Genomic DNA, 113900 nt, shown 5'->3' with positions numbered 1-113900 from the left:
AGTCACAGAGTGATGAAACAAAAGATAAAACACCTATGCAGAAATCCCAATACTCTTTACTGTCTCATTCTTGCCTTTTTTTGGCTAACCTAACAAAAGGGAAATCACAATAATTCAAGCGTCTTTCAGCCAATTCTTTCTCCTAAGGCTCAGATTTGTTATAAAACCAGCCAAAAGGAGACAAAGCAACCACCATGGCTGCAGACCTCGGTAGCAAAACAGAGATGCCTTACTGGATTGCCTCGCAAAGATAAGGGTAGCTCCAATTCCTGACCCAACTCTATACAACTTCTTTTGTCATCATCACAGCTTAAGGGCTGTTGGTTTGATTTAAAAAATAGGGAATCACAGGGAAAGCATAAGGCAACTAAGTAGTAACTAGGAATGCGGCTAGCTCAGCTAATATACTTACTTGCTCTTCATAAGGGGGGAGGCTAAAACAAGGTAGCGAGAGAGAAGGGCAACCACCCTTGATAGAAATCCCATACTCTCTGCTGCCTCATTCTTGCCTTTGTTAGGTTAACCTAACAAAAGGGAATTCACAATACTTCAAGCGTCTTTCGGCGAAGTCTTTCTCCTGAGGCTCAGACTTGGTCTTGTCATAAAACCAGGCAAAGGAGAGATAAAGCAACCGCCATGGCTGCAGACCCCAGTTGCAAAACAGAGATGCCTTACCGGGTTGCCTCGCCAAGATAAGGGTAGCTGGTAGCTCCAATTCCTGACCCAACTCTATACAACTTCATTTGTCATCATCACAGCCTTAAGGGCTGTTGGTTTGTTTTAAAAAATGGAGAATCACCGGGAAAGCATAAAGGCCACTGAGTAGTAACTAGGAATGTGGCTAGCTCAGCTAGTATACTTACTTGCTCGTTATAACGGGGGAGGCTAAAGCAGGGTAGCGAGAGAGAAGGGCAACCACCCTTGATAGAAATCCCATACTCTCCGCTGCCCAACTCTTTCTCCTGAGGCTTAGATCTGTCACAAAACCAGGCAAAAGGAGACAAAGCAACCAATATGGCTGCAGAACTCGGTTGCAAAACAGAGGTGCCTTACCGGGTTGCCTCGCCAAGATAAGGGTAGCTTCAATTCCTGACCCAACTCTTTACAACTTCATTTGTCATCATCACAGGCTTGAGGGCTGTTGGGTTTTTTTTTTAAAAGAATAGAGAATCACAGGGAAAGCATAAAGGCTACTTAGTGTAACTAGGAAGGTGGCAAGCTCAGGTAGTATACTTACTTGCTCGTTAAAGGGGGGAAGCTAAAGAAGGGTAGCTAGAGAGAAGGGCAACCACCCTTGAATAAAAATCCCATTATTCTATCTGCTGCCTCATTCTGAGCTAAACTAACAAAAAAGATCAGGGCTTACAGAGAAGGAGATAACCACCCATAAAAAAATTCAATAGTTAATACAAGATAATTACAAATTGAACATCTTAACACAAGCACCAAGAATAATAACATAATTTTCTTAAAAAAGATTTCTTGCATTTCCTTAATATGTACATGCCAATATATTCTTGAAAACTTCTTTAGAAAGCCAACAAGTTAAGAGCAGCAATTCCCAAAACTAGGCAAAAGGAGACAAAGCGTCTTTCAGCCAATTCTCTTCTCCTGAGGCTCAGATCTGTCATAAAACCAGGCAAAAGGAAACAAAGCAACGCCATGGCTGCAGACCTCGGTTGCAAAACAAAGATGCCTTACCAAGTTGCCTTGCCAAGATAAGTGTTGCTCCATCCATTTCCTGACCCAACTCTATACAACTTCACTTATCATCATTACAGCCTTATCCTATCATTAAAAGCTACCATTGGTAGATAGACCTTCCCCGATCCTTTGTGGGTTACTAGAGAAGTCGTTTCTAATAGGCCTCAACTCAAGAAAATCACAGTCTACAACCAGTACTGGGAAAAAAACTGTAGTGTACTAAATCTATGATTTTGAAAAAAAAAACAGAATCATAGGCAAAGCATGGCAACCACCCTTGAATAGAAATCCTGTTATTCTCTCGCTGACTCATTCTGAGCTCATAAAATCCAATAGTTCATACAATATAGTTACAAATTGAACATCTTAACACAGGCGGTAAGAATAACAAAATAATTCTTTAAGAAAAGATTTCTTGAATTTCCTTATACGTACAATGCCAATATATTCTTAAAAACTTCTTTAGAAAGCCAACAAGTTTCAATGCATGCAAGAATTCCAACATAATTTGACAAGAACTTGATAAAGAAAACAGGTTCTTGATTTTTTCTTAGGGTTTTGATCGGAAATCATCAATTGGATAAAGACAACAGGTTCTTGATGTTTAGTTCCGTGAATTACAAACCTTTTTATTAGGATAGAAGAAATCCGGTGGAGTAACTCTAAATCCAATGTTGATTTAGGGTTTGATCGAAAATCGTTAAGAGCAGCAATCCGGCAAAAGGAAATTCACAAGACTTCAAGTGTCTTTAGGCCAAGTCTTTCTCCTAAGGCTATGATTTGTCATAAAACCAGGCAAAAGGAGAGACAAAGCAACCGCCATGGCTGCAGACCCTGGTTACAAAACAGAGATGCCTTACCGGGTTGCCTCACCAAGATAAGGGAAGCTCCAATTCCTGGCACAACTCTATACAACTTCATTAGTCATCATCACAGCCTTTAGGGTTGTTGATTTGATTTAAAAATTTAGAATCACAAAGAAAGCATAAAGGCTATCAATTAGTAACTAGGAATGTGGCTAGCTCAGCTAGCTAGCTGGCTAGCTCAGCTAGCTAGCTGGCTAGCTCAGCTAGCTAGCTGGCTAGCTAGTATACTTACTTGTTCATTATAAGGGGAGGCTAAAGCAGGGTAGCAAGAGAGAATGGCAACCACCCTTGATAGAAATCCCATACTCTCCGCTGCCTCATTCTATCCTTTGTTAGGCTAATCTAACAAAAGGGAATTCACAAGACTTCATGCGTCTTTCGGCCAATTCTTTCTCCGGAGGCTCAGATTCTTTTAAAAACAAGGCAAAAGGAGACAAAGAAACTGCCATGGCCGCAGACCTCGGATGCAAAACAAAGATGCCTTACCGGGTCGCCTCACAAAGATAAGGTTAGCTCCAATTCCTGACCCAACTCTACACAACTTCATTTGTCATCATCACAGCTAAAGGGCTGTTGGTTTGTTTGAAAAATAGGGAATCACAGGGAAAGCATAAGGCTACTAAGTAATAACTAGGAAAGTGGCTAGATCAGCTAGTATACTTGCTCGTTATAAGGGGGAGAGTAAAGCAGGGTAAACCACCCTTGATAGAAATCCCATAATCTCTGCTGCCTCATTCTTGCCTTTGTTAGGCTTAACATAACAAAAGGGAATTCACAAGACTTCAAGCGTCTTTCGGCCAAGTCTTTCTCCTGAGGCTCAGATTTTAAAAAAAAAAAAACAAGGCAAAAGTAGACAAGGCAACCGCCATGGATGCAGACCCTGGTTTCAAAACAGAGATGCCTTACCGGGTTGCCTAGCCAAGATAAGGGTAGCTTCAGTTCCTGACCCAACTCTATACACCTTCATTTGTCACCATCACACAGCCTAAACGGCTATTGGTTTGCTTTGAAAAATGTAAAATCACAGGGAAAGCATAAAGGGTACTGAGTAGTAACTAGGAATGAGGCTAGCTCAGCTAATATACTTACTTGCTCGTTATAAGGGGGGAGGCTAAAGCAGGGTAGTGTGAGAGAAGTGCAACCACCCTTGATAGAAATCCCATACTCTCAGCTGCCTAATTCTTTCCCCTGAGGCTCAGATTTGTCACAAAACCAGGCAAAAGGAGACAAAGCAACCACCATGGCTGCAGACCTCGGTTGCAAAAAGAGATGCCTTACCGGGTTGCGTCGCCAAGATAAGGGTAGAGCTCCAATTCCTGACCCAACTCTTTACAACTCATTTGTCATCATCACAGCCTTGATGACTGTTGGTTTTTTTTTAAAAGAATAGAGAATCACAGGGAAAACATAAAGGCTACTAAGTAGTAACTAGGAAGGTGGCAAGCCCAGGTAGATACTTACTTGTTCGTTATAAGGGGGGAGGCTAAAGCAGGGTAGCGAGAAAGAAGGGCAACCAACCTTGGATAAATCCCATTATTCTATCTGCTGCCTCATTCTGAGCTAATCTAACAAAAAAGATCAGGGCTTACAGAGAAGAGGGATAACCACCCCTAGAAAAATCCAATAGTTAATACAAGATGATTACAAATTGAACATCTTTACACAGGCGCCAAGAATAACAACATAATTTTTTAAAAAAAGATTTCTTGTATTTCCTTAATATGTACATGCCTATATATTCTTGAAAACTTCTTTAGAAAGCCAACAAGTTAAGAGCAGCAATCCTCAAAACTAGGCAAAAGGAGACAAAGCGTCTTTCGGCCAATTCTTTTCTCCTGAGGCTCAGATTTGTCATAAAACCAGGCAAAAGGAGACAAAGCAACACCATGGCTGCAGACCTCGGTTGCAAAACAAAGATGCCATATCGAGTTGCCTCGCCAAGATAAGCGTTGCTCCATCTCCTGACCGAACTTATATACAACTTCATTTATCATCATCACAGCCGTATCCTATAATTAAAAGCTAGCATTGGGACATAACCTTACCCCGATCCTTTGTGGGTGACTAGAGAAGTTGTTACCAATAGGCCACAACTCAAGAAAATCACATTCCACAACCAGTACTGGAAAAAAAAAACTGAACTGCAGTGTACTATATCTATGATTCTGGAAAAAAAAACAGAATCATAGGCAAAGCATAGAGAAGGGCAACCCCCTTGAATAGAAATCCCGTTATTCTCTGTGCTGACTCATTCTGAGCTAGTAAAAAAGATCAAGGTTTACAGAGAAGGGAGATAACCACCCCTAAAAAAATCCAATAGTTCATACAAGATAATTTTTTAACCCAGGCGGCAAGAATAACAACATGATTTTTTAAGAAAAGATTTCTTGAAATTCCTTAATACGTACAATGCCAACATATTCTTGAAAACTTCTTTAGAAAGCCAACAAGTTTCAATGCACGCAAGAATTCCAACATAATTTGACAAGAACTTGATAAAGTAAACAGGTTCTTGATGTATAGTTCCAGGAATTACAAACCTTTCGATAATGAATTGAAGAAATCCGGTGGAGTAACCATAAATGCAATGATGAATTAGGGTTTTGATCGGAAATCCGACGGCGTAACGCCGGTAGCGTATGAAGTTAGCAGGCTTCTGTAATAGGCGGTGGGACTTTTTATAGTTTTGGAATTAGTTAAACACGCGGCAAAACAAATACGTTAATGTAAAATATATTAAATTAATATTTATTTTATAAATATTTTTTTAAAAATTAAATATAAAATTTAACTTAAAAGATAATTTTGACACTATAAAATAATATCTTGTTGTTTTTTAATATATTTACCTATCTTAGCTAGCGTCTGGCCATATATTTCCAAACATTCTTAGCAAATATTATTTGAGTGAAATTTTACCATTTGTTTGGTCATAGTATTACTAAAATATATATTTTATTTTTTAGAAAAATATGATTTATACTCATAAGTTTTAAAAAATATCAAAATTAACCATAAGTTTGTATTACAAGTCAATTGGATCTTTGTTAGAACAATAACAAATAGTGTCCATGACAATGGAGCAATATGGTAATTTTGAGTAAGTGCAACAAGCAACATTTTATACATTGTGAAGTAGATAAAATACATGACTTTGTTATCTTGAGCCGATCATTCATCATTTTCATCAGTAATTATATTATCATTTCACATTTACCGAATATTCCATCACTACTTTAGAATTAATGTAAAAAATTATGTAATACAAGTAATCAACAACTATAGGGGGTGTTTTTGTAAAAGATAAAAGTTTAGGATAAACTTTCAATTTCTAAAAGATCTCAAATAATGATATTTGGCCCAACTACTAGTTTTTTCTAGTATTTGGAAATTTGAGATATTTGTCAAATAATGACAAAGTGTATGGACAAATACTATTTGCCAAGGCTTTTTCTAAATATTATTTGAAAAATCTATGTCCAAACGAGCCCTTAATATACACAGTGAACTACTTTGACTTTACTTGGAATTTGTATTATCCGGAATTTGTATTATCCGTTCTCTTTTCCTATTTTATTATAGTAGCATCTTTATTTTAAGATTTCGATTTCAATTTGTATGTCTCATTTTAAGAGTTTAAATTAGAGTCACTGATATAGGTTAGGTCAGTTGAGCCAGTCTGGCCTAATTCGAAATTTAATAGCCTGACCTGAATAAACATGCTGATTTGTGGGACTTAATATCGGTAGGCCGGCTCGTGGACCAATAAAAATTAATCAACAAATATATTATAATATTAAATTTTAAAATTAAAGAGAATCAAAACTCAAAATAATTAGGTTAATATTTATATTTATATTTTCTACCTTTACTTGAGAAAAACTTAATAAATATTATAAAGATAATTTTAGAGATAAAATTTCAAAAACACACCTAAAGTATATCATCCTTTTGAGTTTCATACCTAAACTATTGAGAGTGTGAGTTTCATACCTAAATCATCGTTTTTTAGTTTGAGAAACACATATCTCTCAATAGTTTAAGTATATGAAACTTGAAAAAAAAAAGATAGTTTAGGTGTTTTTGACACTTATCTCATAATTTTATTTGTGGATTGATTAATAAGTAGTAAGATTAACATTATGTAATATTATTTTGTCGATATTTGTGATAATATTTTTTAAATTATACTACCTCCGTTTAAAAAAGAATGTCATATTTTAATTTTCAGCCTGTTTAAAGAGAATGACTTTTTTCTTTTTTTGGTAACCACTTTCTACGTGACATGTTTAATACCACAAGATTAAAGAGCAGTTTAGTATATTTGACATAACTTTAATTTAGGACCACATGATCAAAAGTCTTTTTTATTTTCTTAAACTCCGTGGCAAGTCAAACTAGACCATTCTTTGTGAAACAGAGGGAGTAATTTATAATTTAATTTAATAATTATAAAAAATATAATTTTTAAGAAAGTGGGCTGGCCCCGTAAGCATGTAGCCCATATACTTGTGGGTTAGGCCGACCATTTTCTAACCACAAAAAAATAGGTTAGCCTGACTTGACCCGTAAAATGTCAAAAACCTGTATGAATTAGCCCGGACGAAAAAGCTAGCCAATATTGACAACTTTAGTTAAAATAGAATAGTTCTGAGTACTTCGTTCGGAATTGTTTGTCTGTTGCGCTTTTCAAAAGTCAATTTGTCTAACTTTCAAAGTTAAATTAGATTGCATTAATTCGATATTTTAAACAAAAAATTAAATATTCTAAAACTACATGAAAAGTACTTTAAATTGGAATTTTTTTGCATATTAATATGATGAAATATTACTTCTTAAAATATTAATCAAAATTTTTATAGTTTGACTCTAAAAATAAAATGACAAAAAATCCGGACGGGAGGAGTATCTTTTTTTATTCTTGATAATATAGGTCATATATATTAAACAATGTATAAATTTAAGGAATCCCATAGTGTAATACAATAATTACATTCTGTTCCGACAAATTTAGTATTTACTAATAATCCATTAAAATTGTTGTGGCATGATACATTAGTATGTTGTGATACATGGTAAATGATACACAGTAACTTAAAACTATTAAGATTAAAAGGGAGAAAAAATGGAACATTTAAATTTGTTATCTAAATCAGCTTAAATTACGGTAATAGTTCATTAATAAGCATTAATTCAGCACGTAATTGGATAACAATTTCAAATTTTGAAAATCCAAGATTATATCATCTAGTTTGAAGACATTTTTATGAACATCCAGTTATTAAACTTATTGACTGATACATGATAACAATTGTCAAAAACTCGTGATACATAGAAAATCATATGATACACATCAAATTCATGTATCAATGCATTGTCTAAACACTATAACACACTGAGTCGATATGTATCAGCAAGCACACTTGATGGCACAGTTATTAAACTTATTGATTGATACATGATAACAATTTTCAAAAACTCTTGATACATAGGAAATCATATGATACACATCTAATTCATGTACCAATGCATCGACTAACACACTATAACACACTGAGTACTTGTGTATTAAACTTATTGTCTGATACATGATAACAATTTTCAAAAATTCATGATACATATGAGATTCCTTTACTAAAATTTTTACTAATTTCAACAACAATGGTTGTTGCTTCTTTTCTCTTTTTTTGGTGTATTTTGTCAACCTTTGATTTAGATGATTCGCCAAAATCTTTGTTTGAATCCTTCCGAACATTCATAGGATCATGCAAAGACTTTTTTATATTTTCTTTCCAATTTTCATCGTCCGAATCATAAAGTCTTCTATTAGTAAAAGGATCCATTAATATGATGTAATAGAACAATGAACAAAAACAAAGAAAAAAAAAAGAAAAGAAAAGAAGAACGGATGATAGAGTAAGAAGAAAAAAAAGACCTAGAGACGGCTGATGTAATATAGCAATGAATAAGAAGAAAAAAAGAAGAAAATAAGAACAGATGATGGATTAAGAAGAAGAAGAACTATAGACGGATGATGGAGTAAGAAGAAGAAGAACAAGAGAACAATGGTCCAAATTTCAGAAATTTCAAATTTTTTGAATTTTGAAATTCAAAGTTTCATAATAAATGTTGTGAAACGTTTTTAATTAAAATTAATAATTCAAAATTCAAAAAGTATTTTAATGGAGAAAAAATAGGCATGATATTGAGAAAATGTGTGTTATAGGAGAGAGAAGGTTATGTATATCTAAACTTCTACTAAAATTAAAACAAAGGAAATTATGTAATATTTAAAAAATGAAGGGAAAATTAGAGAATACTAAACTTATAGTTGTATATTTAAGTTATTTTTCCTTAAATAAATAACTCAATCACTCATCTTTTTTAATAACGATAAATTTTATATTAATAAAATAAAAAAACTCTAGTTATTAATATAGGAAACATTAATTGTAAGTTAAAATAAAATAAAAAAATATTAAGCACTAGAATAAAAAATTTACAAGAAATAATATTTTTTGTACATTAAGTAACTTTCTTTTTGTTTCTTCGGCGTGTATTAATTATGAATGAATAATTAATTAATTCTAAAACTATAAATAGACCCTATATTGAGGCGCTTTGTAAAACCACAACTATATTACCCTGCTTTTTGATTACGCTATCGTCGACTACTCCACTGGATTACTGATCTTTTCAAATTAAGCTACCGGCGAGTACTCCACCGGATTACTGATCTTTTCAAATTATGCCACCGGCGAGTACTCCATCAGATTACTTATCTTTTCAAATTACGCTACCGGCGAGTACTTCACCGGATTACTGATCTTTTCAAATTACGCCACCGGCGAGTACTCCACCGGATTACTGATCTTTTCAAATTAGTTACCGGCGAGTACTCCTGGATTACTGACCTTCTCAAATTACGCTACTGGCGAAGTACTCCACCGGATTGCTGGTCTTTTCAAATTACGCTACCGGCGAGTACTCCATCGAATTACTGATCTTTTCAAATTAAGCCACCGGTGAGTATTCAACCGGATTACTTATCTTTTCAAATTACGCTACCGGCGAGTACTCCACCGGATTACTGATCTTTTCAAATTACGCAAATTACGCCACCGGCAAGTACTCCACCGGATTACTAATCTTCTCAAATTACGTATCCGGCGAGTACTCCACCGGATTACTGATCTTCTCAAATTACGCCACCGGCGAGTACTCCACTGGATTTCTAATCTTGACTACCGCAGTACCATTGCAGTGACGATGTCCGATCAAAACCTAAATCATTATCTTGGAATTCTACTGGTCTTCCTAATATTTTGACATTGTTTCCATTTAAACGAACTAGGAATAATCCAGAAGAATGTATTGTCAGATTTTTTTGGAGTTCTTAAAAAAAAAATCTGTTGGAAATTGTTGGCTTTTGGATCAAAACCTTTCTTGGTATTCTTCCTCCATGGTTAGCTATTCTTGGAATTCTTGCCTACAATACATCGATAATTCTTTGTTGGAAATTGTTACTAAAACTCATGGGAAGGCCAAATGTATATAGCAAGGTTTTTGAAGATAAAGTTCTTTTGAGTTTTGTTGGTATAAAACAACTATCCCGGTTTTTGTTCTTGCCATTGTTTAGAGGAAGACAAGTGTTTTTATGTTGGTATTGATGATTGTTGTTAAGATGTTGTACAAACGTTCCTGATACATTCTTTTGCAGTCATTTTTGGTGATATACTCGCCATGTACTTCTAGTTTTCCTCAAACTCAAACAAGTAAAAAAAAGTTGATTACATACTTCAATACTAAAGCTGTACTCTGATCTGAATAAGCTTTTTGTTTGCATATATAATCTAAAAGCCCAAAGAGGGTTATTGCATTCTCTGAAAGAGTTGAAAGAGTCTCTGCTGTGAATCGCCCTTGTACATCCTAGTGTCTTCTTCAAAATTGTTGATGTTGAAAGGTCTATCTTTGATACACCAGCTAACTCAAGGATATTTCACGTCTAGTTTCTTAGTTTTTGTTTATTTGCATGCAGTGAGGATGACCTGCTTTGCACAGGTGCTTCGTGCTTCTCTGTTGCCGCTATTGTCCTGTGGATTCAGGATTCATTTGATTTCTCTTAACAAATTGAGTGCAATCAATTGTTCATTCAAGCTTTCAGGATACTTTTCAGGTCCTGATGTTTACACAATGGAAGTATACAAGCATGGATAAAGAGATGCCATAAGTTTTCTTTTCTACACTCTGTTTAATTCTAGCAGTTATCTTCATTGACAATACAGTCATTGTCATGTTCTACAGCACACGGCAGATGAGTGATTTCATTTGGAAGAACTGTGAGAAGGTAACGATAGCTTATTGAACTATCGCTCAACTGAAAAATGAAACTTCATACGCTTCTGTGTTTCAAAGCTTTTGAACTAATCGTGATTTGTCGTCATAAAGTTTAATTTTTTTTTGTCACTAAATCACCTTTTTGGTGAAACTACACAAACTTCTACTTTTCTTGTTCTTATTACTCTCTCTGGTATAACTCAAAAAGGCAATTTAATATGTTGTCTCTTGAGCTGAAAAACTGTTGTTTGGAATTGCACATCAGGTGGATATATGAGATTTAGGAGAAAGTTTCATTTCGTGATGCATCTTCTCTGTCTCATAAGGCTAATTTATGTTTGCCGCCCTGATAGATTTCAAAGCTTTTAGTTGATTCGTGTGTTGGCTTGGCAAAGTTCAGTTTCCTTCCCCCCAACCAAATCGCCCTTTTCGTGAAATTACAAATGTCCTTACTCTGTCTTCCATGGAGTTCAATAAGATATGTTTTCTCTTGAGCTGAAAAACTGTGGTTTGTCACAGCAACTCAGGTGGGTTTATGAGATTTTGCATTTAAATTTCCATTTCAGGGTGTTTCTTCTCCATCTCATAAGGCTAACTATGCTTGCAGCCACGACGTAGTTCAAGTTTGGTTTCGCAAATTTCAGTTTTTTTTTTCTGACTACACCACTCTTTTGGTTAAAGTATACATGACTTTCCACTTCTCTTATTTTTATTACTCTCTCCAGTAACTCAAAACAGCAATCAAAGATGTTTTCTGTTGAGCTCAAAAACTGTTGCTTGGCATGACATCTCAAGAGGGTCAGTGAGATTTCGGAGAAAGTTCCATTTCATGGTGTTTCTTCTCTTTCTCATAAGGCTAACTGATGTTTGCATCTATGACAGGTTCTGTGATTTTTAGCTGATTAGTGTTTTGACTTGGCAAAGTTCAGTTTATTTCCCACCCCTCACCAAACCACCCTTTTCGTGATATTACACATGCACTCTCTCTTTTGTTATTCTTATTACTCACTCTGCTATGTTTTATACACATTTCAGTTTTGGAGGTTTTCATCTGTCGATGTTCTATCAAATATGTTGCTGTCAAGCAAAAGAATTGTTTCTTGTCACGACACTTCTGGTGGGTCTGTGAGATTTTGGGAAAAGTTTCATATTTAGGTCTTTCTTCTCTTTAGGCAATGTGATTCTTGAAGCCATGCTGGGTTTCAAAGCTTTTGAGCTAGTGATGTTTTGGCGTCGCAAAGTTTAATTTCTTTTTGTCACTAAATTACTCTTTTGGTGAAACTACATGACCTTCTACTTTTCTTGTTCTTATTACTCTCTTTGGTATAACTCAGAAAAGCAATTTAACATGTTCTCTCTTGAGCTGGAAAGTTGTTGCTTAGCATGGCTCCTCGGGTGGGTATATGAGATATAGTAGGAAGTTCCATTTCATGGTGCATCTTCTGTGTCTCATAAGGCTATTGATGCTTGCAGTCATGACAAATTTCAAAGCTTTTAAGTGGATTCGTATTTTAGCATGGCAAAGTTCAGTTTCCTTCTTTCCCTTGACCAAGCCACCCTTTTTGTGAAATTACATATGACCTTCCTCTTTTCTTATTCTTATTACTCTTTCTCTCTTCCGTTTTATAAACTATGATGTGGAGGTTTTGTCTTCCGTGCAAGTTTGATAAAATCTGTTCTCTTTCGAGCTGAAATACTGTTGCTTGGCACAACGTCTCAGGTGGATTTATGAGATTTTGGACTTGTATTTCCATTTCATGGTGTTTCTTCTCCATCTCATAAGGCTAAATAATACCTGCAGCTACGACGGATTTCAATATTTTTGTGAGCTAATCGTGTTTTGGCTTCGCAGAGGTCAGTTTGTTTTTCTCACCAAACCACCCTTGTGTTGAAATGACACATGACCTTCCACTTTTCTTATTTTATCACCCTCTCTTGCAAACTCAAAATGACAATCAAATGTTTTTTTTTTGAGCTGAAAAACTGTTGCTTGGCAATTGGCATGGCATCTCAAATGCATCCTACATTTTGGAGAAAGTTCCATTTCATGTTGTTCCTTCTGTCTCATGAATCTAACTAATGCTTGCAGGCTGCAGCCATGACAGGTTCCTAAGCTATTGAGCTGATTCGTGTTTTGACTTGACAAAGTTTAGTTTCTTTCCCACTCCTCACCTAACCACCCTTTTCGTGATATTACACATGCACTTCCTCTCTTCGTATTCTTATTACTCACTCTGCTCCGTTTTATACACAATGAAGATTTTGAGGTTTTCATCCTTCGATATTTTATCAAACATGTTGCCTGTGAAGCTAAAGAACTGTTGCTTGGCACGACATTTCAGGTGGGTTTGTGATGTATTTTACATCCACCATTTCGAAGGAAGCAAATGCACTTCAAGTACTTTCTAGTTTTCCTCAAACACAAACAAGTAAAAAATTTGATTTACATACTTCACTTCTAAAGCTATACTCTGATCTTATTGATCTTTTGGTTTGTATATATAATCCTGAAGCCCAAACAAGGTCTTGCATTCTTTGACCCTTGTGCATCCCAGTGTCCCCTTCAAAATTGTTGATATTGAAAGGTCCATATTTGATACACCAGTTAACTCTGGTTTTTATGATGTTGTATATTTGCATGCAGTGAGGATGACCTGCTTTGCCCAGGTGCTTCTCCTTCTCCGTTGCACTATTGTCCAGTGGGTTTAGGATTCATCTGAGTTCCCTTAACTAATTGAGTGCAAGCAATTGTTCATTCATACTTTCAGAATACATCTCTGGTGGGGTTCATCTGAGTTCCCTTAACAAATTGAGTGCAAACAATTGTTCATTCAAGCTTTCAGGATACATCTCAGGTCCTGATGTTTACCCAGTGGAAGTATACAAGTATGGATAAAAGGATGTGATAAGTTATCTTTTCTACACTTTCTTTGATTCTAGCATTTAACTTCATTGAACATTACAGTGTGGTGACGGACTGACGGTTTATTTTCAGTCGAAAGGTAATGTTATTAAATTTCTTCGGAGGGTTAGGTGTCTTGCTGATATTATCTCAATCAAATATGTTAGTAACTCTCACAACCTGATGTTTCTCTTATCAGGCCAAGTATGAAATGAAACTTGTTAACATTTGGAATAGCAAATTACAAGCTCAAGGGGAGTGCACAAGTACACGTGATGGGAAGTCAAAAGAAGATGAACCATTCCTGTCATTTGTTCATGACCTGAATAAGAATTAACAGCTGAATGTTTCTAGTGCATGTTTCAGTTAAGTAGCTGCATTTCTTTCTCCCACTTCTCAAGATTATCTTAGACTGCGTTCTTATTAATCATGAAAGCATTAGAAATTACAATGTCTATTTCTTAGTCTCCTGCACTACAGTCTCTTTCATATTCCATCTTGCATATGTTCTGATTTTGTAACAGAATTGTCATGCCTGGCTTTTTTTACTCTTTAAGTTTTCACAATTTGCACCAACAAAAAGTGAAGTTTCTGGGAGAAAATGGAGGGACTTCCCTCCAGATATTACAGTTGTTTACCTAAGCTATATCTCAGATGTTCTTGGGACTTCTTCTCTATTTATTTTGTTAAGATGATAAATTTTTACTTTTTCCAATATGAGATGCAGAGTGGTGCTGGAACAACGAATCTTAAGAATCAGGATTCTATACTCAATGTCACTTCTGATGTCTTGCATTTTATCGGTGATTAATCACTTCCTGATACCATTGATAAAAACTGCCTAGAGGGTGCCAAAGTTCTCGAACAGGTTGATAATAAGTTTATTCCGATTGTGGCGAACACAACAATTGCTATAATTCATCAGATCCATTCTGTCCTTTCTATTGTCCGTTATGGCCATTCTTTGTTTCTCATGAATTTCCTTGTAATGCATTTACTTTAAATGATTGTTTCTCTTAGGGATCCTTTGGTTGGACATTAGCAAAAATAAATCTCAGCATAAACTTCCACATAAACAGTATTAACATTTGTTTGCTGCATAAGAAAAAGTAATCTGCATAACTATGTTATCACTCAGTTATCCCCATAAGAAGAATAAGCTTGACATAACTGATGCAGCATTTGGTTCTGGAAAAATGAGGATGACAGCCTATCTTGATTCTAAGTAAGAATTGGCACCTATTTTATCTGATAACGACATTGGTTCCGAGTCTTCAACCATGCTTTTGTAGGTCATGCTTGAAATTGGTTACCAATCAGTGGTGGAGCCAGGAATTTAACAAAGGGTGTCCAGAAATAGCAACTTATTATATTAAGGGTGTTCAAAATATGTTATTTAATCATTTCGTATATCAGTTTTACTTATATATATGGGATTAGATCTGCAACATTCATTCTCAAGCTTCAAAATCATGTACTAGGTAAATTAATATCTTTGTTTAAATTTTCATCACTCAACCAGTTGCACTAAGTTTTGCAAGATTCGTTGAAGTTGAACTAAGTCTGTGCATGAAGTTGTATGTTTTGGTTAAAGCAGTTACCTTTAATGTGATTCACAGGTAGCCAACATCTGTCACAAAGCATGGCAAGCACTGAAGATAAACAGTTGTAATTTATGTTTTTTATGTCCTTGAGGATGTGTAAGTGATAAATTTTGAGTAATGAACATAAATAAGCTGGTCTTGTCCAATGAATTCCCATGTGGTTTCTGTCAGTGCATCCTTTTTTTTTTTCCAGTGTACTTTACCAGATTTGTTTAAGGATATTCCTATTCTTTGACTGTTACCAGAGAAAATGATCTCTTTTGACCAAGGAATTGCTATTTTCATGTTGATGACTTTTACAAGTATCGAGCTTTGAATATTTTTTTCAAATTTAATTACGTTATATGTCGTGTTACTCTATAAAATAATTTTTTAGTAGTAAATACAAGCCGTAAATCTAGGATCAGAAATGCCTAACTGGACCTAAGTTTTATTGTGAAATTCTTTGATTTTTTTTTTCATTTTAAAGAAAAAACTAAAGGAAAAAAATGCAAAATTTGACAACTTTGTCTGCTGTGTTCCATTTTTCAACTCATAAACTTTCTTATACTATTATACGTTTCTAAAACATAAAAAGTCAGCAATTCATAATCTCAACATTAAAATTGTGTCGGTTATTCATCAAATATGATTCTAACACGTTAAACTATGTTAATATTGTATAATAATAATAATAATAATATTTTTATTAAATTTAATTTAATTTCATCTATGAATAATTTGAGAAACTGATCTAAATTTACTGATTGCTCGCACTCGAAAGACGTTTTGTTATTAGTTAAAGTTATTCAGGGAGATTATTTCAAAATTTAGTTATTTATATATTATTTTTTACAATTTTATTGTGGAACGGTGATATTATAAATTAATAACTAAATAAGGTAGGCATATAATTCACTAACCGATGTATTGAGTTCAAAATTTGATTAAAAGGTGGTAATAATGGATAACAAGCAGTTGGAGGGCAGAAAGTAGGCGCATGCTATGTGCTAAATGAGCTGTTAAGTTTTGACATTGCGTTAAATTTAAAAAAACTCGTGTACATTTCTAAAATAATTAAAAAGCTAAATTATTTATTAACGATCGTGGTATAATGAATAAGTTATTTATTTTTAAATAAAATTTTCGAGTTCTAAATTGAATATGAGAAAATTTGACTTTTGCTAAATGCCAGCCGCATTGGTATTTGTAAAAAGCAAAAGAAAAGAAAATTACAGTTTGAGTAAAAGTTCGAAGTTTCAACTATAAATAAGGTAGTCCACATGCATCTCTCAAAAAGAAGAAGGAAGAGCTTAGCTAAGAACTCTAGAGGTTGCGAGAAGATATTATTGTAGCAATGGAGGCGGTGAGAAGGAGGAGCTTTGGTTGGCCGACAATGGCGGTGGTGCTAACATGCGCTTTGCTCGTGATGCTGCCTCAAGTGTACTCGATTCGGTACATTGTGGGATCGAGATTCGGGTGGACTAACAGTGTCAATTACACCAATTGGGCTAAGGACAAACATTTCTACAACGGAGACTGGCTCTGTAAGCTCTAGATCTACTCTTCTTTCAGCTCATTCTTAAGATTTTCTTCTGTTCTTAGCTTGTTTCTACTAATAAGAAATTTGTCTGGATCTTAGATATACCCGGGGTTTAGTATAAATATGAGTATAATTTTGTTTCTATAGTTGGAGCTTGGAGCCTTAGTTTTCTGTTTAAGCTCTGTGGTTTACGCTGGGTTTCATTTATTTGCTTGCTGCTTTCTATAATTGGAGCTCTGCCTTTTCCGGTGCTCATTAGTAGGAGTGAACTTTCGGAAACTTTGATTGACTAGATGGTGCTAGATGGTGAAGGTCTGGTGTAAATTGCCTTTTTTTTTTTCTGTGAAGGAGTGAATTAGTTTCTAAGTAGAATTCTTCTGTGTCGTTCAGATCTATGTTTTTAGCTTGCATTTAGAATGGCATTTACTCTGTTTATACCTAATTTGAATTATAGAGTTTCCAGCTGGGCATTTTCGGTGATGAAAGTTTGAAGTTTTTCCTTTTTATGACTGCTTTTAGCTGGCAGCTTCTTCATAAAGGCAATGGTGTTCCGTTTGAAATTAAATGTTGCCCTTTCCTTTTTTGGGGGGGTTTATTTAGATCTAAATCGCACACATATGATACTGTTTTACAATGAATGAAAGCATAATCTTGAATTACTTGTCATTTTAGTGCTATAGTTGCGATGTCATAAACAGTCTCCACACGTTGTAATTTTCTCTTTTGGATATACATTTGTCCCCCGCATTTCCTTATATGCTGTTTGTTTTTATTATTATATCAAGAAGCTACAGTCGTGATACCACCATTCTCACACATAGTAAACTTCTCTTTTGGATGTACATTTACCCCCCGTATTTCCTTTATGCGGGTTGTTTTTACATAAAGAAGCTACAGTTGTGATATCACCTTTTACACATCGTAACGTTCTCTTTTGGATGTACGTTTGCCCCCAGTATTTCCTTTATGCTGGTTGTTTTTACATCAAGAATATTCCTTTATTTCTCATAAGAAGAAAAGAAGTTGTGTTATCCCCAAATTCATGCTGTATTCATGATCTTCACTGTCCGTAGTTTTGTGTGACTGTAGAGATGGCTAAGCAACTTCTCCAAACTTGTTTTTTCCATTTCTTAATGCATTAGCACAGATTAGCTGTTATGTTAGCCATTGATTAAAGAAATTGTTTTGTGCTTCTTGTCATTAGAAGGTAAATCCAATTTTCTTCCGGTGACTGTATAATTCTGTCTTTACTCTCAACTGTTTTTGTTTGGATCTGAAGTTCAAGTAACCACTTCTGTCTGACATTCTAATCTTTAAGCCAATTTGCAACAATTAAATGCTTATAAAAATGGATTTGGTAGGACATTATAGCTAAACAAAAGAGAAAAAACATTGGATAAGGCAACTATTCCAGCCACATGCTTAGATGTCAGCCTCATGGCTGATCCTGTCCAGAATCATCCAGTTGTTTAGTAGGGACAAATATTTTTGTCACAGTACTGGTTCCAGCTAATGCTCTGGACAAGCGTTGCTAATTTCTCTAATCTAGTTTAGTGCATAATGTGTAATCTATTGAAGAAATATTTTATCATTTTCAAACGGCTCGATGATGTTTAAGTGTGTACTTGTGCATGTACATGTGTAGTGTTTGCCGATTGCTATGCTTATCTTGCCTCGCAATAACTTAAAGACACATTACAAGTTATTCAGTCTGTATAGTATAGAACTCTTAGATTTGTAAAATATTGAGATATCTTCAGTTATTTGTCGTTGTTTAGTAACTCTTCCTTCTCCCATCCCAGTTTTTGTGTATGACAGGAACCAGATGAATGTGCTTGAGCTAAACAAGACAGACTACGAGAGCTGCAATACTGATCATCCTCTCCACAATTGGACTACTGGAGCAGGAAGGGACGTTGTTCCGCTTAATGTGACTAAAACCTACTATTTCGCTAGTGGAAAAGGATACTGTTATGGAGGCATGAAAGTGGCTATTCATGTTGAAAAGGCACCTCCACCTCCAAAAGCTGCTCCAGTACGCAGCAGTTCAACAAATTTGCTCAACTCATTTAAAGCACAGATAATGATACCAGCTCTTTTCGCAACCGCTGCTGTGTGGGATGCATTTCTTCTGCTCTGGTAGGATGGTTAAGTGAACCATACATGCTGGATGCTTCAGATAATTAGTTAAACCAAGTGTCAAGAAAGTGTTTAGATTTATTTTTTGTGTGCTTGTATTTTCTTTTTTCTTGAAAGTTACCATCTTTTTTTTTTTTTACCACCAAGTGCCATTATCATTTGACCTGAAAATCAATTTTTTATTTCAGATCAAATTGGTGTGTGGGGGTTGATCTGAAAAATTTGTTTATTTATGTTGTTACCTAAACAAGTTTACAATTGTTTCATTGGAGAAATTGATTGCGTGGATCACGGAGACCTTTCATGTTACTCTTTTCATTTGTTATACCTCTCTTAATTACTTATTGTTGTATGTTAGCTGTCTCGATTTGACTTTGGAGAGTTGCAGTATATTCCAAGTTTATGCAAAGTTTGTCTTCATATTAAAGAGCTCACATGATAGATTGTGATCATTTTAGGTTATGTATTACCTAAAAGAGGAAAATAAGTTGCGTGTGTTATTTCAATGGGTTCAAATACTACCTGGCAAAGGAAATGGTGGCCCCTTGCCATGTGACTTGATGATTCTCTTCTCACAAGTTAATTAACAGCTGGTTTCCAATAATGTAATATACATATACATCGTTGGGATTAATTTGGGGTTAAAGATAACGAATAAAATATTGTTTAGTGCCATTTTCTTGTTCAGTGCGTTTGTTTGATTTTTTTTTATTCCAACTTCTTTTGGTTTCCTATCCAACGCCTATAATTTTGCCAACACACATTTGCAGTAATCTGAATTTTTTGGTCTCCAAACGAAAAATGTTGAAAAAAAATACACTCTAATTTGTGTGTGTAACCTCAAAGAACTTTGATTTTTAAATATCATTTTTCTATAAATAAAAAATACATTATTTAAAAAAATTATAATAAAATATGATCAAATGCTCAAAGTAAGGATTAATTTGAATTTTTGAAGAATTTTTTGCACCCGTTTTTTTAAACTAACGTAAGAGGCTCTGTCAATCGGATTCTTGTTTCTTCTGGGCCTAGTTCTGTAATTCCAATGAATTGAATGCATTAATGGACTGGCCATTTGCACTTTTGTCTTTTCTTATGCTTTGTCTTTGAATTTTGTCTCTAGTAATGAAATTAAAAAATTTCGCACAGTATATGTTTATATTTTATATTATAACATTTAACAATTTATGTTATTTTAATTTTAAAAAACTTATTTTTCATCAGATGTAAATGTGATGACTAAAGACAAACAACAAAAAACAACTTACCTGCAGGATAAAAATTAAACATCATGTTTTTGGTTTTAAAAATAAATTTAAATATTTTAAACAAAGGAAAATTGTGTCACATAAATTAAGACAAATTAAAATAAATTATTTTAGTTAAATCTTGTTTTTACACTTTATTCACCGTGTTAAAAAAATGAAATTACATAGACAATAATTACAAGGATAGTTTGTTACGCAGGATGAAATAAATAAAAACATATCAAAGAGATTATTTTATTCCACGTACAAATTGTGGAATAATATAACTTTGAGATTAGCTAATATTTCAAACCAGGCATGAAATTGACTCAATTTTAATTTCACAATATTATATTTTATTCCTCGTATCAACACTCCCTTGAAGTAAGAATTATTTACCCACGATTTTGCTTATGTTAGCCAAATTCATCTCAACCCAAATAACTTTTGAATGAGAAAATAAATTACATATTTACTAACTTGCATTTTATCGTCTTAAAACCATCTCAATTCTCAAATCATCCATTTGACGTCTCTAAGCATTCTATTTTGCAGTAACAAGAAATTGGGAAAGCTTAAATTAGCTAATAAAAATGTGGTTTTTGCTAACGTGTTTTTATTTATGACCTGTTTATATATTACGTTAGCTCATTATGATCTTCCTAATTCAATCCCTTAAAAATTTGAATTGATATGTAATCCAAAACTAATTCATAAAAATCTTATTAAAATATTTAAACAATTATTTTTCTATTTAAAATGTGGCATATAACCCTGACTAAAAAAAAACAATATATTAGATACTTGAAAAACAAACTAAATAAATTAAAACATACTAAACATTAGACTAGTTAAACTGTGACAGTTTATCAACCAATTTTAGCCCAATCAATAATGATCTACCGATTTATTAGCCTAGTTCATTTTATCTAATTCAAGTTCAAACTTAACCCGCTTATTTGACACGATATTTTGAAACAAATCAGTAGTGTGGGGCCACACACCAACGGAGAAAAATGCATCAAAGGTCCTAAATCGACGAATAGTAAAAAAAAAAGGACATAATTAGTCATTTTTTTGCCATTTATTTCGTTACTCATTTGGTATGCGTGAGGATTCACGCAGACTTACCCCTATTATTTCTCCCTGTATATATATGGCTGTATCCTCACTGTCAAAATGCACCATATATATATATATATATATATATATATATGCTTATCAATCACTATTAAATATCAAAAACAATAAAATTTCTTTTGAATTTGTAGTAATTGTATTGCTAATACATTTTCTTAAACAAATTCCAACTTGATTTGTGCAAAATGAGGTTTGATCTAATGATGATAAGGTCGATGATGTTGTTAGGATTGATGAAATGTGCAGCCAGTGGACTTGACAAGGTGGGCGGTAAGCATGGCTGGGACCAGAATGTTAACTATACTGATTGGGCTTCTCATCAACATTTTTACGTTGGCGATTGGCTTTGTGAGACTCCTGATCCTTTCCATCTCATACTAACATGATTTAACTTGCATGATCTTCTGAGAACTAATTAAATGGATTGTTGAACCTTTAACTGTGGTTTCGTTTCAGATTTTGTGTTTGACAAGCACTATTACAGTGTGCTGGAGGTGAACCAGACGAACTATGAGCAGTGTATTGATAGCGATTTTATATCAAACATTACAAGGGGTGGGAGAGATGTTTTTCATCTAACTCAAGCAAGGCCTTATTACTTTATCAGTAGTGGAGGTTACTGCTTCCATGGAATGAAATTAGCTATAAATGTTGAACAACCTTTGCCAGCTTCTCCAGCACCTTCTTCATCAAACAAAACTAATGCTTCTCCACCCCAAATTGACAAACATTTGATTATATCAGCTTTCGCGAGTAGCACTCTTGTGTGGATGTTTTTGTTTGCTCAAGCTACGTAGTCATGACTTCAGTGTGTTTTTCTACAGCCTGAGGATGAACTAGGATTTAATCTTTATGGATTTACATTTCTTTCACACAGACACAAATACATATCTAGGTTTATCTTAATTTTGAATTTGGGAAATTGTTTCTGTTTCAAAGTTTATTAAGCAAGCAGCTAGGAGTGTTTTTCGTTTTTGATTCATTTTTGCATTCTATTGTACTTTTTGAATTTATTTGTTAGAATTCCTAGTTCCGCCATTATTAGCAGGTAACCCCAACTTTGACCAATTGGTTGCTAACATCTTTCAAATCATACAGAAGATAGAAAAAAGTACTCTGTAGTTTCATTCAGAAAGAGGCATAGAGTAACCGGAATGGTTTACCTACGAATATTAATATGATCTTCACTAATGCACCAACCATTAGCAAATAGCAATGCTAATAAGATTAAAAATTCTCTCTGCAAACTAGAACTACTACTAAATTATGTTGAAATAGTTAACTTTCATACTGACAACTCTCAAAAGAAAATCAATACTACTTCTATCTGTTGATGAAGCTGCTATTACTTACTGGTAGAAAGTTTGCTGTGTATAGCAATTGCTTGAGAAATTAGGCTAGGAGCATCACTAGAATCTTGAGGAAGCAACGTAACAGTCCCGATCTTGTTTATCTTCTCGAGCACTTCAACATACTGCTCAGCAACCCTTAAAACTAGTAGCATCAGAACCTCCATCTTCAAGAATTGCTCTTGATACCTCAGTAATTGCATGCGCAGTCGAGTTGAGCATTAAATATAATAGCATCTTCTCCCCCCTTAGCTCTATTCACTTGGTCTTTTTTAGCAGCCTCCAGTCTCCAAAATCACAGCCATTTTCTTCCCATCTGCTACATTTACATCAGCTTGTCTTTGTCCTTCAGAAATCAGTACTTTCGCCCTTTTCTTACGCTCTGCTTCAGCTTGTAATTCCATAGCCACTCTTGCACCTTCCGGTGGTGTTATATCCTTGATCTCATACCTTAGACACTCTAATCCCCAATCAGTACGTAAAGGCCAATAGTTAATCGCATTAAGTATGCTTCTATTCAATTCAATTCGCTCTTCAAAAGTCTTGTCAAGCGTAATTTTCCCAAGCTCACTACGCGTAGTAGTTTGTGCTAACTGGACTACAGCGTAAATAGGGTCCTCTGCTCCATATGAGGCTAAAACAGGATTAGTAATTCTTATATAAAGTACACCATCCATTTCAATTGGCACATTGTCTCTGGTAATTCCAGTTTGTCTTGAAATTAGAATTGCTTGTTCCTTTAAGGAGTGTGCATATTGTATCTTATCGTTCAACTACATAGACTTGTTGTTGAGGGACAAAGTGAATGCCAAAATTTTTGGGTGGTTTGATTTTCTAATTGGTGCTGAAGTTTCGGACCGAGGAGGAGGGGATATGTGAAGGGATTATATGTTTGCGGAATTGTTGTGAAGAAGTTGAGAGGTATCTGCCAAACTGCATTGATTTTCTAATGATTTTAATGGCGTTGAGAGAACTTCCTTTGTAGAAACTCATCATTTTTGATGAGTTTCTTGTGAACAGTTCTAACTCTTCTGGAGTTTTCTCTATGGTTGTGTTGGAGTGAAGTTCTTGTTGTTTGATGAACAAGTTAAATATTTAGTTTCTTGTACGGGAATAGAAGAAAGAATCAAAATAAATCCTTATTAAGGCTCAAAGTGATCTTTGAGTCATTCACATGAAACACTACTAATCTTTCATGTTTATAATATTGGTGCATTTTTTATTTTCTCCTAAAATTTTGTCTATTTTTCAATATTAATTTTATCCAAAATTTTATATAAGGAATGTTCAATTGTATTTTTATATATTTAATAGAAATAATAATTTTATCTAAGAGAAGGTGATTAGAAAAACATTTTATTCTATTCATTAGAGATATTGCTACAGCTAAACTAATAACATCTTATCATATGACTTTGCAGGAAAATAAAAAATTGTACTATTGCAAGTGAAATTATCGTGATGAAACTCTCGACTTTACCTGCAATACAATTTTTACTAAACAAAACAAAATATTTTTCTTCTCACATTCTTTCATATTGAGTTGTTGTTTCTAATAAATATATAAAATGGCGATTGAACATTCTATACATAGGTTATCGAGAAAATCAATATTAAAAAATAGGTAAAATTTTGGAAGAGAACCAAAAGTATACCAATATTACAAATATGAAGAATTATTAGCGCTCCATGTGAAAACACAATAATCACTTTGAGCCTTAACAAAAAAAAAACTATTATAATCCTTTCCTCTACGAGAATATAACTCTTTATTTTTCTCCAAGAAATATTTTATAAAATAGAAAAAATTTAATATGAATTATTAATCAGTGAACGATATTTTAGAGGAATGGAGTCACAAAATCATAGAGTTACTATTTTCACTTTAACAAAAAAAAAAGTAAAAAAAATTCACGAATATTTCTCATCTGAGAAGTTGATTAAACATACCTCATCTATGAACCAAAAAGAAATTGTTTAAAAAAAAAAAAAAGAAGAAGAAAGAAAGAAAGAGAAAAGCCTGAGAAGGTATGCAAAAAAATTATATAATATATTTATTCAAATAATTTATGATACTCAAATAATTTAAGTTTGACAAAGAATTTACATATGGTATTTCTGATTTTTTAAAGTGAAATTTATATAAATTACAAAAATTGATAATTCAAAATAATTAAAAGGTATGCAAAAAAATTACAGTTTGAGATAAATTTATTTGAATCTCAAAATTCGAAAAATGTCATATAAATTGAGATGGAGAGAGTATAAATTTCGTATATATATATATATATATATATATATATATATTTTATTTTATTTTTGTGAGTTAGGGCATGTTCAATACTACCGTCTATTTTACTCTCCAAATATATAATTTTCTATTTTTTAAAACAAATAACGTCAACCCAATTCTCTATTATACTCTCAAAATAATTCTCTCTCTCTCCTCGCTATTAATTTTATTATTTATATTTCATTCTTGTTTTCTTATTTCATAATATAAATTATTTTTTTCTTTTTTTCAAATAATCACTTTCTATTGTTTTCGTGTAATTTTTTTTTTTGGGTTTTCAAAATATTTATTTAATAATTAGATTTTATTTTAAAACTCTAAATAACATAAATTACAACTAAATATTATATAGTATACAAATCAATGAACACAAATTGCAAGCGAAAACATAATATCTTCAACGAGACGTAAATTTAAAAAATATGTTATTCTTATAAGAACTTGATCCACCGAAAGCTCTTATTATGATAAAATTATTATATTACATATTGTTTTGTTACCTTGTATGATTAAATTAATTTTATCTTTTTAATTTTGTGCATTCTTCAAGCTAAAAATTAATAATCATATCAAATTATACTAAAATGATGACAAATTTAAAGCATTAAAATACTATTAGTTCGGGATGAAGCTAATATAAATTAAATAATATATTTTTAAAAATGTTATATTACATTAAAAAAGAATTACTAATATTAGAGATTTGATTAATGACTTTATATGAAAAATAATATGTTAATTACAAAATAATAGAAATAATATAAGTTTGGAGAACTGCTATTCCCTTCTCCATTAATAAGTAAAGGAAGGTGGTATAAAAAATGCTCTTAAACTATGTGAAATAAATAAAAATGTCCTTCATTTGTAGTTTGGTCCAAAAATATCCTAACCGTCAATACTTTAGTTTTAAAATGTCATCACAACAAAATTTTTGTCCAAAAATGCCCTAATAGTTACTAAATGAGTCAAAATGCCTTTTTCTGAAGAAATATATTATTTTATTCATTTTTAAACGCGTATTCTTCCTAATTAAAATATTATTAAACAACTATGTTCTTATTTTCTTTCTTTTAAAATTACTTTAACAAATAAAAATGTAGGAAATATTTTTTCTTCTTAATTAATTAAACTAGAATAGTTTCATGAACCCTTTTCGACATATGATATATGTCAAATATAAAATATCATAATATATCTATCATTAATTTATATTTATACAATGATACAATAATTATTAAAAAATAAGAAATATTTTTATTTTTTTTTGAATTGAAGTAAGATAAACATTTCCTAATTTAAAAATATATTATTAGAAAAAAGTGTGTTAAAAAGAAAATAAATAATATATTTATTTGAAAAATGAGCATTCTTTACCCATTAAATAATATTAAAGATATTTTTGAACCAAAGTATTGACAATAAATATATTTTTGAACCAAACTACAAATGAGAGACATTTTCATTCATTTTGCATAGTGTAAGGACATTTTTTAAAATCATTATCCCATAAATAAATAAAGAAGGGAAAATTACGCAACAAAACAAACTTATACTATTTAATTATTTATCATCGCTATAGTATGCTATAATTATCACTCACGACTAACATACGTGTGATGACTTCGTATTTATATAATTAGTCATGTTTGTATGTGTAATTCATCAGAATATACAAATACATATGTATAATATACAATTATTTAACCTATATATATATATATACACACAAAATTCACCTTTCTCTCATTTTATGCCCTCTCTTGCTCACCTCTCTCCTCCCTCTCTCAATCTCGATCACCTCTCTCATTCCTCTCTCAATCTCACTTGCCATATATTCAAATACATATGTATTATATACAATTATATACATAACAATTCATCTCTCTCCCACTCTTTGTCCTCTCTCGCTTCTCTCTCTCTTCCCTCTCCCAATCTCTCTTGCCATAAATGCAAATACATATGTATAATATACACTTATATACATATACAATTTACCTTTCTCTCACTCTTTCCCCCCTCTCTCTCTCCTCTCTCCCAGTATAACTCGCCTTTCTACTCCATATAACATGTAGCTATAAATTATAATTATCAAACTATAACTATAAAGAGTAATTAATTATTTTTAATTGGATATATGTTAATGTTTCCCAAAGTAAGTGAATTAAAGTGTAATTGGAGAGCCCATTCTCTATATTAGTTTCAAAATACAAGTTTTTTTTGTCTTTTGGGTTTGGGATTCTACGGATCGGGTCGGGTCGGGTACTAAGCTGAGGAGCTAATTTTCTAGATAATCGGATAAGATTATTCATCTATGGTGGGTACTAACAGGAAGAAGCGTCCCAATTCCATCCGCCATGGCAACGGCGCCAGCCATTTTTGTGCCTTCCACTTCTCTCGCTTCCTCCAATGCACGCAAGATTAATCTAAGTTCATGGAACGAGAAACTGGTTATACCCCAAAATTTTCCATTCTGGACTCCCAAGTACCAGTCTAGGAAACCACCGTCATGCTCCGGTACCAATGTCACGGTGGTCCAAGGTGATCGGAATACAACCGAACTACCAATGAGTATTGACGCTCTTGACAGTTTCATTCGCCTTAATTTGGGAAACTGGACCGGCTCTTTCCATGTCAGGATCAACTCCGTTCCTCTTTCTCTCTTTCTGTGGATGCATTGTCTTATTTTTGTCTATAACTTTATTATTGATAAATACACGTATATTTATGAATTTTTGATAAATATTCATATCCTATAATTTTTAGTTTGAGGTGGAAACGTGCATGGATTTGATTCCTTCATCTGCTTGATTTATTTTGCAGCAATTTGATGGTCATGGAAATTTGATGCATAGAATTACAACGAAACTTGCTGTGGGCTCTTATGGTGAAGGTGAACTGATGAGTTTATTACAAACGTGAGCTCCTATAGTTAGATTCTTCCCTGTATTAATAATGTGTCTTAACCTTGCTATGTTTCCGATGAAAAGTAAGTTAAATAGATTAACTGTCCTTAACAATTTTGTAGCTTCTTCGGTGACTAATATGTGTAAAGTATATATGTTAGTTTATACATTCTAACTTTGAGAATGATCCAATCTAATTCTTTTTGTAATTGTGAAATTGCTAGTACTTATGTAATTAGTAATTTAATAAAATTAAAGGTAGTTGTTAGTTATCCGAAGTTAAAAAACTCTTTTGAGATTTAGGAAAAGTTAAATTAGAATTGAGGAGAAAACCATGGAAATTTCAATGTTTACACTTCATTTTACATGGTTATAGTTTAATGGTATGTAGGTGAACTTTAGGGAATACTTGGAAATCCAGGTGATCTCTTTTTCTTGTTTGTGAATTTTGAGAAATTTTCCATTTAGTGGCATGCTATATTTAAGTGCAAGTAGATTTTGTCAGCCCAAAGCTCAAATTCTTCCACTGTTTTAAATAAAGTTGAGTTTGGAGAATTTATTAAGGAGGCCAATGTCACACATGCATTTCTGATTCATAAGCCCCTTTAGTTTGCTTTTTTATCTGCATAGAATTAGTTAGCAGTGGACACCAATGTATAGGGTATTTTCATTAAATTTGGGTACTGTTATATGTGTTCACTTTATGGTCTGGGAAACAAGTCGACTAACCGGCTTCAAAATTGTAGGTTATACATCAAACAACCTCCATCTACCACTTCATGTTCTGGCGATGATTGTGAGTCAGAGTGGTTTGAGTACAAAATCAAAGAGACCAACATGTTTACCGTCGACAAATATCAACAGGTGAGCTTCACTAAGACAGAGAACTAACTTATATCCCTTCGCTGGTCATACTTAATAAAGACTGTTATCTGCAGTTTCTGTTTCTTTTCAGATTTTATTGCATTTGAGGTACCACTAAAAGTAGTTTGCAGATTGGCTTCTTCCCCAAGGAAAAGGCATACGCACTAAGATATCAGACTGCTGGCATGTTGGAGACTGTGTTAAGACAGGGAGTGCTAGGTGAAGATGATATCGGAGAAGAATCACCAAGGTAAATGTTTCTTACGTGGAGATGAATCAGTCAAAATAAGTTAAAATATTAGATCTGATGAGATCAAAGGTTGAAATTATGCATATGTTTTGCTGCTAGCTTTATTTTGGAAATGCTACCCAGTATGACCTTAATGTTGCTGTTTGTCACTTTTCCCCTTGGCTCTGCTGTGTTCTGGTCTGTGTGCTGTTCTGGTCTGTGTGCTTATCGGTTATGTTTTCAAACATATTCAGTTTTCACCCTGTACTGAAACAAACCAAAAAGGCTAATGCCTAAGAATTTGAGTAAACAAATTCCAAAAGGCAAATAAGACAATCAATATGTAAAGAATCCTCTCATCATAGCAGTAATTAGTTCCCAACTTAAAAGATATCAACTCTGTAAAAGAATCTCACACAATTAAGCATTCATTAGTAGATCTTTCCTACTAACAAATAAATATTGGTGATCTTGGACATCTCATAAGCTTCATCAGATCAATTAACTTGCATATTATTGCTTCTGACTTTCATGTTAGAAATTATAGACAGTCTTTTAATATCCAATTGCAAAGGTTATGTAAATTGCACGGGATCTTTTCTCATGAATGACTGTTCATATTTTTTGATTAGCTTTATCTTTTGGTTCCTGGCTTTGAATTTCTTAGTATCATTCTATAATTCTTCTTTTCTTTCACAGAAATCTGAAGCTTCCCTCTAAACGTCCTTCTATTGTATGTGAAAATTGTCTTTATTCACTGGAGAAAGATAGGCGAGTGAGAGCATTTCATATAATGGACCCAAAAGGAGTACTGGAAATGCTTCTTGTTTTCCTTGAAGAAAGAGGGAACGGAGAGGCCATTCCTCCCTCCTTTGACGATTTCAAGGTAATTTTGACTTGAAAGGGGAAGGGTTGCCCTTCTATTCTTCGTTTGGACTACCTAAACATAGTTTGATTCAACATGTTAGTTACCAGAACCAAATGATTGTTCTTATGCATTCCATGGTCATCTTGTAGGAGGATACTGAAAGAATTCTGCCTCATCTTGGAACTTGGAAAGGTCATTCGCGAACAACACGTACTGGTGTTTATGGAGCAACAATTACTGAAGCAAGTACAACTGCTGTTCTTGAAATCAACAAGGACGGCCAGCTAATTCAGGTTTGTTAGCTCCTTGCAATCAGTTCCTTGTATCAGATAGTTTAGTAATGGTGAACTACTAGTATCCACGAAAGGGGTCATCTGCCCAGTGACACTTGGATAGTAAATGGAATCTCTCTTTCATGCAACTTCTTTGAGAAATGAATTTGAAATAGTTCAATGTTATGATGAATTAGCCGTCTGGATGGATCCTCAGCTATATAGGAAACACAAATGCATTGGTAGAATGGAGTTGTCACCACAAAATTAGCTCAAATATGGGAGGGTGGGGAAAGTTGTGATCTTCTCATTTTTCTTTCTTTCTTTATTTATTTCAGGCACTGAAATGAATATATTTGGTTTCAGCTTTTGGTTGCTAATATATTTCCTTCTTAAATCAAGGATATCACGTCTACTTCTGGTGCGACTAATATTACAACAAATGTACATTGGACCGGTACCATATCCAATAACCTAGTGACATTCGACGGTGGTTTCCAGCTTACTCTGTTGCCTGGGGGCATTTACATGGGATACCCATCTGATGTGGCCAAGAATGTGCAAGAATCCACAGCATTTCACGTTGAGTTTTGTTGGCTAGAATCGCCTGGCAAGAGACAAAGACTTATCCGTACTTACGATGTAGAGGGCTTTGCTGTTTCATCTACTTATTTCATCGAGTCCAAGGTCTGAGTTATTTCCCCTGATTCAAAAAGATGTGCTTCAGACATCATATTTGCTCCCGCATGAACCATTTTTCCTGGGTACAATCACCAACACTGTAGTATCAATTGTATCTATCTATCTATATATCTGTTTTTATATATAGAATAATTGTGTCGTGTTATTATCTGATCGGTGCTAATAGATTTTCAACTAAAATGTATATAGAATGCCAAAGGGTCTAACTTGCACCCTGATTATTTTCTAAAAGTTATTTTCTCACCTAAACTAGATGCTTGCTTCCCTTGTGTCAAGAAAATTGTTACCTACAAAATTATTTTACTCCCTTAAGATTATGTAGGCTCCTCCTTGGGAGTCATGACACTGTTTACTGAGATTTAAAGATTGTACCCTATATTTTATCATTGGATTATCTTGCAGCTTTACTAGATTTGACTTGTCAAGTTGCCACTTGCCTCCTCTCAGAAAAGACAGGCTTTATTGAGTTATTGTAAATAGCAAGAAGACAAAAAATGACTTTATTTTGTGAGGAAAATGCCACTAGGTTGCACCTTATGAGATGCTTATGCAGTTGCCCTGGACCGTATGTTACGTTATGTCTTCATTCGAAGCTAAGAATGACGTGTAGTCGACATATTTTCCTTTCTTCTAAATCTTTCAGAAAAATTATACTCACTCTGTTTAAAAAATAATGACTCTATTTTTTTAGTCTATTTCAAAAAAAATGATCTCTATTTTTTTTTGCAACACTTTAACTTTAACATTTCACATGACATGTTTAAGACCACAAGATTAAAGGGCATTTTGATACATTTGACATAGTTTTAATTTAGAATTACAAAATTAAAAAGTCCTTTTTATTTTCTTAATTTCTGTTTCAAGTTAAACTAGGTCATCCTTTTTAAAACACAGAGAATAATAGGTACGTTATTTCATATTTACGACACATATTTTCTTTCTCTTCAGCTGTCTCTCTTCTTGATTAATTTCCATTTTTTACTCCCCAATTAGATATCATGTGCTTTTATTATTGTATGCATTTTGAGAAATCAAATCTTTACCAGATAAGGTGAAGTTCAACTAACTAATTAAACTACCAGATATTTCATAATCAAGAAGATATCAATTTTATAAATAAAAATACTTCTTATTTTCTGTAAGTAAGTAACTTTTGAATGGATGGATGGTGTCCAATTTTTTACCCCTCCTTCTCATATTTTTACTTCTTTTAATAATTCAAATTCACTAAAATGTAAGATTAACAAGTGATGGAGATTTGTCGTTCCATGTTATAAAAAACCACTTTATGAAAACAGGAGGAAGTATAAAGAAAGTGTAGGTATCGACTTCTCTCAAGTGGCATTTGGTAGGTAAAGAATTCATTGTATATCCAACAATGTGTAGTAGTACTCTTCATTTAGACCACTAGCCTGACATCTTATCCTTTTGTTTGGCAACTTGAAAATACACAACTCCAGATATTTACCTCAACTTTCAGTTTTCTAATTTATTATTACTATTTTAGTTTTCTAATAAATCTTGAATTTCAGTTAACCATAGGTGAAATAGTAAATCTTGAGCTATTTTATAGTTCTGCCAACTCCCACCAAGCCAGTCTGCCGAACACTACTTCTACTAACAATTTGGAAAAAAAATTCTCACAAAAAATAACAAGCTTTTGAAAAACAGTTTAAAACATGCGTAGAAAAGAAGTAAATTACATTCCCTTCTTCCAATCCAATTGAACTTATTTTGATTATAACTTAGCAAAATAAGACAATTCAAACGGACTCTAAGTATGTACATTTGGATAACTTTTTATCCAAATTTTGTACATAAGTAACAAAACGAATAGTAATAATCATATATTATTATTATAAGTGAGAACATGTTGAAATATCAAAATAATTCTATATAGTTGAGTTACTACAATAATACCATTATATTATTATTGATTATTATTATTAAATAGTAATTTAAGTTTCATAACAGAAAACTTTTTACATACCACTAAAATGTTACCGTAATAATTTCAAGTGCATTTATGAGTATTTCTTTTGCCATTGTCATTGAGTTGCATTAACAATTTTTCTTCTTAATTGTTGAATTTTGAGCGCTTAAAACAACTACCATTTTAGATTAAAAAAATTTAAACATTAGAGCATATGAAGAGAGAGGTTAGAGCATATGGAGAGATTCATACAATATCAATATTTAATTGAAGAGAATACATGGTTAGATGTCACAATTTATTATTTTTCACTTTTTAATGACTTTAATTGCTAAATATTAATTCTTATGTAATCTTTTATTCATTGGTCATTTTTTTTAATTGATATATTGCTTTGTTAAATTAACTTCTTTCATTTGTATGGAAATATAGTGTTAGATATTTGACAATCTTGATAATTATATAATTGAAGTAGTAATCTTTTTTTTTTACCAATAAATATTGTGTATTCCATATGATTAAAATAATTTTTTTTTATCAATACAATTAGAAATTCTTCAAATTCTATAACCTTAGTGGAATGTTTTACCAAAAAAATCATTTTTTATCCTTTAAATATTGTATAATGCATCAATTATTCAAAAATAATTATATCATTTGAAATATTTGATATTAAATAACATGAGATACACGTATAACATACGTGTTCGAAAACTAGTTAGTGATAAGCTTCAAATCATGATTTCACGTCTAATAAAATATCTCCATTGTATTGACGAATGAGGAGTGACGAGTGGAGCACCCATCATATACTCTACCAATATATATACACATCAGAACGAAAGGGATAGCAGAAAAAGCAACTCCACTTTCTTCTTTATCTCTTGAGAAGAAGAAGAAGAAAACTGAAAATGGGGGAAACAGGGGAAGCTTCAGCAATATCGTTTCCATCTTTGACAATTCCACCTCGCCCTTCATTTGAATCCTTTTTTAACATGTCTTCTTTCAGCCCAGGTCCAATGTCTCTTGTTTCCAGTTTCTTGTCTGATCAGAGCCCTGATTCTGCAGATTGTCCTCCTTCTTTCTCCCAGCTTCTCGCCGGATATGAATATTCTGGAGATCCTCCTGGGTGTCAAAAGAACTCTGGGTATAACCAAAATGGGTCTGTGAATCCTCAATTGTTCGTTATTCCCTCTGGTTTGAGTCCTTCTGGATTCCTTAATTCTCCTGGCTTTCTTTCCCCACTTCAGGTAAAAATATAATCTGCTCAAATTCTTCATCTATCTTGTAATAATATATCAATAATAGCCAAAAACTTGTTTTTTTTTATTTTATGTTTTGATTTAGTAATTTATCTACTTTGGTAAGTTTATTCTATAAACATGTTTTTGATAAGGATCCAGTATTCTAGTAATGAGTTCGCTCAAACTTTATATGTTTTAAATTTCATCAAGTTGGGTGAATGCAGACCTTATCCCTACCTTTGTGCGTTAGAGGTAGAGAGACTGTTTCTAAGTTGGTTATAGAAATAGTTAATCTGAAAGTCATCAAAATTACTTTTGGCATCATGTGGTTACTTATGGTATTTCAATTTGATTGTAGAGTCCCTTTGGAATGTCACATCAGCAGGCTCTAGCACATGTTACAGCACAGGCTGAATTTTCTAGTTCATATATGCAAATGCAAATGCAAATGCAAGCCCAAGACCAGTGTTCCTCTCAGGTGGCTCCAGTAGAAGCATTAGGACATGAGTTGTCGATTGATCCAAAGGAGTCTTCCTTGCAGATAAAGGAATGTCTGCAATCTAGTTTGGATAACAAGCCATCAGACAATCAGGGTAAGCAATTTGAACAGCCGGAGGTTTCTCAATCTGAGAACAAGACATCCTCTGGTGCTCTCGATAAGCCAGCTTGTGATGGTTATAACTGGAGAAAATATGGTCAGAAAAAGGTTAAAGCTAGTGAATGCCCTAGGAGCTACTATAAGTGCACATATCTCAAATGTCTAGTGAAGAAGAAGGTTGAGCGGTCTGTTGATGGTCACATAACTGAGATCACATATAATGGCCGTCACAACCATGATCAACCAACCAAACGAAGAAAAAATGGTTCTGCTTTGGATAATACAGACTGCTTTGGAGTTCGACCAGATATTAGTACACATGATTGGACAGTAATGAATAGCTCGGATGGGTCTTCTCCTTCTCGATCTGACCAGGTTCCAACCCAAATGGTATCTGAACTTCTTGTGAAAAGAGAATGTGATGAAACCGAAAGCTATTTGATAGACGTAGATGATGAAGGGCATGATGAACCAGATGCAAAGAGAACGTGAGTCCTCCTTTCATGACTAAAAGAATGCGCCATCCTTCTTTAGTAAAACAAGAAGAAAATATTGTAGAGCAACAAAAGTATGTATCTAATTCAATTACTATGTCACAGGAAGACGGCAATTGAGACTGTAGCTTCATCACATGTCACAGTAGCTGAATCCAAGATTGTTCTGCAGACGAGAAGTGAAGTTGATTTCTTAGATGATGGATATAAATGGCGAAAATATGGGCAGAAGGTGGTAAAGGGGACTCAGCATCCAAGGTATCTTCTGAGTTCTGACTGCACAATTTTTTTCAATTTAATGTTAGTTGCTGTTCTGTAAGAGTCTTGTTTTATGTAGAGTTTATTATCGTGAACTCTTCAGGAAATGATGCTACTTATCTCCTTGAACTTCTTAAATATACCAAAACAATAGCTCAAATTTCTTGTGCATCTTGATTTTACAATAGTCTGAAATGGATACAGTGTGAAGTCCCATACAAGAGGAAACTTGCACAATGTAGTTAAGAATGTCACTAGAGGTTTATTCAACAGTGATAACATTTCTTACGAAATAGGAAGAACTGGATGTATGAATTTTTATGCGAAAGCATGTGCCAGAATTTAAAGATCTTTATATGTGCATATGATTAGTCATTAGAACAAACAAGTGCAGTAAGATACTCTGGAGATTAAAATCAAGTGCTATAATCAGCTGCAGCGTCTTGTTTGAGCAATACTAGTTCTTTGTCCTTCCAGAATATGTTTATCACATGTGTCCTGTTCTTTTGCTATATGGCATCAATAATCCGCTTGTGCATCCACACTTGATATACAGGAGTTACTATCGGTGCACATATCCTGGATGCAATGTCCGCAAACAAGTCGAGAGGGCTTCAACTGATCCAAAAGCTGTCATAACAACATATGAAGGCAAGCATAATCATGATATTCCTACTGTTAGTGTTAGGAATAGAGGAACAAGGAATAAATACAGCTAAAGATAGCGTTGAGAACGTAAGAAACAGTGTGAAGGCCTTCAGTTCACAAAAATATCTTGGTTTCTGAAAACAACAACAAAATTCCCTCGTGTGAAAACTGAAAGATTGCAGCATTAGTAGCATCAGGAAAAGTAGAAGGGTGAAAAGATGTGGTTTGAGCTTCTTACTTCTGTACAAAAAGCTTATTATATTATCTATTCCATGTTGAAAACCACATGCTTGGTCCCTTGAATTTGTTGGTTGGTCTCAAGAAATATTTGTAAATTTTATTGCTAATTTGTAAGATGTCTAATAAAAAAAAAAAGGTGTATAGTTTGTCATTGTAGCTTCATGGGCCAGGCTTTAAACTCTAGTCAGGAAGAATAAAGGAGCTTATTCAAGCAAAGTTGTCAACTTTTGATACCATATTTCGTTTGCATTTCTTGATTGTTCCTCCTCACCTAATTTGCTTGCTATTTGAACTTGGAACCTCACGGTGAATCTTTAAGACTTCAGCCACTAAACCAACTACTAATCCTACGGTCCAAAAAAAAAACATAATACATAAAAAAAAAAATAGAATTAAAATACTTATATATATATAGTATAATTTTTCGCCAATCAGATTTAGATAAACCCCTTGCTTATCCTCTATCTCTGCCCCCTAGACTCTATTTAGTTTAATGCACTCAAAGAAAGTCCACGAGTTCTATAATATGTACAAGAACAAGTTGTAACTCTTTTTAGTATAAAAATATTACTTACACTATACTATCTGTCCAAAAACACATGAGTTTCTGTCCTTCAGTCAAAGTCTGAACAATTATTTTGCCACTATGATTACTCAATAATCTGAAGATAGTGATGAGTTGTTGAGCAGTTGGCTTGTTTATTGAATAAGCAGCAGCAGCTCACCAGCACAGGACCCCAACGAGTAAAAGAAAAAGCAACACAACAATAAAATAAAGGAGAGAAGGAAAGAAAACGAACTCCTAACGGCTACTTTTACCTATTTGCCTCTCTTTTTCTGAGTTATAAAGAATGAAAGTTTTTGTAAAAATGGCGTATGAATTGGTCTCAACAGACAAAGTGAAAAACAAAAGAAAAAAGATGATGTTGGTGATGATGATGATGATTCTTGAATCTTGGACCCACAAATACAACCACACAATATTTTTCTCTTTCTTGTTTCTCTGTTGTTCCTCTGCTTTCGCATCTCTCGACAACAACTCTAATTTCTTGGTCTCCTTTTCAAATCCTTCTTTTTTTTTTTCATCTCCGCATAACACGCAAAGAAAAGAGAAGGAATCCCATCTCTCTGTTCTTCTCCACCTCAAACTATTACCTCTTTTCTCAGATCAATTTTATGAAAACAATTTTTTTTTTGCAGATACAATGAGCTAATTTGGGGAGAGACCCTTTTTCCCGCACCCATTATTTTCACCTCCCTTGACCCGTTGAATCATACGGGTCGATCTGGGTCTCTCCCAACTGGATCGAATTCATTTATGGGTTTTGGGGGGTCATGGGTTGCGTCAGCTCCAAGCAGGCCACGTCCCATTCCCCGCCCCACGATTCGTCGGTGAATGTTGCCGGTGTCGACAATGTCGATCCATTATTGCATATTGGATTTGCCCCTTTGGAGAAGATCAAAGAGGAGCCTGAGAAAGAGGGAGAGGATTCCGTTAGACGATTTTCGGGGAAATTGAGAGCATCCAAGAAGGGAAATTCTGATAAGAAGGCGGCTAGTTTTAGCATCAAATTTGGAAGGTTAACTGAAGGTGAACATTTGGCCGCCGGATGGCCTGTTTGGCTGACTGCCGTTGCCGGTGAAGCTATTGATGGATGGATGCCTCTGAAATCAAACATGTTCCAGAAATTAGAAAAGGTAACCAATGTTTCCCTAAAAAAGATATGATTCCTCGTATTATCTGGACAGATTCTTGATTTTACAAATTTGTATTCATGTGTGTATGCAACATAAAAAGGTTATCCTTTCAATAGCAGTTCCATTACTTTTCTCCCATTCCGTTGCAGAAGGAAAAGACACCATTGCAAACATTTACCCCAAAAAGATGAATATTGTGGTGCTTCATGCCATCATTAACTCCTGCATTCGCCATTTATAGATTAGGTATTACTTCAAGTCATGGTCTCCATTTTACTGTAATCAATCATGTAAGGAAAGCTTACTGACAGAATCTAAGGGAATCTAGTTAAATCATTAAAATCTCGGCTTTAATCATAGTTTGACAATTTTTACACTGGCATCAACCTTCCATTACCTTCCTCTTTAGGATTTGTCTATGTCTTGAAACACATGTAGGCGAGGTTATCCAATATTGGTTGATGCATTTAATACGGAGCAGCTAGATACAGAAGATTTTTATGGTTGATGCAAAACTAATTTGGGAATGACGCATAGTTTATAAATTGAAAATCTTCAGCTTTTCTATCAAGGTTATTTTTGATGAATAAGTGTCTGAGAGAAATCTGCACCACATCATGCTTTCTCATCAGTTCCTACTCAATCATCAGCCTTTCAATTTGAGTAATTGGCTAAAAATTCTGTGCATGTTTTAGCAAGTTTTGTTAGCTGAGACTATAAATTACCATTTCTTTAACCCCTCTCATGGTACCATTTTAATGAACTTGATACTCCCCAAAGGAGGAAACCTTTATTTTTTCTGCTTTTACTTGCCATCCTTATCTTTCAATCTGAACTTGCATGTGATCCACTTGCTACTTCCAATTATGAGGAACTACAAGGTCTATAATAAACTGAAAATACCTTTTAATTTTTCTTTACTTGTATCTTTGTTCCCTTATGTTACCTCTGGAGAAAGAGAAGCTTATAGTCGAGAGTTATTAATCTGAAGAAAAACGTAGAGATATTATAAGTGCGAGATAGATTCGAATCTGAGCTGGGATATAGGTGATATGGTTTATAACTTAATATTGAGGAATTTAGCAACATATCTAGACTTTGGCTGCTTAGTGTTGGGTTTTATTTGCCCTAAATTTCTTACCATAAATAGGTTTTCCTTGTAGGAAAAGGTTTTGGATTGACTAATCTTTTTCTTGTAGGAAAAGGTTTAGGACTCTATAAATAGAGGCATGTTCCTTCTAACTTAATCAGCATTCACAATGTAGTCTTAAGAGCTTTAAGAGTTTTGGTTAGGGGGAGAATTTGTGGGTCACAAGCTTGATATGTTATCACTTGTGTGAACCTCCCATGTATTCCGAGTGAATTGGTTGAGGTTGTTTCTCTCTATATTTTGTACTCTCATATTTATAGTGGATTGCTCATCTCCTTTGTGGACGTAGGTCGATTGACCGAACCACGTTAAATCTCTGTGTCTTTTGGTATATTTCTCGTTGTCTTCTTACTCGTGGTCTTTCGAGGTTTGCTTCGCTAGCTTCCGCATTTACACCTGCTTATTTCCGGTCCTAACAAGTGGTATCAGAGCCAAATTCAATAACGAAGTCAGGTTCAGTGGTTCGATAATCGATGATTAAACCAGGTTAGAAAGATGTGTTCATCTAGGCGGTGTAGTTCTAGCAGTAACCTTTTTGACAGTAATGAAGATTTTGTTGGAGAAATTGTTTCAGAGAGATTCTTTATGTTGAGACATAAATTTTGCAAAGGAGATTATGGAGAGGAGAAGCAAGTTGTTGAAGATTAAGTCAAGAAGGTGGACAAATTTATTTTGTCAGAAATTCAGGCCAAGGGGGAGATTTGTTGGGTTTTATTTGCCTTAAATTTCCTACCATAAATAGGTTTTCCTTGTAGGAAAAGGATTTGGGTACTCTATAAATAGAGGCATGTTCCTTCTAACTTAATCAGCATTCACAATGTAGTCTTAAGAGCTTTGAGAGTTTTGGTTAGGGGAAGAATTTGTGGGTCACAAGCTTGATATGTTATCACTTGTGTGAACCTCCCATGTATTCCGAGTGAATTGGTTGAGGTCGTTTCCCTCTGTATTTATACTCTCATATTTATAGTGGATTGTTCATCTCCTTTCTGGACGTAGGTCGATTGACCAAACCACGTTAAATCTCTGTGTCTTTTGGTATATTTATAGTTGTTTTCTTACTCGTGGTCTTTCGAGGTTTGCTTTGCTAGCTTCCGCATTTAAACCTGCTTATTTCCGGTCCTAACACTTAGTTCAATACTTAGCTTTGTCTGGTAATTTTAGTGGTACATTATCTCCCTACTGATGTAAATTATTTTCTTCTTACGAAGATTCTTTCTTTTTCAACATCTGTAGATTGGACAAGGTACATATAGCAGTGTTTACCGAGCACGTGATATTGGAAATGGTAAAATGGTCGCCCTGAAGAAGGTGCGATTTGACAATTTCCAACCAGATAGTGTCAGATTTATGGCACGAGAAATTGCAATTCTCCGCAAACTTGACCATCCAAACATTATGAAGCTGGAAGGGATAATCACTTCTCGGTTATCATGTAGCATTTACCTTGTTTTCGAGTATATGGAACATGACCTATCTGGATTGTTATCATGTCCTGACATCAAATTTAGTGATTCGCAGGTTGGTTCATCTTTGACAATGTCTTTCTTTCATTGAATTTGGTATTAAGATCACTATTTGAATCTATCTTGTCTTGCAAAATGTAAATGGAAGAAGATTCTCTTTGTTTATTGAATTTTCTTTTTGCGTGGAAGTAGATCAAATGCTACATGCAGCAGCTTCTGAGCGGACTAGAGCACTGCCATTCACGAGGGATAATGCATCGGGATATTAAAGTTTCCAACATTTTGGTTAACAATGAAGGAACTCTGAAAATAGCAGATTTTGGTCTTGCAAATTTCCTTAGTGCAAGGCACAAGCAACCACTGACCAGTCGTGTGGTTACATTATGGTATCGACCTCCTGAACTACTATTGGGATCAACAAGTTATGGAGTCACTGTGGATTTGTGGAGTGTTGGTTGCGTTTTTGCTGAACTCTTTTTCGGAAGGCCACTCCTGAAAGGGAGGACTGAGGTCAGTATTTCCCAGATAACTTCTGTTGAATTTGATAAAATTTATCAAACATCTCTGAGAGCATGTTGCAAAAAGGGACATGATTGCTAAATAGTGCTAAATTAACACGACTGAAGCCTCCCCAAATAATATGAAGTGGTTAAATCATTCTCCTATATCGAATACGCAATAATATCACTGTTCCTTGTCAATTGTGAAAAGATCCTGGTTGTCTATTTCTGCAGGTTGAACAACTGCACAAAATTTTCAAACTCTGTGGTTCCCCACCCGAAGATTACTGGAAAAGGTCTAAACTTCCACTTGCAACCATGTTCAAACCAAAGCAACCATATGACAGTACACTTCGAGATAGATGTAAAGAATTACCAAAAAGTGCTGTAAACCTTATTGAAACACTTATTTCAATAGATCCTCATAAACGTGGAACTGCTTCATCTGCTCTCAATTCTGAGGTAAGCTTAACAAAGACACAGAGTGCATGAGTTTTTATCTCACCGGAAAATTCCGTTTTGACAGAGTCACCTCATTCTTTTTATTTTGCTTTTAGTTTTTTGTTCCTCATTGGTATTGATGATGTTTATGTTTTTTTCATTTGTTCTTAAGCATTATTGTTCTTTAACCTGGTTTTTATAGCTAACTTTTTGGTTCAAATTTATGTTGTACCTTTCTTTAGTATTTCAATACCAAGCCTTATGCTTGTGACTCGTCAAGCCTGCCAAAGTACCCACCGAACAAGGAAATTGATGCAAAGTTCAGGGAAGAAGCGAGAAGGTGAATTCCCTTCTTCTTCTTTTTTCTTCATGAAAGGATTTTACTGCACATGGTTCTATTAAATCATTGCCTAGCCCCCATATATGGGCCAGTAAAACAATAAAGCCCAAAGAACAATATATGCATTTCACTGTCAATGCTGCACCTCATAGTTATCTAGTTAACTTACCCAAACACATCACTATCGGGCTTCAAGTGATTTGGCTCCAACAAATTAAATTTATACATCTCTGTTTCTGATAATCGCGCACCTTTCTTGACTTTGCATCCCTCTTATTCCTCTTTAAGCTTAATTTGAGCCTTGCTTTTTCAGAAAGAGAGCCAGTTCCACAGTGCAAACATCGGAAACTTCTAAAAATTCAAGAAAATCCAGGAAAGGTCTTCAAGAACCAAACAATTTCTGCAAAGTTGTTCCAACAGAGGTTTCTGTCTTTTCTCACAGAAACATACATTCATTCACATTTCCTCTTGATAGTATATTGAGAAGGCTTGTCTTGTATTTTTGAAGGAAGTTGAGGCAAATGTTCATGGTTCTCATAGAAATTACGGTAGTAATGCACAGATATCTAAAGGAAGACGAGCTACTGTCTCACGGATATCAATGAAGCCATTGTATGACACAGTATCAGACGCTGCTTCTCAGATGACTGATGAGTCTCAAGGAGACAGCACTGTTCTTTCTGTTCCTGTGCAAATGCCAGAATCGAGTGGTTTTGCATGGGCCAAAAAAGGAAAGCAGGATTCTGCAGTCACAAGATTATATCCACCTCCCAATTCAAGAAGTCAAAAATTGAGTGCCTTCGATCCTTCTGCTGTACTGCACTCTGGGGATACCTTGGAATCAAAGATGCAAGATAATGATGAGTTTTTAAGAAGGACCCAGCATAGGAAACATGGTCATCATGAACGCCCAGATTCGTTTGATTTGTCGGATCAAGAACAATCAGCGGTTAGTATTCTTCCACTAACTTAGCTTCTTCCAATTGCTGTTCCTGACTAAAACATTTTGTATTTGATTCTTTGCTCCCTCATTAAGGTTAATTACATTACAATTTGGGGGAGAAAAAGTTCTAGCAAATTTCACGTCGGATACAATGAAGCCTAGTGGTAATTGTGCTTTACATAGACGAAATCACTAGATGAGTGTTGTAAAAATGTGAATGTTACGATAGATGTGCAGAAATGATCACATCTGAAGAATAAATGAGAAGGTCATCTGAGATGGTTTGGTCATGTCTTTAATGGACATCTAGCTGTATTGATCCTGAAGTAAAATACCATGATAATTGGAAGTGTTCAAAGTAAACGAGATAGACCTAAAGTCACCTGGAATGAGATTTTTTTAGAGGACTTGTAATCTATCAAATTCATGTAGACTTAATGAAAAATAACACAATGGAAGCAAAATATCAATATAGATGATACCATCTTGTTGAGATTTAAGTTCGATCACATATTGGTATACACTATACTTTCATGTAGTTTCGTGTGTGCTAGAAATATTTTTTTGCTTGTCAGTAGAAAATATATAGAGAACATCTAGTGTTAGAGAGCCCCAAAGTATTGTCAAAAATGGAGCAATAATGCACGGTGAGGATTCATATAGCCGAACCTAATTAGCTAGAGATTGAAGCGTAAAAATATGACTTGGGGGTAAAACATCTGGTAATCATTTACATCATGGTGTTATGGTATGTGATCTCTCTGAAACATGACCAGGAATTTGATGGCCAACAAGGAAGGGTTGGGTTCTCCGGGCCCTTGTTATCTCAGTCCCAGACGTTTGACTCGAAGAAGGATAGTCAAACTCGAAAAGCTGGTCGTAGGTCCCGATTCTATGGAGGTGAAATAAATCTTGTCATATTTTCCTTTACATCAACTAGACATATTTGAGTCACCTACTTCAGCCAAATATTGCTATTTTACAAACTTTTACCAAGTTTTTCTTTTTCTTTTGCCATGCAGATATATAATTGGAATGGCTAAGAGGACTTTGTGTCTCTCTTGTTGGTACCTCAAAGTTCATCGAAGGTTTTGGTATCGATCCTTGCAGTGAATGTTCTTACATATCTTCAGGAAGCTGGTGAAGAAATCATGCATAAGATGCAAGTTCACATCATAGAAATCAAAAGGGATAAGCCAGAATATTGATGCTCAAAGTGGTTTGCAAATTTCATTAACAGATTGGAGAACATTGAAATGCTCACCTTTTGCTATCCAAACTTGATTTTACAATCTCTTTTTTCTTTTTATTTGCTTTTCATAGTTTGTATTTTACATGTTTAGCTCATTTCTTATACAGCTTTCACATTATTTTTGTATATATATATCATGGGCAAAGAGGGTATGATTTATTACAGAGTTTTCTTTACTATTTTTGCTATTTACCCTGTGTACATATACTTTTTTTAAAAAAAAAAATGAACGAAAGGATAGACAGCGGTCAATTAGAAAATAAAAGCATGATTAAAACGCGTCACTTCATGTTAAGCAATTACGCCTCAATTTCAAATTAATTTTGAGTGAGCTCCATAGAGACTAAAAAACTGATCTAATAAGAAAGAAAATCATGTCTGGTATTTCATTCAGTTATCTTCGTACTATGTTACAACACTTGGTGAAATCAATCTATGGAATATGATAGATAAACATAGTGGAACGATTCAGTGTTGAGTTTGTGACCTACAAGTTACAGGGGAATACCGAAATGTGTTGGCAATCTTATGTTGAGTGTCGACAAGCAAAAGTACCACCTATGACTTGGGCATGTTGTTGTATCATCTATCATGAGGAACGAGAAAAGATTAAACATCTGAAAAGGATATTTCACTCTATAAATTTACTTCGATAGCTGTGGTAAGGTCTTCTAAGTAAAAATGACCATCCTCAAACTAAGATATTACTCCCACTATCCATCTTCTCCCAACTCGTCCAACCGGAGATTCGACCATTTTTGAGCAGTTACAAAGAAATTTATAGTTTTGTTCCGTTATTCATCAAGATATTCTAAGGTCATTGATGCAAGACGAGATTTTTTGAGGCATTTTTTGTATTGCTTATATGTCTTTCTTGATTATTCGACTATTTTTTGATACCTTTTTATATTTGAATAAATAAAAGTTAAAAAATTGTCTTGAGTCTCATTATTATTTATGCGACAGACTGGAAATTCAAATATTTTCAGTGTTTTATAGACCTGCAAACAATTTCAGAACTCAAAACTATCTTTTCAAATTACAATGATGAAATTCAAACATAAAGAATCATGAACTGTGTAGTTCTTAAACCTTCATACTCACCTCAGGTCCAACTCAACAAAATTAGTGTCCTAAAAGCCAAACTGAATTAACATGTAATTATTTTATTTTATTTTTTGGTATAAGGCATAAGAACTCTTTGAATTATGACTCAATTCTTATACGATCTTTTACATAATGATGCAGATCATATATAATTAAATGATCTGCTCATAGGCACCATATTGATTTATCACATACTCCATGTTCATTTTATAATTAAATGCTTGTGTTTTGAAACTTTCAAATATACATAATTTTATAAAGATCAATTAGTGAACAATAGTTGTAATCTAATTGTGCTTTAATATAATCTTTTCACATGGTACAAACAATCTCTTTACGTCAAACATGAGTTATTTTTCTTGCAAATAGACTTGAATTTAAAAGATAGTATAACGAATAGTCAAGTCTCTTGATGTGCACCCAAGCAAATAGACTTGAATTTAAAAACACTCAATTGCCTTCTCAAAATATATACAATATCTTAAATAAAGTAAATGCTAAGTGATATTGGTTTTTTCTTATTAGTACTAAATTATGTTAGGGGTGTGATCAGTTGAAAAATGGTGGACCTTAGTATCAACATGATCACCTTTTTTTAAAAATTTCATCTTTCAGAATACAATTTCTTATTATACAATGTTTTTTTTTTTTTTGCTTGTATAGAAAGTTGGAATTGCTTGATCATCAAGGGACCATTTGAAAACTCCCCCATGCAATATGCAAATGTATCACTGATTTTGTATAAATTAGTATGAACAATTATCTTCCTCAATGCTCAGAAGAGTTGGAATTTGTCCATTGTCAACAAAATCAATCTTGTTCAATCTCACACAAGCAAGAACTTGCTCGGGCAGCTCCTCCGGCTTTTGTGCCTACAGGATTTAGAGTTATTTTTACGTTATCAGTATATATAAGTTAAATCTGTGCACATCATTTAAAAAAGCCAAAGCATGAGCTCATTTTCTAATTCTCAAGAAGGGAAAAGTATAATAACAAGAAACCTGAATTGTTAGACCAAGATCCAATATGCCATGTTGTAAACGATCTCTGAATGCATCAAGTCCCCTTCTTGCTATGTAGCTGAAGCGATGAATGTCAAGATCAATCTCAAAGTAATTTGAGCCCTGCAACAGAATTCGTTTTGATGTCAAGAACAGCCAAGACATGGCTAACTGACATAGAGAAGTAAGTAAAAGATCATCATTGAAAAGATATATATATATATATATCCACCTCATAAAAGCTGTGTTGAGGACGGGAAAGCACAGGTTTCTCGTTGTAACTATTCAAAAGCTTCCTTTCAGTTGAACTGGAAACAAGATCTTCTGGATTAACCGCCCCAACCATTATTTTCAACCTCTCTCTGAAAGGAACTATTGAATCTTTTGCAAATCCTTTAACCTTCTCCATATCATCATCGATAAGTTTCTGTCACATAAGCCAATAGAAAGAAAATCAGTCCAGTAATTTCTCCCTATCCGCCATTTCTACTATGAAGTAAACGTCTTAGAGGATCACCACATTTTCACAAGGAAAAAAAGAACATGTCAGCAAAAGTTTGATACAAGGAAATCCCAAGATTAATGTTTTGCATGTGGAAGTAACCCCTGCCCCAGGAGCAGGGGAAAAATTACGGACACATGGACGTGAACTGAAAAATCATCCCAACGTTAAGTGTTGTCATCTCGATCAACTAGACTTAGATTTCCAGCTATGCCGAGAAAGGGGAAAACACATTATGAGGCGCTTATCCTATCAATGCCAGATTAGATGGAAACACTTACATTGTGAAAATACGTTTAGCTCTCTTGTCTAACAAATCAAATGCCAGATAAAGAACACCCCAAATAGAAAAACTTAGTTGACTTTCAGGGATAAGGTGAATAAGAGAATATGTATAAGTTCTTATAATCAAGTTTGATAAAGATATATTATAAATGAGAATATCGATGTCAGTTATAATTAAGTTTGACATAGATAAACTATTTTTGAACAAATCAGACATAACCTACCTTGATGCTTTCCAGGAACTGAGGAGAGACGTCTTTCTCTGTAGTTTCAGAAATCTTAAAATATACAACAAGGCTCAAGCTTTCCCCATCAGCATCGCCAATAAACATTTGAGCAGGATAAGTAGGTAACTGTGGAGAAGAGCATCTTTATTTCATTAGTCTAGAAAACTAAAATATCTTTTATTTCCTTTGTTGGGGAGATGAGGGGGGTCAGTCATGCCTGAATGTTGACAATTAGTAGAGGAGGTAATTTTCCATCTCCTTTTACAGAAGGAAGTTCAACGTGTTGAGCAATGTGATGGATCTTTCTTGGGCACAAAAATAAATCGACTCCGATAGGAGTATAAGGAGACACATTTGGAGCAGGTGATTTTTTCTTATCTCTGCAATGCAAAGAAACAAATGGATAAATTAAATTATGAAAGATCCACAGGACTGATTAATTGACAAAAAAGGGTAAGTTAAGAGCATACATGAAGAAACTACTGCTACGTAGCTTAAAGATCGAGGGCTCAATCTCAGACCAACTTCCTACTGTTGGCTTTTCTTCTGTACAATGAGGAACAATGAGCCCAGCCCTGGGACGCAAAAGATACTTTCTTGGTGCACCTACAGGAGTACCATTATGGTTAATGTATTGCAATTCTGCCTTTGCATTAGTTTTTGCACATTTCTTTACATTACAGAAGAAGGAAATAAAACAGGACTGTCACATCATGATTCAATAAGATTATATTGTTCTTAGTTTACAAAATGACCAGGAGGTTATGACACAAATTCCTCTCAAATGGGACTCAATTTATACTGAAGAGTAATGACTAAATGGAAAGTCACAAGGTACTTACGAAATCCACTTTTTTCTTCTTCAACAGATGTTCTCAGAGAGAGCCTTATAATTGTTGATTTCCTTACTTGAGAAACTCGACCTGAATTTGATGCATTAATGATCTTGTCACTGAAACTCATGGAAGTAACTAGCTGTGGTAGAGAAGACTATGATATGTAATAGAGAGAGTGAACACATGTACATAACTACGTAAGGTTGCAAGGGGTATAGATTAAATTAAATACATTGATCTGAAGGACTATAAGAACCTTGGACTGCTAAGATTCACAAAGCAAAAAGTATTCCGAGAATATTAATCATTCAGAAATTTCCACTAAAGATAAGATGAAAAACCCCGTCCCATAAATAACAATAGCTAAATGAAAGGGATAAAAACTAGCCAATGATCACGTTATCTATTAATAATCAAGCACTGTATAAAGAAGAAGATGTGTTCTTAGTCCAAACACTGAGCAAGTCATTCTCTATAAGTATAAAAATGAAGATACGAAAGTAGTTACCTCCATTAACACTACTGAATTCATCATCTGAGTCAGACTCAAAAATGCTGACTGTGTCAAACCATGCATCCTCCTGGCAAAGAACTGCAAAGCAGGTAAACCGCTCATTATTGCAAGTTGTAGTCAAATAATTCTGATTTGTCAGTTGCTCAAACAACTAAACTCCTTTTAAAATGCTTTGAAGGAAAATGAACAATCACATGGTCCTTCTTAGCAACAGAAAATCACCACACAATATAGACAATACACCCATCGATCAATGAACTATATTTAAGGCCATCAACAAAATAAAATTCGCAGTTAATATGGTTAAATTTGATAGATTTGTCATCAATCAAAAGTCTAAGCAATGGATAAGGTTCAAAATAAGAAACAGAAAGATCACATACCATTTGCATCTATTTGACTATGGTGCCACTGCATCTGAGTAACATGAACTTTAGAATTGGAGCACTCAGATCTTCTGCAGGTCGTAGTTTTGTGAACAAACTCAATATCTGTAACCATTGATCCTGCATCACCATTTATTTTCGAAGCAGATTTTGAGTTCTTTCCATGGTACTTTCTAGGGCGACCAGGAAGTTTCCTCCTCATTTTGATTGGAATTGCTGGAGTTGATACACAAGCACCCATTCCTCTGACTCAGGTGACAAATTTTTCTGCCAATCAATACTATCCCATACGAGACACCACTTCCAGGTGGAACACAAGAAATACGGATACCTGGCACATGAATAAGAGAATTTTTTTAAATGATTGGTTATAGTACTGTACAACAACGACCTCAGACAACTTGCGACAGTTACATATGAAGCCTCAATGACCATGTCGCTAATAGTACTCATACCCCAAATTTCGGTAAGTGAAAATAATTATCGGTCATAGGTATGTGCATGAACTAACAACAAGATATGTAAAATGACTAATTTAAGAAGAGTGAGCTTAAGAAGTTTAAGTCTTACTCTCAGAATTAAGTAAAAGTTCCAAAATTAAGCATCATCAATCTGCAAAGAAGCATTTAATTACTCAACATTAGATTAGTCTTTATTTGGCAGTTCACAAATTTATTGAAGACCTGAAATAGACAACTTCTTGCAATGAATCCCAAAAGACATCTAAATAAATAAATTCTACAAGCTGCACTTCAGTTGTTTCATGTGATTTGCAGATGGAAAAGAAGAAAAAGAAAAAGAGAAGGAAGACATTAACTGAAAAGGTGAAGACGTTTGCCAGCTGACTAGAATTATGCAGATATTAATAATCCATGTATTAGTTATTCCATTAATGACATCCTAATTAGTTATTGAACATCATATAACATCATAACTTATGCAGAATCTAATACATGAACAATTTATCTCTTTAGTAGCTACGAAACGAACCCCAAATACTCCATTGGCAAGATAAGCTGTTTATCATCCACTTTTTTTATTTTATTTTAAAGAAAAAACAATTATATTAGTTGCCTTGCCTTTTTCAAAAGGATATGGAATGAACATGATGAGTTTGTTTTCACTTTAGGAGACTGAATCAAATTAAAAAATGTCAGATCAGCTATAATTGAAAAAAAAAACAAAATGGGTCACATCATAATAAGCAGAGGACAAAATCCATAAAAGGTAATGGATAAAACGCACCCCAACAGACAAATAAACAAAAACAATAATGATCTTAACAACAGAAAAAGAAAAAAGTATTTCCGTAGAAATTCAGATGAATGAAAGTGAAAACAGAAAACCCCAAAATAAGAACCAAATATGAAAACGAAGAACCATAATGACAACAATTTATGAATCCTTAAAAACAATAATTAAGCAAAAATTCGAAACAATATTCTTCCATTTGAAACCATGAAATGCGATTCAACAACAGTGCCAATAAATAAGCAGAAGAAAAAAGGGACGTACCTTGATAGTGAAGGAAGAACGAAGGCAGCGTCTTCGGCTCTTTCTGTTGAAAGTATAAAAGAAAAAAAAATGGAGGAATACAGAGAATAGGAAGAGGAAGTGTGGGCTCCGACGCCGGATCCAAGCACACTTCCGCACCTGCTCTGTTTACCAACTGATCTTATTATTTATATATATATATATATACACACAACTAATTTTTTTTTTGTTTTTTTTCTGGATATATATATCCATATATATTATGATTTTATAGAGTGATTATAAATATATAGATAGAGAAACTTTTACAGAGGAATGAGAAAAACCAGGAGGAAGACAAGGAAGACGAAGAGGAGGAGGGACACAAACGTCCTTTCACATTTCTGTTTGTTTTTTTAGTTACTGGCACCACTATTCCCATTAATTCATGTATTATTATTTCATTTTATTTTATATTATATTATGTAAAATAATATATTAAATTGTGCCAAAATTAGCGATTCAAAATATAATTTAGACACTGAGTTAAATAATTTACCTAATTAATTTATCTAATATCAAATACACTAACCGTGCATTGTCGTAATCTCTAATTTTTTCGTTAGATATTTTGCTTTGAATCGAAGGTTTATAAAATTAATTTATTTTTACCATATATTCATATGTAGGGTATAACTATGACATATTATCCTCTTCTAATCTCGCTTAATGAAATTTCACGTTATTGTTATTGTTATAATGTCGTAATCTAACATATTGAGTAAATGTCTTCATTGTATATTACCCGTCCATTTTATTAAATTTCACTATCATTAGTTGGTAATCTTTAGCTTACTTTATTAAGTTTCCACCAAAAAATTAGTTAGATATTTGGTAATTATAACTGAATTAATTTGGTCACTGACCAAAGAGGAGAAAAATAAAATACATGCATGTGCTTCAAATCATACATGTTTTTAACAAGTTTTTCCTCTCGTTTGATAAATTATTAATGACTTCAATTCCAACAATTAAGTAGATCTAGGAGCCTAATTGTAGATAATTAGGATGAAACCATACACCATAATAGAATTTTTCAACGATATTTTTATAATTGATTATTAAAATAAAATATTTATGATAAAAATAAAATCAAATATAATTCATTTATTTCACGTTACGTTCAAGTTTTTTCTAATAACAAAGATAAATACTTGATATGAAACGGACTGCATCCCCACTTGGAACTATATATATACACGTTATACGTTTATATTTTAGTATATAATTAATAGAGTGAAGAGGTCCATCGTAGCATATTATAAAAAAGGAAGAGAATATTTGGGAATTATCGTAGGGAAAACAGATGCATGTGATTGGATAAATAATGCAATGTTCTCAAGGCTCATAATTATATCACTGGATAATAATTAATAAAGTTGTATTTTTACTACGATTTCGTGTCATGTTGCATTGCCTGTTTACTATGATTTCCCTTATTAAATAATAAATAATCACTTGTACATTGATTAACAAAAAAAAAATCACTTGTATTTTTGGATTTTCCTTTAAACGATTAAATTAACTTGGTTTATGGCCCTTATGTCTAACTAATTTCATACATAACGCTACATGTATTAGCTATACCAGTTGGCGCCCTTCAAACTTTTTTAAAATCATCATCAATATATTCTCTCACTTTATTATTACTTTATTATTCAAAACTTTTTGATCAGAAGAGAAAAATAATTATAATTAAAAATAAGGCAGTGATTAATTATGCTAAAACAGGGCATGTACTATTTAGTGTCTCTGTTGCAAGATCTTGAACATAGTTAAATAAAAATGCATTAGCAAACTCGTAATCCAATGAGTTCCCACCGTCATTAAATTTGAGGCCTTCGATAATAAATGAATTCCGTATTTATATTACGTTTTGTCTCAAATTATTTGTCATATTTCTCTAGACTTCAAAAATTAATTATTATGAACTAAAAATACAATATAGTAGTAATAATTAGTTTTGTCTTAACCTTCTAAAATTTGACACAATTGTTTTCAAAAATGATGATAGATAATTTGAGAGTACGAAAATATAATAGTTGGATTCAAGGATATGGTTGGTGCATATGAATTTTTCTAAACATTTCATTAAATTAGATATTTTATACACATATGTGTTAGAATTGAGCTAGTATTTATTTATTTATTTATTTATTGGCAATCGTACTCCAAGAAAAGATTGAATAATGCACTTAATTAAAGGAGCTCCAAATTAAAAATTATTGAAGAAATTATTAAAATATACTTTTTATGTTTTTTTTTCAATATCTTTTTCTATTTCAAAAATCTCTTATTTTTTTTAATGTATTTGAGCTACATATTATTTCGAGTCAGTATTAATGTATCCGAGCTATTATTTAATGGATTCGAGCTACATATTATATATTCAATTTATGTTATAATGTATACGAGATACTCTATAATGTATCCGAGCTACATATTAATGTACTCGAGATACTCTATAATGTACCCAAGCTACATATTAATATATCCAATTTGTCTTATTTTTAAGAAATTAATATAATTACAAATTAAAAACAAATTGATTATAATTTTATATTAAATTATGTGATCAACAAAATTATTTCTAAAGAAGTAAGTGATGCAGAGGAAGTTGTCGTAGAGAATAAGCCCACCGCTTGACCTCCCGATATGGATCTAATAAAAATGGAACATAGGCCCAATTTCTCAACACTTGGAACTTCACCACCAGCTTCTGCTCAGACTCGGATAGTTTCCCATTTACGTCAATACGATATAGTTTTTTACTTGTTGTAGCAAATTATTATTATTACAAAATTATAATATAACGAAAAATTGGTACTAAAAGAAGCTGGTTGTTATAGTATCCTTCCTTCTTTTATTTCCGTAGATTCAACAGCATAATTCAATTTTGAAGAGATCAAAAGTAGTCATTCCACAGTACAAACTCATATTTCTAAGTTAAAGTCGCTAGTTTTAGACCAAGACCTACTGATCTTGATAAAAAAAAAATGAAGGAGAACACAGAGTAATCTTCATCTTCACCCTGTGAAAACAAAAGTTGCGTGATGCAACAATAACATACTGAAAATAACAGAAACAAAGAAAACGGTTTTTTTTTCCTAAGCAAAAAATGCGCAGATTGGTGGTAGATCAATTGAGCTCCAGAGGGACAATTCAGTGTCATAAGTAGTTTCGTCGGAAATTGTGGAAGAAGATGATCCAGTTTCTGGTGAAGTAGAAGATGGTCCGGTCTCTGATGAACTTTCTGAACTGTACTCACTATTATCCTTCTTCTCATGAATTTTCTTTTCCTCTTCCTCCTCGTTGTTGCGGGTCCTTTTGCACGCATTTCTCAATCTGCTTATTTGTTCACATCCTTCTCTCTGCATAACTCCTCCTCCGGATTTCAGCTTCAATTTTAAGCATTCTGTTATTCCGTTGAAAGCATAAAGCGATGCTGAGAACTTCCTCTCGTAATTCATCCTCCTCATTGCTTCACTTAGCATCGATGGCTCGTCTCCATAAATAATCCCCTCTTCCATTGTCTCTGATGAATTCATCTCTTCAAATGCTGAATAGTAACATGATGATCCAATTTCGTCAACAAATTGAAAGTCAATTGGCTCTACCTCGACATCTCCTATCTCTTCAATCTCTTCTTCTGAGTCTACTTTTATAATATTATTAATCGAGTTTTTCACAGGCTGAATTACACTATAATTGTTGTCACTCAAGCATGCCTCCAACGTGTTTGTGAAATTGCTTACGTTAATTGCACTCATATTACTGATCATGTTGTTTTCAGTAATCACATCTTCAGGATCTCTGAGATACTCCATATACTGCAAATCCGAAAAATAAGCTTCTTCTTCTTTGAATTCTTCTCCATGTTTGTCCTGATCATGAATTTCCACAGGCTCAGAAGAATCAGAAGAAGAAGCTGCTGCAGCAGCGGCGGCGGCTAAGGAATTATTTCTAGCTTTGAGCCTATTAATAAGAAGATTACTGATTTTCGAAGGAAGAGCCGGAGTAGAAGAAGAAGATGAAGAACAGGGCCAGAAATTCGTGCGAGTATTGGCTCCACGAAGTAAACAAGCAGCTTCATCATATGCCCTTGCTGCTTCTTCAGCTGTGTCAAAGGTACCTAACCACACCCTTATTTTTTGTATAGTGTCTTTAATTTCAGCTACCCATCTACCTGATGGCCTCTGTCTAACACCCACGAATCTCTTCCGTGCTCGCCGCGCTCCACCAAGCGCAGCTGCAACAGCAGTTTCCTTTACCATTTCGTCCCAGGCCACATTCCCTTGATCACCATCACGGATTTTTTCACCAACTGCCTCACTCGCCCTTCTTTTCCTAGCCATCGCACGAGTGTTAGCGTTAGTATATATATATAAATACAATCACAAAAAACGATGAATTGTGAATTTAAGTCGTGGGTTTGTGAATGCTCTTATGCAGAACTTAGGTTGGTATGAAGTGGTATTTATATGAAGTTTATTTCACCTTGTTAAGATTTTTAAATTGTTTGTCCTTCTTGTGACAACAAATGGAAGGCTTCTGATTGATAAACTATAGAAAACAAGAAACAAAAGGATTTAGTTTTATTATTATTAATAATACAGAGAAGAGGGAGTTGTAAATAATGAGATTTTTAATGCTCCCTTAGTCCTGATGTTGTTCGAATTGATACGGAATTTAAGTAATAAAAAAAAGATTTTTTTGAAATTTATACTCTAAAACAAGTTATAGATGTTAGTGTAATTATAAAATATAGTATTTTAAAATTATATTAGTACTAAATATAAAAATATATCATTCTTTAATTAAAAAAAAGTGTATCACGTAAATTGAAATGGGAAGCAATTAAGTATAGTTTGACCCAGCCAAAGAGTGAAGTTTCTTGATTTCATATTTTAAGAGATTCAACTTGTTTTCTGGGATAAAGTATATGGGATAAGTTTGGTCACTACAATAAATCTCACTTGTCTTGTTATTATATAAGTACAACATGATGAAGATAATTAATTCAGTTTATAAGTCACTTATCAATGAATTTATTAATTAATAATAAATTCCTTTTCTGATCTTCAAGGCGATGGACATTGAAATTATCAATTACGAAAGAGACATCGTGCATCATTGTTCCGTGCATGAAACACACAGGAAACCATGATGCAGATTGCAGATTGCAGAATGATCCTTCATTATAAAAAAAAAAAAGCTACTCAAAGCATCTGGCTAACTTTATATCTTATTATAACAACAACATACCCACGATATTTCCACAAGTGATAAACGTTTAAACTTATTGTTGACCTAACATAATTAATCATATTGTCTTGTTTCGGGCCAAACTCCCCTGCAACCTTAAGAGTTTTTAATATCAATGTGGGATTGTGTTCATATATACTTAACACTTATCACCCATGTTGCAAGAATTTTACGATCTCCACAGCACGTACTTTATTAACCTCTCTGTTAAATATTTTAAGAAAAATATATATACTATATGGTAAGGCTCCTAACAAGAATCAGCTTAGCTAAATTTTCATACTTTCGATTTCGATGTTTATTTCTATTATTTTTTTTCAAAATTAAAATTTTGCACATTTAAAAACTATTTTGTAAATTACTCCTAAATATCACTAGATAAAGTAGAGTTTTTTTTTTCAAACATCAAAGTATGCAGCTGATATGCACATTTGGGTAGCTGGTGTTAGTTACAATATTACTATGTTTTTATGTCAATTTAAATGTGGAACCATACAAATAGAAAAAGGTTGATAACATAACTTTGTATGATTAACCAAACATTTTTTTTAAAAAAAATTAACTAGAGAGATTAGCTTGTCACTTGCAAATGGAACTTCTTTTCTTTTGGCGTCGAACGCCTTATAAACAAACAACAGAAGATAAAACAAAAAAAAAACAGTAATAAGAGGCACAAAAATGTTAATTACGTCCGTTGTGCTGGTTTTATTTATTTCATTCCTTGCTAAATTAGCCGTAGAACACCCACTAGTAGTTGCATGCCAAGTGGAATTTGATTTACTTAACACTAAAAAATATTCTCGGATTGTTATGCTCTATCACATTTAATTAGAGATTTTAAATTTAAGCTCGAATGCATAAAAAAAATCTTTAGATAAGATATGTTTATATCCTAAACAATATATATCTGAGATGAACTCAAGATTTTTACAAGTCACGAATATTTATATATTTGTAATTAATACGTAAGGATTCTCGCTCAATATATTTGTGTGTCAATGCTAGTTTCCTAATAAAAAGTACACTGTTGTCGTGATACAGTTATTTTTAAATGTAAAAATTAGTCCAGTTAATTAACTGTGCAAATGATCCATGAATTGGTCAGGCTTAAAGCTGATTTTTTCAACATAATCAAGAAAAGAAATGTCAACAGCCACTCCGAATCCTCCACATGGAAGTTCCAAAACGATTAACAATTCTTCTAGTGCTTGTGATGTAACTTGATGTATAATAGTTCATTAATTATCATTCGTTCAGAAAGGGACTGATAAGATTCCAACGAGAAGGCATTAAAAACTGAAAGCCAAAAAGTTCTCACGCACAAATGGAGACGTCAGGCACAAATATGAATCTCTTTAATGCAATTGTTTGCACTTCATGATCACTGCAAATAATTGACCAATTCAAGTAGCTTTGGGGTGATGCACATTTGACCTTTTCTAGTTCCTCCATATAAGAATAAAAATAGGCATTAAAGTTCCTGAAGGATCAGGCCTTTATAGTTAGTTGTGGACTTTCTGGTATGCAGATTCTTGATCAAGTCTCTTGACAGTAAAAAGTTATACCTTTGACTATCTAATACAGTGTCAACTAGAAAGTGGAGTTATCCAAAGTACTGAACCAAAAAGTTGGAGTTATACAGACTAGCAGATTGAACTCAAACTACATACCCACATGTTTGCCAACTAAAAGTGTTACATGATTACAGTAAGCAATAACTCGATTACACCCTAAGCATCAACTTCAGCAGTACCAAGAAGGGGGGCAATGATACTTGCATTATTTCCAGAATATCCGACATGCAGCAGTGCTGGATCTTGATAAGCTGTGGCTAGTCTCTCATGAAAACTTGCAATTGTAGGATCATTTTGCTCCTCTTTATCCTTTTTTAGCAAACTCTGAAGCGCTCATAGAAAGGCAGAAAAACATTCATTACATGTTAGGAAATGACAACTCAAATAAGGAGCCTATACAACTTTTAGAATTGACAAGACTGCTCAATCACTAGAGCATGTAATCATTTTCATAAATATCTCAGGTTCTATAGCAACGTATATGGAATCTAAAATATGTGATAATATTCATATTTAGATTATGCAATGCGCTCAATGCAAACATTTTGCTCAATGTCACCTATCCGAGTGTTACAGTTGCAATGACTTGCTAGCCAAGCACAGTAATCCTCCTTGACTTACATTAAAATAAGCAATCAAGTCACTTAGACATTCATTAAATAATGTACATTTGACTGTTCACTAATATGCATCATCAATGTAGTCACGGGATGCAAGATATAACGCCCTTTATTAAGTGCAGCTATCAGCAACTGTGTTCTAAATTGCTGCATATATGTTACTGAGACCAGACAACAGATGGTTAGCAGTTCTATTTATAGTATGTTTAAATGCTTCTCAATATTCTGCAAGAATTGCATGGGAGCTATGTTCAGATTCACAAAGTTACCAAATAGGGCAATTGTCAAATCAAAAAGTTTGCCAAGTCAATTGAATTCTCCAAGAACCCCAAAAGGACTATCATATCAACAATGGCTAAAAGAAAAGAAACAACTTCCGCACTAGGTGCTTATTAATGACTAATAAGATCTGCAGAGGAGAACTCTATGAGTTCAGCTATATAAACCACGAGCTACAAAACAAGTAAAGAACAAGGCAGATGTACCTCGACTGAATAAGACTTGAACATAGGTAGGAAGCGTCTCCTACAATAGCTGTTGAACACAAGAGTAAGGATTGGAAGAGGAACTGTTAAGCTTGAAGCGAGAGGAAGTTTCTTTAGCCCAAATATTCCAATGGCTATAACATGCATCAGTATCAAGGAGAAAATCATAGAATCATGTACTATAGGCCACAACTTTCCACCAGTCTCATACTTGGGTGCATATACATTCAGCAGCTGCTCAAAAAATTAATAAAACATGACCAACTAGAGCAAGCCAACAGAATTTTGATATTTCACTAGGATCTCTCCAACAGCCAAAAATAACAACCAATATTTATCAAATTTGAAAAAGAGTCAGAAGACAACATCAACAAGAAGTCAACAAATATGCTTCAGTCCCAAGCAAATACATTCAGCAATATGAATCCTCACTTATCATATGTCTCCACTTTAACCTCATTCATGTCATCATCATATCAATTTTTTTTAAAAAAGTGAGGATCCTACTTTAACCTCACTGATCAATTCAACAGCTGTATACTTCCCAGTTCCCAGAAAATAGAAAAGAAAAAATAAAAAGGGAAGCCCGTGCACAAAGAATCCTGCGTTAGCAGGGTACCACAAAGTAGAATTCGTCATTTTTATGTATCCCAAGGAAGCAGAAGAAAAATGTAAAAAATGTGCAACCAACCTGGTTCCGGTAGATGAGATACCCCAGACAGTAGTAAACCAAGAGGAATGGCAGAATTAGGGGAGCAAGGAAGAAGTATGTTATACCAAGGAGGCCAAACAAAAGAATCCTGGGAATTTCACTGTGGTAAGGAACTGAAGGGACCTCAAACTCATCATCATATTTCCTACAAATATTTCTCTTTATAAAATTGAAAACGAGCGTCGACAGCTGAAAAAGTTCTGAGGAAGTGCTGGTCCATCCAGATGTAACCACATAGGCGATAAAGAAAGTTGCCTGCAAGACGAATAGGAACTCAGTTCTCTAGTAGTAACTGTTGATTATTCAATAAGTACGTATCAATCAAACATTTGAACTTTTCTCATTAGTGTTATTTAGTATAACAAACAGTACTTAAACAGGCATATCAGATCCATATTCCACATAAAATTAGATGTCATAGATCTCTGCCTTCCGGTTGCATTCTACAATATTTCATTTGAAAACATCAAATGATTCTAGTGACTCAACTAATCACATAAAGCCGTCGATCTTTTTTTTTTTACGAAGTCAAAGCCATAGACATATCCATGCAAAATGCTAAAAGAGGTAACATTAGCTATCCTACCAACATGTTTAGTTCTTAATAGTAACCATTTATCACAATAAAAAAGGAACTTTCTCGTGAGTTCGGTAGGAAAATGCTTAAAATAAAAGTTCACTTAAGAGAGATTTTTGCAAGAATATTCCACAAGAGTGGAGCACCTATTCACTTTAGTCTTCAAATATCATTTTACCATTTCTCGTCTTAGCTAAATTATCCTTCTGTAACATCAGCTGCAGAGATCACCACTAACCCCAAGTGTTCTGTAAACTGTGGTCAAGATTATTTCAGTTATAGTCCAAAAATCAAATGGTTAACTCTACCCTCTTACTTAGCATCCTAATCAAAATTAGACTTAACATTATATATTGCAAGAAAATAGATATGGTGGCCAATGTACCCTAGTCTGTGCTGCAAAGATATTTGCAAAAAGCAATTACGTGGTTGTCTTAATTGAGAAAATAAGCAATGAAATCACTTCTTCATCATGTTTTCTTGCAAATGTAGCTTGTTGTGTCCCAAAATTCTCCTTTTTATTTATCCGTCAAACATTGATAACAATTTATCCAAAAACAATAGATTAAGCTACAGTTGATATTGTATAAACCTTCTAAAACACATTTAAGGATCAAACTTCTTCTATTTCAAGAAGATGATTGCCATAATGATAACTGAACCACGCTCACCTGTCCTGGAACTGCTACAGCTAATATGGCAGGAATATTTTTGGGCTCAAGAAAAATTTCAACTCGATAGAGAGCCGATCCAGAGAGCACATTTGCAAAAAAAATGTTCCATATAGTAAACCAAAGAACTTTGATGCATGCACTTTTCTCTATCTGGCTCATAGCAATGTATCCTTGTATGGATGAGAACATAATCATTATGGATGGCACAACATAGAGAAACAGTTGAAGTACAAGACTAGGAAGATATCCGGTAATCACTTGGCTAACAAATGCTCTGCAAGGCACATTAACTTATTTTACCACCATGCAAAGACATCAGAAAGTATAGTAACATGCTCATTAAGCTGAAACTTCCCAAAGTTTTCAGTTACCACTTACATTCTAAGCAATCCTTTCAAAAAGGGAAACCAGATTTCCAACTGCTCAAGATGTGTAAGCCCTTGGACTATTAAAACGGGTATAAGAAATAGCACTGTAAGGAGGACGCATGCCACAACAACCACCAGGTTGCTAATCCATCTCTTTAGAAATGATGCTGAAAAGAAAGGCCAATACACATCCTCTGGATCAGGAGCTGGCTCAGTGACCCATTGTGTAGGATTTACACCTTGCTGCATGTGTGTAGCTGAAGCTGCGGCAAAACGTGTCCGGAAAGATACAAAGGCAGCTCCTACCTCCTGTTATATAGGATATGCATAATTAATTGAAGATAATCAGATATTCATGAAGCCTACCTTAAGAAAGATGGGCAATAGATGAACATGTAACATTTTAGTGGCCAATAAAATGGAAAATAGCATCTCAGAAACTAATTTTCTTCTACAATTTACCTAGGGATCTTTATTGCAACATATACATATGACTTCATATGCATTCTTTTGTCAGTCTGCCACATTTTAAATTAAAATTTTTCGCAGTTATTGTTTGTTCTGAATAATTTCAGGATTTAGCAAATTCGTTTGTTAGATAAATCACGTAGTTTAACTGCATGACTTGGTTAAGCTTGCTTCTCAAATGCATCTATGACCAGCTGCACTTAAAACCGTAATGTATTGATAACTTTACACATCAAGTAGAGTATGCTTGTCCATGTTGACAGAAAGTAACTACTAAAAAGACAAGTGCTAAGCCATGTCCAGATACAATTCTGTATTATGAAACAGCATCATGCATACACAATCAGAACATGTAAACCCTGATGATTACCTTTCCCAGAGATGAAGATTGTTCGGCCCTTACATTGTCTTCGATAACTTCCAGCTTCTTTTCATAGTGATCAAGTAGATCAACTCTCTGTCCAAAAAGTCCCATGAAACCAGCACGCCCAAACCTTTCTCGATCATGGTTTGCTGATTTCAAGTTCACAAGCCTCCTGTACAACCTTTTAGAATTTTTCTGCACAAACAAATGGCACAGACCACCACAGCAAAATAATAAACTGTTCAATACGTTCTGGCATCCAAATTATAAGTTTATAACTCTGCTTGCACCACTATAGTGAAAAACTCGCCTTCACAGCAAACTTATTATACAACAACGACAAATCAAAATGTCAGAGAATTTAAATTATTGTTCTTGTGATACTTTCACTTTCAATATGTAAGCTACATTTACATTACTTCATTTTCTTGCATGTTAAAAGATTTTCGTGTAAGGTAATATCAGATAATCCCTAAGCATAACAATATGGAGCTGTGAAATACAATAGAATCTGGTGGTCGACATGAAGATATTAAATCCAGGAACTGGGACGAACTTTATTTTGAGGAATATAGGACTTGATAATAGATGGAAACATGTCATTCACCAATGGGTTTCCACTGTATAACGAACCACATTCTACCATGTTTTATTAGATAAAATGTACAGTGAAAGCTCCTTATCTGAAAAAAGGAAATTTCGAAGCAACTTCACCAAATGAAAAAAGAGAGCATTGGCTGGGATATCTTTATTGAAAAATATTAACAGGTAAAAAGAATAAGGGGGTATAAGCACACACCAACTTCTACTTAACAAAGTAGAATAGTAAAAGAATTATGTCTACTCAAAAACAGAAAAACATAACTAACAAGTGATGAGAAATGGTAAAAAGAAACATTCTATCATAACTGAAGTTAATGTGGCTATCATTCTTACAATGAGACCTTGGAGTTTGCTTGCTCGCCGGACAACCCAGTGTGAAAGATATGTAGCAGGATAATACTCTGAGAAAAAACTTTCAACTGTTTCACTGTAACTTCTTCCTGATGAAGCTGGAATACTTCGAACTAAAATGGTGAATTGATGTGGATGAGGTTTTGATGAACAAAAATATGAAACTCTCTTTGATGAAATATAGTCATACTCCTGGAAATAAGGTGGTATCTCACTGTAAGTTGAAGTTTAGCAAGGATGAAGAAGAAACAAAACAAAAGATGCGTCCAATCACTTACAATGTAAAGAAGATAGCAAACAACTGCTGTGAAAATATACACAGCTGAGAAATGGATCCATAACCTTGAAAGACAAAACAAATAACTCTCTCAGATTTTAGTGCCAACTACCAATATCAATGTATCTTGCCAATGCATTACATGATCCGTTCTCAAGTATCATTGGTAATGATTTATAGATACAACTACTTCAAGACATTCACTCCATAATGCGTTGATGTATAAGATGCAGAATCTTAGGTGTGGAGCTGTTACTGAAAACTATGATAACAATGTTCTTCTTTTAGGGACCCACTTTGAACATTCTGCAGATAAATATCAAATAGTTTCTAGTGTCTGGGATAACTAGTGACTGGCTGAGAAACTTTAGGATGTATGTAATTTATTACATGCAATCTGCTATCATTAGCAGAGCTGAAAGAGAAAGATAAAATACGATTTAACAAGACAATACATAAGTCGTAGAAGATATCCAAATTGAGAAATAAAAATATATGAACAAGTATCAAGGCTACCATAAATTCTAGTCAAAGATAAACTGAATTATACGCACATGTCAATGAAAAGGTATAAGAGGCTTTTGCATAGTTGTTCTCCATATAATTTCGATTGTTGGAATGATAACAATGTGCTTCTTGTTGAAATATGCATCAAGGATCCGACAGACCAGATGCTGTCACACCACTATTTGAGCAGCATAATATCAAAGATTTTTTTTAATCTGAGATCCCGATATAGACACTTCATTACCAAATCTATGGCTTCACCAAAAAAGAGAAGACCAGTACAAATTGAGAAAGACTAAGACTGGTAGCCGATTTCAGTTTCATGGAGAGACAAGAATGTGATCCAATTTCATATAGCCAAAGGTCAATTTTACTTTTGACCATGTATAGATTCTTGTAGTGAGAAAAACTATTGACATCATAGTTGAATAAATTTTGAGTAGGAGGTCTTCAGTTTACCTGTTTGATCCGTCGTCAACATTTGAGATAGTGAATGATTCCAGAGACTTATTGGGCAAGTCAAACAAATCAAGACTTAGTTGATTCCCCATGTAATTGATAGGCAGAAGAATGAAAATCCCCACAATGACAGCAAAGGTAAAAACTTTAGCACTGTTGAGATAAGGGAAACCAGATTAGCTCAAGACAATGAACATGAACAGTAAAAAATAGTAAGGATCCAGATTAAGGTACAAAATTCAGCGTTCTGATTTTGAATGAATACTGAAAACTTCTTCAACGCTAACTCCCTTTTGAACTTGTAGTTTAATGTTAGTTTTACAATGTTAGAGGTGTAGACTTGTTGTTTTCTTCTTATCTTCAAAATAAGGAGTTAGAAGTGTTAAGTTATCAAGTTCGATAGTGTCTGATATTGACCTAAAATATCGCCTTTAGATAGATGCATCTTCTTACCAAACTAGTCAGGCTACACATTCTTCTGATTACCTCTTATTTCTCACAGGGCAATAAAAGCATTTATGAACTTGGTGGAAATTTAAATAGTGTTTTGGCTTACCAGAGGGAGGCTTTAGACCGGGACTTCCTACCAGCAATATATATTTTTTCTTTTCAAAGTTTACTGCTTTCATTTTAGTTAACCTCCCCAGCAGCTATGCTCCCAAAACTGGACAGGTTGTCGTCAGCCAGCAAAAAAAAATCTCTTCAGGGTTACTGCTTTCCTTTTGGCCAGATTCCAACAAACAACTTTTTCAGCTACTTTTCTGGCAATTTTTTTGACAAAAGTAATCAGCACTTTCTGTTGACTACTTGCTCCCATGTTTCCATAGTAAGCAAACTCAAGTTTGAAGGGCGTGTTAAAATTTCCAGTGGTAGTGTTAGAAGTGCTAAGTTGGTGATTTATATTTTATCTCATGGTGAAGATATATTGTATATTTCATACTGATAAATAGGTGTATCTTCAACTCCATATTAATCATAAAGTAATCAAGTAAAGCATTTTCCTAATCTCTTCAGTTATTTCTCACACTAGCCAATACCTTGTCTCTGCGACACAAGCAATATTAGTCAACACCTAGTCTCTTTAGTAACGAGTATAAGTTGCCAACAACTCAGCAGAATTGTTGCTATAACATATGCTGCACCATAGAACTACAATGGTAAGGATAAAAGATCACTTTGACATCCTCAACGTTTTTGGTGAAGGTGGAAGAATAACACGGACAGTCATCATAGACCCAAATGTCAACTTTAGGGTAATACACCAAACATTTCCATCGAGCAAAATCAGAGGTGTATTGCACCATTCATATGTTCTCATTCTTACAACTGGCAGGTTTATTATTGAACAATTAATCTAGTTAAGGCAAATCCTGGAAATAAAATGCAAATGTCACTCACTGGGAATAAACATAAGGTGTGAAGTTCGGCACAGAAGCTATAATAAACATAAAATTCTCGTCAAGCCTTCATCGCATAACAGTGCTTAAGTAACCTGAATATAAAAATGCGCATGAAAACAACAGCATCCAAGCCTGAGTTGGCTAAGAGCTCTGCTTCTGAGGGTCGCCATGCTCTTGTCACCCAACCAGCTGATGGCAAAAGTCTCTCCAAATTGAAATTACTGATTTGCTGAGATCTCCCCTCAGCAACCAAGCGTGGTGCATAAACTTCTGCATTTCCTGGCTGCTTTCTCAATATAGAATACAATGTGAAGAACAGAAAACAAAGTCCAAGATTTATTCCAACAGAAGTCAAAAGTGCTGAGAGGATCATTCCTTAAATCCTTTCACTGAACTGTTTGCTTACAACATGAGCTCTTCAAATCAACAGCACCAGAATACGAATAGCACAGATAATAAACACTCGTGAATGCAGATTATCGCAGCTGCAAAACTATGAACAATCAAGATTGGTAACTCAAAATTGTCTTAACAGATCAGTATGACAAGGAAGCAACTGGAATACAACTTGTAGATGAAATGACATGAATAAAGCTGGTTATAAGTCCAACAGCTAAATAAAAAAGCTAACTAATTTGTAGTTTAAGTTGTCATTAGCTGTAAAATTAGCTATAAGAGGGTAATATGGATTTGGCTGGGATATAGTGGTAGTTTCTCAGTCATCGGATGATGGCTACGAAGCTCCAGAACACAAGAGAGGAAGGTAAAGTAAGTAAACAGACATAAAAAGGTTTCTCCTTCCTTGCACATACAGACACACACATTAGTCTGGAAATCATTTCTCCTCTGTCAATTCTTGTTTCTTCCGTAAATTGAAGATAATCGAATTATTGCAAATTTTGCATCATTACTTAGAGAGGAGTTACGATTTTCCATGAAGAAATCTTCCACTTCCTTAATAAAGTTATTTTTGTTAATTAGAGTGGATATGTAAACATATTGAAAACAAAACAAGTACAAGTAAGTGATGAATGATGATTAATTACCTTCAACAGAAGATACGACCTTTGTAGCCCTAATCCTAATGAAGAAGATAGATAGAGACGAGAGATCCAAAGGTCAAACCTTTACTTTACTACGAAGAAAAGGGACGAAAAGAGTTGCAGTGGAGTTTTAAGTAAACTATTTTTTCCACTATGCTATGCTTTTCCCCAACTCCAAATTTCTCTCGCTTTGTTTGCATTTGTGAATTTGTGAGATAATATAAGACGTATTAATAACTTAAATCATATTTTATGATAATATTATTTGTAAAATTATAAATTTAATTCTGTAAAAATTGTAATTTGATATTGAAAAAGTAATATAATGTTTTTTTATACAACCACTAAATAGTGTTTGATGATAAAAAAAAAAAAAGTGAAATACTAGTTGAAATTTTGTAGCAACTAAATATAATGAGTTTTGCTCAAAAAGCCAAATTTAATCGATGATTATAAAAGTAAAAAATTAAATTTATAATTTGGCAAACTAATTAAGGGAAAAGAAAATGAGTAGAAAGAAGTAGGTAATAATAATACTACGATTTTATTTCCAAATTGGAAAAAGAAGAGAGCAGCACGTGTTATTCGTCTTCTCTAACACTTGCGAAACAAAAAGGGGGGAAAGATCCGAGTTCCGACCCGTTCCATAGAGATTTGACAAAGAAGACTTTTCAAAATCAAAATAAGTATTACCAAAAGTGTGGCCGTCTGCCGGACTCCGACGACCCTCAGACGAACAGCTCTCTATTCGGGGCTGGGAATCGTCTATAAAGGTATCTCATTTTTCCGTTCGATCCACTGTGTTACTCTTCCAAATTCCCTTTTGTAATCACTCAATTTTGCTGATCTGATTGGAAATTGATTTAGATCTGACAATTCCAATTTTAAGATTTGATCAATTACTTATTATATCTGCCGAATTTTCATTTTGAACAACACTATGGCGCATTGCCCGTGCTTTGGAATTCGCTAAAGGGATGATCTTGGATCATTTTTGAGATCCTTTCTATGCCCCTCCCCTGCCGTCATATTTTCTTTTTGGATGGTTGTGCTGATGGCGTAATTGACAAATTTAAACATGATGGTGTTGAATATGTTTTCTGTTATCCCCTTCCTTTTTTGTTTCAAGGGAGATAGGGGTGAAATTTATAGTTGTTGTTGTTCTATGGATCCCAAAACATGTAAGGCAAAGCTTAGTGTTTCTATTTATCTGGACACCAGGTTTGTAGAGTTAGGAATTGGTTTGTGAATCTTGCTCGAAAAATTCTAATGTGATTGCCTGGCAGAGTGATCAAGTAAATGTGACCTAAAGCTTTAGATTGGTTTATTAAAATGTTGAAAGAGACAAAGAAAAAAGGCTTGATTTTGAACCCTTGCGCAAGTGGAGAAATATGAATTACGTGACGAGTATGTACTAGTGCACTAGCTATGATACTTGGAATAGTATGTGTTAGCATGGTAATAGAGGTAAATATTTGTTGGATTCAAAATTTTATTCAACCCATGGCTTACAGGGCTGCTCTGCATAGTGCCGCGCTTTAGATAGATAAGGAATTTCTTGTTGCATGGGATGCAGATTTTTTTTTTTGTTTGTTTGCATAGAAATCCATGTTTATCTCAACTGACTTGGATAAAATTACTGTTTGAGCATCTAAATACATGGTGTTATTAAACAGTAAGAAATGCATAGATCTTAACTGGATATATGTGTATATGGTCCTGTTACATTCTCCATATTCTATGACAAAGTGACTATTTTTGTTATGAACAAGTAAACCATTTTTTCTTAAGTTTCTTTCTTGATGTTGGTGTTCATATAGTTCTGCTATGAGCCTGTCAGGATTGTTGACTTCTTAAGCCTTAGTTTCATATCCACATTTATTAGCATGGACGAGATACAGGAAGTGTCTTCATTCTTTGATTTCTCACTTCATTGCTTTACTTATCTCATATCAAACAACTTATTGCTGCTCAGGGTAACGGTTCGGCCAAGCAGCAGCCTGATTCATTGTCTTTTCATACATTTCCAATTGAAGTGAACTGAATCATAAGTTAAAATTGTGATGGGGTTCCCTAATCAGCCGAGTGGAGGCAATACTCCAATTTCAGAACCCAAGGATCATACTATAAAGCCTTCCAGAGGTGCCTTAGAATGTATGGTGAATTCAGAAATTGGTGCTGTTTTAGCCGTGATGAGGAGAAATGTTAGGTGGGGATTTCGTTATGCTGCTGAAGATGATCAACTGGAGTATTCTCTCATCCAATCTTTCAAGGAATTAAGAAAAAAGATATTCTCATGGAGACATGAGTGGAACAATGTTGATCCACTTCTATACCTTAGGCCCTTCTTGGATGTGATCCAATCTGATGAGACTGGTGCACCGATAACTGGTGTTGCATTGTCATCTGTTTACAAGTTCTTGACTCTAGGAATAATTGAATCAGCTGACATGAATGTGGACAAAGCTTTGCATCAGATAGTTGACGCTGTGACAAGCTGCCGTTTTGAAGTGACTGATCCTGCCTCTGAGGAAGTGGTGCTAATGAAGATACTTCAAGTTCTTTTGGCTTGTATGAAAAGTAAAGCATCAAAGAATTTGACCAACCATCACGTATGCAACATAGTAAACACTTGCTTCCGATTGGTTCATCAAGCAAGTGTTAAAAGTGAACTTCTACAGAGAATAGCACGCCACACGATGCATGAATTGGTTAGATGTATCTTCGTTCACCTGCCTGACATTGAAAGCAGAGTGTGCGCTGATCCAGAGGTAATTGAGATTCTCTTTCTTTTCGGCCCCTGTATTGTTGCTTGGAGGTAGGGCATTCACTTTTATGTTAATGTAACTTTCAACAGACAATTACTCAAAGCACTGTTTCACGTATGAGAGCTTGTTTGTATATATTTTATTGTGAACTTACAACTTTATGCTACATCGTTTTCTTAATCAGAGATTACCATACAGGGTAAACACTTCCTAGAAAAAGACCAACTATTATGTAAACAGAATTAATGTTGATAAAAAATCATACAAGCCTTATCTAAATAAGCAGTTGCAAGAATCCATACACGGAGATGCTAAGGAATAAAGTTTACTCTTTGAAATCCAATGCAATTGATGTAAATTACGCTCACTAACTTGACCCTAGAATGGCTTACACTTTTGAGTCTTGTCAATTTCCTGTATATTAGCTCATTTTCCTAGGTATGGAGCTTGCACACTTATGGCTTTCAATTCAGCCTGTACACTAATTTAGGCCTAAACCCAAACTGATAAATTTAACTGCTTTGAACTGGATCTAGTATGATGCATTTTAGACACAGAGCAGTTTACTAACATATTGGGGACTCGGGTGTTGTCTGTCTATTGATAGTTTTCCTGAGCTCTAAATTATATCAGCTAAGGTTGATTGAGATTTAGATATTTCATTTCTTAAGTTCTTGAAACTTGAATACTAGTATCACCCTCTTGTATATTGTGATTCATAATGCCATTTTATTTCAGACTGGCAAGAAACAACAAGAAGACAATGGATGTGTTGATGTGGCCGTAGGGAATGATCAAACAGATGAGAAAACTAGAAAAAGGGATATCGCTTGTAATGGAGAAAACCCAATGATGGATCCTCATGGGGTCCCCTGCATGGTGGAGATATTTCATTTCCTATGTTCTCTTCTGAATGTGATGGAGTCCATTGAAATTGGTTCAAGATCCAACCCTATAGCATATGAAGAAGATGTCCCATTATTTGCGCTGGGTTTAATTAATTCAGCCATAGAACTAGGTGGTGCTGCTTTTGCAAATCATCCCAAGTTGTTGGCTCTGATACGGGAGGAATTGTTCCACAATCTGATGCGTTTTGGGTTGTCCATGAGTCCTTTAATTCTTTCGACAGTTTGTAGCATTGTTTTAAATTTGTATCATCATCTGCGTTTTAAGTTAAAGCTACAACTTGAAGCCTTTTTCTCTGGTGTTTTACTGAAGATTGCCCAGAGCAAGCATGGAGCATCTTATCAACTTCAAGAGGTTGCCATGGAAACACTTGTTGACTTCTGCAGACAGCATATGTTCGTGGCAGAAATGTATGCAAATTATGATTGTGACATATCCTGCAGCAATATTTTTGAAGAACTTGCCAACCTGTTATCAAAAAGCACATTTCCAGTTAATAGTCCACTTTCAGCTCTAAATACTCTTGCCCTGGAGGGTCTAATTGCCATGATTCAGGGTATGGCTGAGAGAATAGGCCAGGATTCATTAGTTTCAGATCAAGGTTCATTTAATCTTGATGGATTTAGACCATTTTGGGTAGAAATATGCAAGGACTATAATGATCCTGATCATTGGGTTCCTTTTGTCCATAAGATGAAGCAAATAAAGAAAAAGTTGTTGGTTGGTGTTGATCACTTTAACCGTGATCCAAAGAAGGGTATGGAATATCTCCAAGCAGTGCATCTGTTACCTGATAAACTTGATCCAAAAAGTGTAGCATGTTTCTTTAGATTTTCAAATGGCTTGGATAAGAATCTTGTTGGGGACTTCTTGGGAAGTCATGAAGAATTTTATATTCAAGTGCTTCATGAATTTTCAAGGACATTTGATTTTCAGGATATGAACCTAGACACTGCCTTGCGTATATTCTTGGAGACGTTCAGATTGCCTGGAGAATCACAGAAAATACACAGGGTGCTTGAAGCGTTCTCTGAACGATATTATGAGCAATCACCAGATGTTCTGGCTAACAAAGATGCTGCACTTGTGTTATCATATTCACTAATCATGCTGAACACGGATCAACACAATACACAGGTCAAGAAGAAGATGACAGAGGAAGATTTCATCCGCAACAACCGGAGAATAAACGGAGGAAATGACCTCCCTCGAGAATTTTTATCTGAGCTTTACCACTCCATCTGTGAGAATGAGATCCGGATTTCCTCAGATCGAGGTGCTGATACCCCAGTGCTGCCACCAAGTCATTGGATTGGTCTAGTCCACAAATCGAGGCAAACTTCCCCGTTTATTGTCTGTGATCATGGACCTTATCTTGATTATGATATGTTCGCTATGCTGTCTGGTCAGACAATTGCTTCCATCTCAGTGGTTTTAGATCATGTGGAGCAGGAAGATGTCTGGCAAACATGCATTGATGGATTTCTTGCCATTGCCAAAATTTCAGCCTCCTACAACTTTGATGATGTATTGGATGATTTAGTAGTATCTCTTTGCAAGTTCACAACTCTTTTGCTTCCATCATATACCGATGAATTTATTGTTACATTTGCCCAAGATAATAAAGCTAGATTGGCCACTTTAGCTGTCTTTACAATAGCAAACAAGTATGGGGACCATATTCGTTCTGGTTGGAAAAACATCCTGGAATGCATTTTGAGCTTGCATAACTTTGGCCTTCTTCCTACTCGTCTTTTTAATGATGCTGCTGATGATGTGGAGTCTACTTCTGATGCCTACAAAAGCAAACCTGTTGCAGCTTCACCATCAACACCTCATGTGCCTTCATTGGCTCCATCAAGGAAGTCATCTGGCTTAATGGGCCGATTCAGCCAACTGTTATATCTTGATGCAGAAGAACCTGCGCCTCAGCCAAATGAAAAGCAGCTTGCTGCCCGTCAGCAGACTCTTCAGACTATTCAGAATTGTCACATTGACACCATCTTTGCTGAGAGTAAGTTTTTGCAAGCAGAGTCCCTTTCACAGCTTGTCCGGGCCCTCGTGATGGCTGCGGGCCGGCCTCATAAGGGAAATATCTCTCTGGAAGATGAAGAGACTGCAGTATTCTGTCTAGAGTTGCTGATTGCAATCACGATAAACAACCGGGATAGGATAATGCTCCTTTGGCAAGTTGTTTATGAGCACATAGCAAGTATTGTCCAATCAACAACAATGCCTTGTTCTTTAGTAGAGAAGGCTGTTTTTGGTGTGCTTCGGATATGCCAAAGGTTGCTTCCTTACAAGGAAAACCTCACAGATGAGCTCCTCAAGTCACTGCAACTCATCTTAAAGCTTGATGCAAGGGTCGCCGATGCTTTTCTTGAACAGATAACCCAGGAGGTGATGCACCTTGTCAAAGCAAACGCTATGCAGATACGATCTAATATGGGCTGGCGGACAATTATATCTCTGCTTTCTATTACAGCTCGGCATCCAGAAGCTTCTGAAGCAGGATTTGAAACACTATCATTCATCATGGCTGATGGGGCCCACCTACTGCCTGCTAATTACATCCTTTGTTTAAATGCGGCAAGCCACTTTGCTGACTCCCGCATTGGAAGTGTTGATCAAGCTGTGAGATCCTTAGACCTGATGGCTGGGTCACTTGTTTGTCTTGTTAGATGGTCTCACAAAACAAAGGATGCTCTGGGGGAAGAGGCTGCTATAAAAATGTCTCAGGATATAACTGAGATGTGGTTGAGGCTGGTACAGGGACTCAGAAAGTTTTGTTTGGATTGGAGAGAAGAGGTGCGAGGTCATGCCATCTTGATGTTGCAGAGGTGCTTGACAGTAGTTGAGGGGATTCACATTTCAACTGATCTGTGGTTGCAGTGTTTTGATCAGCTCATCTTTACAATGCTGGATGAATTGCTGGAACTTGCACCACAAGGTTCGTTGAAGGATTACAGGAGCATAGAAGGAGCAATTTTTCTGTCTCTGAAGCTCATGTTCAAAGTGTTTCTACAATCATTGGAGCATCTGTCACAGTTGCCATCCTTCTGCAAACTATGGTTAGGGTTATTGGATCATACTGAAAGATGCATGAAGATGAAATTTAAAGGTAGACGGAGTGAGAAGATTCCAGAACTTGTCCCTGAACTCCTAAAGAACACTCTACTTATCATGAAAACTAGTGGAATTCTCATGCCAAGTGATCCTGTAGGAGGGGACAGTTTCTGGCAACTAACGTGGTTGCATGTGCACAAAATATGTCCATCCCTTCAATCAGAAGTTTTCCCTTCTAGTGAATTGGAGCAGTTGCAAAAGCAGCAAATTCAAGCTGGATGTAGCCCTCTCTCAGAGGGAAGTGTTCTAGTCTCACCTAGTTAAAACACATACTGAAGATTCATGTGGTTGACAACGCTTCATTTGGTGAAACTGACATTCTTTATCCTTGACCATCATTAGCATGGTGGGAGGATACATTGTGCAGCTGAGAACGTGTCAGGCGTTAGGCGAAATACGTTCATTGAAGCACAAGCTTCAACCTGCTGGAGCAAAGATGGTTTCTGATTTACAAGTTGTGATCTCCATTCTGAATGCTATATGGTGCTTTACTGTTAACAGAGCCTTGTTGGCTTTCGGGGGAAGAATAGGGAGGGTTGCCTCGTGCAATTTTGAGCTTCTATAGCGGTTACTGCACTTTTAAGTTTGATAACTTAGTTGTTACCATTTTTGCTGTACAATATTGACTTGACTACAGATTAGCGATTGATATATGATGGTATGAAAGGTTACTGTTAGTTGATACATTTGGTTTCTTAAAAATCATGTGTTCCAGTTACATATAAGATATAGATTGCTCTTGTACTGTTTGATGCAAGACCATACTGAAAAACATGGATATAAATAAAACACAGCAATATCAAGACAAGTCGAAGAGTGGATCTTCAGAATATAGTACAAAATTGTTTGGTGCTACTTACTTCACTGTATAATTTACTGAACTAGCAAGGATTTACACGCTAAGCATGTGAATTTTGGCAAATTGCTTTCTTAATTTTGTTGTTTAGAACCTGATTCACATACGCTGTCTTGCTTCTGAAAACTTTCTCGGCACAATGTAACTTCATTGAAATCTGCACGAAAAGTTAAGTAGGAACAAAAGCAGACCTTAAACAGGGTGTTAGGGACACCATTAAGCACCTAAAGACTGATTCGATGATGGGCAACAGAAAGGACCAAAAGAAGGAGACGGATGTCCGTTTTCTATAGGCCAATTCCACATTATAAGGCTTTATCATCCATCGATCACATCTACGCAAAGATGGAAGTGTTTGCAAATAGATTTACATACACTCTGAACTGAGATATTTCAGTCTGACACCATAATATGTTAAAAGAAAAACGGTAGAAACAAAGATACACAGAGCGCACAAAAATTGGCAAGTTACAAGTGACACTTATGTTTGATATAACTGCCACCATCTCACTGACAATAACGACAAGAGGATTTTAACCACTCAGCAAGCTTAGTAACCCATATTTAAAGCCCCAAATGCTGAACTTCAATTTTGTCTGAGTCCTCGTCTTTGAAGATGTTTTAACACAAAACGCTCATGCGGCATCAAAAAGCTAGGCATCAGCTCAACCTCATTGAGCAATCTGACTTCTCATTACTTTCAATACAGCCTTCAACATTTCTAAAAACTGCTCAATAGTTTCGATTTGAGCATCAACGGCATCACAAGTACTTGAGCAGTCCTGGTTGTACATGCATTATACCACAAGTTTCATGCAGAGAAATTAGAAGTTGATGTCATTTTATAAATTCAATTTAACAATATTAAAGTCAAAATACTAACATCTATGGCAGCTGCAAAAGCCTTCTTCCTTGCCCTGGTATTTGCAATTTCAAGAGCTGTGCTTCTTACCAAAAGAATCTGCAGGTCAACATTATTGTCAGCCTAAATCAAAGAAATTAAATGGGTGACTGGTATAAATGTCGATAGGGATGGCAATGGGTGGAACAGTTGCGGGGCAAACCCGCATAAGCCCCGCAAAGACCTTAACCCGCCCTACCCCTCCCCACATACACTGATCTACTATTTTCAACCCGCCCCATATAATCCCGCTCCGCATTAGCTGTTTTTTTTGTGTCTGCAAGTCTCAAAAATTCTACTAAGCATGTTTTGAACTCATGTTATGATGCATAATTACACAAGTATACATATACTAATATAGATTGGATTTTTATATACTATAATATTATTATGTATAATTACCGTAGTATTGTAAGTCTCAGAAATTCTAGGTGTATAAGTGACCAAAGGAGGCGCTTTTGTTGTCTTTATAACAAAAAGAAATTCAACATCTAAACTAGGATTATAACATGGTTTAGATAAAACTTAGTCTTTTCAAATATTAACAGTTATTGTAAATAGAAAGAAAAGGCAATTCAGTTTCGTATTTAGCATGTGTTGAAAAATCTATTTAACATGACTTAAAAAATCATTTCAACCTGCACCCGCACCGCCCCACTAAGAATTAAATATATATATTTCAACCCTCCCCACACCCGCAATCATGTACCCAGCATAGGCTTAAACCCGCTCCACCCTGCACCCACCCTGCCCCATTGCCATCCCTAAATGTCGTCAACAAGAAGAATTAAATATTAATACCATTTTTCCACGGAACATGTCCCTCTTGAGAATCTCATAAGAAACATTCAATATCTCTGCATTCTGCAATACAGGCTTTTTAGCAATAATCCTAGCAGAAATGCAACCATGTAAAAGAGAAGTGACCTGAAGCTACTAAGGGCATTGCACAACACTGATAGAACTTTCTGATATGCCCAAAACAGGAGTTCTGTACCTTTCTTATTGTGTTGAAAGCAGTTGGATTTCCTGTTGGTAAGCACCTACATAACATCCCAGCAGGTCGCCAGAATGATTCATGAATACCAGAAAGGTTAACTTGATCAAACGCCGCGGCTTTTAAGATGTCAGAATCATCAGCAAGTTCCTTGAACAGTCTGCAGCTGTGATGAGGAAATCAGGATCAGAAGCAGCATAATCTGCAAGATAACCACAAGAGATATGCAGACACCTTTTACTGGACCCCTTTTGATGTTGTAAAACACGAAATTGTAGACAGCCATAGGACATATGTTGGGTCATATACAAGGCAGAAGTTGATACACATAGATGATACGTCAGCTTTGACAGGAACTCAATTTCAAAGTTAATAACAGAAAGAGTAGTTAATCACATCAAAAGAATAGGAAAGGACATAGAAGTCACGGTAAATAAGGTCAAAAGTTATCTAGAATTAAGAAACATAAACAAGAAAGAGATATCGGAAACGATACTTACACTGATAAAGTTCGGGCAAGATTTCCAGCTCCATCAGGTGACACAGCAACATGATACATAACGTGCTTTAACACATCGAAGTTCAAATCTGTTATTTTAGATTGCCTCTTCCGCTTCATAATTGCTGAAATAAATTCAAGAGAGTCAATGAGGGTTCATTGCTTGACCTCTTTTGATTCATTTTATTGGAAGACAACAGTAGAAGGAAACCAAAAAGCTCAGTTTAAATCTACAAGCCCATAATGTGAATTGCAAGAAAATGTAGAATAAAATAAGATAAGTGAGCCATGTTTTAGAAAACTGCAAAGCTTCTTCACTTATGTAAGCATCACTTCACACCACAAACAGTATCCAGGTATCATCTGAAAATAAAGATTTTAAAGCTCACTAATGAATAGCTTAACAACCTTGGGAATAAATGAATATTGAAAAAGGAACTTGTTAAAAGGGATAATCTGAACAAGATCAGTCAACACTAGCATTAGCTGGCTTACAAGAATGTAGAATCTAAATGAAGAAAGACGAAAAAAATTATGAAGGAGAAGGACAATTTTATGAAGTGAGGTTGAGATTGTTCCTGCTTATTGCTATTGTCATCTGTTTTGAGTTGAGGATCCATCAAAAACAGTATCTCCACCTTTTCAAGGTAGAGATAAAGTATGCGATTACGTTACCCTTCCTATGGGTTAATTGTGGGATTACACTCCGTTTGCTGATGCTGACATATTAGTTTTCAAGACCATATTGTAAGTTACACAACTGATGTTTCACAATCTTTGGCCTAATTTCGGAACTATGAAAAATGTGACACTGACAACATAGTCCAAATCCAAATAAAGAAGAATTTATAAAAGATTCAAATATCCAGGCGTAATTGTTCGCAAAGCAATGCATAGTCCACATTCCATGTTAGAGAAACTTAAAAATGAACAGAAAGGGCCCCACCCAACCCCTACGGAATGAAAGGGAGGGGTAAAGAACCAAAAAAAAAAACCCCAATTTATATAACTAAAGAAAACTTCCAGGCTAGTCAAGAAAGATAACATAATGCAACAAGAAACCTAATCTTGAACTATAGGATATACCCAATTTATACTTTATGCCATGAAAGAAAATGGTCTTTTTAACACCAATATTACACACCCAATTTATACTTTATGCCATTAAAGAAAATCGTCTTTTTGACACCCATATAACCCACAGCGAAATCGATTAATACAAAGAAAAACAAATTGAAAAATCAACCAAATTGGAGTACTGAGCATAGAGAAGAAGATAAAGATGCCTAGAAAACACAGTGCAACAAATGTGACAGATTCAAACCATGTATCATAACAAAATCGAAATGGATAAAGAATATCAGTCAAGAATTTGCGATAGTAATAGAGGAAGATGAAAACGTAAAGAACCCAGATACCTATGTCGGTGTATGGCGGAGACAAACGGCTGTGAAATTGGAGACAACATCCAAATAGAGTATAATTGATATAAAAGATCCAAATAGGCAACTTTTGAACTAGTTTAGGAGGTGTAACTGTTCGGTAGCAATGCATAATCCACACTCCATGTTAGTGGAACTTAAAAATCAACAGAAAAGCCCCACCCAGCCCACCAGGACGAAGGGGAGGGGCAAGAAACCCAAAACTGAAACCCGATTTATATATAAATATAAACAAAAAGAAGAAAACTTTAGTCAAGAAAGATAAAATAACGCAACCAAAAAACTAATCTTGAACTATACGATATACCCAGTTCATACCAAGTAAAGGAAATCATCTTTTTAAGGCCTCTATTGCCCTAATCCATTAATACAAAAAACCCACTTGAGAAATCAACCAAACTGGAGTGCTAAGCATAGACAAGAAGATAAAAGATGCCAAGAAAACGCAGAAGTAATTTATTCAAACCGCTTAACGTTGCAAAATCGTAATGGATAAAGAATCTCAGTCAAGAATTTGCGATACCAATAGAGGAGGATGAAAGGTAAAGAACCTGGATGCCTATGTCAACGGTGAATGGCGGAGACAAACGGCGGTGGATGGCGGAGAAGATGGCGGAGATGATACGATGACGACGGTGTCAAACTATGACACTGCTCTCTGAGCCTTTTCACTTTCTGGTCTACTTCTAAAATGAGACAATAAATAGGTTTTTCTTTCAAAATGGAGTATAAGTTTAAAACAGATCTAAATAATTAATTTTTTTTTTTGCTTTATAAATAAAAATTTAAACATATAAATACTTCCCCATACACTTCACTTATCCTCTTTACTGTACTGATGATTAATATTATAATAATATATTAATTAATGTATACGGTTAGGTTTTAGGAGCTAGATTTAGAAATGTATAATTACGAGGATAAAATAAGAAAATAATTATTTTTTTTTGGCTAACATTGTTAATATCACCGATATAAATAGAAGCAATAAAAATACAATCTAAGAAGAACTCGACATTCTTATGATTGGATGATTGCAAGCCTCGAAAGAACCTTTTAATCTAAGGTTAATCTATCCATAGCCTTTTAAAGTTAGCACGATATTAACTTAGACATCTTAACTAAATAATATTCATTTTAGATCTCTAATCTAATGTAGCGTTTTTCTATGTCATTTTAACACTTTTTTAATATTAATAAAAGTACATAAAATATGTATAACGTGTGAAGTGACGAATTAAATAATGTCATGTGTCACTTATATAAAAAGAAGTTATTAAATAATTATTTTTTAAATAAAAATAAAAACTGACCAATGAATTAATAACATATAATATTTTTATCCAAATAATTAAAAAAATAATTTTAAAAATAAATAAATAAAAGGATCCTAGTTGTCTTCTCCAGACCAAACACACACACCCCCGCGCCCTCCACCCACAAAATCATCTTCTCTAAAGCCCAAACCCCTGCATCGGAAGTATCCTACTATGCGCACCATTTGCAGAAACTGCCCCACCCACCATTTGTACGTCATTATTCTCTTAGATAAAATTTTAGCTTAGTTTAAAGAAATTAATATTAAAGTTTTTCAAAAAAAAATTGTGAGTGAATTTATTTTTAGATTTTAAGCATGTTTTTTGTTATTTTTGTCAAATCTTCATTTATAATGGATGAAATTTAACTTAGATAAAATGGTGGCTAAAAATAGGAGGGAGAAGAAGAAGAAATAATGAAAAATTAACTAAAAGCTATTTCACGCGTTGATAAATGAGTCTATCACACTCATTATACCAGGTAAGCAAAAAGTGTCAAAATATCACAACGGGACGTTATATCAAGTGTCTAAAATAAATATTATCTAGTTAAAATGTCTAAGTAAAATATCGTGCCAGCTTTAGAGGACTGGCCTTTAATTTGATACATGTGTTATTTATGCATTAAATCTCTACTAATTTTTTATATAGGTAAGGTACTGTATGCCCTAGTAACATCTCCTCATTAATCTATTTGATGACACTATTTGTAATGTTCCGCCATAGGATAACTGCTTCGAATGCCCCTGATTTTACTGGTAATCTTATCAATCAAAATCTTGCAATCAAGTTTGTTCCACTTCTTAGGAGATAATGGAAGCCCCAAATATTTGATGAGTAATTGTTTTTCTTAATATGATAAAAGTGAAGTAAAAAAACAATAAAAGTAGCCAATTAAAAGTGAATTGGAATTAATAAGGTAAAATTTGATCATCAGACTCAATTTAAATCTTGCTTAAATTTTTATTTTCGTTGAGTTGTGGAATTACTGAGTTTTAAAAATGTTAAAATTCTTGTTAGGAGTAAAATAGTAATTAACGTAATTATTAATAGCTTAGTTTAATCATCGTACTCGTCACAATAATAATTATAATAAATTAATAATTTTGTACTTCTTTATTGATATACCTAAACTCTTAACCATATTATTTTTTAGAATTTCTCGATAAAAATATTGGTTGAATTCAATCCTCAATTTAAATTACTGTTTAAAATATATTTTTTTATAAATAAATTAGTTTATTATACAATTTTTGTTTTTACGACACAAACATATTGTTAAAGAAACAATTAGAACTCAACTCATTTATGCTTGACTCAGTTTGGCGTAGCAACAAGCATCAATGAATTTTATTTGACTCAAAAACTTTTATCTACTTCTTATTCCTATGAAAATAGTAAAGATGAATAGAATATTTTGCATTCTTAAGCTTGTAATAACTACGTAATTGTGATGATTATAACCTCTAATTACGATCCCACTGATTTTTGCATAATGCCTAAAAAAATTATTTTTCTTCTAATGATCTTTTTGTGATACTTGAACAATGTTATGTGACTTTTTGGATATAAAAACAGATTAATATTTTTTGTGATATTTTGATTAAATTTAATAATTTTTCATCAAAAAACAATACTTATTCAGTAACTTTAATGCAGTAAAATAGAAGTCAAGATGCAATAAATAATTATTTTTAGTAATGAAATAATTTAACTTGATCATTTACCAGCATGTTTATTATAGAATAAATACATAAAATAAATATTAGAATTTGTCTACTAATTTTATTTTATCACTTTTAACTTTATAAATAATTATTTATTTTCGTGATTTTATTTAAAGTAAATTAAAATTCACTCAAACAGCTGATGCAGCAACGAAACAATTAAAAGAGAGTGAAAAGTAAGAAATCAAAAAATAAAAATAATATATATTTTGAAAATTCTCGCGGGGCAGGGCACGTGTTTGAGATAAAAGTCTTTTAAATTCGTTGATCCATACTAACTTTTGCATCTGTTTTTTATCTGTTTTGGTCACTGTTTGGTGTTTTTTTTTTCATTCAAATGAAAAAATGTTTTTGAATGGCCAATAAATTAGGAAAAAAAAATGTTTGACATATTTTGTTTCTTTCTTAATACATTCAATAATTTGTTATTCCGTTATATATAATCAATTCAAATTTACTGACAGTTTGGAGGTTAAAAAAATATTAAGCAATGAAAATAATTTAAATTTTTTGGTTAAAAACTTATCACATCTAATATTTGTAATTTTTTAAAAAATTAGGGAGTGCGGAGCAGGGTAATTAAAAAGGGCAACTTCCACGTATAACAAACAAAAAATTCATATTTGTATGCTATAGCAAACTTTGCATAATTGCGCTCCATAGCAAACATAATACTGTATAATTTGCTATACATATACAATTGGATAATTTGCTGGCCTAAATTGTATAATTCGCTGGCCTATTTCGCTGCAATTGTATAATTTGTTTTGCATACACTTGAATCGAATTAAAATGTATGTATATTGCATAATTATAACTGTATAGCAAGAAGATATATGTTTTTCTCGCTTTATACAGAAACAAACACAATATATACACTTTTGTTGCATAAAACTAGAGAAAATTGTATTTCACTGCAATTGTATAATTCACAATTGTATAATTCGTTGGTCTTTTTCTCTGCAATATTTGAAGTAAAATGTTTATAAATTGTATAATTAAGTGTATAATATGAAGATATACATTTTTACATGTTTATATTCAATTTTCTCTCGCTTTATACAAAACAGAAATAGAATTATACACTTCTGTGTATAAAGCGAGAGAGGCGAGCGAGAATGGAGAGTGGCGAGCGAGATTTTTGGGAGAGAGACGCTGGCAAATTTCAGCTAATGTTTGCTATGGAACACAATTAAATCAAACTCTAGCTATTCCATTTAATTTAAGTTATTAGTTTGCTATTATATATAATTTTCCCAATTAAAAATAATAAATAATGCTATGCGGGGCAGGGCGGGTTATAATTTTAGCGGCTTTATGTGAGCTTGCCCACAACCGCCTCGCCCTACCACATTGCAATCCCTACACCAGTTCCTTCTTTCTTTGAAATCCTCCACTCCCACTTTATTTCTTGATCTTCGACCTCTCCATCACCACCCTCCTCCTCTATGTCTTTATGCAAATATGAGACAACTTTGATAGTCTCTTTATGTCTTTTCTCTACGTAAAAAATACTATGAATTACAATCACCATAACATGAAATGAGACAAAAAAAAAATCTATTGGGCCCATACTGTCAGGAGCATTTGTGTCTAGTTATATTAATTACCAGTGATATTTGTTTGGTCTACATGAACAAGAGGGGATGTAGCTCAAATGGTAGAGCGCTCGCTTTGCATGCGAGAGGCACGGAGTTCGATCCCCCGCATCTCCATTTGTTTTTTCTACAAATTGAATGGTGACTAGATTATTCTTATTTCTTATTGACGCCTTGCTTGAAACCCAACAATATGATCATATTGAGTAATGCTTTTCAAAATAGATGAATAGTTTGGTTTTCAAGTTTCTAAACCTAATATGCTCCCTCCGTCCAGAAATGTTTGTCATGTTGCGCTTATCGAAATTTAATTTGACTATTTTTTAAAGGTAAATTAAATTACATTAATTCGATACTTTAAACAAAAAAATTAGATATTCTAAAACGATATAAAAAGTACTATAAATTACAACTTTTTTGTATTAATATGATGAAAAAATGCATTTTAAAATGTTAGTCAAACTTTTTATGGTTTCACTCTAAAAATAGAAATCATAACAAACAATACCGGACAGAGGGAGTAATTCACTACTTTTTTTTTTTTTTTTTGAAATAGAATTAATTCTCTGCTTGTAAGTTGGGACATTACACTTTATATTTATTATGGGTTTGTTTCTCCACCTCTAATTGAATTTGGTGTAATTGAACATAATTATATTGTTTGACATGTTTAGTTGATCATGTAATTATTTGATCAGCAGATAATTTAAGTGTAATTGATATAGTGGAATTATACACTTCAATTCACAAAGAGGTGCTCTCAATTGCTGTTAATTTCTTCTGTTTATTTTTATTTCTATTTTTTGTTTTAATTTTTTTTTATTTCTTATTTTTATTATTCTAAAAGTTTATATTTATTTTATGTTATTTATATTTCATTTTCAATCTTTAGTAGATGTGATTTCATGTAATTTTTGTATTATCGATTATTTTATTGAATAAGATCATAGACTTACATTTTCTTTTGCTTTAAAATCATATTTATGCATGTAATTTTAAAATTTGAAAAATGTCTGGATCGTATATCATCAGCATTGTAATTTGTATGGCAACTCCACACCAAGTGTGTTTGGTACCCAAGGAAAATGTTATGTTTTCCTAGAAATTGCTTCTTGGGAAAGCAAATGGATTATAACATTTTTTAAAAAAATTTTGATTGGCAAGTAGAAAATATTTTTGAAAAAATATTTTTTAATATTTGATTCGTGAATGAAAAGTATTTTTTATTTTTAATTTTAGATTAAAAAATTACTCTTTAGAAAATTAATTTCTTATCCAAAAATCAACCTCAATAATTGATACAGGACTCGACTCCTACATCTAAACTAAGACAAGATTACGATAACTGTTACAAAAGAAAATGACAGTCCCACGGAAGGAGGTGAGGGGGGGGGGGCAGCTGGGAGGGTATAGGTGACAAAAAAAATGATTTTTTTTTATAAATTTGAAATATTTTCTTTTTAAAAAAAAATTCGATGGAAGTGGCGCGGGGGAGAAGGAGGATATGGGTGGGGTTGGCATAAAAAAGTTTAAAAAATTTAATTTGATTTTTTTTTTTCAAAAATAATTTTTTCTTTAATTTTCTTTTGACGAAAAATGGCATGGGGAAGGGAGTAGGGCTAGGGGGTAGCGTTAAAATGAAAAATTATAAATTTGAAATATTTCTAAAAACAATTTTTTAAAAAATAAATAAATAAAATTGACAGGTATAGCCTGGGTGGGAGGTAGCGTTAGGGGGTTTGGGGGGAGGAGCGAGGTGGCGTAAAAAGTAATTGTTTTTTAAAAATATTTATCAAAATATCTTTTTTGATGAGAATGACTTAGGTGGGGTGGCGGGTAGGGGTAAATATGGCATAAAAATAATAAAAATTTTAATTTAAAATATTTTTCAAAAGCAATTTTTTTCTTACACACACAAAAAAAAAATGCGAATGGCTTGGGTTGGGTGGAGAGTGGGGAAGTAGGGGTGGCGTAAAAAGTGTATCTTTTTAATTTGAAATATTTTTAATTTTTTTTAAAAAAAAAGTATTGACGGGGTGGCGGGGGGAGCTTGGTTATAATTAAAAAAATTAAAATATTTTTCAAAAGCAATGTAGGGAGTAAGGGTGGTAGGATTGGATGAGGTAAAAAAAAATCTTAAAATTTGAAATATTTTTCAAAAATAAATTTTAAGTTTTTAATGACATTGGATATAATGAAAAATAACTAATACTAGTAAATATCTTAGCATATTTGTATGTGTATAATTTTTGTCGCTAAAAGCTGATTTTATTATTGTGATACATTTTTTCACATAATCTACATAATATATTTTTTCAGTTTAGTGGTACCAATTGACACCTTTTAAATACATATTGTTTTGTCATTGATGATGATGAATATTTTCTAAATTTTATGTGCATGAGATTTTAGTGCTAAGCCACGATAGAGGAAGATGGTTGCAGTATGTTGACTATTAATGTAAAACAACTAAATTTGTGATGGAAATAACAAAACAAAGTACTGAGAATCCTTCTAGTTACAACATATATTCACTCAATAGTATTTTATTAATTCACACCGTGATTTCAAGACTTAATCAATAGTATTTAATAACACAACGTGATTTCAAGACTTACTTAGAATATTTTACAAAATCTTTTTTTTGTGAGGGGGTAACTTTTATAGAAAAAATATGAATGTGAATCGTCTTAATCATTTGATATAACATTTAGGGATTCAACAGAACACATATAGTATCTATATTTTTTTCAGTGAACTGGTGATAGTTGACTCTTTTTTAACATATTGGGCTTTGCCACTAATGATGATGTGTATTACTTAAATTTTATGTGCATGAGCTTTTAGTCCTAAAGCTCGATAAAGAAAAATAATTGCAGTAGGCTAACAGTCAATTAAAGACTGGTGAATTTGGTGATGGGAATAACAAAACAAAATATGTCATGTTGTAAGGTTTATATTGTATCATAAGGTACGTATTGATGCTACTTGAAATTTAAGTTTGCGTAAACATTAAGGCCTAATCCCCAGAGGAAAACAATGAATTTAGTGACGGAGATAAGAGAACATAATATGAAAATATATGATTAAGTATATAAAGAGACTCAATATGTAATATATATATATATATATCAATAAAAAATTTCACCTATATACATAATACAATTGAAGTAGGGTCACTATCAATGTAAAGCTGATGAATTTGGTGATGGAAATAACAAAACAAAATATAAAAATCCTTCTAACTATGACATATATTTACTCAATAGTATTCCATTAATTCATAACATGACTTCAGTCATTATTAAAAACATTCTAAAAAAACCAATTATTATTTTTTTGGCGGGGTGGGATTATTTATTTTTAGAAAAAAAAACAGATTTAGATCGTCACTAATCATTTGATAATATTTTAAATAAAGTATTTCGAAAAACTATAACAATATAATTATAACTTCGGATCTTAACACAAAATAAAATATTTACAATTTTTACAATTCAAAATTTGAAACAAAATAGATAAACATTGAAACCTATAAACTAACTTTAAATATATTAACAAAGTAGATTATAAATAATATTTTTTAGTTATAAATAAAATAAAATTATATATATATATATATATATATATATATATCACCAAGGTAGATTATATGTAAATAATATTTTTTTATCTATAAATAAAATAAATTATGTGTCAGTTTGGTTTGAGTTTGGATCTGATTCTTTTTTTTTTTCTAATACCAAACCAAATTAAGAGTGATCGATTTTTTATTTAATCGCCAAACCAATCAAACCAAATCATAAGTCAATTTTTTTCCGATTTGATTTAATTAGTCGATTCGATTTGACTTAATAATTCCATTCGTACATCCCTAGATATAAAATAGCTTTTGATTTATGATATTTTAACCATCGATAACTTTTTTAATACAAAGAAGATACCAAAATTCTAAAAATGGGAGAGGCGCAGGTCACCCATTAACCTTGTAATGCGCAAGGACCTTGCGTCCCCTTCTGACAAAAAAATCTTCAGTTTTTACACTATTTACATTGCGCATTATTTATCTAATTTTAGTACCATAAAATTTACTGTGTAAATTTTGCTCTTTTGGTTCCAAATTTAATTGTATTGCCCTTTTGTCCTTGGCTCTTATTTGCCTGTTGCGTACACGAGATTACTATTATTAACGAAGGAGTATCTGCCCTGATTTTCATTAGTTGAACAAATACTAAAGCCCACGCAATTACACACAAACAAAATTCACACTTTGTTTTCTAGTATGGAAAAAGAAAAAGAAGAGTTGTTCTGATTTTTGCTTAATTGGGAAGTTACTCTTACAGTTATGGCTGGGGATTTTCCTTCTTGAATTTAGCATAATCAGCGAGCAAATTATTTCTTACTTTATGTTGCATACTCTCCGCCATATTCTTCATGACCTGTTAATTATCATCACACATATATAAAAGTCGAACAATAATATATATATATATAAAGAAAGTGTGTGAGAAACTAACCGCTTGCGTGACATCTTTGTGAACATGTGGAGGGACCAACGCAAGCATGGGAGGTGGAGCGAAGCTAATGCTCATGTGTAAACGACCTTTGATCCTGCTAATTCTTCTATCTGGGTAAAGTACACCTTCCATGCTAAGACGGAATTCTGATGGCTTGTTTTTTCCCTCTGTTACTCCTTCTAGATCCCATTTTGTCTGCATATAAATAATACATTTATGCTGTACTAATTCGATCCGATCCAATACTTTTTAACTATATATATATGTACATACAATTTTGAACTCAAGAACCATAGAAGTATGGTTTGGAACGCCAGGAGGGTATTCTTTTCCGTTAGTTTTGCATCTAAGTCTCATGTTAACAACTGGCCACGCTGTGAGGAACAAGAAACCTATTGGTTCCATTCGAATTCTCCATTCTTCCTGCACCATCATGTATACTTTAATTAACTAATTGATTATTGTGTCATTTCAATTACACATACTAATTAATTACCTCGTTTATACGTTGGGTTCCTCTGTTATCAGGGGAAATAGCTTTCAAAACTCTTGGTTTGTCCTCCATGTACCTATCGAAAGATGCCTGAGCAGATAAAACTAATCATTTATCAAATAACAACACAAACTCAGAAGAGATTGTGAACTTACATGGGGGGATTCAAAGAGGGGCATGTCAGCTAAAATGGTGATTTGTGAATCGTAACTCTGTTGATGAGCCTTAATGGGATTATAGTATTTTGTTTCATATTCATGGAATGGAGTCAACACTCGTATATTTCTCTTGAATAATTGAAACCCTCTGCTTCTGATTTTCCCCTGCTGCAACGTTGCACAAACAGAGGGAACTGCCACTGCCACAAAACCTACTTTCATGATCGATTAGTTGATAATTTGAGTTTTAAAATATGTATATATACTCTAATGGAGTTGTTTGCGTGGAAGTTGCATCTATTTTGAGAAAGGGCAAGCGTTATGCCATCATGTATTTGTTGTTTAGACGCCATTTACTTTACTAGTTGATTGTGTAATTGACCTACCCGTCTTCTTTTTACATCTAAACATTTCCATCTTATTCAACCTATATAGTAATTGACAGATACTCTGATTTTTCGGAAAAAAATATTAAACGCCAATTTCTGTATTTTCCTTTGAAAAATATCATTGACAAATCACAACTTCTAAACTGAATGAATTACAAAAATATATTTCTTATAATGTTATAACTTATATCTGTGGTAGGTTTCTTTTGTTTACTCTATTATCTTAAAATTTCAGAATCTTACATAAGCTACTACTAAGTGTTTGAGATAGTATTTTACGATTCAAAATATGAAAAATTGTAAACACTAAAAAGTTAAACATAATCCAATATTTATCATATATATAAATTATCTTTATCATTTATAAGTGTAATTTTTAACGAAGGAAAACGTCTCTACGTGGCTTAGTCCTTGTTAATACCCCTACACATGTATACATATGCCAACTTAGATTAAAAAGGGAAGAGAATTTTTAATGTCTTTTATTCAATTTTTTAATATTTGAATTGATCGAAAACTTAAAAGAATTGAGACGTGAAAGAATGTGAGTTCCAATACAATAAGCATATGAGTGGTTTCTTATTATGATAATCATGTGGATAAAATATTTCACGTGAGATAATTAATTTTAAAATTAATTAATAATATCTCAAATCAAATATAAAATAAATAAATCTTCCAAACCAATTAGCCTTATCGATTGTATCAATCAACCTCTTACACAACTTTGTCAAGGAATGATATGCACGAAATATGATCATTTGGAGCCTAAATTTTGAAATAGTTGAAAAGTTTGGACTTGTTGGCTAAATATTTGAACTAGAGAGGAAGTTACGTAATATTTACAAATTGGACGCGATTTTGCCGTGGTTTGCGGAAGAAAGAGAAACACGGAGAAGGTGGCACGACGCCGTTTTGTTTCTTCTAAGATATAGGAGGATTTGCTCAGTTCAAGATCTGTATAATCGGAATTGAAGAGTTTAGAATCCCTGCAAAAATGTCTTACTACCCTAAAGGCCACCACGATGACGACGGCACTGAATTTGATGAGTACGATCCAACTCCTTATGGTGGTGGATACGACATTGCTTTGACTTATGGTCGCCCACTTCCGCCATCTGAGGAAACCTGTTATCAGCCTTCCTCAGCTTCTGATGAGTTCGACTATGATCGTCCTCAGTACACTTCGTATGCTGAGCCTTCTGCTTATGGTGATGAGGCTCTTGATAATGAGTACCAGAGCTATTCGAGGCCTAAGCCTCGCCCCACCCCTTCTTATCGTCCATCTGAGGAAACTCATACTTATGAGCAGCCTCAAGCTGATTATGGGTTTCAGCCTGGGGTGAATCGCCCTGGCGGAGAAAGTGAATATGGATCTGGGTATGGACGGAAGAGTGAGTATGAAGAAGAGCCCACATCAGAATATGGATCTGGGTATGGGAGAAAGAGTGAGTACGAAGAGCCTAAACCCCAGTATGGATCTGGGTATGGAAGGAAGAGTGAGTATGAAGAGCCTAGTTCTGAGTATGGATCTGGGTATGGGAGGAAGAGTGAGTATGAAGAACCCACTCCCCAATATGGATCTGGGTATGGGAGGAAGAGTGAGTATCAAGAGCCAAGTTCTGAATACGGATCTGGGTATGGGAGAAAGAGTGAATATGAAGAACCCACTCCCCAGTATGGAAGGAGAAGCGAGTATGAAGAACCCGCTTCCGAATACGGATCAGGGTATCGGAAGAAGAGTGAATACGAGGAGCCAAGCTCTGAATACGGGTCGGGTTATGGGCGTAGGAACGAATCCGAAGAATACGGATCTGGTGGCTATGGCAGGAAGCCTAGCTATGGACAAGAGGAAGGTGAGAGGCCGAGTTATGGGCGTCCAAGCTACCAGGCTGAGGAAGGCGAAGGGTACGAGAGGCCTCACTATGGAAGATCCGAGGAGGAGGACTACAGGAAACCCAGCTACGAGAGGCGTGGTGATGATGATGAAGGCTATGGTCGCAAGAAATATGTGAGCACTCAATTTCTCTTCTTTGTATTAATTGAATTTTTCGCTCTTGATCTTGATCCTTTTAGGTTTAGTTGAAGTATATTTGGTAAAATCTTTTGCCTTCAATTTACTAGTGATTAAACCGAATGATCATTATAGCTAGATAGATGACGCCTCATCTTAACTCTTACATTAGATGAACAAAGGAAACCTTTGATAGTGTGGCAAGAAACATATAAGGAGATCCTTTTGATTCTGATTTTGATAGAAAATGCTGCTGGTAAGATGAATAGTTCTTCACTTAGCTCATTAATTTGCGTTGGAACAAGTTGTTTCGAAATTAATTATTCGAGATTGTTACTCCAATGTGGTGGGGATCAAAATAACACTATAATCCCGTGATAAGTTATCCCACATTTTAATCCCAACTAGACATGAAACAAACTCATCCTAAATTAATCCTTTAGTAATGCCTTGTACCAAACAAGCGCTTAGTTTTAATCCACACTTCTCGCAGAACAAAGTAAAGGATAACAATGGGGTTAGGGGCAGGCACATATTTGCCATAATGTTAACTACAAAAAGCTTAGTGTGTTAAAGACATGTCTCTGATTGTTAAAGTCCGTTAGGATTAGAGTTAAGTTTTTGAAGTTATTACAATTGAATCCATTACATATGCTGAAATTGTTGGTGACAATTTATGCTGTGAGGATAAATATATTTGTCACAACTCAAATTGTCATAATACATTTTGGGTTATTTTCATAATTAGAGGGGCCGAATCGATAAATTCACATTTTTTGCATTTAAAATACCCTCTGAATTTTAAATAACTAAACCAACTACTAAACCACTATCCAATTTTCCAAAACACTGCAAGCAATATAACCCCAAGAAATAATCTTGCCCAAAAAAATAACCCTATCAAATTCAAACCGTTGTTTTCCATTATTCTCTTGTACCAATCTTTTTGTTCTACTAGTGTTGTTTCTTCATTTTCAACATTTGATTTTTTTTTTCAATCTCTTTTTTATTTATAAATTTCATCTCATGAGCAAGTATGTCATGGTGTTTTTAATGGGAAAATAATAAGATATGTACTTGACTTTGGCAAAAATGTGCAAAATAACTATTGAAATTGGTGAAAGCTTCCACTAACACTCCAATGTTTATTTTTGCACATTCTTGCTAAGTTGAGCATATACCTTAATTTTTCCCCCTTAGAAACAACATAAACATACTAACCCATGAGATGAAATTTATAAACGAAAGAGGGAGAGAAAATAGCTGGACGTTGAAAAAGGAGAAACAACAATGGAAGATAAAAATAAAGATTGAAACAAGAGAGTATTGGAGTGGATAAAGAATGGGAGGAAAATGTGAATTTACTGATCCACTCTTGTCAACCCCTCTAATTACGAAAATAACCCCAAAACACTATTTTTGTGAACAAATCCATCAGATGAAGATAAATTTTATTCTGGGCGAGGCACACATACTGTCAGTGTGTGAGGTCTTTCTTGGCTGCCACGTGTATACGGCGGGACCCATAATGTACTTATTTTCCTGCTTTTTCTTTTTCTTTTTTACTTGCATTTTCTTTTTTTCTTATTAATTCTCAAGTGTAAATTTTATTTTTTTTGTTTTAATAAAGAAAACTTTGAAACAAAAATAAATAAATAACCAAGAATCGAGTGATTAAAAACACATTTGATGACTAAGAATTGAGTTATGTAAAAACAATTCTTAGTATTTTTATCATGAACATTAATACTAATCATAAACAGAAATTTAAAAAAAATACATATTTGATGACTAACATTTGAGTGATTAAAAATGAAATCTCAAGAAAATAATAGAAATTAATGACTAAAATTTAAATAATTAAAATTAAATTATACATTTAAGTGTAATAAATAATGCCGATTAAATTTTACTAGTTTAATTGGTTGATTATATGAATTTTTACTTTTATTGAAGAAATTCAAAAAAAGGTTAAATTTCTCTATGCTTAACTTTTTTGAGTTCATTCAAAAATAAGTATTATTTGTCCCACAGTGGCAGCCAAATGAGGCCTGTGTGCCTCGCCCAGAATAAAATTTTTTATCAAATGAATATTTGATCCGTACACCATGAATTTTCAGACATGTCAAGTGTGAGGCAAATGCATTATCCACTTGTTTTTGTTTAATCCATGTGATAATTGGCAGGGTGAGGACAACTCCGACGACGATGACGAGGAGAAGAAACATCGCTACCACCACCACCGCAAACACTACGATGATTGAGCAGAGAGAGTGAGTGCTTTATGATCCATGTCATACTATCAATACTAAATAAAAGTTGGCATGTTTCTGCAAATGTTGTTCTTTGCGTGTTTGCTATGGATGTGTTGCTTATTTTGTTATTTGTGTGAGGTATATTTTGCCTCCTCTATACTGGAAAACAATATCCCAGACATTTTTCAGGGTAAATATGTCATGAATAAATGAACTCTGTGATTGGTCGTTTTATTATATGTCTTTGATTTCTAGTTTTTATCGTGCTCTTTTAATTCTGGAAGTGAGTATGAGAACTTTGCGAAGTCATTTGTGACATGGTTCTTCAATTTACTAAACATTGGTAATTGATTTGGGTATTGGTAAATCCCAGCCATCTCATTGTTCAACAACAAAAATTACTCTTCAAACGGTTACTTATGTTGGTCCTTTCTTGTCAATTTTAGCTAAACACTTTCCCTCTTGCTTTGTAAAAGCTCTTGGAAGCTCCCTCTTGGAAAATTGGCCTTGCTGCCTCCTCCCAAACTTGGTTGCCTTTCTTGCTTTCATTCTTGCCTTTATTTTCTGTTTTGTGGCTTTGCTTGTGGACTCTTGCTTTAGATTCTTTGGACGTTTGGTTGGACTGAAGTTAGAAGAGCCGTGCAAGCCTTCTTGACTGTCCTTCACGGTGCTGAAAAATTCACCCCGTGAAATTGCCAAGCAGTTCCAAAGTTGAATCCCTTAGACGAGATGCTTTAGAAAAATGTTTACATCATAGAGTTAACCGTGTTTTCTTCCTCATTAAGATCATGAAAATGTGCTAGTCTCTATTTAATAAAAGTTGTATTTTGTGTTTGAACGAAACTAATAATTGCATGAAATCTGTATTTTAAATAAAACTTTGATAGTCTAATAATGGATAATTGATGCGTGTTTTCGTATTGGTTTTTCATATAAATAATTGGAATTACATTTATAAAATAGATGGTTTCTTCTAAATTTTAAAAAGACTACAAGAGGGTGGGAATATCTTTTATTATATACCAATAGAGGATCAGGACACCTATCGTTTACTTTCATCTTTGTTAGGTACGACATACAATTTAGAAATAGTTACCGCAAATAAATTTAGGACTTCTGATTTATTAATTAAAATATATTTATTTAGTTGTATGATGTAACTATTTATTTATATGACGTTATTTATTCTACTAAGCACATTTAAAAAAAGTATGAACAATATAAGCTCTTTACAATTATATAAATATTGATGATCACTTCTCTTCATGAACACAAGATTTTGAATGGAATTAATCCTCGTGTGCTATCTAATATATTGAAGTCGAGCCAAATTAAACGCGAAATTTGCGCTTATGGTTAAGCTTCTAAAATTAATTATCTTATAGTAACATATTTTTTATTAGAAAAAATAATTAAAAAAATACTTTTTGATGAAGTGTATTCTTATTATTATGTTTGACTAGTCAATTTTTTTTTAAAGATCTTTTGAATAATCATTAGTGTTTGCTCAAACTTTCAAAATATATTTGTAAGTGTATTATTTTAGAAAGTGTTTTTTTTAAAAAAAAAATATACCCTTAGAGAAAATTATATTTTTTATATTCTGAAAATAATTGGGGTTAAAAATAGTTATTTTCTTCTCAAAGCTTAATTAAACACCTCCCGATTAGTTTGTTGCTTTGTACTTCATCTCCAGTAGTACATCATTCTACTGTAGCGTGGGCCACCAATAGCATGGACCTAGACGCAGGGAATTATTTATTTATAGTTAAGATATAAGTCATCTTTATTTGTTTTAATAGGTAACATATTTAATATTTAAAATACATATTTCGTTTCTGTGATATCTATAAAAATTCATTCACATCATATTTATCCGTTTATATAAATATATACTAGTCTCCGGGCACGTGCGTTGCACGTGTATCTCAAATAAAAATTAATAAAAAAATAAATGAAAAAGTATATAATAAACTATTAGGAGAATTATGATATTTTTTTCGAGTGTTCTCTCGATATTTTCGATCTACTGCATATTAGATAAGTCTCCAAAGCTTACCCATTTATAAGCAATTAAATATACAGACAGTCATCAACAAGTAAAATTTCCAAGAAAGACACATCAAGTTAAAGAATTAAAAAGGGAAAATGCGACGTTACTTAAAGTCATCTTGTATCCTTAATGTGTGTCGTTACAAATGTAACTACTTCCTTAAAAACTTTCAGATATACCCAGACTTACATTTACAGGCTTACAACTACTATCCATCACTGTTAGAGAAGACTTAAAGTTGTTACATTTGTTGAAGAAAATGTGATTTTTTTTGCTAGCAAACAGCTGCAATTTCAATTTATTATTAATAGTTTAAAAGTTTAAACATGGTTTCTTTTCTGTGGGAAGCTATGCGTAGAGAGTTTCAAAGAGAGTTGATCATCATTCAGCATCAAACCATATGTGTACAACAACATTCAATTTTTTATATGTGTGATTATACCTTTCAAGCTATTTATTTTACCTATTAAAAAAATTAGAAAGTTATCATTCAAATGAAGTTAGCAAATCAAACGGAAAAATCTAGACTTAATAAGATTGTACCTGAAAATTAGAAGACATTTTTGTACCCACTTAACAATGGAAGCTTATGTTGAATGACTAATATTGAGTATATTTATATAGTGTAGTCTTGAAGATTTGTTGATAAAAACTCTTTGATATTCCTCAATTACTTAATTTGATCCCTTTCAACTTCTCATAATTAGCAAAATACGTTTCAACTTCTTATAATTAGCAAAATACGTTTCAACCTCTATATTGATTAAAACTTTATTAGTGTTCATCCTATTTGGTTGTTTCACACATAGTAATTGAATAGACTGCTGAACTTCTTATTTTGCTCCTTTATTATGTAATTCAATATTACTATTTAATTAGATATTTAATTTATATTTGGGTAAAGTATTTTATTACTTTTTAATTTAGTATAGGGGCAAAGTAGTAATTCAACTTTATACTTTAGAGCTTCATGCTTATAATAATATATGATAAGTTGGACTAAAAATTAATTAGAAGGAACAAGTCCTCGAGGGCTGGCTATTGTTTCATTTAATACAGCTGATTATTTAATTTGCTGAAGTTGAAATTATCAAAAAAAAAAAAGGAGGAAAAATACGAATTGATCTTAATATATGACAAATATACAAAACACAAGCATGAAATACTAGTATACTTTAAACAACAAAATGTTGGGTAAGAGGTCAAGGGGCACCATATACAGAAATATTCTAGTCTAAATTAAATGGATGTTAATGCAAGGAAATTAAAGAAAATAACTGGATTTCAGAAGAAATTAAAGGGTGTACGTAATGGAAAGTAAGTGCGCAAGAAAAGTAAATATACATGTCTCATAACTTATGACGAAATGAATAAAATTAATTTATTAAAAATAGTTTAATATAGAATATTTTATATTTCAATAAGTATTACATAATGTAAATCTATAAATATCAAATATCAAAACGATTACGCACGAAAGAAATAAAAGGGTGAAGATAAGCGTACAATTTTTTCAAAATAGTTGGAGTAACCAATTGGATAATGAAAAAGAAGTGCAAACCTATAAAGAAATTAATGCTAATATATGACTTCTCCAATTTTGAGATCAATTTTAATTCAACTTTCTCGCAGAGGCAGAGTCAAGATTAGAAGTTTAGGAGTTCTAAATCAATTTGCTCGGAAGCTCACAAGTTAATATACATAAAAATCAAAAAATATACTAATACAAATATAGAGTCTGAGAAAAAAACTAGTGGATTTGTCCGAACCCATGAACTCCTACCTAGCTCCGCCCCGACATACACACAAAAAAGAAAAACTTTTTCCTCAACATATACTAATAATAAGTTTTGGGTATGAAGAAAATTTTATTAAAAATTTACCATGTGCAATTGAATTTAGTCGAATTTTAATATGGTAACTCCCTCCTGCAAACAATTGTCCTCATTTCTTCGTTGTTATCATATTGCACTTTCAAACATGAATAAACCAATTCCTTGAATTTTTTTTTAAAACTTTTCTTTATCAAAACCCAAAGGGCAAAAAAACAAAATAAAAGTAAAGATATCCAGTAACAAAATATAGTATGGCAATTTGCAAAAAGATGCCATTTATTAGCTAGACTAGAAGGAATCAAGTCGGCAGTAAGTAAAGTGATGAATTGATGATATGACTGTTCAGCAAATACATCATTAAAGAACAAACTTGACCAGTAGCCTTGTCAAAATTAATAATTTTTTGGTTCATAATTAAGTACAAGTCATTTGTTAGCTCATTAAAATTATGTAGGATTGTAGTCCGTAAATATTAGTAAAATAAGTATTAGTTATGTGTATATTTCCCTCATAAATTATATGCATAAGTTATGATAGGATTTTCAATTACAAATCAAACGTCATATGCATATTTTTAATATATAAGTAATTTATTTTTTAATCAACTACTAAATATAATATAAAATTAATATATGAATAATTTTTTTACGACGGACTACAAAACAAAAAAGCAGGGGGGCTTTCTTTTTCATGCAATTCAACTTGTCCTAGATTATATCTAAAAAAAAAGTTTATGTACAACATCACAACTAAAATTTAGAGGAGAAAAATAATAATGAGGATTGATTATACCAACTTACGAAGCATGCTGCATCATGGACTTTAAAATATATTTCTCAAAGACTTTTGAAGGATTAGAAGTCTAAAATATTCAATATAGCAATATAATAGGTACTTTGAATTTGAACTTATGGTAAATATGCCTATTTATTTGCTTAGTTGGAAAGCTAGGTGATAAATTTGTGTAGTATTTATTTGCATAGTTAGAAAGTCAAAGGAAGTGAGGTGACAAAATAAAGTATTCATACGCAGTTATTTTATATACAATTTCTGTTGGGGCTGAACTATTTTAATATCTTGACAGAGATTTGGTGATGCATTATTTTGCTTATAATATTTAATTTTAGGCTTAAGTCATATGCGGCCCCTTAAAGTTGTTCGCATAATTCTCTTAGACACCTCAATTAAGACTATTATCTATTAGACACTTAAATATTAAAGAATATGTATCTATTGAACATAAAACGAAATTCTTTTAAAAAAATATTTTGCGTGTAATTCACGCATATTGACTTAAAAAAATGACAAATAAAATTATGACACTTGGCACATGGATCCAATCTAGCAATAAAATATAATTTTTTTTAATTTAAAAAAATGAAAAATAGTTTCCCTTTATTTATTAATCACAAAAGTATTTATAAAAATCTCTCCACCCCCACCTAACCCTTTGACCTTTCTTCTTCCTCTATCCATTCCTCTACTCAGTAACCCCGGCAGTCACCATAACAAAAATAAAAACCTCCCGTTCAAACTTAATCTCCTATCATCTGTTATTCTTCATTTGTTTTGAGATTTTTGTGAAAATAAATAAACGTTAATAAATTGTTTTTAAGATTCATGACCCAAAAAAATTGAAAGTATGTTGAATTTTTTAATATCATCTTTAATAAATTAAGAGTGGCGATGTTTGTTCAATTGGAGTGATCGAAATAGAGATAGACGAATATCGGTCAATTTTTAACTCCAATGTTTGAATTTTTCTTCTTCTCACATATTAAATTAGCAGATTTTTTTTATAAAAAATGAAAAAAAAAGAAAGAAGAATGAAACTAAATGCTAAGAATTTTGAAACCATTAGAATGGTGGGGGAAGAAGATAAGCACTGATGCTAAGAATTTTGAAATTATTAGAATGGTTAAGAATTTTGGTGCATGGGTATGGGGGTTGGGTTGGGTTGGGGTTGATAGAAATAGGGAAGAAGAAGAACAGATCTTCTTTTTTGTTAATTATTTTTTTAAAAATTAACTTAGGGGTATAAATTAAGAAAAAAAAGGAAAAATATTATTTTTAATAAATTAACGCGCTCAAGGAAAGTGAATTACACGTTTTTTGCCATGTCAGCATTTTGTGTCTAATAGGAATGACTTTTGAACAAATAAGAATTAGTTAAGGTGTCTAAATAAATTATGCGGACAACTTTGAGTGGCCGGAGATGACTAGTCCTTAATTTTACTATACAATATTCCAGTTGTTATGCTTTTGTTTTCTACGATCTGGACGGGTATGGTCAGCATTTGTGTTACCAATAAACTCCACGATCATTAATACTAATTTAAATACTTTGGTAGACTTTTGCCTTCAATAGGGCCTTTTTTTTATGAACAAATATACGATTTCGAAATTCATAATTTGATCTCAAGTTAATATTATTAAATGAATTTATTAATATGTATAAGATCCAAGTAAAAATTATTAAATTTATTTGAATACATAATTAACATATAAATCTGATCTAATTTAGTTTAGTATTTAGAGAAATGACCACACGCTTAATAAATGAAAGAAATTAGAGAAGAAAAATATTGTTTCTCATTGTCAGTAGGACAAGACTACAATCTTCTATTCTGGGTAAGAAAAAATTGTTCATAGGCAAGAAATTCTATATCTCATATATAAGGTAAAATTTTAAAATTAAATTACAAGAAATATATTTTTAACATAAGATAAATCTCCTAAAAAGCTCACAAAATCTCAACAATAAAATAGGTGAAAATCACGAAAGATCAGGTTTGTGCTAAGTAATTATCCTCCGTCTATTTAAAATTTATTTAATTTTCAATAGATAGTTCATGAGTAGCATTATTTTTTGGTAGATAAGCTCCGAAAAAAATAAAATCATTCTTTGTATATACTTTTTCATACAATGTATTAGTTATACACTCTATTATATATTAAGAAGTGTTATTTCTATGTATTAGTAGCAAAAAAAGATTTAATTCATGCATTAGCATGGTTAAAGATTCAACCATCCTCAAAAACACTTTTACATCTTTTCCACCATAATATTTTGTAAAAAAACATTTTTATACAATGCATACTATTTTTAATACACCAAATCAATAATGCATAAGATATAATTACTAATGCAAAGTTTAACATTACTAATATAAGCATTAATATTACAAACATTACTAGTATATTTTATGATACACTCCGAGGAGATTCACGCGTAAATTGTGTTATTATTCGTTACTATTGCTTTCATTATTGTTGTCTCATAACAAGCAGAATAGTGCCCAAAATGACAAAACACCAGTGTATTAAATAAAACAAATAATAAAAAAAGTTGTTAATGGGTCATTGCTGCACAAACCAGCTCATACACAGCCCCGAATCTTATATGAAGAGACAGTCGTTGAAATATTGATTGAGACATAGTGATATTCTGGGTTTGGTCCTCCAGCCATTTTTGTTCATATTACAACAACAATACTTTCGAAGTCTTAAAAAAATGTTTGGACTTTTGTGTGACATTCTTGGAAGTTGTACTAGATTTAGCGACCCTTTAACACCTTGATTGCTGACCATTTCTCTAATCACGCACTAGAAGCCAAAACCAACAACATTCTTATTTAAAGCTCAATCTTTCTATTTGGTAAAACAGAGAAAGTTCACTTTTTTTATTTCAAGAAAAAAAAAAAAAGGAGAGCTTTGGGTTAATCAGTTGTGATAAAGATGAAATTTGGGAAAGAATTTACTTCCCAAATGGTCCATGAATGGCAAGAAGCTTATATGGATTATAATTATCTCAAGAATCTTTTGAAAGATATCTTGAATTTCAAGAAGAAAAATGCATCATTATCAGAAATAGCAGCCACCCCAGAAGGTTCATTAAAGAGAAGAATATCTATGTACAGAGCATTTAGTGGATTACAAAGTAGATACACAAGTTTCAAAGGGAATAATAATAGTAATAACCATGAAGATGAAGTTATTTTAGTGAACACAGTGCAGCAAGAAGGACCCCATCAAACTATGTTTCTTATGTCATCTGAACAAGGTGGAGAGTATGAGATGGTTTTCTTTAAAAGACTTGATGATGAGTTCAACAAGGTGGTAACTTTTTACAAGAAAAAAGTAGGGCAAGTGAAGGATGAAGCTGATGAGTTGAGTAAACAAATGGATGCACTTATTGCTCTAAGGATCATGGTTGATAAACCTTCAATTGATATGCATAGTGCACCAGGGATGGATCCAGCATCAGTGGTTCCTCTTCATTTGACAAGTCAATGTAAGTATTGATATTAATTAGTGTTCTTACTACTTTACCTCTTTCAATTTGTGTCATGTGAACTTGTGTTCGGTCTTATATAGCAATTTAGTTCGCCTTTATGTGGGATTTGCCTAAGATATTATATGCTCCGAAGTTTGTATATCCTTCTCCTTAATCCATGCACCCTCCATCATAGGCGTCACGACTTAAGTTATTTGTCTTTTTTATGGGTGACAGTGAAGTAGAGAGGGAGAAACAAATGATTTGATATATTAGATGCTGGCACTTGCTTAATATTCTTGTTTTTACAGTAAGGTCACATATGGAAGTAATTCAAGAAGTTGAGATGAGTAGTGAAGAAATTGTGGAAGATGAATCAACATCAGGGAAAAGAGATACAACAAAGATGAATCCTATGGGTTTTAGACCTGCTCCAGTAGAGATTCTGGACAATGTAAAAATCAATATTGAACCTGCAACACCTATGTCGACTTTGAAAAATGTGATCAAGTCTGCGAAATCTGACCTATCATTCAGCAGACAAGAGCTTAGAAAAGCTGAAGAACAAATAAGAATGGCTTTTGTTGAGTTTTACCAAAAGCTTCGACTTTTAAAAAACTACAGGTAGTGTTGCAATTTTATTCCTCCCAAATGATGAATTTTAGTTGTTTGTTGTGTTTAATTCAACTAACTCTTTGCTACTTAATTCTGCAGTTTCTTAAATGTGTTGGCATTTTCTAAGATCATGAAGAAGTATGATAAGGTACTATACTAAAGTGATCAATATTCGGCAATAGAAAGGACTTCCTATATAGTTTGCCTTTCTGAACCTTGCAATTTATTGATACAGATCGCCTCAAGGAAAGCTTCTAAATCATACTTAGAGATGATTGATAAGTCTTATCTTGGTAGCTCAGATGAGGTACATTTTCTTTCACTTTCAAAAACTATTTTCCTCTCAGCATCATTGCTGTTGCAGCTATAGCTTGAAATTCTCATGGATTGTTGCTTTTTTCTTAGGTTGCTAAGCTCATTGAAAGAGTGGAGGTCACATTCATAAAGCACTTTGTCAATGGAAATCGAAGAAAAGGAATGAAGTCTTTAAGACCACAAGCTAAAAGGGACACACATAGAGTAACATTTTTCATGGGTAAGCGTGCATCCTTATTAGTATCAACTTCCTCTTCCTAAATGTATTGCATAACAATTTTTTTTGAAACGTCTGGATTGACCTGTCATCTCACTTGCATAAGGACCATATATTCATTTTACTAACTGATATACTTTTAACCTACAGGTATGTTCTCTGGCTGCTCAATAGCATTAGTGGCAGCTATTGCTGTAGCAATACATGCAGGAAACCTTCTAGAGCATAAGGATCGTGGACAGTATATGGATAACATATTTCCACTCTACAGGTGAACTAAACCATTGTCTTTTACAAAGTCATATTGATTCCTTCCCTTTGTCTGTCTGCAAGCCAGACCATATCCTAAGCAGTACTTACGAGTAATAAGCTCTATCTTTGCAGCCTATTCGGATACATTGTCCTCCATATGCTCATGTATGCAGGGAATGTATACTACTGGAAGCGTTTTCGGGTCAACTATCCCTTCATATTTGGCTTCAAACAGGGAACAGCGTTAGGTTACAGACAAGTTCTCCTCCTTGCTTCTGGTCTTTCACTACTTGCACTGTCTGCTGCACTCTCCCACCTGGATATGGATATGGATCCGAAAACACAAAAATTTGAGACATTAACTGAGCTGATCCCACTTGCCCTGGTGATTGTAAGTCTAGAAAAACATTAGCTCTTTTTTTTACTAATCTTTCTACAATTGATCGATACAAAATGGTTCGAATTTCAAATCCCCTAATGATCTTAAGTCTTATTTCAGGTTCTGCTTCTTATAATTTTTTGTCCTTTGAACATCATATATCGTTCAAGTCGTTTCTTCCTTTTAAGAACTGCCTGGCACTGTCTATGCGCTCCCCTCTATAAGGTACCCATGGTTCTCTAAGAGATACAGATTCACACGCATTAATATCACAAAAAGTACATGGATAGTAAAATGTCTCACATCATTTTGCAGGTTACTCTACCAGATTTCATCTTGGCAGATCAACTTACCAGCCAGGTTTGACACTCAGCCGTTTTCTCAACGGGAATTATAGGATAGGAAAAGTCTATAGTATAATGTGGTCTTGTATTTCAGGTTCAAGCAATTAGGAGTTTGCAATTCTATGTCTGCTACTATGTGTGGGGCAACTTCAGAACAAGATCAAATGAATGTCTAAAAAGCAATGTTTACCAGATCTTATACATAGTCGTTGCAATTATTCCCTTTTGGTCTCGGTTTATTCAGGTGTGAGAATTTTTGCACACAAAAAATGAACAAGAGATCTGTTGACAAATATTTACTATGGTGCTTTGTATGATTCAGTGCCTTCGCCGCCTATTTGAAGAGAGAGATTCGATGCAGGGGCTTAATAGCCTCAAATATTTCTCAACAATTGTTGCACTTGTGATGAGGACACTTTATTCTCAGAAGGGAGGAACGTTTTGGAGAGTAATGGCAGCATCAACTTCAGGAGTTACTACAGTTGCAAACACTTATTGGGATCTAGTCATAGATTGGGGTCTGTTGCAAAGGAATTCCAAAAACCCCTGGTTGAGAGACAAACTGCTTGTGCCACACAAGATTGTCTACTTTGTTGCCATTGTAAGTGCAGACACAGAATTCAAAACTTAACTATTAAAAATACGATAAAGTTTTTGATGATTTTGAGTCTAAATGCAGGTTCTTGACATTATTCTGAGACTAGTATGGATGCAATTGGTTCTTGATATTAAACAACTCTCGTTTCTGCACGAGAAAGCATTCCTTGCAGTGGTTGCCTGTTTGGAAATCCTTCGTCGAGGCATATGGAACTTTTTCAGGTATGAAACATTATATCTATCAGAGTTTAATTATATACATCAACAGTTGAAATAACGTTGTTTACACACCGTATATTATAATTAAGTTAAAATTTTATGTAACTTGTTGACATAGTAACAATAGTTATGCTGTTTTGATCATTGTTCAGGTTGGAAAATGAGCACTTGAATAACGTTGGGAAATACCGTGCCTTTAAGTCTGTACCTCTGCCTTTTAACTACGATGAGGACAAGAGTCATTAACTGATACCAGCAAATCAAAAGACTCAAAATGATTTTCTGGTTTATTGTACAATTCTTTGATTGTTTATAATATACTTTTCTTTGTGGGGAAAATAAAGAGAAGAAGATATTTTCCATTGTTGGGCTTGAATTTATTTTGTGTAATCACTTGGACTACACGTTCGCCAGCTGCAGAAAAATACTTAAAAAATTGGTCAAACCAGAAACCCAATGATCTGTTCAGTAAAAAAAATAGTCATGTTTTATAAATTACTCAAAAATCTGATAAAGGATATGAAACAACACGACCATAAACAACGGAGCACGCTAATAATTTAAGGAATTTAGTCTTTCAGTTCTTTATTAAAAAATAAATATTTCTAGATATTCCTAAAATACGTGGTTTAATACTCAAATTATTAAAATTATGAATAATAAGGAACTAAAATCTTCACCTTCCAATTTATTTCAAATTCAACCCAAGAAAAAATAATCAAATGAAACCAAGAATCACAAAGGGGTAACATTTTGATAATCAAACTCAAGAAGTTAACTAGCAATCCCAATAATTCACCCTATTTACTCACTATTTGAGAGTCAATATTCAACCTAGTGTAAATCGTGCATAATGATAAAAGACTAATATTTATAAGAAGGAAATAAAAAAGAACTTTTTTTTTGATAATTTTACCCTCACAAAATCAATTCATAAAATAAAAATATTATTTCTATTTTATCTTTAAGAAAAATTATTAATTTTGAAAGTATAAATTTAATCAATGAAAAATAATATGATTGATTTATTTTTAATCGGTCAATTTAATTAATTAAAATGAATTAATTTATGTTTGTTTAATGAAAGTTTGACTTCAAAAGAGAATACTTATGACCCATTTGATCATGCGATATGGTATTATGATATGGAATCATGAGATGAAATTAAAGTTTTGTTTGGACATAAGATATTGGATTTTGGTGTTGTATATTTTTTTCATAGATATAAAAATTTCATTAGTTATAAAACTATTAAAATAGCTTCAATTGTTTATTCAATCTTATCAAATAAATAAAAAATTATAAAATCGCATAATAAATTATTATAAAAAAGTATTTGTTCTCCACTTAAGTAATTGTTTCATCAATATATTTGACTAAAAAGGAAACACCTTTCATGGGCTCTTCAAGATTTTATTACTCAACAATCGTGAAGTATAAGTTAAAATGACTAAATATTGGAGAGAATAATAAATTTATGTTGGTGAAAACAATAAATTTTAAAAAATAATGATGTGATTATAAAATTTATTTACATGTTGTGAAATAAATGGTTAGTAGATACAAATATAATTTTTTTAACAAAATATAATTTTGGAGATCAATTTTTGTACAAAAATATCTCAAATCATGATACGAAATTCTATATGATTCTATATCATGATTTTTGAAGAATATGAAATCACACCTTATAATATAAAATTATAAGATAAAATTAGCGTAAAATCGAATGTTCAATCACTGATTCCATTCGACGATTTGGTCGCTTGAGATGCTGCTATTCTGCGACAACTTTAATTTCGTATTACTTTCCACATCATAATGTCCTCCACTAGTTCCCCTTCCCTTTTTTTTCTTCTTCTTTTCTTTTTTTTTGAAAAATTATATATAATAGCAAACTAATAATCTAAAATAATTGAAGTAGCTAGGGTTTGATTTAATTGTACTCCATAGTAAACATTAGTCAAAATTTGTCAGGCGTCTCTCTCCCAAAAATCTCGCTCGCCTCTCTCCCATTCTCGCTCGCCACTCTCTGCTCGCCTTTCTCGCTTTATACACAGAAGTGTATAATTTTGTTTCTGTTTTGTATAAAGCGAGAGAAAATTGTATATACACATGCAAAAACATATATCTTCGTGTTATACACTTAATTATACAATTTACAAACATTTTACTTCAATTCAATTGTAGACAAATGCAAATTTTATACAAATATTGCAGAGAAAAAGGCCAACGAATTATACAATTGCAGTGAAATATAATTTTCTCTAGCTTTATACAACAGAAAGTGTATATATTGTGTTTCTGTTTTTGTATAAAGCGAAAGAAAAACATATATCTTCTTGCTATACACTTATAATTATGTAATATACATACAATTGTGCATTATACAATTGCAGTGAAATGGGATAGCGAATTATACAATTGCAGCGAAATAGGCCAGCAAATTATACAATTTAGGCGAGCGAATTATACAATTGTATATGTATAGTGAATTATACAGTTTTATGTTTGCTATGGAGCGCAATTATGCAAAATTTGCTATAGCATATAAATATGAATTTTTTGTTTCTATATTTTTTTTATATCAATTTATTTCTACACGGTAAAACCATAATATTAAACAGAAATTAATACAATTATACTTTTAAAATTAAAAAAAAATGCTATAGTGTGAGATAAATAATATCTAAATATATGGGTTTTTTTCGAACATCAATGTGCTACTACGAATGCCCCTTTCCGCAAAAATTGTTACCTATTTGTTTACTTGATATGATTTCACTTTTATTTTTATTTTATATAAATAATAATTTATCTTTAAAATATAAATTTTATTTTTAATAAAATAATTTGTAATTATGCGATCTTTATAATTATTTTAGATATGTAAAATTAGGTGAGATTTTAATTCGTTCATCTTGTTAGTAACTAATATAAAATTTTGTTATTTTTTAACACTGAAGCTTTTTGAAAAAATTTACGGTACAATTTATATTAGTTGTGTGGGGGCCCTATTTTTTATTGCAATTATATTCTGATTAATGAGATTCAGTCTTGATTTTTATTTCTTTGCCTTTTATTTCTCTTTCATGGTTTTCTCTTCTTCCATTTTTCTAGTCTGTTTTTCCTTTTCTTTTAAATAAAATAAAATATTTGAAGACCTATTCAATTACTTTTTCAATTTTATACTATAAATAAAAATATATTTTATTTTTTATGGTTAAATAATTATCTAGTCAAATTTAAATATGAATATAATTCGTATTCGTATCATAGGATTAAATTATTTCTCACTTTATCGTATTTTAAATTTTTCATCTTTTGAATTCATTTCTTTTTAACTTCTATTTTTAGGATCCATTTAAACATAACAATTATTACTTTTAAAAATAATTTGTTTTTAACTCACTTTTTTTTTGAAATTGTATTAAAGTAACATCATTTCGAATAATTTTTACAAAAATCATTTTGAATATATATGTAAACTTAATTATATTTGTATTTAGAGATCCAAATTTTCTTTAAAAAATATTTTAAGCAAATTTTCTTTTTGCCAATTCCTAATATTGAGAGATAAATTCTTATAATTTTTTAAATTTAGATGAAAAAGAAGAAAAAAAACATTCAAAGTTGAAGAAAAATGATGTTTGAATTCTGTATTCTTTTATGATGAGCTTAAAGAATAAATGGACCCCTGATTAACTTTATTTATATTATTTAGTATAATTTTATTGGCTCATGTCAATTTTATTATATTTTCACTTTCTTCCTAATTTTTGGAACTTTATTAAATTCAAAGAATGACCCACTAGATTAATTAAGTTGGGTCAAAAATTGATGTGGATCAATATTTTATTGTCATGTGTCTAATTTAAAATTTTATTTATCTCATGTTAAATTTTTATTAAAAAAGGATATTTTTAAATTTAAAAGATTTATGTGATCAATATTTTAATGTCATGTGTTTAATTTAAAATTTTATTTATCCTATGTCAAAATTTTACTAAAGATGGCATTTTTAAATTTAAAAATAACCTTTAACAACATTTTGATTCAATAAGTAGAAGGAGGGTATTTCTTCTTTTTTTTTCAATACGTTAAGGCATTTAAAAACCTTTTATCTATTAAAAATTTTACTGTCGAGTCAGGTATTTCATGTTTAATTGATTTAAAAGTTGATCAAATTTACTTTTAAGTCAATTTTTATTGAAATAAGTCATAAATGACTTAAAATAAATTGGATAGTGTTTGATAAAGTTATAAATAACTTTAAAATAAAATAAAAAATCAAAATATCATTTTTTATTTTTTGACTTAAAAGTAATTTAAGTTTAATTTTTTTATTTTTAAATTTAAAAGCTATTATTATTACGTCAAATCCAGTGATTCATACAAAATGAGGTTGAGGCTAAAACGAAGTTAAGTGATAGCTCAAGCGTTCAAACGAACCTACTAACTTTTCTATCAATCATGTATTTATATTAAAAACTTACATATATATTCATATGTAACCACCTAATAAAATTCATTTGTAGCTTAATGGTAGGTAAGGATTCTTAAAATGCTTTTCACATCTAGTGTCGTAGGTTTACAATATTTTTTTCTTTTTATTTTAAAATTTAGAACACCAAATTATTAATTCTAATCCTAATGTGGGCGGAGGAAGTAGTATCTATTATGCATGGATGGAATTAGCATAACCACGGGAAAATGATTGGCGAAGAAAACAACTAATCGTAATTAATATACATGGGCCACCTTTCTATATCAAAAGACTTACTATTTAACAAAATAATGAATGTTGAGGTCCCATATATTTTCGACATTTTACGTGAAAGTGAAATGACTCGAGAAAATTCTTTTGGTCATAAAATTTATTTTATTTTTAAATATATTTACTTTTTTAGATTTAATATTTTTTAATTAAAAATTAGAAAAAGCTATTTTCTTTTAAAATAAAAGAAAAAATCATAATTTTATAAACTTTCTAATTAAATTTGATCAATTTTTCTGGCCGCACTTCAAAATGATTTAACAAGTTAAAGGTCATAAGCAAACACCATTCAATTACAACACCCAAGGAAAACAATGTATACTATTGATTAATCAGTAAAGACGGCCAACAAAATTCCCTTTTGGAACTCTCATAAAACAAGTTCGTTTTAAATTTAAGATTTTAAGACGATGAATGTATTTTTAATGATTAATGTATGTTGGTTAAAGTATATAACTAATATAGTTTCGTATGATAGTTTTATTACATATAAAAATATCAAACTATTGTATTTAGAACTCTCATAAAATTAGGAGATAAAATTGACCTTGTTCTAAATTCAGAATTTTAAGACGATGAATATATTATTAATAATTAATATATATTGGTTAAAGTATATAGCTAATATAGTTTCGTATGATAGTTTTATTAAACATAAAAATATTAAACTATTGTATTAACATATAAATATAAATTAAATGATTTATTTAAATAAAGTTTCCTTTTATAAAGTAACGATTTTAAATTTCACTTGACATTATGAATTAGTCATTCTCTTATTTTGTTTGATATTTTTAAACTTCACATAAGTCAAATTATCTTTAATATATTACAAAGAGAAATCCGAGGAAAAGTCTTTCAAATTACTCTATTACATTTAATATGTTTTATTAAGCTAATTAGGAGTAGAAAATATGAAAATTCAGGTGATATTTACTTTTCTTTTTGTCAGCATGACCGACAAAGTTGTATGATTTTTCTTTTGACAAAGTGATTTTTTTACATGATATACTTGGATAGGTACTTTTTTCTGTCCTCAATTATTCATTCACCCTTTTTTTTTTTTTTAGTTTTTCTTAATTATTTATTTATTTTGATAAATTAAGAAAAGAATTTCTTTTTACTTATTATATTTTTTAATAAATTATTTTTAAAAATGTAATTTTTTTAAAACTCTTAAATTTTTCTAATTCATCTATTTTATAATTAATAAAAATAAAATAATAAATACATTATATTAAAACTTTTAATAGATATATCAATTTAAAAGTAACGGAGTAATTAGAACAGAACTGTTAAGCGCATAAAAGATGGGACCAAACACCACCATTATGAAACAATCACTAATATTCATGGGCCATGGGTGCCTTTAATATGTAACATACAGCTCCACTAATGAATTATTAAAGAGATTTATCTAAAATATTGATTGAGACAGTAAAAACTTGTAAACTCCTCAGCTATCAAGAGAAAAGATTAATATTAATTCATGTGTTTGTTATAAGACATTCTTTGAAACTTCCTATTTTGGGCAACTCATTCATGTAACAGCTCGATTGTTGACCATTCATCCATTCATGGCTACAATATAAAGCAGAGGAAGTTCAGTATTTTTTCTTATAACACTGATAAAAGATGAAATTTGGGAAAGAATATGTATCCCAAATGGTGCATGAATGGCAAGAAGCGTATATGGATTATAATCATCTTAAAAGTCTTTTGATGGAAATCTTGAATTTCAAGAAGAAAAATGCACCATTACCTGAAGTTGCAGCCACTCCAAGAGGGTCCTTAAAGAGAAGGGTATCTATGTACAGAGCATTTAGTGGATTACAAATTAGATACAACAGTTTCAAAGGGAAAAACAATCATGAAGATGAAGTGATAGTAGTGAATTCAGTGCAGCAAGAGGGATCTGAATCTCACTATGAAACCACCTTCCTTGTGTCCTGTGAAGAAGGCGGAGAATGTGAGCTGAATTTCTTTAGGTCATTAGATGATGAATTTAACAAGGTGTTAACTTTTTACAAGAAAAAAGTAGGGGAAGTTAAGGTGGAGGCTGAAGCATTGAGTAAACAAATGGATGCACTTATTGCTCTAAGAATCAAAGTTGATAAGATTTCAATCGTGGACCAAGTCATCGATACTTTTAGCAATGAGGATAGTGTTTTCTCTCCAGCATCAGTGGATACTATGCATTTTAGTAGTCCAGGTATGTCCAATCTCTGCTGATACTATTGCTATTATGTTACTGTTCCGTCTTTTGGTGGGAAAATAAGTTATAATTCGTTATATTTGGGGTCATTTGTGCCCTTAGTAATGCAGAGTGACTTGAAACAAATCACAAGAGATGTTTTAGCTGTTAAAACTTGTTCTTTAATTTTTTCGAATTCTTGTTTAAATCCAAGATAGGTAGACCACATATGGAGGCAATTCAAGAAGTTGAGATGAACAACGAAGAAATACTGGAACAGGAGACAGTTCAAGAAGTTGAGATGACAAGTGAAGAAATTCTGGAAGAGAAAGCAAAAATAGGGAAAAGAGATACTACAGAGATGATTCCCCGCGATTTTAGGCCTGCTCCAGTAGAGGTTCTTGACTATGTAAAAATCAATATTGAACCAGAAACACCTATCTCGACTTTAAGATGTATCATGACTTCAAAACCAAACCTATCATTCAGCAAAGAAGAGCTCAGAAAAGTCGAAGAACAAATGAAAAAGGCTTTTGTTGAGTTCTATCAAAAGCTGAGACTTCTAAAAAGATACAGGTAAATGTTGTACTTTTACCCTCAAAATAGGAGTTACTGCTGTTTTTGTGCTCAAATCAGCTCATACTTTGCTACTTGATTTTACCAGTTCCTTAAATGTATTGGCATTTTCCAAGATCATGAAGAAGTATGATAAGGTACAACACTGAAGTTATCGATAACTATTTGACATAGAAAGTTACCAAGTTTTGCCAAGTAACCTTGCAAGTTGTTGATACAGATCAGTTCAAGGAAAGCTTCTAAATCATACTTAGAGGTGATTGAAAAATCTTATCTTCGTAGTTCGGATGAGGTACATTTTCTTTCAATTTCAAAAATTGTTTTCCTCTCAGCATTATTCCACTTGTGACTATAGTTTTTGGACTGCTCATCCATCTTTGTTTTTTTTTTTTTTTTTTTAGGTTTTGAAGCTCATGGAAGGAGTGGAAGTTACTTTCATAAAGCATTTTGTTGATGGAAATCGAAAGAAAGGAATGAAATATTTAAGACCACAAGCACAGCGAGAAACACATAGAGTAACATTTCTTCTTGGTAAGCATTGCAATTCTATTAGCATCAACCATATGTTCATTTCAGTAACTGATATACTCTTCGCCTACAGGTTTGTTCTCTGGCTGCTCATTAGCATTAGTAGCAGCAATTGCTGTATCAATACGTGCAGGAACTCTTCTGGAGAATGAGGATCGAGGACAGTATATGGAAAACATATTTCCACTGTACAGGTGAACTAATCATCATTCTTTTGAAGTCATATCGATTCTTTCCTTTTGTCAATACACAAGAAAAACCTATGTTTTCAGCACTTAATACGAGTAATGACGGTGTGTCTTTGCAGCCTATTCGGATTCGTTGTCCTGCATATAGTCATGTACGGAGCAAATATATACTATTGGAGGCGTTTTCGAGTCAATTATCCCTTCATATTTGGGTTCAAGCAGGGAACGGAGTTAGGTTACAGACAAGTTCTCCTCCTTGCTTCTGGTCTTTCGTTACTTGCATTGGCTGCAGCACTCTATCATCTGGATATGGATATTGATCCGGAAACACAGAGTTTTCAGACACTGACTGAGCTGACCCCACTTGCCCTGGTGATTGTAAGTCTAGAAAAACATTACTTCTTCTTTTACTTGCATTCAATGATTAATCTATAGACTATATAATAGGTTTCAAATTTAAAACCTCCTAATAATCTTATATCTTTTTTCAGATTCTGCTTACAGTAACTTTTCTTCCTCTGAACATCATATATCGTTCAAGTCGTTTCTTCTTTATAAAATGTGTGTGGCGCTGTCTGTTGGCTCCACTTTATAAGGTACCAGCAGTTTGTTTAAGAGATAATACAGATTCACATACATTACTATAACAGAACTTACATAGATAGTAAAATGTCTCGCATCATTTTGCAGGTTACTCTACCAGATTTTTTCTTGGCAGATCAACTTACCAGCCAGGTTTGACACTTGAGCTTCTATGTTGTACAAAAAGAAGTTGACAATTGAGTCAGTGTAATGTGCAAATTTTGAGTAACTTATCAGATAGAATTGTTGCATTTCAGGTTCAGGCAATTAGGAGTTTACAATTCTACGTGTGCTACTATGGGTGGGGCAACTTCAGAGAAAGATCAAATACATGTCAAGAGAGCAAAATTTACCCAATCTTATACATATTCCTTGCAATAATTCCCTTTTGGTCTCGGTTTATTCAGGTTTGAAAGAAGTTTTACACAAGAGTAATGATCATTAATTCAAACAAGAGTTATCTTAATACATGATGCTGCTTTATGATATATGCAGTGTCTTCGTCGCGTATTTGAAGAGAGAGATTTGATGCAGGGGTTTAATAGCCTTAAATATTTATCAACAGTTGTTGCTCTTGTAATGAGGACCCTATATGATCAGAAGAGAGGTACGTTTTGGAGAGTCATGGCAGCATCAACTTCAGGAATTACTACAGTTGGAAACACTTATTGGGACCTTGTGGTAGATTGGGGTTTATTGCAAAGGAATTCGAAAAATCCGTGGTTGAGAGACAAGCTACTTGTGCCATACAAGTCTGTCTACTTTGTTGCTATTGTAAGTAGCTAGGTTTCAAAAATCAACTTTTAACTTGCATTGGGATTAACTAATTATTTGGTTACTGTAAAATGCAGGTTCTTAACATTATTCTGAGACTAGTCTGGATGCAGTTGGTTCTAGATTTTCAACAACTACCTTTTTTGCATAGGAGAGCATTTATTGCACTTGTTGCCTGTTTGGAAATCCTCCGCAGAGGCATGTGGAACTTTTTCAGGTCAGTTCAGTTTCAATTTTTCTGGAATACACAGAAAAATTAATAGTTGTAACAGTTTGTAGTTTTTCAGGTTGGAAAATGAACACTTAAATAATGTTGGGAAATATCGTGCCTCCGAGTCTGTACCCCTGCCTTTCAACTACGACGAAGACAAGAGTATGTAGAATGGAAATCAAAGGAATCAGCTTCTTTGTAATATAGTTTTGTTAATGAAATTATAGAGTGAAAAGACAAATTGAATCCATATTGACATGACAACAGTAATTATTAATCAGAAGGCTGAAAATTTTAGGTCATTCAACACCAAACACAAAAGAGTTTCAAAATTCTATTTGTTACTATTATGTAGAGTAACACTTTAGTCATTATATTGTATTGTACTGTTATCTTACGTATCATATCATGTATTGTTACTTAAAATGTATTATATTGTATTGTTAAATTTTCTTGTTATGTAACCATGAAAAACTCATGCTATGAAACAACCCATTTATTGTATTCTCATTGTTACTTAATTTTTTTTCCATATTATTTCCTTAATTAATATTTCATAATACTATTTTACGCTTTACGCTATATTATTTAATCTCAATCAAACCTTCCAACCTAGAATAATTAAGAACATTTTAGTAAATTTATAAATTACAATACAGTCAAACCAAACAACAAAAATATTATTAAACAGTAGCAAACAATACCGTCTAGCCAAACATTGTATC

General features: G+C 33.1%; 14 protein-coding genes, 1 non-coding gene and 1 pseudogene across 28 annotated transcripts; 10 read left to right on the top strand and 6 right to left on the bottom strand.

The window, feature by feature from the left end:
• Positions 1 to 16556: 16556 nt before the first annotated feature.
• Positions 16557 to 19383, top strand: LOC101244634 (early nodulin-like protein 17). Its single transcript, XM_004232145.5, has 2 exons — positions 16557 to 16939; positions 18738 to 19383. The coding sequence occupies exons 1-2, from the start codon at positions 16750 to 16752 to the stop codon at positions 19076 to 19078; spliced, it is 531 nt and encodes a 176-aa protein (XP_004232193.1). The 5' UTR covers positions 16557 to 16749; the 3' UTR covers positions 19079 to 19383.
• A 2119-nt stretch (positions 19384 to 21502) lies between these two features.
• LOC101244921 (early nodulin-like protein 20) lies at positions 21503 to 22443 on the top strand. Its single transcript, XM_004232146.5, has 2 exons — positions 21503 to 21809; positions 21918 to 22443. The coding sequence occupies exons 1-2, from the start codon at positions 21647 to 21649 to the stop codon at positions 22256 to 22258; spliced, it is 504 nt and encodes a 167-aa protein (XP_004232194.1). The 5' UTR covers positions 21503 to 21646; the 3' UTR covers positions 22259 to 22443.
• A 363-nt stretch (positions 22444 to 22806) lies between these two features.
• LOC101267285 (uncharacterized) lies at positions 22807 to 27459 on the bottom strand (annotated as a pseudogene).
• LOC101245219 (uncharacterized) lies at positions 27402 to 31172 on the top strand. Of its 2 annotated transcripts, none has more exons than XM_004232147.5 (7): positions 27402 to 27733; positions 27924 to 28018; positions 28753 to 28870; positions 29002 to 29120; positions 29799 to 29985; positions 30117 to 30260; positions 30642 to 31172. In XM_004232147.5, exons 1-7 carry the CDS (start codon positions 27458 to 27460, stop codon positions 30930 to 30932), a joined length of 1230 nt encoding a protein of 409 aa, XP_004232195.1. In that variant the 5' UTR covers positions 27402 to 27457; the 3' UTR covers positions 30933 to 31172. The 2 variants fall into 2 exon arrangements, with proteins under 2 accessions (XP_004232195.1, XP_025885369.1); XM_026029584.2 differs by having other exon boundaries at positions 30578 to 31172.
• Positions 31173 to 33727: 2555 nt separating this feature from the next.
• Positions 33728 to 36572, top strand: WRKY3 (WRKY transcription factor 3). The gene is made up of 4 exons (NM_001347388.1): positions 33728 to 34124; positions 34477 to 35204; positions 35316 to 35468; positions 36025 to 36572. The coding sequence occupies exons 1-4, from the start codon at positions 33786 to 33788 to the stop codon at positions 36185 to 36187; spliced, it is 1383 nt and encodes a 460-aa protein (NP_001334317.1). The 5' UTR covers positions 33728 to 33785; the 3' UTR covers positions 36188 to 36572.
• A 134-nt stretch (positions 36573 to 36706) lies between these two features.
• On the top strand, positions 36707 to 44305 carry LOC101246005 (protein IMPAIRED IN BABA-INDUCED STERILITY 1-like). The gene is made up of 9 exons (XM_004232150.5): positions 36707 to 38054; positions 40438 to 40722; positions 40860 to 41177; positions 41402 to 41629; positions 41851 to 41948; positions 42262 to 42370; positions 42457 to 42897; positions 43668 to 43791; positions 43914 to 44305. The coding sequence occupies exons 1-9, from the start codon at positions 37692 to 37694 to the stop codon at positions 43919 to 43921; spliced, it is 1974 nt and encodes a 657-aa protein (XP_004232198.1). The 5' UTR covers positions 36707 to 37691; the 3' UTR covers positions 43922 to 44305.
• A 1360-nt stretch (positions 44306 to 45665) lies between these two features.
• Positions 45666 to 50924, bottom strand: LOC101246299 (uncharacterized). Of its 4 annotated transcripts, XM_026029582.2 has the most exons (12): positions 50517 to 50754; positions 50081 to 50134; positions 49572 to 49613; positions 48999 to 49332; positions 48610 to 48693; positions 48108 to 48188; positions 47736 to 47871; positions 47483 to 47645; positions 47263 to 47391; positions 46484 to 46678; positions 46252 to 46374; positions 45666 to 46122 (listed from the first exon to the last, which is right to left on the bottom strand). In XM_026029582.2, exons 4-12 carry the CDS (start codon positions 49240 to 49242, stop codon positions 45997 to 45999), a joined length of 1281 nt encoding a protein of 426 aa, XP_025885367.1. In that variant the 5' UTR covers positions 49243 to 49332; positions 49572 to 49613; positions 50081 to 50134; positions 50517 to 50754; the 3' UTR covers positions 45666 to 45996. The 4 variants fall into 4 exon arrangements, with proteins under 4 accessions (XP_025885367.1, XP_004232199.1, XP_025885368.1 ...); XM_004232151.5 differs by lacking the exon at positions 50081 to 50134 and having other exon boundaries at positions 50517 to 50924; XM_026029583.2 differs by lacking the exons at positions 50081 to 50134; positions 50517 to 50754 and adding an exon at positions 49819 to 50009.
• A 2717-nt stretch (positions 50925 to 53641) lies between these two features.
• Positions 53642 to 54889, bottom strand: LOC101267577 (ethylene-responsive transcription factor ERN1-like). Its single transcript, XM_004233627.5, has one exon. It carries the CDS (start codon positions 54887 to 54889, stop codon positions 53642 to 53644), a length of 1248 nt encoding a protein of 415 aa, XP_004233675.1.
• Positions 54890 to 57344: 2455 nt separating this feature from the next.
• LOC101246583 (CSC1-like protein HYP1) lies at positions 57345 to 66427 on the bottom strand. 5 transcript variants are annotated; one of them, XM_069294574.1, is made up of 12 exons: positions 66285 to 66377; positions 65331 to 65723; positions 64395 to 64599; positions 63839 to 63991; positions 62874 to 62937; positions 62578 to 62787; positions 61648 to 61836; positions 60820 to 61118; positions 60439 to 60715; positions 59170 to 59445; positions 58479 to 58712; positions 57345 to 57697 (listed from the first exon to the last, which is right to left on the bottom strand). In XM_069294574.1, exons 4-12 carry the CDS (start codon positions 63928 to 63930, stop codon positions 57530 to 57532), a joined length of 1809 nt encoding a protein of 602 aa, XP_069150675.1. In that variant the 5' UTR covers positions 63931 to 63991; positions 64395 to 64599; positions 65331 to 65723; positions 66285 to 66377; the 3' UTR covers positions 57345 to 57529. The 5 variants fall into 5 exon arrangements, with proteins under 5 accessions (XP_069150675.1, XP_069150674.1, XP_004232200.1 ...); XM_069294573.1 differs by lacking the exon at positions 64395 to 64599 and having other exon boundaries at positions 65237 to 65723; positions 66285 to 66427; XM_004232152.5 differs by lacking the exon at positions 64395 to 64599 and having other exon boundaries at positions 66285 to 66427.
• A 220-nt stretch (positions 66428 to 66647) lies between these two features.
• Positions 66648 to 73783, top strand: LOC101246883 (ARF guanine-nucleotide exchange factor GNOM-like). The gene is made up of 3 exons (XM_010317941.4): positions 66648 to 67054; positions 68257 to 69052; positions 69788 to 73783. Exons 2-3 carry the CDS (start codon positions 68345 to 68347, stop codon positions 73343 to 73345), a joined length of 4266 nt encoding a protein of 1421 aa, XP_010316243.2. The 5' UTR covers positions 66648 to 67054; positions 68257 to 68344; the 3' UTR covers positions 73346 to 73783.
• Positions 73784 to 74220: 437 nt separating this feature from the next.
• LOC101247179 (uncharacterized) lies at positions 74221 to 78523 on the bottom strand. 5 transcript variants are annotated; one of them, XM_004232153.5, is made up of 6 exons: positions 78328 to 78523; positions 76336 to 76459; positions 75836 to 76001; positions 75640 to 75702; positions 74821 to 74898; positions 74221 to 74719 (listed from the first exon to the last, which is right to left on the bottom strand). In XM_004232153.5, the coding sequence occupies exons 2-6, from the start codon at positions 76452 to 76454 to the stop codon at positions 74609 to 74611; spliced, it is 537 nt and encodes a 178-aa protein (XP_004232201.1). In that variant the 5' UTR covers positions 76455 to 76459; positions 78328 to 78523; the 3' UTR covers positions 74221 to 74608. The 5 variants fall into 5 exon arrangements, with proteins under 5 accessions (XP_004232201.1, XP_010316244.1, XP_025885365.1 ...); XM_010317942.4 differs by having other exon boundaries at positions 76070 to 76459; positions 78328 to 78482; XM_026029580.2 differs by having other exon boundaries at positions 75836 to 75995; positions 76070 to 76459; positions 78328 to 78477.
• Positions 78524 to 82461: 3938 nt separating this feature from the next.
• Positions 82462 to 82534, top strand: TRNAA-UGC (transfer RNA alanine (anticodon UGC)). Its single transcript has one exon. It is a non-coding gene; the product is annotated as a tRNA-Ala (tRNA).
• A 4064-nt stretch (positions 82535 to 86598) lies between these two features.
• Positions 86599 to 87807, bottom strand: LOC101248932 (uncharacterized). The gene is made up of 5 exons (XM_004232160.5): positions 87583 to 87807; positions 87431 to 87517; positions 87208 to 87357; positions 86935 to 87129; positions 86599 to 86856 (listed from the first exon to the last, which is right to left on the bottom strand). Exons 1-5 carry the CDS (start codon positions 87805 to 87807, stop codon positions 86761 to 86763), a joined length of 753 nt encoding a protein of 250 aa, XP_004232208.1. The 3' UTR covers positions 86599 to 86760.
• Positions 87808 to 87976: 169 nt separating this feature from the next.
• On the top strand, positions 87977 to 92477 carry LOC101248442 (uncharacterized protein At5g39570). The gene is made up of 2 exons (XM_004232158.4): positions 87977 to 89985; positions 92175 to 92477. The coding sequence occupies exons 1-2, from the start codon at positions 88972 to 88974 to the stop codon at positions 92250 to 92252; spliced, it is 1092 nt and encodes a 363-aa protein (XP_004232206.2). The 5' UTR covers positions 87977 to 88971; the 3' UTR covers positions 92253 to 92477.
• A 5607-nt stretch (positions 92478 to 98084) lies between these two features.
• On the top strand, positions 98085 to 103707 carry LOC101247877 (phosphate transporter PHO1 homolog 3). Its single transcript, XM_004232156.5, has 13 exons — positions 98085 to 100425; positions 100719 to 101031; positions 101122 to 101170; positions 101258 to 101329; positions 101428 to 101557; positions 101705 to 101825; positions 101939 to 102197; positions 102306 to 102410; positions 102501 to 102545; positions 102624 to 102773; positions 102852 to 103130; positions 103209 to 103348; positions 103498 to 103707. The coding sequence occupies exons 1-13, from the start codon at positions 99870 to 99872 to the stop codon at positions 103589 to 103591; spliced, it is 2313 nt and encodes a 770-aa protein (XP_004232204.1). The 5' UTR covers positions 98085 to 99869; the 3' UTR covers positions 103592 to 103707.
• Positions 103708 to 109524: 5817 nt separating this feature from the next.
• On the top strand, positions 109525 to 113679 carry PHO1-6 (phosphate transporter PHO1-6). Of its 2 annotated transcripts, none has more exons than XM_004232157.5 (13): positions 109525 to 110334; positions 110535 to 110892; positions 110981 to 111029; positions 111113 to 111184; positions 111294 to 111423; positions 111494 to 111614; positions 111728 to 111986; positions 112100 to 112204; positions 112299 to 112343; positions 112448 to 112597; positions 112686 to 112964; positions 113042 to 113181; positions 113252 to 113679. In XM_004232157.5, exons 1-13 carry the CDS (start codon positions 109758 to 109760, stop codon positions 113343 to 113345), a joined length of 2379 nt encoding a protein of 792 aa, XP_004232205.1. In that variant the 5' UTR covers positions 109525 to 109757; the 3' UTR covers positions 113346 to 113679. The 2 variants fall into 2 exon arrangements, with proteins under 2 accessions (XP_004232205.1, XP_069150673.1); XM_069294572.1 differs by having other exon boundaries at positions 109620 to 110334; positions 110531 to 110892.
• Positions 113680 to 113900: the final 221 nt, after the last annotated feature.

The sequence above is a fragment of the Solanum lycopersicum genome, chromosome 2 (assembly GCF_036512215.1).
Source record: "Solanum lycopersicum chromosome 2, SLM_r2.1".
NCBI lineage: Eukaryota > Viridiplantae > Streptophyta > Magnoliopsida > Solanales > Solanaceae > Solanum > Solanum lycopersicum.
This window is presented reverse-complemented; position numbering and strand designations above follow the sequence as displayed.

Excerpts from the sequence above, each read along its gene's own strand:
- LOC101244634 (XM_004232145.5), top strand. The coding sequence starts at position 16,750 with ATGGAGGCGGTGAGAAGGAGGAGCTTTGGTTGGCCGACAATGGCGGTG. Across the intron at positions 16,940-18,737 it reads CTACAACGGAGACTGGCTCT|TTTTTGTGTATGACAGGAAC; the intron begins GTAAGCTCTAGA and ends CTCCCATCCCAG.
- LOC101244921 (XM_004232146.5), top strand. The coding sequence starts at position 21,647 with ATGAGGTTTGATCTAATGATGATAAGGTCGATGATGTTGTTAGGATTG. Across the intron at positions 21,810-21,917 it reads TTACGTTGGCGATTGGCTTT|ATTTTGTGTTTGACAAGCAC; the intron begins GTGAGACTCCTG and ends GTTTCGTTTCAG.
- LOC101245219 (XM_004232147.5), top strand. The coding sequence starts at position 27,458 with ATGGCAACGGCGCCAGCCATTTTTGTGCCTTCCACTTCTCTCGCTTCC. Across the intron at positions 28,871-29,001 it reads CCGTCGACAAATATCAACAG|ATTGGCTTCTTCCCCAAGGA; the intron begins GTGAGCTTCACT and ends AGTAGTTTGCAG. Across the intron at positions 29,986-30,116 it reads CCTCCTTTGACGATTTCAAG|GAGGATACTGAAAGAATTCT; the intron begins GTAATTTTGACT and ends GTCATCTTGTAG.
- WRKY3 (NM_001347388.1), top strand. The coding sequence starts at position 33,786 with ATGGGGGAAACAGGGGAAGCTTCAGCAATATCGTTTCCATCTTTGACA. Across the intron at positions 34,125-34,476 it reads GCTTTCTTTCCCCACTTCAG|AGTCCCTTTGGAATGTCACA; the intron begins GTAAAAATATAA and ends ATTTGATTGTAG. Across the intron at positions 35,205-35,315 it reads GAACCAGATGCAAAGAGAAC|GAAGACGGCAATTGAGACTG; the intron begins GTGAGTCCTCCT and ends ACTATGTCACAG.
- LOC101246005 (XM_004232150.5), top strand. The coding sequence starts at position 37,692 with ATGGGTTGCGTCAGCTCCAAGCAGGCCACGTCCCATTCCCCGCCCCAC. Across the intron at positions 41,949-42,261 it reads TTCAGGGAAGAAGCGAGAAG|AAAGAGAGCCAGTTCCACAG; the intron begins GTGAATTCCCTT and ends TTGCTTTTTCAG. Across the intron at positions 42,898-43,667 it reads CGGATCAAGAACAATCAGCG|GAATTTGATGGCCAACAAGG; the intron begins GTTAGTATTCTT and ends AAACATGACCAG.
- LOC101246299 (XM_004232151.5), bottom strand. The coding sequence starts at position 49,242 with ATGGGTGCTTGTGTATCAACTCCAGCAATTCCAATCAAAATGAGGAGG. Across the intron at positions 46,679-47,262 it reads AGTTCCTGGAAAGCATCAAG|AAACTTATCGATGATGATAT; the intron begins GTAGGTTATGTC and ends CTTATGTGACAG. Across the intron at positions 46,123-46,251 it reads ATCTTGGTCTAACAATTCAG|GCACAAAAGCCGGAGGAGCT; the intron begins GTTTCTTGTTAT and ends TAAATCCTGTAG.
- LOC101267577 (XM_004233627.5), bottom strand. The coding sequence starts at position 54,889 with ATGGCTAGGAAAAGAAGGGCGAGTGAGGCAGTTGGTGAAAAAATCCGT.
- LOC101246583 (XM_004232152.5), bottom strand. The coding sequence starts at position 65,611 with ATGATCCTCTCAGCACTTTTGACTTCTGTTGGAATAAATCTTGGACTT. Across the intron at positions 63,992-65,330 it reads ATGCGCATTTTTATATTCAG|TGCTAAAGTTTTTACCTTTG; the intron begins GTTACTTAAGCA and ends TTATCTCAACAG. Across the intron at positions 61,119-61,647 it reads AATCTTCATCTCTGGGAAAG|GAGGTAGGAGCTGCCTTTGT; the intron begins GTAATCATCAGG and ends CCTATATAACAG.
- LOC101246883 (XM_010317941.4), top strand. The coding sequence starts at position 68,345 with ATGGGGTTCCCTAATCAGCCGAGTGGAGGCAATACTCCAATTTCAGAA. Across the intron at positions 69,053-69,787 it reads GAGTGTGCGCTGATCCAGAG|ACTGGCAAGAAACAACAAGA; the intron begins GTAATTGAGATT and ends ATTTTATTTCAG.
- LOC101247179 (XM_004232153.5), bottom strand. The coding sequence starts at position 76,454 with ATGAAGCGGAAGAGGCAATCTAAAATAACAGATTTGAACTTCGATGTG. Across the intron at positions 76,002-76,335 it reads CTTGCCCGAACTTTATCAGT|CTGCAGACTGTTCAAGGAAC; the intron begins GTAAGTATCGTT and ends TCCTCATCACAG. Across the intron at positions 74,899-75,639 it reads ACATGTTCCGTGGAAAAATG|ATTCTTTTGGTAAGAAGCAC; the intron begins GTATTAATATTT and ends GTTGACCTGCAG.
- LOC101248932 (XM_004232160.5), bottom strand. The coding sequence starts at position 87,807 with ATGAAAGTAGGTTTTGTGGCAGTGGCAGTTCCCTCTGTTTGTGCAACG. Across the intron at positions 87,518-87,582 it reads CCCTCTTTGAATCCCCCCAT|GCATCTTTCGATAGGTACAT; the intron begins GTAAGTTCACAA and ends TTATCTGCTCAG. Across the intron at positions 87,358-87,430 it reads GAACCCAACGTATAAACGAG|GAAGAATGGAGAATTCGAAT; the intron begins GTAATTAATTAG and ends ATGATGGTGCAG.
- LOC101248442 (XM_004232158.4), top strand. The coding sequence starts at position 88,972 with ATGTCTTACTACCCTAAAGGCCACCACGATGACGACGGCACTGAATTT. Across the intron at positions 89,986-92,174 it reads GCTATGGTCGCAAGAAATAT|GGTGAGGACAACTCCGACGA; the intron begins GTGAGCACTCAA and ends GATAATTGGCAG.
- LOC101247877 (XM_004232156.5), top strand. The coding sequence starts at position 99,870 with ATGAAATTTGGGAAAGAATTTACTTCCCAAATGGTCCATGAATGGCAA. Across the intron at positions 101,171-101,257 it reads TCATGAAGAAGTATGATAAG|ATCGCCTCAAGGAAAGCTTC; the intron begins GTACTATACTAA and ends TTATTGATACAG. Across the intron at positions 102,411-102,500 it reads TATGCGCTCCCCTCTATAAG|GTTACTCTACCAGATTTCAT; the intron begins GTACCCATGGTT and ends ATCATTTTGCAG.
- PHO1-6 (XM_004232157.5), top strand. The coding sequence starts at position 109,758 with ATGAAATTTGGGAAAGAATATGTATCCCAAATGGTGCATGAATGGCAA. Across the intron at positions 110,335-110,534 it reads TATGCATTTTAGTAGTCCAG|GTAGACCACATATGGAGGCA; the intron begins GTATGTCCAATC and ends AATCCAAGATAG. Across the intron at positions 112,965-113,041 it reads CTGTCTACTTTGTTGCTATT|GTTCTTAACATTATTCTGAG; the intron begins GTAAGTAGCTAG and ends TGTAAAATGCAG.